The sequence below is a fragment of the Acipenser ruthenus genome, chromosome 42 (genome assembly GCF_902713425.1).
Source record: "Acipenser ruthenus chromosome 42, fAciRut3.2 maternal haplotype, whole genome shotgun sequence".
NCBI lineage: Eukaryota > Metazoa > Chordata > Actinopteri > Acipenseriformes > Acipenseridae > Acipenser > Acipenser ruthenus.
In genome coordinates, this window is record NC_081230.1 from 6,678,342 (window position 1) to 6,784,386 (window position 106,045).

Sequence of the window (106,045 nt, forward strand, 5' to 3'; positions counted from 1 at the left end):
TTCCAAAGAGCCAGTTAGAAATCTGTGTATGCAGGCTTTAGACCTCAGTGGAGTTGTAGTCATGGGACAATGTGATCATTAAAGCAGTGAGCTATACCTGATCACATTTCCTACATGTTGAGAGCCTTTGATTACGTTTCCATCATTGTGTGCACCCTTCCCCCCTCTGAAACCACAACCACCCCCTCTGTGACAATCATTGCAAAGGGATATGGGGACTTTTGTGTGTCATTTTGTTTTACTTAGATAAGGTCTTTGAATATGCTGCACACAGCCAAGCCTGGTTTCACTAATCTTAGCTTACCCTGTTATTAAGGAGCAACCCATCCCTAATATTTTATCATAACCCAATTCCCAACAATAAAGGAATGTCACTTACTAGACTATCGAACCATTTAATAAAATTATTTTTTGTAATTACATTTTTGTGTACTCGTTTTGCTGTAGACACAAATAATGCATTTTATATTTTAGGTCCACTAAATAAATAAATAAATAAATAAATAAATAAATAAAATAATCTAATTCAATTTAACGTTTGGTGAAATTATATTTTATATAGAATTAATGAAGCGATATATTTATTTGAACAGAATCATGGCTATTAAAATAAAAACAACTTTTATTTTGAAAAATTGTACGCAATAGGACCCAGGGGAATAATGCGAAAAATAAAAAACCGCAGCAAATGTTTCTCGTACTGTGTTGGCATGGACAAATGTATCTCCTGGGATGTCAAAGAACGAAAAGGAAGCTTCCCAAAGCAATTCTAGCGGATCAAGGAAGGGGTTTCCAGCCACAGAGACGTTTTATTGGCCCGGCACTGTAACAGGAACAAATTGAAAGAAGCTTTTGCCAAAGTTTGTCAGCTATATAAAGACGCGAGCGCTTCACGAGTTACTAATAATAGTTGTGTTGTAGCTGCAGCTTACCTGTGGAGCCACGATGAGTTCCCCCGTGGCTGTCTACCGTGACATTTATACCGAGGACCAGTTTAAGAAGATGTACGGCGCATCGGAGGAGACGAAAAGTTCTGAGAAGCTTCGGGAGAGGGTTTTAAAGAGCTGCGGGTGTAACAAAGATGCGTGCGTGAAAGCGTTGAAAGAAAGGATCCCCATTTTAAACTGGTTGCCGAGGTACAAACTGAAGAAATGGTTACTGGGAGATGCGGTCGCTGGTTTTACTGTGGGTATAGTTCATATCCCTCAGGGTGAGTGAAACCACAGTTCCAATACTTTTAATGACTTAAACGACAATGCTTCTGCTATCCAATTATACAGATAAAACCAAATGTTTTTTTTTTTAATTCTGTTTTTATCAAATTCTTTATAAGATAGTTTTTAGTTTAATGGTTTAGTTTAACTTGCCAAGATTCTGCGTGGTTTTGTAACAGTTATCAATTGTAAACAGTGTTGGAACTAAATGTCAATAAACATTTAAATAATATAAATTAATAGTAGGGCTATACAGTTCATTTTTAGTAAGGCATATTTAGATTTTTGGGTAAACAGTTGGTGGTAGTGACACATTTGTATTGTACAGTACAATATACAGTTTTTTAAATGATTATATATATATTTTTTTACTTGGCTTAATATTCTGCTTCAGTGAGTATTTAAGTTTTGTAGCTGGGGAAAATAAAAACAGGAATCAGCTGAGCTGAACGCTGTCATTTTAACCCTTTTCAAAGTCTACCAGGTTTGAAAGGACGCATAACTGCAGAGTACAAACACGAAAACAATGTCTTTTTTATTTTTTATTTTAAAACACACACAAAAAGTTTAAATCATTTCAAGCTGGACCGTGTTTTCTTTCTACACATGTCCAGAACGTCCTCAAATAAATATATATTTTATCATTTAAACCTTTGATGTACATCCAAACAAAAAGTAATTTTTTTCTATTATCTATCTATCTATCTATCTATCTATCTATCTATCTATCTATCTATCTATCTGTCTGTCTGTCTGTTACTGTAAATATATTCTGAAATGTTACAATATAAAAACCATAAAGTTTATTTTATACTTTTTTTTTAAAACTATTGTTTATTTGAAAAGTTTTTTTTTCGCAATCTTGCAAATACCACGGACAATCTTAGTGAAGTGAAAATAAAAAATAGTTTTCTTTACAAGTTACGTTAGAATGTATTCTTGGAATTGTATGGCAATGTGCTCCATCTATTGGTTATTGACGAGAAGTAACTATACATTTTCCGTACAATGCATTCACCAGGTATGGCGTTTGCCCTTCTGACGTCAGTGGCCCCAATCTACGGACTTTACACCTCCTTCTTCCCCGTGCTTCTTTACGTTCTGTTCGGCACTGGACGGCACGTCTCTACAGGTGAGGAAGAAAAAGTACCAACGAGAGGGGGCCACTGAGACCACCCGAACTCTCCCGAATTTAGGCTTCTTTAAAAAAGAATCAATTGGAATTTGTCTTAAAGGAATCTGAGTTAAATTTAATTACAGTACACACAAAACACCAAATACATGCCCAGCTGATTGGAGTGTACCACTGGGGTTGTCTGTTATTTATCAATACAAAGGGATTTGTTCATGTAAAAAGACGTTTCCGCACTGGCTGGTGTGAAGGTTGATGTCTTGGCAGTCCGTGTCTGACTGGCTCCGCTGTGTTTTGTGTCTCAGGTACCTTTGCTGTGGTGAGTCTGATGACCGGCTCAGTGGTTGAACGCATGATCCCCAGACCTGTGGATCTGAATTCAACAAGCCCAGAGGCTGCAGAGATAGAGGCACAGAAGATCGGCGTGGCGGCGGCTGTAGCGTTTCTCTCAGGGATTATTATGGTATGTGCTGATACGATATTCTGGGCTCCATAGTTATAGCTATAAACAAAGTTAGCCCTTCTGCTCCTGGTCTTTGTTCAAGCCCTGTTCTAAATGTTTTAATTGGCCCAATTAAACCATCCAGACCCTGCCGTTGATGAACTCATTTTACCTGCTAAATCTGATATTGGCATATCATTTCTAAATTCAGCATTATTGAGTTAGGAATGATAATTCTGGTAACATTTAAGAATTCTAAAAGTTCAACGTTTGGAGAACTCTAAACTGTTAACACCCCGAGTTCTATAGTTGGTCCTGATTTAAGCTGTTGGCCACTCTGTAGATGATTAAAGTGGAAGTTTTGGCTGAGGAGCGTGATTGAACAGTGATGTGATGTTTCTCATTGCCTCCTGCAGGTGTGCATGTTCGCTCTGCAGCTCGGATTCCTGTCCACCTACCTCTCTGAGCCCATCGTGAAGGCCTTCACCAGCGCCGCTGCCTTCCACGTCACCATCTCCCAGCTGCAGAACATGCTGGGACTGAGGCTGCCGAGGTACACCGGCCCCTTCACCATCTTCAAGGTGAGCGCTGGAGAGAACGATAATAACAAGGAGTAACATTCCACTTCCAAAACACATACGAGACCACGGAGGTTCAAATTCAACTCTTTGGGTGTTTGCTAATCCCTAACACTCGTTGTAAGTCCCATTGAAACCTATTAGCAGCGATTGCACTTAGAATTTCTCGCACTCAGGATGTCAATGACAAAGCATTCGAAATGTTTCAACCACAACAGATTATAAGTACATTAATATCAGCGCTCTTTGTATGACAGACCTGACACAGCAAAGAGAAATACACTTAAGTTACTTAAAGAAACTTAATAAGTAATGTTTCGACTAGAAGTCTTTCTCAAAGTTCAATGCTTTCTATTATTATTATTATTATTATTATTATTATTATTATTATTATTATTAGTTGTACTAAAGATTTCTAAGTTTCTTATTTCTGAAATATTAGGTTTTAGTCTCAGAAATTGATCTTTAGTTCCAGCTGCCTGCCACAGACTAAGGTAATCGAGTATAGAGCCAAAGTATCATTATAGAAGTAAGCGCTGTCTATTGGAATCAAGTTTATTTTTTGTATTGGCGACAAAACACAGCTGTATGTACGGTAGCCTGGGTTACACGTGTCTATGGCGGGCGACTGGACCTGCTTGTAACAGCACGCGACTCTGGGGTTTACCTGTCCCTGCGCTCTCCTCTCTCTGCCTGTGTTTAGACGCTGGCGTCCGTGTTTGAAGCTCTGCCCTTGACTAATATGGCAGAGCTGGTTATCTCGATGGCCTGTCTGTCTGTCCTGATTCCCGTGAAGGAGATCAACACTCGCTTCAGGCACAAGCTGAGGACGCCTATCCCTGTGGAAATACTGATGGTATGTGTCAGGGTTGGGGTCTGGTATAGGGAAGCAATGGTAAAGCATGAAGCCGGGTTATACAATGGGTATCCACTAGACCTAATGAATGGAAATAGAGGCGCAATACCATACCACTAGATCCTAGATCAAATTTCCATTCTTTATTATTTATCATTTAAAAATGGCCACATGGTCTTCATCACCATTTTTCTTATTTTCTCCCCAATTTAAAATGCCCAATTATTTTTATTTCAACCCGGCTCACCGCTGCCACCCCCGCGCTGACTCGGGAGGGACAAAGACGGACACACGCGTCCTTCGAAGCGTGTGCCGTCAGCCGTCCACTTCTTTTCACTCTGCAGGCCCACCATGCTGCCACCTCAGAGCTACAGCGTCAGAGGACCATGCAGCTCTGGGCAGCTTACAGACAAACCCGCAGGCGCCCGGCCAGTCTACAGGGGTCACTGGTGCGCAGTGAACCTGGTTTTAGCTAAATATCACAGCTATAGTTAACATTCTGTCTCTGATTCTGCAGGTTATCGTTGCAACAGGGATTGCCTATGCCTGCTCTTTGGATTCAGTTTATGAAATTCAGATTGTCGGACATATTCCTGCTGGGTAGGTCAAGTTCAAATTCAAATTTAATTTTCTTGCGGTGTGTTTTTTATCTTGTTCCCTATTTTGAAATTATTTTCAATGGTTCTTCTGGCACTTCTCCCATCCCATGTTGTGTGCTTAGATTTTTCAACGAGTCTGTGTTTCATTGGCTTTGTCTGTGAGTTCAGGAGCTTGGATGTATAGATAAAAACTTGAAAGGTCTCTGTGTTTGGTCTCTGACCTTGCTTCGCTCCTGTCTGCAGGTTCCCTAGCCCACGACTCCCTGCTCTGGAGACGCTGCCCAGTGTGGCTGGAGATACGCTGGCCATCACCTTTGTGGGCTATGCCGTGTCCGTGTCACTAGCCATGATCTACGCAGACAAACACGGCTACACCATCCACCCCAACCAGGTCAGTTAACACGCTCTCCATGACTAGGCACAAGGAAGCAGCAGCAACTATTCTTCAGTATTCAGCGGTATTCAGAGCCAGTGCGATGACCTCTTTTGTTTTCAGGAGCTGCTGGCTCACGGGATCTCGAACACAGTGTCCTCTCTGTTCAGCTGCTTCCCCAGCTCTGCCACCCTCGCCACCACCAACATCCTGGAGAGTGCAGGCGGTGCCACACAGGTACAGCCTAGAGACCTCAGAGCCTGACCGCTAATAATCAGCAGTAATGGCTAATTGGGGTTTGCAAAATAAAAGGGATGCCGATCAATAATCGATTGATCAGATTCCCTTATCTCTACCCTTACCCTTTATAAAAATGTATTGCAGGAAAACTTGCTGAAGCAAAGCATGGGGAAAGCATAGCAAAAGCAAAGGCGCCATGCAATTAATCTGTTATTCCCCGCACTCTGATTGGCTGAGCTAGAGGGTTACAATCCTTAGTAGGTACCCTTAAAATGTTACCTCATCAGATCAACAATTTTACTGTATTTGTAACAAAATCTAATTTAAAGTACATTCCAGCCTTTTTAATAACACAGAAAATAATACATCAGTCTGCCATTACTGGATCAGACCTGACAAAACTCAACTTCATCCCATTACCCAAACACTCCATAATGCCTGGCAATGCCCTCTGTGTTGGATCATTGCTTACATATATATGTGTCTGTGTGTGACACAGAAATCTGCCTTTAATAATTTGTTACCCACCAGTTTGCCGAGGCCATTAAAAGATAAGTGAGGCCCTCTTCAGCAGCTCTGTTACAGAATAACCCCGTTTTGTGCAGAATTGTGACAATTCCTTTCTCTCCCCAGCTGTCAGGACTGTTCACCAGCCTGGTGGTGCTGGTGGTGCTGCTGCTAGTTGGTCCGCTCTTTTACTTCTTACCAAAGGTGAGCACAAACCCACAACTGAGGGGAGGAATAAGAAAGAAGCGTGTTACTGTGGCTGCACGGATTTTGCTATTTTGCTTTTCTCAAAATGATCTCTTAAAGGGAAGGTCCATTCAAATTTTTGCCTCACAGTAATTCTTCCTCTCTGTTCCAGGCTGTGCTGGCTTGTATCAATGTGACCAGCCTGCGGCAGATGTTTCTGCAATTCCAGGACCTGCCAGAACTCTGGAGGATCAGCAAGATTGACTTTGTAAGGGTTTTTTTTTTCAGTACTGATTTATTCTAAGGGGTAACAGTGTGTTATAATCCCGTTTCCTACCTTCTCTGATCTTTTGGTGTATTTCAAAGACAACGCTGCCGTTGAAGTTGCTGCAGCTTCCCGGTCCCTTCATGGAGCATAGGCACCGGGATTCAGCAGTTTAAACAAAGCTTTTGAGATACTTCAGGGATGGAAATTAGACTCCCATTGCACAGCAGTTTGATCCGCTCCTGGTTTTGCTATGAGTTTAATAAGACACACCTGAGCTTGTTACCTGTACACTGGGGCTAATCAGGCTAAAACCTAGAATGGGGGAAACTGCTGTGCAATTTATTTCCATCCCTGTACTTGAAAAAAAAGAAAACTCTGGTATTCATGTTAACAAAACTGTTAATAAAATAGCGTATCAAACATAAGCATGTGTTTGCAACATTCTAACTAAAATATGCAAGTTTATAACTGAAATTAACTGAATAATGTAACGTTGAATGCATTCTGGGTATCGTAGTCCAACAGTATACAGTAAAAAAATAAACAGATTAGAATCAGACACACTTGGGAACTACAATTCCCAAGGAGCTGTTTGCTTCCAAGTACACAGCAGCTACTTTCAACAGTCTCGACATGCACTTTAGATCATATTTTATAAGGAGTGTCGGTACGCAAGTCTTTGGAATATAGAAGTGGCAGTGCCCAAGCACTGCCTGTAGTAAACCAGAGGGAACTGTGTGAGTGGAGTGGAGCTGGGTGCTATGTATCAGCTTGGAGTCACTGCAATGGTACTGAGCCCCGTGTGTGTTTCAGATGGTGTGGGTAGTGACCTGGCTGTCTGTGGTAATCCTGAATGTGGATCTGGGTCTGGCTGTTGGGGTCGTGTTCTCCATGATGACTGTAATCTGCCGAACCCAGAGGTAAGCTGACATCAGTATCTTTTTCATTGATTTAAAAATTCGCCAGCCAGGATCTGGAGTTGCAGTAACTTCCAAGAGTGTCCTGGATACATCAAACAAACAGTCGTCTGCAGTTAGGACCTCGCAGTTATCTCCAGAGATTAACAGAGTGCTGTTCTATTGTCTCAAATAATTGGTTGTTTAAGAACAGCACTTCACAGAAGCATTGTTTTATTGAAAGGTGAAAATAAAAATCGACAGCTTGGAACTGTTTTCAGATTACCCCAGGCTTTGCCTGCATGGATTCCTGGTTACTGGAATCATGGGAGACACAGCGATTGGAATGCAAATAAGCAATTGCTTAAAATGAATTTTTGGGGGGTCCACGAGTGGCTCACCTGGTAGAAGCGAGGCCACGTGGTGCGCAGGGTGAGTCATACAGCGTAGTTTCGCGTCCTGGCTGTGCGAAGTAGGCCAGTCTTCGCTAGGGACTCCGAAGGGAGCATCGCATTGGCTCAGGCGCTCCCGTGGGTTAGAGAGGTAAAAACTGTCTCTCCTCATCGCTCGGGGGGGGGGATTTATAATTGGACACACTAAATTAAAAAAATAAAATAAATAATGATTTTTATATTTGTACAATTGAGTACAGTAGTCTCTTAAATTCTTTTTCCAGGGCTGGCTGCTCTGTGCTGGGAAGAGCATCCAATACAGAAATCTACAGATCCATCAAAAAGAATAGCAAGGTGAGGTGATGAGGCGATATGGTGTTTTACTAATACAGCAGGGGAATGGCAATCAACCTGCCACAGTTATCATGCCACAGGTGTATGTCACAGTGTGTCAGGATCATGAGATCAATCAACTAGAGACACAGGGGTTATGAACTAGATTTATGTGCTTCATTTTTACCAGTGAGTTTCTGCATTCCAGTATTCCACATTCAAGTCCTTACTGGTGGGGAAAATTACTGTACCTGCAAGGAAATATATTTAGGGAGCCAACAAAGGGTCTTAGTGGGATAAAATAGGCAGTACATTTCTCTGTCGCTCCAGCATCATTTTAATTTCTTAGTTATATTCCCATTGCTCTTCTACTGAGTTTGCAACCATTCTGAGTGCTTCTGGGTTCTGTTGTTCCAATACTGAGTTATTATCATTTTTCTATAAAACCGCCTTTTAACTGGCTTTGAGCTTGTCTGGAGAATCCAAAATGCCAGGACTGAACAGCCTTCCAGCCTCATTCCTTTTAGAAAAAAAAAATTACAAACTCAATATTGGAGCAACAGTGTCCAGAACCACCCACAATGCTTGCAAACGGCAGTAAGGGAAGTTTAAAACAGAAATTAAAATCTAAAGCTACCGTACTAAGCTGACAGGGTCCTATTTTAATTATACAATCAATTAAATTGATAGGGATTGCTCATATATAGCATCCATCCCACTGACAGTGGTACCTTTCCAGCAATGGATCATGTGGTACATAACCTTTGCATTGCCATTGAAGAGCACTGGGTTGAAGATCTTTGACCCCGAATCCCACATTGCTGTTCACAGTGCTATGAAATCCCTGGTGTGAAGATCCTGGCCTACAACGGGCCCATTTACTATGGCAACCGCAGTTTCTTCCGGGAAGCGATGACCAATCTACTGGGGCTGACCCCAGAGAGAATACGAAGGAGAGAGAAGATCCTGAAGGCACTGGAGAAGAAGGAGAGCTTGAGCATCCCCACTGTGGTGAGAGTTGCAGGGCTAAGGGCTTGTAGTGCTGGTGTAAAGGGCAGTGTTGTGTGATGGATTCTGACCCTTGTAGCCACGGAGGCAGAGTAGCCCAGCTCTTTTGTATAGTGGTTCAGACGCTCACTTGCGGCATGCTTGATTTCCTAAATGTTAATAGCTTCAGATGAAGTGAAACTTCTCCTTTCAATGTAATTTTTTTTCCCCAGGAAAGCGGAGTTGCAAATGCTTCCTTTTCATCAGAAAATGAGCTCTTTAAATCAGGTAAACCCAACAACGAATGAAATAAAAACAAATTATATTATGCATGATATTGGTGGCTACTGATTTTATACCAGGCTGTACGTGCCTTTAGGATAACTCGTCCTGTGCAGTCCTGTTTCACCCCCACTGACCCCTGGTGCATGCTTCCCCCTCAGATATCGTGGACGGAGAGGTCCAGGCAGTACTAATTGATTGCAGCAGCGTCATCTTCATCGACGTTGCAGGAGCCAGACTCTTCATACAGGCAAGTGCATTCTCTGGATATTGTTCCTGATCACTCCCTTATAGAAAAGTGCACACTACCCTATGATCCCAGTGTAACACCCTGAAGAAACCCCAGCTAGCACAACCACTAGCAGACCAGCAGTGTGGAGTAGTGGTTAGGGCTCTGGACTCTTGACCGGAGGGTTGTGGGTTCAATCCCCAGTGGGGGACACTGCTGTTGTACCCTTGAGCAAGGTACTTTACCTAGATTGCTCCAGTAAAAACCCAACTGTATAAATGGGTAATTGTATGTAAAATAATGTGATATCTGTATAATGTGAAATAATGTATAAGGTGATATCTTGTAACAATTGTAAGTCGCCCTGGATAAGGGCGTCTGCTAAGAAATAAATAATAATAATAATAATAACCACAGCATGGCCAGCAATGGCAACGCTGACACTGTTCCAGACCCGAGACTGATCCACACTGCTTCTGATTTTGAATCAGCAGTAGATTGCCCATGTGTGTTGGATATTCCAATATGAAAACCACATTAGTACCATTCCATTCTACAAGTGGAGCCTATCATTGTACCCTTGGGCTACCACTGACTTCAATTGTGTCATTGTATTATCATTGCTATTTTTAGAAAGGTTAGGTAGGGTTTAGTCCAAACTCTATATTCAGTTCTGATTTCCTCTCCCAATTGGCGTACACACATTTGAAAGATGTTGTTTTATTTTTTTTAGATGTGCATTGAATGTCAGAAGGCTGGAGTCAGAATATACCTAGCCATGTGCAATGGTAAGTTTTTCTTTTTTAAATTGAAGGTATACTGCACTTTTAAGGAGTGGTTTGTGAAACCCCCAGACTGCTAAACAAAGCTGGGGTTTTAACAAGTTACTGGCACTTGGATTGCTTTATCTTTGAATGAGTCGCTCTGTTTAATTTTCCAATAGAGAGTGTTTTGAAGATCCTCACCAATAGCGGACTGATGGACCATATGAATCCTCAGCACCTCTTCGTCACAGTGCATGATGCTGTGGTCTACATCCAACAGCTCAAGGTGACCAATCTAACCAGTCTTACACACCATAATGAACGCTCTCCTAAATCCTTGTACTTCCTATGTTCCCAGTACAGCTGTGGCCAAAAGTTTTGCATCACCCTATAGAATTAACTCGTTTTGCTTTATAAAGTTGAGTGAAACCTGCTGAATAAATGTTAATTTAACATATTTAATTACACACCGCTTTGTAGTTTTCAATATTCTTAAAGAACTGACAAAATGTGACATTTCAAAAACTAACAGGAAATACTTTACTACTATTATGACTTCCGGTACACATTTGCAATATCATTTTGTAGTTGCTGTGATTACATGATATTAAAAAAAATATCTAAATTATGTTAATGTAGTGTTTTTTTTTAAATGTCTCAATCCTAAAATTCCAGGTAATGCAAAACTTTTGGCCACAGCTGTAGATCACAATTAAATTCTGTTCTTGTGCTCCTACTTTATGATGTTAACAATCCTCTGGAGCGATTGCTCAAACACGGTGCTCTTTCATTTTTCTACTAGTCTGTGCTGCTTATTAATAAGTTCAGGAGCTGGCCCCTAAATGAAACATCTGAGTTTGGTAACTTTATGGGTGCAGTGTTCACTTCTGAAAATCAATTGTGCTGATAAAGATCCAGAGTAATATACTTAGAGAGTCTAGCCCTCGTTGTTTAAACACTGCAGCTTCTCTAGTCCTGTCCAGTTCAGTATGACGTTTCTGCTACTGGCATTGATCTGAAGGCTTTACTGTGATCCACAGGAGAACTCGTCTGAGAAGACTGCTACGATTTGGGTGTGAGATCCTGAGCTGGGCCTGTTTTGCGGTTTGAAGTGCTGGAGCCACGACTCTAGGAAAGTGTAGATAGAGAAGTGTATTTATCTGTGAAGTACAGGAGAGAACACAACACAGCAGAGTCCTCCGCACCTGGGGCTAGCAGCCACACGGCCATCTAGCCCAACCAAATGACCTTTGGCAATGCAAAGGTTACGTACTAGGGGCAATGACATGATCCATTGCTGGAATGGTAGCACTGGCGGTGGGATGGATACTAGATCGATGCAGCGGTTTTGTTAACACTGTATTTTGAGTGGCACAAATAAGGTAATTATTTGACGTGCAGTTACACATTTATTGAACTGCAGTTCTATGTTAATACATAAGCATGCAATATGATGTTTGTGTCCATCCATCATTGCAAGTCATCATATTCTAGATGTGTGTTTAGAATGTTTATTAAGACTTAAAAAGGACGTTTTGGAATAATGTTATTTTGTCATTTACATGTCATGCCTGTAACTTCAATAACTGAAGTTGCTTTTCAGTTAATATTTATTTATGCCGCTCTATATAAAAGCATTACCTTTTTTTTTTTTTTTTTTTTTTTTTGAAATATAGCACACCCAGAAATCAAAGGGTTTTTGTGATCTCAATTCAAAAGCCTGCACAGTTGGTCAAAAAAAAAAAAACCCTGAATTTTAATTTGATTTATTATTTGCATTTAATGCGATGTTCAATATTCCTTTGTGTTGGTTTTTATATGCCCCCTTCATTATGTGAAGTGGAGCATTATTTTTCAGTACCTTAGTAATAAACATGCTTTTTAAAAATAGTTCTGTGTATTATGCAAGATAAATATTCATTTTCTTGGGCTCGTTTTGCAACACAATGCTTCTTGGTACCCGTTTCTGTGTAGCTCTGATTCACACCAATCTAAACTGCAATCTGTACATTCTAACCACTTTTTAACCCCTGAAGGTACACAAGGAATGGAACGGTTATTCAAAACGGGCTCTTCTTAAAATACATTTGAGAGCGACTCAAGTATCACAAGGAGGAAACTGACAATTTGGATGACCGTCAGGAAATTCTAAACCTTGTTTCGTGCCCCTCATTGCAAAAATAAGAAAGTGTGCATTATTTTTATTTTTTATTGTGAGACACACATGTTCCTTGTACCTTACAGGGTTACGGTGCTTTGACTAGGTGTTCAGGAGCTGCTTTTGAGTTCTAGTTGCCATAGACTAGACCAAGGCCAATGCCATAGAGTGATCTGCCACTTTGCAATCAAGTTTCCTTTACTTTTGCTGGCAATACCTTGCAGTGCACTAGATGGCGCCAACATCAAAAGACACTTTGATCTAGCCTACATTATATATGTCTGTGTCAGACAATTACAAACGTCTTAACTACCAAGAGATCACGAAGAGGTAAGGAAGCTACTTGCTTTTTAATATACTTCAAAATGAGACGCATTTAAAAAAAGAGAAAGAACTGGTACAAAAGAAAATCTTGTTTTATTTTCGATGAATGGCTTTTGTATAAACTGATAATCTACAGAGCAGGGTTTAGTTTGTCGGATTCTTACAGATGTACAGTACAATGATTATTTACACAGTGAAGCAAAATACACATGAAAATGTCCCTGGTCCATCACAATTCAATGCAAACATATTCAGAAACATACACGATACAGGACTGTGTGTCTTTCCACAACATCTGCATTCAATCCAGCCCATTCAAAAACTACTGCCCAAAACAAACTGTAGGTTTGTACCATCTTCCTCTGCAACAAAAAATAAAAATAAATAGCTCAATTATAAAGTATAGGGAACGCTAATCAAATAACCTTTTAACCTTAACATAAGCCTGGTTTTATTTATAAAACAAGGTTCGGTATTCATTCATATAACTTTCTCAATCTTCTACAGTTCTTTTGCAATTCTGCACGATTCGTTGAGAGATGGGCGAACCTGAGAATTAAATCTGGACTATGGCAGAGCTCCCTTCATAGCTGCTTTTAAAAAACTGACCCGATAACAGACACCGTGTGCAGTTATTCAATGTTAACATGCAATGCTCAAAACAATCTGTGATATTCAGCACAGTTGTTTGTTATTTGATACTTTTTAAAAGGATCGCGGAGCAATAATGAATCTGTATCCTAATTCTAGAATTAAATTCCGATAATCAAAAAGGAAGCCGTTTGCTTTTACAGCAAACCTATCTGAATAAGCAAAACAACCTCAGAAGAAGAATAACAGACTTCTAAGATTTAGCTCGATTTAGAAGCCTGCCTGGCAACACAAAACTATTTGTGCTTCAGTGCATCACACAGTTTGGTTGTCATGTTTGTTTTGACAAACTTCAGATAGTCTTCTATAATAATCAGACCAGAATTTTAGTCTCTCATGTTTTCAGTGCACTGCATACCTTATATTAATATCACAAGTCAGCATCTGCTAATCTTAACAGATACAGCTTGGATGTCTCTATACACATTATATACAGCATATGTTTTAAATAATGGCTGCAAATTCATAATGAATTCTGTCTGAATACCACTTGAATATCTTGTGCACTTCCTCGGAGTTCTGAAGCAATTCATTTTGAATTGAGCCCTGTTAATTCTGGTGGATTTAATTACCCGCATTCATTGCATGTTCCTTTGTAATGAATAATGTTGATCTCATGTAGAAGGCAGGCATGAATGAACACTTCTCACAATCCCCTGAGAGAAGTGTATGAATAAGTGAATAAACAGGAGAATTCATTTGGCACGGAGGGAAGGGAAAGGGGGAATCATAATTAACAGGGCTGAATTCTAAATGAATGACCTCAGAACTCTGGAAGTGTAGAAGATATTCAGGTGGTATTCAGACGGAATGCTTTATGAATTTGTGGCCGCTATTTTTAAGCGTTACCATTATATATATATATATATATATAACACACACACACACACTATTTTATATATTTTCAAAAGAAATACCTAGACAGTTTACCCCCAGGGCTTCCTCAGGAAAAAATAAAATAAAAACCAACAAAACATAAGTAATTAGTATTTACAAAAGAATACAAAAAAATATATATACAAAAAATAAAAGCATACTGTGGGACCCTTTCCCCAGCGAGCAGTAATTGTTCATGGAATTGCACGGTTATTTTAAGTCCAAAGAGCTTGTTTGATGTAATGAAAACACTACAGTAAAAAGCATGACAACAATACAAAATAAAATCCATCTCCATTCTTGGACTATAACATACAGTCTCACTCCCTTTGTGTGTTCTATGCAGGTTGCTTGCTATGCACTGTATACTCAGGTAACAGTATCCTGTATAGAACAAGTATTGGTTAATTCTTAAAAAATGTATTCAAATCCAATGAGAAAATGGCATTTCACTGTTCCAAACACATACAATACACTGCTCCTCACCTAAATAGCATGCAGACAGATATTTAATGCAAGTTACAGGTCTAGGAACCACATTTCTTACAAGCTGATCAAGGATACATAATCGAATACAAAGGTCAGTTTAAAAAACAAAGGTAAATACTTTCTACTTGCAGAGAAGATGTGCAGTTCAGCCCTATTACAGGGCAAGTCTAGCTGTCTAGTTAACTAGTAAAGGTAGATACTGTAGGTACTGATATCTGCATTATAGAAACACTTAAAATCCATGAGAGTCACATTAAAGTATTGAGTATCAAAAGCCATTAGCCATTCTGTAAAAATGGTATAAATTATTAGCTTCCTCCCTTTACTGGTAACGCTTGCTACTTCTACTTTTGAAACAACTCACAAAAACTGACACATTTTTGGATCAAAATGTAAACCGAGCTGGTGGCCCCAATGGAAAGCTAGAGAGACTGTGCATGTCTATTCAAGTTCAAACGATACGCAACCTTTTCATTCAGCCAGGTAAGAACGAACAGCAGATGAACCAAATAAATGTTCAGTTCAATGCAAAAACGATGCATTATCTGAATGCCATTGAAGTGCATGGCAAGTGTGCTAAAATTGGGACTATATTTATCCCACAGCGCCATCTTGTGGGAGTCATAACATATTGCACCACATAGAATTATTGCCACAACAAAAAGATTTTGGAGCTTTCTGACTAAATTACAATTCGACAAATGATCTCAAAGCTAAAAAGGCAACATGGTCAGGGATAAATCAAGTCCAAAGCTATACTGTAATACAGTAAAACCTGTTTATTGGGACGACTCAGTATTGTAAAATCTAATACCATACCTAAAAAAATAAAAACAGGTTGAAGTCATCTGAACACACTGAAAAACAGTATTACAGTACACGTGCTGTCCAGGTATAACCTGTAATTCAAGGGTTGGATTTTTCTATATTTTTACTTTCCCTTTAATGTAAATAAGGATTGAACTGCACCACACCTGCAGGACATGTGCGTATTTACACAACATAGTTACTTCTAAAGAAATTAAATGACTTAGGGCAGGACTGCACAGTCACATCTGCATTGGTTTTAGGCAGACAAGACTTACAAAAGCAGGATTCCTGAATAAACAGGTTCTGGATTGTAGAGAGGGTCGCACTATTAGTTTCACTAGAGACCCCAGAACGATGCGGAATTATACAGCATGCTGGTTTGGAGAGGAGCTGGATTAGACAGGTTTTACTGTATAGCAAATTGATGCAAAAGACAGAAAAGAAGTATATGTGAATGCTAAACAATATGCTTTAAAAATCTGACTTAACACAGTGTTTCTAACTTAAAAACCTCAAGTTATTTTGTTCATGCAAGAGCTATGAAACACAGAAAATACAAACCCATTTAAACAAACAGAAGCATTAACAATGGGCACACATTATAACCGATGGATATTATCATAATCACACAACAAACAGATTTCCACCCCACTTAATAGCACTTAAATAAAACACAGGATCAGAAAGTCGCTGTGCAGCATTGAAATGTTGTTACAATATAGCACACAGAATGTGTTGCACATGTACAGTGTGGCTGACTGTACTGACTGAAAATAAACAGAATCAATGTATGCTATTGTACTCAATGCAATACCTAGTGCCCTTTCTCGAGCTCCACAGCAAAACAGGCATGTATCAACACTGCTTCTGGGTTAGTGTCGAACCCTTGATCAAGTCAGCTCCGCTCATTGGTCACCACTTTATCCCAGTCCCGTTAAAGAGATATTGCCAGGGTTTCATTGTACAGTATCTAGGGGAGTGCTGATACTCATACTTGTCTTCCAGAAGTATTTAAAATCAGCAGATATTAAATATATCCTTTCTTAATGTGTTCCTTTCAAAATAAGAAAAAGCTGTCCTTCCCTCACCTTTACAACCAAGTACCACTCAATGGCAATTAACTTCCACACGGAGTGTTTTAAAAAGCCGATTCTCACCTGGGTGTTAACATGTTTACTGCCGTACCAAGGTGGAAACGTACAGAGTCATTGTGACTTTATGCAAACCCCTAACAGTAACACCAGGATTCTCCCTAAGCTCACTCCCCAGGTTTCGCATGGGTCTGACTGCTGGCACTGGTTTACTTGACCTGAACTGGGTCTCTCAGGAAACATGAAGTGGATTGCTAAGCCTCCATATAGTCTAGGCAGAACCCTGGCCATGTACACTGATTACACAAAAACATTTGGTAAAATCAATTCGAGCTTTACACTGATAAAGAAATGAGCGTAAACTGAAATATAGCTTTGGCACGGGTCCACTGCAAGAATCCATTAAATACTACAGCTTTGGCACGGGTCCACTGCAAGAATCCATTGCAAGGTTTCCATTGTGGTGGGTTTAGGTAACTATCCTGCCACTTCCAGTCTTCCTTCCTTCCACCTGATAAAGCTGCAATCGCTAGACGGCCAAAGCGGGTAGTCAAGCTTATTAAAACAGTTTGGCACTTAAGTACTTCTGGATTCACTACTTAAGGGTTTCAAACTGAGATCAGATGATTAACTACTAATACAACCCAAGCCAGTCCATGAATATGGCTAGTTTACACATTCCCATTTTTACTGCTATTACAGCAGTACCCGTACAAGCATTGGAGTGAAGCACACATTCAGGGCTGCATGCTATCATCCTTAGTAAAGCTACTACAGGTTAGTAGCTCATACAGCACATTACCCTTACTTTCTGGTAATGGTTTAATATGCTTTTTCGCTTGTATAAATTGATGAGTCATTTTACCCCTACAATTCTTATCCTGCAAGACTGGGTCCCAAAGCAGTCGGTCCCAAATGAAAATGCACTGAAGTTATTGAATTAAATAAACACTATACTGTATTGAATTCTCAACCTACCATACCAGTCAAGGAACATCTTGCCGTTCTGTTAGTAGACTTCCTCTTAGGTGGTTGAAAGTTTAATACACACCTGCAACACTTACTTTGACACTGAAAATCTGCGAGTGTCTGACAAACCAACCATCCTGTAATCATGTCATGATGGCACTGGATTGAAACAAAAAAAACCCACACTGTACAGGGTAGTCTGCCTCAAAATGATACTACATAACGCCGCTCTTTAGATTTCCAATTGTACTTTCCAGTAAAAAAAAAAAACTGTAAAACGCTTTTCTTTTTCTAAGCGTCCATGAAATGTGAAACCCTGGCTTCCACGTGCCTAGTCCATGGTCATGCATTTCAGGCGGTTCTTGAAGTAGAAGAAGGTGTGTTTGGCCTTCACGTCGTTGTCCGAGCTGCTGGGGTAGCGGAACTTGGTGTAGGTTTTCTCGCTCTCCGTCTTGGTCCAGGGCAGCTTGATCTTCGAGGCGTGGCCGACGATGACATCACTGCAGGAGCCCACGTGGAGCTTACCCAGGCCGTCCATGAAGAACTCTGGGGAGGAGAGAGTGAGAGAGAACATGTAAGCTGAATGCCTTCCCTCCATCACTCGAAATACATTATCATGTTAAGAAACTGAGAAACAGTTTAAGTGTCTAAGAAAATCTTTGGGTTCATATGGGCGAGACTGAAAGAGGGAGGGACAAGACCAGGCACAGTATTAACGATCGCTAAACAAAGCAGCAGAACAGATACCTAGATGTGCGGCCCTGGCCAGGCTGGGGTCGAAGCCCACCTGCTGCACCTTGTCAGTACGAGCCAAGAAGAAGTTGATGACCCCGTCAGTGATGACACAGTTTGGGAAGCCCTGGATGTCGTGGTGATAGCCCTTGCGGATGTGAATGCAGTCCCCCTCCTCACCCCCAGACTCCACGCTGATCTTCTGACGGAACGTAGCGGTGTAGCCGGTGACCTCCCGCACAGCGCCCCCTACCTGCGCACAGGGAAAGGAACACTCGATCATACAAAAACTTCACAACGCTCAATCAGAAGTCAGAGGTAAAAAGTATTGATGCATTGTGAGTCACTACTATGAGAAAATCGATGTAAAAATGTTAAATACTGAAGTAAAATAGGAAGATGACTATAACTATTCAACAAAGTCAATTTTTCCCCTCAGTGTTTCTGATAGTTACCCTGTTAGTTTAAAACAAAGAATCCAAAAGATATTCTATTTAGGAAAAAGTGAAGAAACTAAGAGAGACGGTGGTTAAGCCGTTGAGAGGCAAAAAGAAAACATTGTTGCATTAAATTTGTTGCATCTGGTGCTCAGAGAACACAAACCAAAGATACTGTTTGATGCCTTTAGTATGCCTTCTCTGGTGCTGCGCAGCCAAGCAATGTAAAAGTTTGACGCAAAACCAACCAAGCCAATTGACACAAATTTTGAACAGATGGTCTGCTTTGTTTACCCTGTGCATTAAGGGATATGATACACAGCATTTAAACGGAGGAGGTTATATTTATTGATGTTGGTCTTGGCTCGGGGCCCACTATTATATCGACATCACAAGATAAATTATCCCAGGAACCAGACAATTAAAATAAAATAATAATAATGTGTCCTCAATGAGCCACCGTACTTGACCAGGCAACAGATGAATAAAACTGTTGTGCAATACAAGACGCCAGCACAGCTTTCTGCAAAACCCAGTACCCAGTTGCTGCTGCATTTTGCAGAGATAAACAGTTGTTTCTTTTGCAAGTAATGCAATAATGCTCCCATTGTTTACACTGTGACTTCAATTCTAAATCCATCTGTCCTCTCAGAATGATCTCATGTTCTGAGTATCTGACCTCCTTTAAGAAGGAGGACAGAGGCTTGTATTATTAATTGAAGAGCTGGGTTTAAGTGGCATAACCCTCATTTGTTTTGTTAATTCAGCTTCATATGAAACACTCATATATTAGACCTATATTATATTATATTAGAACTTCATTACATTTTGGAGCAAAGCATTAAGCCTTTTAATAGAAACATCTTAGATACCACCTTTTAACTGTAACATCTATTAAATATGCATAAAATCTATCTACAAAAACATGTTGGTATCTGTTTCTCATGAACTGGTGATTTATTTATTTATTTCTTTGTAATATGCTTTATATATATATATAGTTTGATTCGTTGTGATCGTAGATTACATCCTTATCTAAATTGAACTTGCTGTGAATGTTGTATATGTTTTAATTTTATATTACACTTATGTATACTCCGAAATCAAGTTTTATTCTGAAAAAGAAGTGGAATTCATTTATCATTGTAAAAGCTGTGCAACATCCCACACAAATGTCAGTCAGAAATATTTCTTAAAACAGGACATAACCTATGCATTAGTACTCTTATTTTTTTAGGGGCAGCAGTGTGGAGTAGTGGTTAGGGATATGGACTCTTGACCGGAGGGTCGTGGGTTCAATCCCAGGTGGGGGACACTGCTGCTGTACCCTTGAGCAAGGTACTTTACCTAGATTGCTCCAGTAAAAAACCAACTGTATAAATGGGTAATTGTATGTAAAAATAAAGGTGTAAAAAAATAATGTAATCGTATGTAAAAATAATGTGATATCTTGTAACAATTGTAAGTTGCCCTGGATAAGGACGTCTGCTAAGAAATAAATAATAATAATAATAATAATAATAATAATAATTTCTCCACCACAGTTGTAGAAGTTTATAGACTGTGGAAACTTTGTATGTACATTCTTTAGCATACAGAGAAACCTGCCCATCTGTCCATGCTCACTCAGACTCAGAGTGAGGGAGTCACTGGGTTTGAATGAAGTAGCCTCTCAATTCACTCCCTGTGTTACAGGGAATAGAACCCCCTACCATCCTACCTCCATTGAACGTCCTTACTATGTATATGAAGGCAATAATGATGCAAAGATGCTTTCAGGCCATCCTTAATGCCTAACCCAGGTTTTTTCTGCTCAACACAAGTTAAACAGTTTTCTGGTGTTACGATAATGTTTTCTGTAAGGATTGAGGAATACAAAACCTATGTGCTCCCATGAACACAATATTTGGGTAGTGGTTAAAATGACGTCTAGGGCAGGTTGCAGGAAACAGACATGTTGTTTATTATGTCTGTACCCCTGTTGCATGCGATACTTAGAGACCTGGTTAAAGTTTCTGTGAGCTCACCAGGTCCAGGCTGGTCTTCTCCAGCACGTCCACCAGTTTCTCCACCTTGGTGTTGGCCGTGAAGATGAAGTCATCGTCCACCCACAGCACGTACTTGGTGGTGACCTGCGATATAGCCAGATTCCTCCCAGCAAACCAGCCCTGCCACACAGAGAGAGAGAGAGAAAGGGGAAAAAGCGTTTCACACAAGCAACGAGAAAACCAGGGAGGAGACAGGCTGCTGGGGGAAAGGCAGCAACACAGTAACACATCCCATTCCAGTGTACTACTAATGTAGTCACTGTTTATTGATCACAGAGATCGCCCAAATTTCTATTGTCAGATTTGCACATACTCTTTATTAATATACAGACGTGCTCAAATTTGTTGGTACCCCTCCACAAAAAATGAAGAATGCACAATTTTCTCTGAAATAACTTGAAACTGACAAAAGTAATTGGCATCCACCATTGTTTGTTCCATATTTAATAGAAATCAGACTTTGCTTTTGATTTTTTATTCAACATAATATTGTAAATAATAAAACAAATGAAAATGGCATGGACAAAAATGATGGGACCGCTAACCTAATATTTTGTTGCACAACCTTTAGAGGCAATCACTGCAATCAAACGTTTTCTGTAGCTCTCAATGAGACTTCTGCACCTGTTAACAGGTAGTTTGGCCCACTCTTCCTGAGCAAACTGCTCCAGCTGTCTCAGGTTTGATGGGTGCCTTCTCCAGACTGCAAGTTTCAGCTCTTTCCATAGATGTTCGATAGGATTCAGATCAGGACTCATAGAAGGCACTTCAGAATAGTCCAATGTTTTGTTCTTATCCATTCTTGGGTGCTTTTAGCTGTGTGTTTTGGGTCATTATCCTGTTGGAGGACCCATGACCTGCGACTGAGACAGAGCTTTCTGACACTGGGCAGTACGTTTCGCTCCAGAATGCCTTGATAGTCTTGAGATTTCATTGTGCCCTGCACCAGATTCAAGGCACCTTGTGCCAGGCACAGCAAAGCAGCCCCAAAACATAACCGAGCCTCCTCCATGTTTCACTGTAGGTATGGTTTTCTTTTCTTTGAAAGCTTCATTTTTTCGTCTGTGAACATAGAGCTGATGTGACTTGCCAAAAAGCTCCAGTTTTGACTCATCTGTCCAAAGGACATTCTCCCAGAAGGATTGTGGCTTGTCAATATGCATTTTAGCAAATTCCAGTCTGGCTTTTTTATGTTTTTCTGTCAAAAGTGGAGTCCACCTGGGTCTTCTTCCATGGAGCCCACTTTCGCTCAAAAAGCGACGGATGGTGCGATCAGAAACTGACGTACCTTCACCTTGGAGTTCAGCTTGTATCTCTTTGGCAGTTATCCTTGGTTCTATTTCTACCATTCGCACTATCCTTCTGTTCAACCTGGGGTCGATTTTCCTCTTGCGGCCGCGCCCAGGGAGGTTGGCTACAGTTCCATGGGCCTTAAACTTCTTAATAATATTTGCAACTGTTGTCACAGGAACATCAAGCTGCTTGGAGATGGTCTTGTAGCCTTTACCTTTACCATGCTTGTCTATTATTTTCTTTCTGATCTCCTCAGACAACTCTCTCCTTTGCTTTCTCTGGTCCATGTTCAGTGTGGTGCACACAATGATACCAAACAGCACAGTGACTACTTTTCTCCATTTAAATAGGCTGAATGACTGATTACAAGATTGGAGACATGTGTGATACTAATTAAAGAAACTAATTAGTTTGAAATATCACTATAATCCAATTATTTATTATCTTTTCTAAGGGGTACCAACAAATGTGTCCAGGCCATTTTAGAATATCTTTGTAGAATAAGCAATAATTAATCTCTTTTCACAGCTTCTTTGCTTTATTCTATGACATACCAAAGGCATGCAAGTATACATGATAAAATAGCTTTTAATTTCATCACTTTTCAGGAGGAATGAAGCATTATTTCAATGAGCTGTAAGGGTACCAACAAATTTGAGCACGTCTGTATAGCACTCTCTTAGACTAAAACATAAGTCATATACCTTATAGCAATGCATCAATGCAAGTGTAGAATATAATGCGAGGACAGAAACTGTCTTCAAAAGGCAAAGACTTCTAAATACGACACCAACAGCAATCAGCTCGATCAGAGATCTTCAGAGCATGGATCACATCAGCTTGTAGTTAGCAAGTTGAGTGATACTTGACTAAGATTTTACCTCTGTTTTTATAGTTTTTGCTTCGCTTTTTACATCAGAAGTCATAATTAAATCTTAAACATTAATATGCCTTGACAGCTCATGTCCTTCAAGTGAATAACAATTTCAAATACACCCAGTAACTCTTTCTAATGGGCCATCTTCCAATAATCCACCTCCCCCACATTTCCAGAATATGTGAGGTGAACTTTTGAACTGATGTTATTCTCTTTTGGTACCAGGGAGTTCCAATCCTAGGTTAAAAATATATTTACCTTTTAACATCAAAAGACATCCTCCTTAGTAGGTTGGCTTTATTACATGAATAGATGTGGTTTAACAATTAACTAAAACATACTGGATAGCGGCTGGTAGAAGGCTCATAACAAATTATATATCCAATTATTCTCATTTAAATCTAGTCTATCAAAAACAGTCAAAATATATAAGTCCCATTTTCGCTATTCAATGCTTTAAACTAAACTTGACCTCTGTTTTTTTTACAAAAATCCTGTTCAGGCAAGTTTCAGATCACCTGCTTTTCTGTCGAGGTCATCCATCATTAATAGAAGACTTTTCTGTAAGCATTCTTACTAAATCTAAATATGAAATATGTTCCTATGCTCCCTCTCACTTGTTTCACCAGGTCTTCATTAATTTCCATGATTTAATGAAGCCATAGACAGTGCACCATATACTCCCTTTCATGTACCAGAAGGTGTTTCTTAAAAAGATCAGCCATCATAGAAACCTTTGATGTAAAACTGCTAACCAGTAAGTCTAGCTTCAATTGCCAAGAGTTATTTTCTCCAGTTACCTACGCGCCTGGTACCGTTTCAAGCAAAGACAAGGTTAATAAATTACATTCTCTTTGGCAGATCCTACTATATGCCCGACACAGACTGGTACCATTATGCTTTGACTGAAGTTTTTACTTTAAGCTAATTTCTGCACTATATTCTCTTATTTCCAAACTTAACAGTTCTTCTGTTAAAATAAAAATAAACCATTTAGACTTATATTCTGTTTGAATTATTCTAGAATACCTGTGTTTAGCTTAAAGACTACTTTCAGATCAAGCTTACTTCTCTAAATAAGAAACTTTATGCTCTGCCTTTCTGATCAAGGTTATAAACCTTGGCACCAGTAGCTCAGACAAAGACAAGCTTAGCTCATTTCACAGGTGTTTTTTGGTCAGCGTGACCCCAACCTAGCTCCCTTTTTACTGACTTTCAAACAATATTTTTTACTGTTATAACACAACAGTTTCTGCTCTCAGCAAGTCTGTCAAAGCCACTACAGGTGTGTCTTTAAAAGCCTGATACCTGCTGTGACAGGGTGGCTTTGTGAATGACGTCAGACCAGAAAGGAATACACAGAGACAGACAGTACTGCGGTTGAAACTGAAAACGCAAATGGCAGCACTCAGTATTTTAATAAACAAATAAATAAAAAGGTTGAACAAAACAGAAAACAGGACACGGCACTTTACGCCAAAATAAATAGACAAACAAAACGGACTAACACTTAAACAAACGGTGGACGGACAGACAAACAAACAAACACGGTGAGTCAAAAAGTTATTATTATTATTCTTTGTTATATTTTATTTTACCTCCTTCTCCACACCCGTTCTCCACTCACCGAACACACAACCCCGAGTGAGTAAAACGTGCATCTATATATACTGTTGTGCCGGGATTCAATTACCAATTAATTATTCACTTGAATTCCAGCACGTGAATTAATTATGTGCAACCTCGTGCTCACATATTAAATACTTTAAATGCACGTGAAGTGATGTGCAATCCTGTGCCTAAATACAATTATACATTTTAAAATAACTCGTGCTGCACACACCCATTTATATCCCGTGCAGCCAACTACAATACACCAACATTAACACACAACATACAACACAGAAATGCACACAGGGGCGGGGCACACTGCCACACTGCAAAAACTTAAATCTTGTTAGCAGAGCTTCCATCTCTACATTCCAATTATCAGCAGGAAGACTTCAAATAAATTAAACTGTTTCTATCAAAGACACATCGATCTCTGCTGCATACACCTTTCACTCAAAAAAGGTGATTGCACCTCGTACAAGGGAAGATTCATTCGGGACACTATATAGACCCAAATCCATAGAAAACTATAAATACACTCAATGATGCCATTCAGAAATACAAAAAGAAACATGTCAGATTAATTGACGTTTGACTGAAAGAGAGAGTTTGTTCATTCATTCAACAATAAGCAACCTAGCTTTGTGAACCTTACAGCAAGTTACACATCAGATTATTTCAATTGTACTTCATTTAATCCCCCAGCTCAATACTATTTCCATATTATATTGAGATTCTCAGTGTTTTTGCAGCTGTGGAGGACTGACCTTTCCGAAGGGCATGATGTAATGCTCAATGAAGGGGCCCTGGATCTTCTCGGGCTTGTCGCTGTCATCTGCGATGATGATGCTGACAGTGGGGTAGAACTTGCGGATGCTCTCTATTAGATCCCGCAGCTTGTCGTAGCGCAGGAACGTTTTGGTGGCGATTGTCACCAAGGCACTGACGTTATACCCTGAAAGAGCAGTGAGGAAGAAGAGTCACTCTTCAGCTTTTAAAACGAAAGCAAGCAAGCGTATCACACATGTGCCCCCTCCCCCTCCTCCTCCGACCACGGCTACAAATACAAAACTAGAATCACCATCTTAAGAAAACACGTGTCTCCAGATTCTGAAGAATGTCCTTACCAAGTTTCATCACAAATGGTATTGCAGTTCTCCAGATGGGAGCATTCAGAACAGAAAATAGGAGGCGCTTTTTTAAAAAAAAAATTCTACACAGAGAATTGTGGGAGTCTGGAACCAACTCCCCAGTAATGTTGTTGAAGCTGACACCCTGGGATCCTTCAAGAAGCTGCTTGATGAGATTCTGGGATCAATAAGCTACTAACAACCAAACGAGCAAGATGGGCCGAATGGCCTCCCCTCATTTGTAAACTTTATTATATGTTGAATAATAATACCAGACACTATGTATAGTATAATGATTCCCATTGTATAGCAGTTTCACTCATTCCACATTTTAATACGATCTTGATTAGCCACAGTGTATATGTAACAAGCTCAGGTGTGTATTCTCAAACTCATAGTAAAACCAGGAATGGATCAAAACTGCTATGCAACGAGAACCTCATTTCCATGCTTGCACAAGTTCACACATTTGGATGCGTTGATCTCTCGATGGATATAAAAAGGATCTCAAGTGCTGATGGGTCCACAGTTGTCCTTCGTTCTTGCATTTACCTTCATTTTTAACAGGTCTCCTTTACTGCACTTTGCTATGCTTTTACCACAGCATGCTACAAGAAACTTCGTGTTCCTACCCCCACCAAATCACTTTCGGTTTCCTCAAGTATCTACCTTCTTCAGATCCAGAGTTGTAGAGCCTTGGAGTGACCCTGTAGCGCACCTTTATGGTGAAGGAAGCTTGGTGTCCGTCTGTATCGAGAAGCACTGAAAGAGACACAAGACTCACACTGGCACCTTGTTTTTAACCAGGAGACTGAGTTTGCAGGCTCTTTCCTTCCAATACAATCAAACGTTTCCCACCCTTTATACATTTCATCCCAAAACTAGAACTCAAATTATAAAAGGCAGCAATACTAAAAGAAACAAATTCAATTCTATGAATGATGTTTTGATTAAAAAAAAAACTCTCTCAATGTCTTCAACTATTTAATTTCACCCAATAAAGTTACAAATCTATGATACTGATGATGTTACAGCAGCTATACACCAGATCTGGGGTCAATTGTAATAATACATTACAATTATAATTACAGCAGCATTGTTTGATAAACAATTACAATTATATTTTGTATTATATTACTAATACATGCCAACAGTCCCTATATGGTTGGGACAGTCCCGATTTCCTAGCAAGTGTCCCGCGTCCCAATGCATAGGAAGAAAGTCCCGATATTTACACATAGAAAATAAACCATTTATTCTGCACAGCAGAGTTAGTGAAAACCACACCCTGTGCTCTTCGTGCGGCTGACACATCTGCTGATCACTAACCTACTGGTATACAAAGGGAAGGACGCTTGTGTCTGTTTAATGTCATGCTTGTTGTGTGCTGTGGAGTTGAGGGGCTACGTCTATTATAGGTGAAGTAGGGACTGCGGGTAAAAGGAGACGTTCCCAGATGTGTATGTAGCAATATGTAGTTAATGTGGAGAAATTAAATGTTGTCGTACAAAGGCACAATCAACTGTATGCAGCCAAGGAAACCGCAAGGCTGACTCGAGCACAGCGCCCTGCTGTTTGCCGTCTGTTATTTTGCGAGGGAGGAAAACCACAAAGCATAACATGACAAACTGTTGCTGGGGTGTCGCTTAATCTGATGATCAAGTGTGTACGTGTCTATATGTTGATTGGGCACTTGAAGGACTGGGGAAAGAGAAAATGTCCACATATATCCTGTTAGGCTTTGCGTCGGCAGAGAAGGAACCTGAACTGCCTTTGCTGGTGGGTGTCTATCTCTCCAGAGCTCTGTGTTAAACCTTTGATGCAAACAAATGGGGTCCCTAAAAGTGGCTGAAAATAGGAGGAAAATGATCAGTATAAAACCCAACATGGGGCTGTGAATGATTAAGCTAGGAAAGGTGTGTCCTTATATATAGCTCATAAATTAGCAGTTCCTATATATTTGGATTTCAAGTGTAATTAATTTTGGTAAGAGTACTTCTTTCATGAGCTCCAGACCCACCTGTATCTGCGGTGTTGGGGTGAAAGCGTGTGTTGGTGTAAACTATGAACTCCAGTTGCCGGTTCAGGTTTTCGAGTTGCGGGCTGGACAGGGAGAGGTGCATTTCACCTTCCCCTTGGACCTTTACCCCATGGACCTCAGCTGCCACATTAAATGTCCCCAGCGTTGCCGTCAAGTTGACCTGCAAGGCAAAGATTAAATAGGAGGGGCTTGGTTGGCAGGTGCTTCCATGCGAGCGCTTCAATTATTCCCAGTCGATTGATACAACCTCTGTACCTGTAGGTGCTGCAATTACAGTATTTGTTCTACCTAATCACCTGCTTTCTGGGCTTTAAAACTTAATTTACCATTTTTAAATCCATACTTTAAACAATAGAATCGTGCAACTTCGCTGTAACGGGTTAGCATATTGATTAAATCACACAACACATTGCAAAGCAATGGGCTTACCCTGTATTCATCCCTGGAGGAAGCTTGTAAACTTAACCCTGAAACACAATCGGAACCATATTATTATGGGTCAATACTAAACAATTTATAGCTGGCAACTATTACTACCAATATATTGTTAATCAATTAAACAGTTACACTGATACCATTTATTAGATTTGCCAATGAAAACAATAACACCAGTTTCTTGTAAAATGTCCCCTTACAAAGTTAATGCTATATCATAGTTAACCAAACTGGTGCCAATTGTAATGATTTGCTGAAATTACAATTATAGTTTGTTGAATTACAATTATAAAATTATGCTACAGAAATTACAATCATACAAAAAGGTAACACACATTAACAGGTTTACTCTATTCCAAATAACCAATCAATAATCATAGGTCAAATAGGGAAACATACTACATACAGCGAAATGGGGCAATAAAAAAGTGGCTGAAGAACAATGATCGCTCTGTGTAAAACACAACATGGAACTGTGAATGACTAAGCTTGGAAAGGTGTGTCATTATACAGAGGCTGTGGACCTTTGGTCTCTGATCAAGGTGTAGTCTTTTGTTTGCTTGTGTAAATGCAATTAGATTTGCTTAAGCTGCTTCTAATATCAAGCCAATGATGCTGCTGTAACTGGCATGCAGCTACATTGTCCTGATATGCAGTGGATCACATGTTTATAAAATTATGAAATTCTAAAAAAATAATTATTACAAATAAGTGTGTAATTGAACTGTAATTGATTCATTACACATAATTACAAAGGTGTACCAAGGTTCAACTGCAATTATAATTACATTGCAACTGCAATGAAAAAGTAATTACACAATTACATTGTAATTAAATATTAATTACACAATACAATTGTAATTGCAATGAAAAACAATTACATTGCGATTGACCCCAGGTCTACAGTTAATACATTGTGATCGTCACAAAAAATAACACTAATTGGGGTCCATCAGTAATATTAATAAAAGTCACCCCCCTATTATTTTAAGATAGTTTATTACATCAGGATGATGCTGCAGACTAAGTACTTGCATTTCATTGGACTGATCCTGAATAACTTCTATAAAACATTTTTAAAAAGATACAGGAAGACAGACAGCAGATCTGCAGGGAAGGAGCAGGCCCTTGTTTGGCAGGGATCTCCAGCAATGACTTCATGGCCATTCCAGAGAGCAGACTTGGCTGCAGGTCTCCCTGACGGTGTTACAGACTGATCTGGTTGTATCGCCGCGGTCCTGGCTGGGCAGTTCTGCTCCAGTGCCCTGCTGGTTTACCTGGTACGACGATGGATTGGAGAGGGCGCACCTCGACCCCCTGGGTGGGGTACTCCAGGGGGCTGTTTGCTTTGGCAACAACGAGCAGATCTGCAGAAGACTGCGTCCTAGGAAGCGAAACAAAGAAAGTCAATGATTAAAGATCATGCATTTGCGTTTTCCACATGTCCCCATAGAAAGACTAGAAGTTTTTTTTACCCATCCCCATATGAGGGGGGTGATGCATGAAAGGGTTAAGTAACTGTTCAATTGATCTACAAGTAACTAGTGCTTTTCTTGCTTATGTGTGGGAGATTTAAAGCAGAAGAGGGATCGAATCAACTATCATCACTAACTTACTATGGATAATTTGGGGCAAATTGAACATAACATAAAACACAAAGCTATGTTAAAAAAATGTAAGTGGTCTTAATACTGTAATCATAAATCGCACACATCCTAGAACAGATACAAGCAGAAAAATCTCACTGGGGCATCGATTCTATTCCTGATAATACGATAAGGCTCGGATGTATTTTTATTGCCTAAAACCATGGAAGTTAACTTTTGGTTATTCAAGGTAAATAAACAAACAAAAAAAAGTGTTGCCATTAGTTCTACCTTTCTATGAAGCTCCGATACTCCTGTGATCGTCTCCTCTTCACCCCCTCCAGCTCAGAGACGTTATAGACATTCTCAAAGCTGTGTGCCCACACATGTGGGAGGTACTTCTGAATGAAAGGCAGGTTGATTGGATTGTCTACATTTTGACACTGGCACGAATTACTTGTAAGCAGCCTGAAATAAAAGAAGATGAAATCCAACAGTGTTTACTCACTGGTGGATGCCAGAGATCCTTATTTATTACTTGCAAGCCACAACAGCTCCCACCAAATTTAAATGGGCTAAGCTAACTAGCGTGACTCTAGAAGTTAAACATCAAACTTTTTTCAATCACTCCCCACCAGTACTGTAAATGAAGACAGATCTTCATGAATCTCATACCTGTATAGATTGAGATGAATTAGGGAATGCAAGTTTAAATTCTGTATTAACAAGGCTGGGTTGGTGGATTAGGGTAGTTTAACAAGTAATAGCAAAGAGCAATGCTGATACTTGCTCGATTTAAATCACTGTAATTAGTCTGGCATTTTTACAGCACGCCCAAATAGCATACAGTATACCTATAAATTAAAAGGTATATTTAGATGCTAAAACTTAAGTCGCCCAAGTCAAGTTCAGAAACGTTTTGACAAGAAGTCTTACTCATATTAAACTGATGATAAGTAATCTGCAACTATTTATCCAAGGGGATGGAGCTGCAGAGAGAGAGATACAGATACAGTGTGGAAACTCCAGTGTTGCCAAGGTGTGCCAACAGTGCACACTTCAATGTTACTGTCAATCTAATCTCCAGACTATAAATCAGGAGATGCACTACAGTCACAATTCTCGCTTCCCTTGGGCACAGGAGATATTTTTGCCCATGCTTCAACACATTACAGATTTCAGTTGTGATACTTCCTTTTTGCAACTGCAGTCTTCAAGTCAAACCACAACATCTCGATAGGATTCAAGTCTGGGGATTGATGGTCAATCCATAACTGTAATCTTCCTTTGTAGACTCTGCAGAATGCTTAGGGTCATTATATTATTCTGCAGGAATACAAACTACCATCCAATAAGCCGCCTAGCACTGGGTAACAAATGCGTGCAAAATTTCTTGATATTTTGCAGCATTCATTGATCCTTCTACAATACAAAGGTCGCCCGTGCCTGAGGAAGAAAAACAAGCTCATCCCATCACACAACCTCCACCATGCTTAACACTGGGCATGATAAACTTTTCTTCAAATTCTCTTCCTCCAAACATGTTGTTGCTTTCTTTGGATTCGTCTGACCATAAAATTTGGTTGAAGAAATCAGGCTTCTTCAAGCATTCAATGGAAAAATCCAATCGCTTCCTTTTGTGTATTGTTTTTAACAAAGGTTTGCATCTTGGTTTTCATCCATGGACATTCCTCTTGTTAAGGTATCGTTGAATTGTTCGCTCGTGAATTTCTTGACCATCTTCTCCGAATTCTTGTCAAATCTTTTGCAATAATCCGTGGATTTAGCCGGTCTGCTCGAACGATTCTTCTTCAAGATTTTGTAGAAATCATTCTTGGTCTTCCACAGCTGGAGCTAGTTCGAGCAGTTCCTGTCAATAATAGCCCACACGGTGCTTTTTGGTAAACCGGGTCTTTCTGCTATTTTTCTGGTAATTTCTCCTTTTTCGTTTAGTTTTATCACTGCCATTTTGAGATAGTTTCTGCACTCTTTAGTTAACCATTTTTGTTGCTTTTTTGAAATCACAAATTTAATTTATTTTTCAGCACTATGTATTTATTTATTCTATAATTATCATCAGGTGTTGGTTTTCGATCATGATAATTGTCAATAATTAGCAAAATGGGCTTCACATGAAATTTGTCAAAATATGAAATTAGTTTTTGCATGTTATTTTTCATTTTACGCATGATATGTAATAATTTGTTTTTATTATAAAGCTGAATCTCTAATTTATACCTTTCAATAGAACAATTAGAAATTACAGAAATCGCTTTGTAAAATTACCCGACACTAATGTAAGTGTATACAGCATGGTGGCAGGGCAGAAGCCCTGCACATGACGAGGTTTTTTTCTTGTGTAAATGTATATTGTAAATACTGTCTATTTATTGTAATTAATTAAAGGACCCGACGCTCCTGGGAGAGGTGTGTTCCAGCGGGATGTCAGGTATACACAGGTTCTATTTATTCACCTCAGGGCTGCTGCAATACCAAAGACAACTGGGCTAAGAAGCTGAAATTCACTGACGCTTGAGAGAGAGAGAGAGAGAGAGAGAGAGAGAGAGAGAGAGAGAGAGAGAGAGAGAGAGAGAGAGAGAGAGAGAGAGAGAGAGAGAGAGAGAGAGAGAGAGAGAGAGAGAGAGAGAGAGAGAGAGAACCAGGGTTGGATGCCAAAGAGTGAGTAAGCAAGTTGAAACCAGCAACAGCTGGGCAAGTTGCCAGAGTTCCTTTATTATGGAACAGAAAAGATTAGTTCACAGATTGTAGATCCCACTAAAGTTTCCCTACACTGTGTTGTATGGACTCTGTGCGCTGCCATTGCTGATAGTGTCATGTGAGCTATTCAGTGTGTTGCTATGTAAATAAATGTTTATTCAGTTCAAAATCTAAGGTTATTAGTTCATGAAAACATGTCTACGGCCACTTTGTTTATTGCTAAGACATAACGATGGCAGGGATTATTAAACAAAATGCATTGACTGCTTTGTTTTTACCTGAAATACACACAAAAGATTGTTTTTTTCAACCGCAACTACTGTATTGCATCCTTTGTTTTGTAGCTTATTCACGAAGGTAAAGTAAGGCCTTTCTTACTTCTGGGATATTTTTCAACTTTAATACAGCGTTACACATAACGGCTTTGATAATGTTTTGAGAAGGAATGAATATCCGAACATGAAAATTCACAGCACTATGATTCATCAAATTCAGGTGGAGCAGCAGAGAATGCACAACGATTACAACAAGGTTTAAAAAGGTCAGCAATTGTTCTGAACCGCACAGCGTTTACCAAGCCATAGCATACACCAGTGTATGTCGTTTACATTTGCAGGCCTTGTAAAACGCTGTTGTTTGCAGATTATTATATAAATAATTAACTTTAATGTAAGGGGGTGGGGCATTGCTTTGTAAGCCAAGTTGTTAGGGTAAAAGTTACTTTATGGAGAAGTTATTTGCACAGGAACAAAGAGGGATGTCATTCTGTCTGCGTCAGAAAGGGAAAGAGATGGAAATGGTATTAATTTGAATTTCAAATGATGTATTTATATTTAAAACTTATGTAAACAGGTCAAGTGTACAGAACACCGATGAATGGAATACAGCGCTTCAACGTTGCAGTAATCATAAAACATTGGTTTATTTACTTCACGTTTCGTCTGCTCCTCACTGCATTGTCTCCCTACCTTTTTATTTTATCAGTCCAAAACCACATGTCTCTTGGGTTGATTTGTTGGGTTTAATTTTTGCGATGATCAGCGACGGTTGGAAAATGATAATTTTTTTGTTTTCTACTTTATCTCCAGCCTTTTGGCTGCATTTCTTCCTCTTTAATTAAATATTATTTTTAGCTGGCTTTTAGTTTTCTCTTTATGTGATCGTTGTTTGAGGATTATTACTTTTTAACCTCTTCAACTCCAGATGCAAAAAAGAACGTGCACTCCAGGTGACAGATTTTTAAATCATTTTAATTGGTATTTTTTACCCCTGAAATTGGTATTAAATAAAAATTATATTTGGGGGGGAAAAAATCAATACATTTATAACACCTTTATTAACCCTTTAGGCTCCTGTGTACTAGACAGACATATTCAATAAAGCAAAACACACAAGTTATCTTTTTTTACATTTTATTTTTGTATGAACAAAATAAAAACTGTGTACAGTTTTTACATTATATATAATCAAAATGTACACAATAACAAAAACTTCTGTAAAAGGTAAAACATATGTAATTTTTATGAACGAAACACACCTGAGTTACATAGTGAAATATTGTTCTATATTTTTTGTAGGGTTAGCGAAGCAGAACCTGGGATCGTTATCGTAAGCGCTGCACATGTTTCTGCTATCCTTTCAGATTTGTTTTTCATAGCAGACCCTGCACCTTTTCCTTGGTCTCCGCTTACCTTGTGTGGGACGGATTGTAACAAAGCAATGTACAGCACTACTAGGCACAGGCATTGCAAGTGATACATGGGTGCAAATTCAACTGATGGAGGACTGGCATCTGCATAAGGATCCGTAACAAACACCCAGTCCCCTACTGCTCTTGGTTCCACATCTTATTCATCATCATCACTAAATGATAACTCAGCATCACTGTTGCTGCTTTCGTAATCCTCCGAACGCGACTCAAACTCTTCACGATGTATGCTGTCATATTGTTTTGCAATCAATTACAGGTAAACATGCAAAACTGCACAACCAATAAAATGAAATACTAGTTCTATACTTTAGATCATTGACTGTTTGCTGCGGTATCTCCAACTCTTCTCAGTGTCTTCACAGATAGATAGGGATTTTTGCACGCAACGCAACTGGATAATAAAGTCACCTGGTGATTTCAATCTCTCCTTCCCCGACTTCAAAACACACCATCACATTACTAACACTGCCTAACGGCATGCATACAAAGACATGTGTTCATCCTGGAGCCAAAGTGGTTGAAGGATATTGTTCTTCAGATGTCATGTTCCCCAGGAATGGGAATTTATTTTAAAAAGGAATTGTAATTGAAAAACAGGAATTCACCCCAAAATGGCCCGTCGCATAGGCACCAGCAATCACTGTCACTTAATTGACCAAAAGAATTGAAGAAAAAACAGGTTGACGGCAGTTATCCTACTCACCTCACTACATCTTCTTTGATTGTGTAGGGCACGTGTGCGTATTTCTGTGAAAGAAAGCGCAGTCCGTTCTCCACCTGGCTTTCTGGCTTCCCCCTGGCTCGGTACCGGATGTCCACTGCATTATAAGGCTTCGGAGTCCAGGTTAGCAGAACCAGAAACACTACAGGGATAGTCACCACCAGCAGCAGGATACAGAGAGGCTTCCGATAGAGACGCATTCTAGTGACAAGAGAAGAGCAGCAATGAGGCAATCGGACAACTTTAAAACACTCCGTTACCTTTTTTATATCAGAGTTTAGCAAGACACACCCAAGCTTGTTCCCTATACACTGGAGCTAATCAAGCTTGCATTAAAACCTGGAATGGGTCAAACTACTGCCCTTTTATCTTCAGTAAAACAAAATATAGTCCATCAGGGTTTTACACAATAGGTCACCAATCTTACTTACAGGCAAGCATCCAAACCAAACTATACTGCACCCAACTTTTTTTTTTCTCAATATTTCTGTTAATATTTTAACAGAAATACCTTGCCCCTGCTTAAAAATGAACTGACTATGGGTACAAAGGATCACCACTACTTGCACTTTGTGTAGCTTTGTGCTCTAGTCACTACACCTTGTTTGGCAGGAGCTTCAACCTGTACTGAGCTCACCTTCTCCCCCCTGCCCTGCCCCCTGTGAGCGTTTACTGATGGGATTGGAAATGTGCAGGAGTCTTCAAAGTAACAGAGCAAGTTAAGAGCGCTGTGTTAGAATGAAATACCGTATCGACCGGGCTGCAAATACAATTCCTTCCGATGTCTGGCAATTATTTTCTAAAGTAAGACGGCGAGAAAGTAAAGAATGTTTGGGATACTCCGGTAACACAACTAATCAGCACGACTATTTCAAATTCAAATATAAGCCATGGAAAACACTCTGGTTACTATACTGCAATGGACAGTGAACTTTTTTTAAAAATTGTTTTTTTCCCCCTCTTGATTGGTTGTTACTCTGACTTGTAACAGATTTAAAATAAGTGGGGTTTTTTTTGGGGGGGGGGAGGATTTTGCTTGGACCCCCAACAGGTACAAACGAATAAAGTAAAAAAATATATATATATATTTGTAATTACTATATGCATAAACAGATGTAATCAATTTAAGTTTTTTAAGCATTTCTAGCAATGTTACACAGTAACCCACATGTATTACTCTGGGTTTTTTTTTTTGTTTTTTTTTGTTTTTTTTTTTTTTTTTTTACCCTTTCATAACATTGATAAATCGATGCTTTTTTGGAGAACGACATATCGATAGTGAAACATTAGGCATCGCCCCAGCCTTACTCCCAAGAGCTTCCACTCCCTTCCTGAACATCATACCAAGGTAAGAATCTCTCCATAAAAAGGCTCCTAGTTAGCCATCTGACTTCCCAAATATATAGACAGCCCCAAATTATGCAGCAGTGGAATACGCTTGGGGGGTAAGCTGCATCCTCAAGGAAATAAGATGCATCCTCGAGGAAATAAGACCTGCTGCACAACCAGCCATTGCTTTGGCCTGCCCCATCAGTTGTCATTGCCACTTGTGTTATTCTTTAGGAATATTCAACTTCTCAAAAGCACTGGCCCAAGTGTGCTTTTATATCCATAGCAGTACTTCTGTCATAAGTGGCAACAGGCACTGAAGCAAAAGTCACTTCCACTACTGGGCTGTCTGAACCGCAATGTATATTTGACCATTTTTCTTTGTGGTATTTGAATTAGGTCGCTCCCTCCCTTTCACTTCACGTATTTCATTGTGGCATCAAACACTGGTGTATCTATGAAAATACAAGACAGGCTCGTTCGCCTGGTTCATAAAGCAGGTAATCAAAATCTGTAAACCTACTGTCTGACACAAAGAAAATACTGCGATAAAAGAATACAATACGTGCCACTGTAAATCAGCCGTCGACGTTTTAGGCCCTAGTATCTGCATGTGTTTTTTTTTTTCCAATAAAATGAGCAGTTACCGAAACTTTATATATGTAGAAATGCTTAACTTTACCTTAAAAGCCAAATAAATAGTCTCTACTCGTTCTCGCCCGGTAAAGAATCCTATAGCAGCATCACACGCATTTTCAAAAGCACCTACCACGAGGATGTAAGAGTAACATTATCGTAGTATTATATTTTTGTTATATGTATGTATTATTTTCAGTAGGAATACACCACCAAAAATGTTTTCTAACTTAAACCACATTTTGGAACACGTTACAGTATAATAATAATAATAATAATAATAATAATAATAATAATAATAATAATACAATTAAAATCAAATTACATTATAGGGAAGTGTTCAAAAACGTTATCAGCCTTGGGTAAAACAGTATAGGGCATATATGAATTGAATGAATTGCCTCTAATTTTTAACTGAAAACGCATTTTAAAACATAAAAGTTTTTGCTCAAAGGAGCCAACTTCCCAACTTTAACGGATTTAGTACTTTCCATCAAGTACTAAATCCGTTAATACACTCAAATTTAAAAAATCTAAAAAAACGTAATAACACTGTCGTCATAACATTCTGAAACACGGTATAACTGAACAGAAAAATAACATTGTTCGTAAATGGCTTTCCTCCCATTATCGCACACTAATAACGAACAAATGAACATTAACGAAGTAAAAGCGAAAACATTTCAATAGATTTCTTAATTATTTACCTCATCATGAAACCCGAATGCTGTGTTCCACGAACAGGAAGAATGGAGTTTTGCAGCACGCGAAGGCTCGTTCGTAAATCACTCCTACAGACAAAATGAACTGCACTGCACTATTCTTAATGACTGATTATCATCCGCTCAAACACTAAACGCAGCTGGAGTAGGTTTGTCCAAAGTACTGAGCCGCTAATTGAAATAACGAATCATAACGCTCAGTTATTTTTTATTCGTCACCAATTTAAGCACTGTATATATATATATATATATATATATATATATATATATATATATATATATATATATATATATATATATATATATTATATATATATATATATATAATCTTAAAAGCAAGTCCGGTTTGGGGCTGGTTTTAAAAATACACAATGTGTCTACAAACACGGACACACATTCCGGCCCACCGGTAACTCATTCTCCCCAGCGAATCATAGCTTTACATACACATTTTTTCCCCTTGCAAATTTACAGTGTTACCAGTGCCAAGCCAGTTGCAACAAAGGCAGTTCCAATCTCCGCACTGATAATATACAAAGCAGCTTTAAACCCGTGTTTATAGACATAGTCTAGGATGCACTTAAACGGAGATGATGAGCGCCCTCTACCGTGATATTTGTACATTTATTTCTTTTTTGAAATGTTTTGAAATTTGACTGCGCATTTCTCTGTCTTCATTTGTTTTTCTCTCGGGTTACATGTGACACCAACAACATAGATCAGTGGCACTGTCGATAAAGGCAGTCGAAAAATGGCACGATGTGTTCACAGATACATCTCTCAATGGGGTGGGTTTATCCAGAACGCAAAGATTTGTGAGGTGAAATTAGAACGGAGAAAAAAGTGAGCATTTTGAATACTGCTAGGATTATATAGCTCTATAATTTAATTTAAGGATCCTTGTTTTTATTAAAATAAAGTGAAAACTAACAATTTAATTCTTCAATAAAATAAAAAAGTGTATTGTTAATGATCTGTGAAAACTATTTGAATGATAAACTGGAATTATTTACATATAATATACCTAATTTACTAAATATTTATTCTTTTATTTTTTTTAGATCATAATCAAAATTTTAGAAAGCCATGAAGGATTTTGCAGATTTTAGTCAGAAGTGGCATTAGCATCGGCAGGTCCGATTTGAAAGATCTTAAATATACTGCGATTGAAATAAAAACATTGCTAAACATTAGATTGATTTAATATCATTAGTTGGTGCAGTACCATCCTATCCCCTAGCCTGCAATTTCATGGGCCTTCTGCACGACTGAAGGTATGTGGTTAATACAGCAGCATGCATACTTGGCCTGGAGCAATGGAAAATGATATCACTGCATCATCCAAGACAGCAATATCAGTGCCATGCACAATTGATCTCAGACCATACTGCACTCCAAAGGTGGTGAAATGAGGCGGCTGAGCTACAAGGCTGAAGCGGCTTCACTGGTATGTGGTAAAACGATATATTGTTGTATTTCTGTATATAGTTGAGTTTTAGGGTTTATTGTATTTAATCTAATAAAATTGTGTTGAGGTGTGTTGTCTTTATTGGGAGGTGACGTGGATCTCAAAGTACATTATAAGTGACAATGCTACAATTAACATATGCGGTCACATACCTGAACAATGCATAAGAAAATTATAAAAGACAGAATAGTAAGCATTAAAGGAAACAGAATAAACTGCAGCCACAATACTGACCGTTCATTTGACATGTTCCAGTCATTCTTAGCATGCGTGTGTTTTTTTTTAAATCACATATTTTATGTAAGTGTGAGAGGTTTGTACATCGATTTAAACACAAGTGATATAGAATACCCCAGGCTTGATCTGTTTCAATTTACGAACCATTCAATAATAGACTTGTGTGTCTGTGGTTAAAATATTATTATTATTATTATTATTATTATTATTATTATTATTATTATTATTATTACTATTATTATTATGTATATAAGGCTATCATAATACATATATGATAAACCCATTAAAGCCAATCGTTCACGCCTATATTAAACATTATTATTTTAGCTTTCATGATGGAACTACAACCCTTTTGTAACCAGCAAGTTAGGTTTTAAAAAAAGGTCATATTCACCCAATGGAAAAAAGAACATTTCTGCCAGTAGCCTACGACTGAAAAATCAGCTCCATACACACTATTAAATAGCCCCAAGCGGGGACCGCTGCGCAGCACACAGACAATGAATGGCAGCTGCTACAGTGGTCCCAAGCCCATTATTATATAATATAAACACTTGCATTAATTATATCACTGTAGATTAAGTAGAAGACAATGAAACAAGCATTAGCCATAAAGAAAATGCATATACAACCGTGAAATCAGAATATAACAGCGGCAGCGAGTGGTCCAGATCACTGTGACGTCACAGCGCTGAGTGGTCCGGACCACAGGCCACAGAATGCTACACCACCTTCACCACAGGTGTGGCATTGTGGGCACCTTCTGAAGTTCATTCATCACAGAGGTTTATAGAACACATCTGGTCTGCAATTCACATGTTATGACTGGAGATCAGCGGGTTCCTGTCATTAGTAATACCCGGCATAAGTTACCTTTTGAAACTCTTGTGTCCACGTAGTTCATGATGATATTTGACCGGTTTTTGTCTGCTTTTCCCTGGGAGGCACATCATTTGCCTGTTACTCCCTTTCAATTATAAATTTTCTTTTCACTGATGGAATGCTAAATTGATGGTTGTACCGACGGATTTAAGGATGAATGTGGGCTCACCGAATTTCATTATTTTAGGGGACTTTGTTTGTGTATCGACTTCGAATTTCCGACAAAGTGCTAAAAATATGTGTTCGGAAAAATGTTTATCACAACACTGAAATACCGACATGTTTTAGTAGACCACTATTTCACAAGGACAGTTTTTCATGACGCCGTTCTGGCGCGTTCCGGCTCCACTACATCAGTGTTTGTTTGTGGATTGGAGAAGATGGGTTGTGTTTGTTCCTCAATGGGCAACAGCAAACTTATCAAGCAGTGTGGCTGTTATTATGTCGTGAGGTTAAGTTACCCAGTCCCGGGCTGGAAGTGTTCAGTTGAGGGAAGTGTCTGTGAGAGGACGGAAGTAATCTTTTTTATTTTTATTTTTTTGGCAGGAAGCCTGCGGTGTTGTTTTTACTCTTTTTGCTTGATCTAATCTAAAACAAAACGTCCTTCAGAGCAATACAACTACTTTGTACTTTTCACCAGCCTTGATGTTATCATTCAAAACACAGACAGCACAGGGAGGGAACCCCCATTCTGCAATAAAATCTTTGGCTCCTACCTGTGCGGTTTGGGTAGATCACCGGTCTTCATTGTCTGTGCCTCGATGAGTATTGTTTTCTAGGCTTTCGTGGTTCTACAGTGACGATGTCCACATGTCTTGGATTTGTATATAGGCGAGTGCATGGGAGATGGCGTGTCCTCAGATGTCATTTGAGTACCTAAATAAATAACTACAACAACAGAACACTTTTGAAAACGTCTTCATTTTACTGTTTCCAAAACAATAAAATAAACAAATGATATGCTGTGCCCTTTTATAGCAATGAAAATAATTAATAATACTACAGTAGTCTGTTACCAATCTGTAATAGGAATTGAATGAATTCTTAATAGAACTGGATATTGCCTCATAACCCACACAGTTTAAGACAACTAAAAAGATTAGCCTGTGTTTTGCTATTTGTATAGATAGTGTCAGATCTCAAGCGCTAAATGCGATCCCTGCTAAACGGCTTACAGCAAAGCTGTAAGCAATTTTATTAATAGACAGGCAACGAAAGCAATGCATATATATGGTTACGAAAGAAGCGTCTCTAGCCTGCCATGTTGACAATTTGCTTTTCAATAGCAAAAGACGGCGATGACAGAATACAACAGTACGATGCCATGCACCATCGCCTATGTCATTATATATTCAAACCATGCAAGAGGCTAAAAATGCCTCGACAGCTTTCTTTACCCTTTCGGCGGCTGGCCTTTTTCAGTCGCAGTCTTGTGAAATTGTCTGTCGTCCACATTTACAAAAGCGCAGTTTGCATGCGAAAGGACCGCTACGCGTTTCAGAAATCCTGCCACATACCTTTTTTGTGTCATCAGATACACGGGTTTCGTTTCCCCCACTTTAAATCAGCTATCGCGTTTATTTTTAATGAGACAGCCTGCCTGCGCCACACGCTCTGCATTCCGGGCACAGATTCTTGTGGGGAGTGTTCCTTGCTGGTCCAGACGAGGGGAGTGATGTAGCGTTGGATACGCTGTATGGACATAACGGAAGGACCTCTCTCCCTTACTGCATGCTCTGTCTCATGGGAAGCCTGGCAGAAAGGATCCGATCAAATCACGATGCACGATCCGATGGGATTTAACGTTTAATATGCACCGTTCACACACCCTCCCTGGTCATGTTTTTTTTTCCTCAAGTAAGAGTCCCCGGCTTTGTTTCTGCTTTCAGTGGATGTATCGGGTCCAGTCTCAAACGAACTGCTCACCGCAAATGCTCACGCCCACCACCACACAGTTGGAACAAAGGATCTCATTTTTCAAAGCGATACATTATGATCGAAACCATTTTGGTGTTTTGCTAGAATCCTTGCCTTTTTTCTGTTTTGTTTTTTTGTTTTTTTAATCCTCATACCTGCTAAACAACAGAAGGGTACTATAGGGTGGGTTCAATCAAATGAAATATGCTATGCTATGCTGTGCTGTTCACTACAGAGGACTGACTCAACCTGAAATGCCTTTTAAACCAAAGGGTTTAAATACTCCTGTCTTGTTAGCACGAGTGTTATGACATCACAGAACGCAGCGAAAGTGTGTAATTCGTGCAGAACTGGTAGTTTGATACCCTACCATAATTTTATTTTCTTTCTTTAAAAAAAAATCAGGTATAGCTAAATATATAAACTGAGAATGCGAGTCTATATTCACGGAAGCCGGCTTGTAAAATATAAAACGCATTTAAATTGTACACAGCCATCATTTAAACATACGACAACAGCCTAATAAAAATGAACCAGGTTTCAAATTGTTCTGCTATGGGGAAGAGTATCCACTCCTAAACTGGCCTGTGCCACTGTACTACTAAACACGAGTGGCAATCGAGAAAGCGCCACACAATCACAAGATAAGCAGAAGACGTTTACATTTAAAATAAAACATTGTAAACAAATTGAGCATGTATAATGAAATTACTGAATTAATAATAATAATAATAATAATAATAATAATAATAATAATAATTGTGATAGTTAATAACTGCCCAGCAATATACTGTAATACGTTTATTGTATTTTGTAATATTATTTATTATAAAGTATCATAGGCATATAGGTAATACTGGTCGTTTCTATGTTTCTTTGAGGTGAGAACAGCAGTGAATTCAGATCATTTTGTGTGATAGGGGAGTGGCCGCCGGTTTAATAGAGAATATATTATATTGACCAAATAGCTAAACGATACACTTCACTCTCTTAAGCACATTTTTTAGTTTCACCTTGCTAACACAATGGAAACATATACCGGAGAAGTCAAGATTGGAAATAACTGTTTGAAAACGAGTCGGTGGTGTCGTGCTATCTTCATGACTGCGAAATTTTCACACTGTTAAATTTTCTACAGTCATCTTCGTCTCAATCATTAGCACTGATTTACTAGTAATAGGGCAGCATCACTGACTCCCTGTTGCCTGATAACGGCTTTGTGACAAAACGATTGGCTTTCGTCGTGCTGACTCGGGCCAATCAAAACCCAGCAAGAAGCCCTCGACAAAAAAAAGGAGAACGGAGTTAGCGTTATTATGAGGGTGAGTTGTGCCAATCAAAGCGCAGGACGTGCCGAAGAGCTCGTCATTCTACCAATCACATGCGAAGAGGGGGTGTTTTTTAGACCAATCCGCTCGACCCCTGTCAAGCCCGAGCCTGAAGTGAAGATTAAAAACAGGAACTGGGAAGATGCGAGAGGGCTAAGATGGCGGCTTCCAATGGGAGGTGGGCGAGAGTGGTGTATACAGTATTCGGGTTTAGTTTTCTGTCGGTGACAGCGTTTCTGAATTTGGAGGAACTGAACGAGATGAAATATGGCATCGAGATTCTGTCCGACCCGGTGATTAAAGGACAGGTGCGGCTTCCTTTGTTTTTTTTATTTGTGTGGTGTTGTGGACGCATAACTACCTAAGAGAACAAATAGTTGCTTTATCAGTCTGCCATAGCGCACATTTATATTTTAATAAGGAGGCTGTTGTGTGTTTCAAGATAAAATGAAATGGTGTTGAAGTGAAGTGACATTTATCTTACATCGTTTTGTACGCACGCAAACTATTGTACTGAAGTCGGTCGAAGTGGTTATTAAGATTTCCACTAGCTAAATTGTATCTATATACAACAAAAATACACTTGTACAACAGGTATTCTACCGTTTCTGACTTGATATATTGTCATATTGTCAGTCGCTGTACCCAGCCCAGTCCGTGTTATTGTTAACGGAGATACCGTTACTGTTGATGGCCAATCAACTTAGTAGTTTTTTTTTTGTTTTGTTTTTACAGAGCATTAAAATAGCAATTATATTTATTTGAAAATGGGGTAGATTTTAGTAAATCGTTTTTAATAACTTTCATAAATAAGAAATCGTACGTAATTCAGAGATAGACATAAGATTCCTGTTGCACAGCAGTTTCACCCCTTCCAGGTTTTACTACGATCTTGATTACCCACAGTGTGTCGGTAACAAGCTTTGGTTTGTCTTTAAGCTCTTAGTAAAACCAGGAGTGGCTCAAACTGCTATGCTATGGAAGTTTGATTTCCATCCCTGTAATTGCTTTGTACAAGCCAGAAATTATGTAAGTATTCTACTTTAAAATATAGTACATCTGTCTCTAATATACTGGAATATTCTTTCACCATTTAAAAATCATATTTGGGCATCCAATATACAAATAGTTATAATTCATAAATGACCTTTTAAAAAATGTGCAGCATGACACTTTTTTTTCTAGATTATCAGAGTTTGTAAATTTGAACATTCAAGTACTGCATTATGTGTGTGGTTTTTTAATGTATTTTTTTTAACTCTGCCCCAAGCAGCAGATGTAAAGTAGAAAGGTCTGTAATTTGCATGCCATTGTGGATCAGATATAGGTCATGCAAATAACAATGTTCCAATTGCTAACAAAGAAAACATGCAGTGGCTACAGTTCTGGCTGGAACATTGTGTAGCATTGTACAATTGACAGTTATAAAACTGCGCAAAATGTCTGTACATTCTCCTTTTAGAACATTAATTTCAGTCTTAATTAACATCTCGGGACCTAATAGACTTGATTTAGACATACATGTTTTATACAGTATATAGGAGATTATTTGTTAAATGACTGGATTCCCATGGATTTTGCTTGACCATCTCCAATATCTGGGAGAAAAAAAAAACATTCAATCTTTCTGTCACTCTGTACTTTGTCTGAACTGTACTTTGCCCTTTTGGCGGTCATCCTGCCCTCAGTAAATGACATGATGATGTTTGTTTTGTTTACTTGATGTGGATAGTTCATGTGATGTTGAAATTGCATTGTAATTGGGAGTGGTGTTCTACGCACAGGTTGACATCTGTGCACAGGGTAAGATGTACTGGAATTTTGGCAAATACTTTGCTGTGATTGTTTGATTTCTGATATGTGATTTTATAATGTGTGCTGTACACCTATGCTGTAAGATAATAGGTGACTTATTGTACAGCACTCTACCATTCTTAATAAATATAGTACATGTAAGGTCTTATTACAGAAATGATAGGGGATCCCTTTTTTTTCCCTGTATAGGATTAACGGAACACCTCAGCAACGACCCCAAAGCTGATTTATATAGCTATGATAATGGCCTGCTCTGTCCTTTCTATTGCAGACGCTCTCTGAAGATGTGATGATCGTTTCCTCAAAGTACAAGCAAGTGTACGAGTGCAAGCTGCCAGCCCAGGCGATGAGGTTTCACCACCCTGACTCTGCTGAAGACTCGCAGGGCTACACGGGACTCGGGATCCCAGAACTGTTAAAGCCCATGGAAGGTGCACCTTGTCTCATAAAGGTAATACAAAGCCTTTTACTTAGTGCTGCCTCACTCGATTTATTCCATTATCTGTATTGAGCTGCCCACAGAAATCAGGTGCTGACAATAAGGGTCAGTGGTGTTGATTGGGCTAACTTTACCATTGTGATTGCTGCTTTTCTTAAGCTGGAGATGCACAAACCATTTTTAATTGACAATTGAAGTTGCTAAATGTGCCACACCCAGCTGCTATAGTAATAGGAACTTGTGTGGACAGAGTCACTATACTGATGTCTGTTCATCAAATGTTCTTCAGGATTCCTTTTACCTCTGCTGGTGATTTCCAAAAAATATCTACTAGTTACTTTTTTTTATATTCATTTTTTTATTACAGGCTTTGTATTCTGCACATCTAACATCCCATAAACATTAAGATGAGAAAAATCAATCGGTTTGCATCTCCCACTTGTCTGTAGTCATACTTCCTATTTAGCAAAATTGAAAGTGAAATTGGGTGATTGGAAACACTCTCATTGGCTGAACGTGCATGGCACATAGAACAATTGTCAACCGAATTGCTGAAAATAGAGCAGTGGCCTATTCGAGCAACTTGATTGCTAAGCGTAAATCTGTTGACAACTCGAGTTGACTGGGGAACAGCAATCCACACACAGTTTCAGTAAAGAAGTCTTTCATTTTGCCACCTGATTTCTATTTGTTCCACTATTTCTGTGACCTCATTTACCATATTTTATTTGTGTTTTCAGACCAAAGATTGGTGGACGTACGAGTTCTGCTACGGACAGCACATCAGACAGTACCACATGGAAGGTAACAACTTGAAGAGGATTTTAACTTCGACATTTAATTTGTCTTGCCAATGTTCTTGATCCCTCACTTTTTTTCTTCTTTTGATAGATTCTGAAATTAAGGGAGAAATCTTGTTTCTTGGTTTTTACAGTTCGGAATTTGACTGGAACAATGAAACTGCAAAGGTAACAGATTAACATCTGATTTCTCACCGCAGGAAAACTAAGTCTGTTGTCGTACTGTAACATGGAAGCAGCAATGCTAATTTAGATCACTAGGTGGCAGTATAGCACCTAAAGGAGTACAGTCATAAGCGCACAGGTTTATCTACACCTAATTATCTTGGGTCAAGTAATCAAACCCAGGAATGGAAATAAGATGCCCATTGCATAGCAGTTTGAGCCATTCCTGGTTTAACTGTGTTTTAATAAGACACACCTGCACTTGTTACCTATACACTAATGAAGCTTGTAGTAAAACCTGGAATGGCTGATACTGCTATGCAATAGGAGACTTATTCCCATCCTGGGAATCCAGATGTTTTTTCTCATACTTGGCTGTATTCTTTTATTGTGCCTGGTGTCTCCAATAAAAATACATTCTGTAATATGTTGAAATAAGTGATATCCTGCTATTGGCTGCTACAATATGAACCAGGTCCTCAAATGACCATATTATTGCATTAATGGGTTGTCCACTCCTTAACAAGCATTGTCCCGTAAACAGGAATCCTGTATATGCCTTTAAGTGTCAGAATTGTTTCACAGACATTTCAATTCTTTGCTGCAGGCCTCAAAACAACACAGGCTAAAAAGATACCACAGTCAGACCTACGTCAATGGCTCCACGTGTGATCTCAGCAGGGCTCCGCGAGAGACGGAAGTGAGGGTAAGACAGCTGCTCTGATACCCACCGGTGCCCGTCTGAGCAAGAGCATTTTTAAAGCTGAACTAAGCGCCCAAAGGTTTGGATATAGGCGACGAAGAGAAGTCATACTCCCAGACTTGCCAAGCTGTTTGCACCGCTTTCTATCGAGATCAGGGGTGGCAAGTTGGCCCTTCCCCTCCTGCTCTTTGTTACAGCCCTGTTCTAAATTGTTTAAATGAACTCATTAAATACAATTTTGCAAGGAATAAAATAAACCTGTAACATTGTATTCTGTGTGTAGATATGCCTTTGGAAGTCCAGTGTTAGGCTGGTATTGGGGTGTATGAGACTTTCCTATTAAATGTGCTTGAAGGAATTGAATGCTGAGTGGGTGAAAATGGTCTGCTATTATATAGGTTAATTCTATGTGGAGAGTGCTGTAACAGCTAATGCAAAACAGATGTAAACCAAAACCAGATGTTTTAGACTGGAATTCTATAGGATTAAGACTGAGCATATTCAGAGCCAAATGAGATGCAGAACTACGTAAGCTTAGGGGAGACTATAATTGGGTGAATTTCTCGGGTTGAAACAGACCTCCGGACCTGTTCTGTTCCCAGTTGAAGGTAATGGCTAATTACTATTTTGGCTACAAGTTAGGTGACTTACCATTATTCAACTAGAGGAATGGGTTGCAATAATTGTGATGTTTCTGTATCTTCAATAACCAGTGAATGTAAACAAATCCTGTATGGACTATCATCTTTTAAGAATCTTTATTAATCAGTAAACCGTGTAATTTGAATACTTATACAAGTAGAATTCATTATAATAAAGTTACCACACCCTAAACATTTGTTCTGTCTTCCAGTTTATGTGTGAGGAGGGCTCCAGTGATTACATTACTCGTGTGGACGAGCCTCAGTCCTGCAGCTACGTCCTGACCGTCCACACCCCGCGGACCTGTCAGCACCCCTTTCTGCGCCCCGCCTCCACTAACAAGCCCTACCCCATCAAGTGCCAGCCCGCCCTCAGTCCCGAGCAGTATGTGGAGTACGTGAAAGCACAAGTGTGTAAGTACTGCAGTCACCTGAGCAACTGATCTATACACTTCAACCCGAACTGCCACTGGAGACCCAAATAGACATCAGGATGACATCAACAGCTGTGGCCAAAAGTTTTGCATCACTCTATAGAATTAACTCCTTTTGCTTCATAGTCGAATGAAATCTGCTGAGTAGTGTTATGTTAACATATTTAATTACATATGGGCTTTGTAGCTTTCCATATGCTTAACGAAAAACTGACAAATGTGACATTTCTAAATCTAACATGAAATTCTGTACTGCTATTGTGGCTTCCGGTAGACTCGTGATATAATTTTGTAGTTTCTTTGATTACATAAGTAATATATAAATTTGGCATGGCTAGCGGCTGCTATGGAGTCGTTGCTCTGAAGATGATGATAATATGCTGATGTATTTTTTTTCATGCATATTAACAAGGGGTGGAAAGATGCACTAATGTCACGATACGATACATATCGCGATATACATGTCGTCCCATGGCATATCCCGATACGTGTGATCGTCCTGATTGGCTACTTTAGTATGAATCAGAAAAACAAATGGTCATTTTAGTGATAAACCTGTGATTGACGCCTTTTTTATGTCGGACCGGAAAGGAAAAATTTTAGTGTCGGACCTGGTCCGCAAAGGGTTAAACACACTTATTCTTCATTCAAGAACCGTTTGGGGAACTATAATGAGCTAAGCTGGGCTTTTGGTCTTGAGTCACGATAGAAACGATGCAATATTACAATATGATACATCATGTAAAGAAAGGACCAAGATTCATCAATACACAATGAATCGTAACACCCCTACTATTAACCGCGTTAAATACATTTTTATACAGCCTTAGGTAGATAGCATTAAATCAGTGAAACATCTGCTGTTTTTGTTTTTGTATTTGTGTGTCGCAGCGGATACCAAACGCAGAGTGGAGCAGATTTCTGAGGAGCTGAAGAGCCTGGATGAGATCCTGTCGAGGGACGACGAGGCGGCCAGCAAGCCTGAAAACCTGCTTGTGGTCGAGAGCGTTCAGATCATTGAGGAAGATGAAGCCGACCATGAAGGTAAAGGATTGGGGAGGGGCAACCTCCTTGTGTTCTTCATGGCTTGTTCTGCCGGTATTAAAGTTCAGCTTGTGGCTAAGCCTTTTATGCCAGCCCTGTATGTGGTCCTGACGTGCCTCCATTGGTTTTAGGGGATTCAGCTCAGATCGAGGACGCCTCCAATGAAGATGCCGATTTCTGGGATGGAGTTATGAAACCAGACGGCGGTGAATCTGGGGAGAGAAATGAGCAGGTAGTTTTGAATTTCCCTTTGTACATCTAGTGTTTTGAATTTAGTCTGGAGTGTGATCCAACATAAGAATTGACAGATACTGGTAGACTTTGAAAGTTTTGGTTTCTTTTTAAAGTATTGAAAGTTCTGTGCTTTCTCCAGATGGAGGCTGATGGTGATGGAGAATTTGGAGAACAAGGTAAGACTTGGGCGATTTTTGGTTTTTCTTTCATTCAAAGCACTTCTAATGAGGCAAGAAGACAAACCTTTCAGCCAGTGGCTTCATCGGTGTAAAGGCACAAGCCAAAATCGTTTGAATCTTGATTTAATTGATTTGATCAAATCAAAAGTAACCTCAAAGTTTTTATTATAGCATTTTGAAGCTGAATGAATGAATTCCATTCAAGTTAGTCTTTAGGTCAAAAAAGGCTTCAGCTACAAAGCATCAAGATCATATTGGTGAAAATCCGTGAGGTCTTTGTAATGAAGAGCACCATATAATTGTTTGTTGTATTGTCTCACCGCAGATATAGAGGATACAAAGTTGGATTTCAAAACCATAAGAAACCCTTCCGATCTGGTGAAACTCGCCAACCTATTGAAAGAGGCGCCTGAAAAGGTAAGTGGTTTCAGAAGGGAAATTAAGAGGAGTTGATTTAATCAGCCGAACCCCCACTAGGATTAGCTCCAGTTGCATTTCTTTAGAGAATTTTACAGCCCTGTAAATCGCAGTGGAATGCATAGATTACATAACCGTGGTTATCCTGAGAAATACCTCGCAGGAAAACAAAATCTTCGGCACTATATCTTCGGGAACTGCCTTCCCAAATTTGGCGTACTTTTTCACTGATCTGAAGACTGACGACTGTCTTGGGAAACAAGCGATGATGAACACTATGCTTAGACATTTGTTAGGAGTCCTTGTCAATGCGAGTCGTCATTCAAGGCGCACTCGTACTCCGTTTTATTTTAGCTTGGCGGGGAGATGATTCTTACTGACTTACCTTGCTTTGTTTCTTGTCAGCCAAAAGCTGCAGGTGATGAACAGGAGGACAGCAAAGATGTGTCTCCTGCCAAGACTGGAGAGAACACTGCATCTGTGGAAAGACAAGAGCGAGGAGAGGACCATGAAGATGATGACCTCATGGAAGAATTTGAGAAAGAGATGAAGGACATCTCTGTGCCATCGTCCAAGATAGGGGAAATCAGAGAGACCATGGAGCAGGAGTTTGATAATATTATAGATGAGGTAAATCTCACATTTCCACACTTTTTTTTTTTTTTTTTTTTTTTTTTTTTAATGCATTATCATTTGGAGATTTTGACTCTGTTCTCCAATCAGAACTAGAAAAATAAAAATATACAATATTGACACCTTATAATTTAAATAAGCAACTTTTAGAGTCATAATTGGAATATCAGTTAGGAATATGGCGCATGCACAGTACACTTCTGTAAAATATTTATTTACAGTTATGAAAAACATTTATAATATGATCTGGGTTTAACATTTTCACACAATGAATTTTCAACATTATCCTTATTTAAATTAATCGGGCAGCCGTCTCCAATTCTAGAGCTGGCAAAAATGCACCAGGTCTGAATTCCTTTTTTAATTTTTTTTTTTTTATTACATTGTATGCCATGGCCTTTCCCACTAGTGGAAAAAATATGTTGTAACATTAACCTCTCTGTCAAATACAAACTTCATTCCCCTTCAAAAGTCATGGCCACAGAACTTTGAGAGACTTAACAACCTGGGTGGTATTGAGAGCCATCGTTTCAATAGATCTCTAATCTCCGATGTCGCGTTTGTTGCAGGGGCTCTTTTCAAGCTGCTGTTGATTTTGTTGCAGGCACAGCAGGAGCTGGACGGTGAGGGTCTGAAGGGGGAGTTTGATCGCAATCAGGCAGCCAAGACACTGGAGACCACCCTGAACCAAATGATGGACAAGCTGGAGGGCAAAGTGGTTGAGGACCAGCAAGGGGAGCAGACCGACAGAGCCAGGGGCAGCCCCAGCCTGGCTCCCAGACAACCAGGTGAGGAATATAGTGGAGACGCCCCTGTGCTTCCGTTTTTAAACCAACCACTCCCAAAATGGGATGAAACCTTGAACAATCAGTTGTAAACTTTTTGTGTCTCTTGCAAAGATTTGGCATGTATAAAAGCAGCAATCATCACAAATCCAAGCAGCTGTCTGTTCGCTAGTTTTGAATGGTGATTTCGCCCAGTCCACAACAAAGACCCTGTCTTGATTTTCAGTGGAGAGTTAAATCAGAATAATCGGTTTGTGCAGCACTAGTTGGATGGAACCACAGCTACATTGTTCCCCAAATAGGTTATTTTATGTAATGGGTATAGCCTGGTTGTAGATATCAGTGTTCAGAATTAGAATCCCTGGTGATGAGGACAGTCCTGTCATCGCCAGGGCTATCCCAGCTCTGATTATGAGGATCCCCTACAGCGAGCCTAATGGAATAACCTGGAGTGTTCCTGAGATAATGAAGTAAGCATGGCTAAGCCAGTCCGCTGGAGCTGGCACAGCGGGAAGCAGGATTACCTCCTGCACACTGGCTGTGCTGCATAGGGTTTGTTCCATACTGTTATTTTACAGGGTGTCTTTTATAAGTCGGACATCCTAGGTATAAGTGTTAATATTGGTTGTTCCTCGATTTCTTTTCAGGTGTGGAATCTTTTTAATCTGGGTAACTTTTTGGCTTTGGGTCCTATTGATTAAGGAACTTACCCAACAAATAATTTGTTACAATTAACTTGCTGCTTTTTATTTTATTGCAACAGGTAATTTTTCTTCATTCATGTGCAGTTTTGTCCATGCTGTCATTTCAAAGACCTTCATTGAATGCTATTAAATGTTTAGAGTTTCGTTCTTGCAGCTGCACAGCAGATTCAAGTAACCGATTTGTGTGCTGTAACATTGCTGCTTTGTTTGTTTGAACTAGACGAACCTACAGCTGATGATGATGATGTTAAAGTCAGAATTACGAAGTACAAGTCAGACGGCAGCCCCCAGAACAAGATGCAGGTGCAGGAAATGAGTGCTGAAGACCCGCAAGTACAGTACATCAAAGACGTGGTGAAGGAGCAGCTTGAAAAAGCAGGACTGAAAGCAGAAGGTAGTATGCAAGTTCAGGGCCAGGAATCGCAGTTTATGGACCATATTCACCAAGCTTAGTTAAAAACCATTATCAAAAACATGTGAAATATAAATATTGGCCTGTAGTGCTTTTACAGTGCTAAGTGTACGAGCAGAAAGCTAAATCTGTTGGTGTACAATATTTATTTTTGTCTTTGCCATGTATACATAAATGTTACAGCACTTTATACAAAAACACTGATGGCTTTTCTGAGTTGGTTCAAACGGGGCTTAATTGGTAAGCAGAAAGGTACCGGATCTTATAATTAAAGAAGAGGGACAGCATTTTTGTTTCTAGACCTAGTTTACTGCCCTTGATTTATAGAAGCATCCATATATATATATATATATATATATATATATATATATATATATATATATATATATATATATATAAATATAAATATGCTCCTAAGTTCTCATCTGCTTGTGGGTTTCGTGCATTAGTGTTCATGTCGGTAGCTGCATGCCCACCTTTGCCTCGTCTTGTTTTAACATAATCTTCAGGTTTTGAATAATGCCAGTGGCAGGCTGACTAATCTGAACAGGAGCAGCTAGCGCTAGTTTTTTTTTTTTTTTTTGGTGTTGCACTGTTTTTGCGTTGTGAACAAAAACTAGTAATTCTTACTTGTAGACGTTGCATCCTAAACTGTCGTTACAGAACACTGCATTTGAGTCACGGAACAGGAAAGAGTTTTTATATTGTACATGTTATGTATACAGAGGTGTGTGTCTTTAATACCGAACATTAGACAGAATTCACTTCCAAAAAAATAAAACATGTAAGCACAGAAAGACATATATACTTTTAAAGTTGAACATTTTCATTTAGTTTCATTGGTGTAGTTAATGTGACTTTTCAAAGTCAGAAACATTTCATATGAAGACAAGACAAAGAAAAGCCTTGCATCTATAATTCTGATTCCATGACATTGTGCTGGAACCAAAACTCCTTGGCATTTGAGGGTCATTTCACAGAACCACCAGTAGATGTCGCACAGAGTCATTTTTGAAACCCCTTCAAAAGCAGGTCTTGTTTTCCTAATTTCAGGCAAAATCGAGGTGAAGATCATGACCCGAGGGCAGCCGGATGATGACGACGTGGGATGGCTGTCGCGGGAAGATACCAAGTCCTTCAGGGAAATCCTCATTACCCTGCTGGTAGGAAATCAGATTTTCAAGATATCCTAAGCAGAGGAATGCTGCAGTAAGGTTGTTTTCAGTTGCATAGAAACAATCCTTTACAGACCAGGAAACTCCATCGTGATCGTTAACCTCAAGCAAAAGTGTCATTTATTTATTTGTATTGATTGATTGATTGATACATTGCAGTTTTATCCTTTTTGGCAGCACAAAATAAGACAACATGAAACTGATCACAAATGCGAAGGACGAAACTGAAATTTAAAACAACAGAAAAGGTGGTAAAGTCTGGAGATTGTAAAGACTCTTCTTTCTTGCATTGCATCGCAATGCCCTGTAAAATATGTACAAATTAAATTGCTTTTTTTTTGTATAAGATTTTCAGTTTTCTGAAGTAGCATTTCAGCAGGTAAGGGATGAATTGTAATTGAGACTCCTCATTATGAAACTCCATATAAACACGTACAGCCTGCTCTTGTGATTCTTTTTAACCCTGTTTTTATTATGTCCCTCTATACCGAGTATGTTCTTGCATGTTTGGGGGAAGACAGCCTTGATTTTATAGAGTAGCTGTCAAACACAACCTCTGCAGCACAGCTTCCAATCAAATTGCCACAGTTCAGTCGATTAGCTGAAATATTTTAATTGCTAGAATATTTAAAATAACATCCAAATTGCCATTAACTTCGTTTCTATTTGAAATGTGGCAGACAACACCTTGGAGTAAGCCGTGTGTTCACAGATAGATGTGTTTTAACAGGTTTGTTAATCCATAGTAAACGGCACACAAAGACTCAAGCTGAAAATAGACATCTGTTTGGATCAGGAAAGCGCTGTGGGGGGAGGGAATTGAAAAGCAACCCCTTTTGATTGTTGCCTGGCAACAAAACCTAAGAAGGTATTGAGTTACATTTCAGGGCTGTATCTTAAATTGCTGCTGATTTTCATGGTTTGGAGTAAAAGTAGTTTTGTACTGGCAATAGTACAGTAATAATTCATTTGATCTTGGGTTCTGGTGTAATCAACTTGGCATTACTTATAAGTTCATAAAATTGTGACCTGATGTTTCTTAGGAAAATGCATATGCACTCTTAAGTTGTCCATAGTAAAGAATTGTGAGCTCTGAAAGCCATTATAAAAAAAATAAAGCTATAGTAAATGCATAGCAGAACTGTGTGGAAAAACATGGTAAAACTGCAGTAATACTATTTTTAAATTCTGGGGTTTAAAATCCGGTTTAACCTTGATCTGGAAATCTCTCGCTGAGTTCAGTTCAGGTACCCTGAAAGAGAAGCTCAAATTCCATACAGTGTTGCAGTCCAGTGATGGAATACACATTCCTGATGGGATTAAATGGCTGTGGAAAGAATGCATTCACTGAAATCAAGCAGTGGCATCCAGTGTAGCCTGGAGCTAGTGAAGTTATATAAAGTACATTTTTATACTTTTTCCAAAATATGTAACCCAGATTGTGGAGGTTTAGCAGTTTTAAGTGGCAGTTTGTGAGTGGTTCAATAGATGTCTAATGTGCTTTAGTACTTGTATAAAATAGTATTCAGTTTCTTTAATTTAGGGGTCCAGTAACTGATTGGTTGACTTACAGGGTTAAGGTTGCACACCATCCATATTTCTCCCCACTGACATTATTTATGATCTGTTGAGACATTTAGGAAGTGTTACTAGGCTTCTTTTTTTTCTATACATCTCAAGATTGATTGGTTGTTTTATAGCTGTGGATGAGTGATATTACTCCGCCACATGCAGTTAATCCACACAATGGGAGAACTGTTTGATGAACCTGCTGTATATCCCATCCGGAACAAACACAATTGGAGTGCTAAAAAATAAGGGTTTATTGCAATCCAGGGGATTAAAGTGCTTTAAAATCCAACCGTGGTTTATCAGCACATTGATCAAATTAACACCAGTGTTTTACCTTGCACTGTGTGCAAAAATGCATTCACACAGTGTAGTTGCTACAGACTTCAGTGCTTCACTGATGTTGTCTGACAAATACAAGTACAATCTGCTGATCCATTAGATGATGTAATTTTGTGGCTTTTGGGCAGCTAATTGCAGATCAGGGCATAATCAGCCTGCCGTTGATGGATGCAGTGCACCAGCGGTAGTTAATTTTTAAGTGAAGTCTAAAGCAATTAGCTGAGTTTTGGGCTTTGGCAAAACCGATTTTGTGTGTGCTATACCGTGACGCTGGGGAAGGAGACTTGAACCCCATCCAGCTCGGGTCTTTACTGCAAACATGTGATCGGAGGGTGCCAACAGCCCTCAGTTGGGGAAGTGCTGTAGTGATTGGGGGGGGAAAAATAACTACTGTGTGTGTTTTGTTCCATTAGACCGGTGGCACAGAGGAGGCTTACAAGGAGCAGCAAAGACAGGAAGAGCTGGAAACGAACTACAGGTTTGTGTGGGGACAAAAACAAGAAGATACTCCGCCTGCAAGCAACACAGACAACTCTGACGAGATGGACTTCTGAATGGATCTTTGAGAAAGCAGCAGGTTCTGTAGTTCATTTAATAAAATCACACCAGAGTGGTGGTTCAGCTGAGATCCCAATCTGGGCCTGAGCTTGCCACCACGAGTGCGGGTCGACTCCACAAGGAAAGATTCTTAAGTCTTGGTTCAGACGGGTGGATAGGGCAGGGCTGCTGGCACGTCAGTGCTGCTACATCAAACTGACGCACATTATTATTTTGATTTGTTAAACGAGAAAGTGGGAGCTTTCCCTTTTATACAAATAAATAATTGCACAAAGCTTATTGCGATTTTTTTTTTTATTTTTTTTTTTTTTATGAAAACAAAAAAATACAAAACTGGATGTAGACTTCGCAGTGACTAGGCTTCTCTGTGTTGCTATACTGACCTTGAATTGTTTGGACACAAAATTAGAAACGCCAGCCATAACGCTGTCAACGGGGAGTGCAACCAGCAACAGCAGCCAGGAAATTTGACCTTGGACTTTTGTTCCTCCATGAAGCAATTTGATATGCCTGCTATAAACCAATGTGAAACAGGGAGCTGCAGATTTTGCATATTACAAATCGAATGTGCTACATTGCAGTGTTTTTTTTTTTTTCAAATGCATTTGCTATTTCGATAGGTTCTTAACTTCATAGATTAAGCTGGGCTGTGTGAATTGGCTATTTCCAGCTAATTAGCATTGTGTAAGTTATCTATCATATTTTGATTTAAGCAGGAGAAATAAAGTACTACAATTTAAGATGTAGACCTGTTTAATAACAGTACAGACATTAAATCATCTGAATTAATACAAGTTAGAGATTTCATTCTAATGAATGTGCACCATTTCCAACCCGTGTGTTTGGGGTTCTACTGTAATAAAAAAAAAAGTATATTTTGTTACAGTTCAGTCTTGTCATACAGTTCATGCAAACTATCATTCTCATCTGTCGGACCAAAAGGTACCAGATCCGGGATCCGGTGCGATCCGGCATAAATTAACCCCTGATAATAAGGTTTAGCAAACTCGTGCTGGAATTTGGTCCGTTTTAATTCAATACCTGAATGTCACTAAGCTTTCTTCTTTCCACTAATATATATAAATATAAATATAAATTATTGATAGCTCACTTGCTTTATAATAGAATTCTGATACATTTTAAAATTCCATTTTGGAATTGCCTTGCAATTACACTGCCAGTGTCTGAGCACATTTTTAATGTGGTGTGTGTAATGCTATTGACTTATTTTCTTAACTTCATTCTTGCTTGAAATGGTTATACAGTTCTTTTGTCTCCTTTAATGCCCAAAGACATCAAGTTTGTTTAAAGTTTCAACATCCGTTTAACTGTAAGGTCCCTTTTATCTTCTCTCTGTATGTTAACATATGCTGTCAGAAATCACGTAGGAACCTCACGGGACTCCTAGGTTCCAGTCTGAGGTCGTGTAGAAATATCTGTCCTCTTCTCATCCATACTCAATAAAGGGGTTTATTCTTCAGCGTGATGACAAATAATTCAGGAGTGAAGGGGTTGAATAAGTGGTTTCAATATCTGTTTGCCAAGTGTGAGTGAAACACTGGAGAATTCAAATCTGGTCGCTAGTTTACCAGAACCTTTATCCTCGATACTTAAAGATTGCATTTCTTCCAAATGCACAGTCCTGGCTTGTGAGTCTAGCAGTCCCTGTTCTGTCTTTACTGATTTTCAGTTTGTAGAACTTTGTTCAGAGCAGATTTCGCAGGAGCCTGCATGTTCAAATTCTCGGTACCTCTAACTGGTCATTCGGTGGTAAACTGACAGACGGGTCTATTCAGACTCTCAAATGTACAACTTAAAATGAAACATATCATCAGTTATCTTAACTGCACTGCTTGTTTTTTACTGGCCTCACAAGGGATCTCAAACATCAAAGTACAGCTGGTACACCAGAGTGTAACCATTAACCTGTCCCCCTGCAACACTTTAATGGATGTAAGAAATAACACTCAGAACAATAATGTTGCAGGTTAATGGTTACAAACTGGTGTAGCAGCTCAGAGACCAGACATGCTTGAGAACACGGAAGCTTTTAAACGTGTTTGTCCAAACCAGAAGAATACAGTAGATGGTATAGAAATGATCACAGTTTAAGTTGCTTTTTTTAAATTGCTTTTAAAGCATTCATGATCCTGAAAATGGTTTGATTCACTGTATTCGGTATATATTTTGTTTTGGTTTATTATTTTGAAAAGCACTTTGTTTCCTATTCATATTAAAACAAAGGATGTTGGAGTCTTTAAATAATTTTGATTTTGTCTTGCTTATCCCTGTAAAATATGTGAATAATTTTAGAAGATGGTTGGTGTTAATTGCTGTGTATCTTTTTGTGATGGGGGCAAAGTTTAGTTACCCCACAACTGTGTAATGGGGGGTTAGGGAAATTAATTATTAAAGCTGATACAACACAAAATAATGCTTAGGTTCCTTTTTTTCAGTCTTAATTTCCTCATTGGGAATTGGGCAGAAATCAAACTTATATTGTAACAGAGTTGCAGTGAATCTTGGTACAGGTAGTGCTTGGTCCGCGATGATATTTACCTATTCAACCTATAGCCTTCAGCCCATTCATCAAGAAGATTACTTCACAGGTACCTCTGTTGTGCATACTGATTCCGTTATATGTTTGTAAAGGACTTTGTGTGGATTTAATAATATATTCATAATATATTGAGATGCACAAAAGAATCACGGTAACTTTAATAACAACCTTTATTTATAGAGCGCCTTACATACACAATGGTTCAAAGCACTTTTACAAACAGTTAAACAGCAGTATATTTTAAAAATATAATAAAAAATTAGAATAAAATACAAGTAAGCTTAAACAGTGGCAATTAAAAGGCTAAGTTGCAAAGATTTGTTTTGAGCCTGGACTTAAATTTTCAGGTTGGGAGCACTTTTAACTCGGGCAGGGAGTTCCAGAGTCGAGGGGCTTAACACAAAAGCCCGCACCCCCCCCCCTTTCCAGTCTTTAGCCTCACCCTTGGAACACAGAGAAGGGTACAACTAGCAGCCCTCAATACCCTTTGAGGCTCATAGGGAGTCAAACATCTCTGTCAAAGAATCTGGAGCCATCCCATTCAGAGCTTTATATGTTAAAGGGTACACAATTAAATACAAGGCCAATTCCAAACGATTTAGATTCCAAATGCATTCATTCGAAGATTGTTTTGTAATGAAAATGAATGGAGAAATGATTTACTTAATCCTGATCATTTATAATGTCAAGTTTCCAAAATGCTTGAGTTAAGCTTGAATGTATAATGAATGCATTTGTAATTCAAAGGGAAGTGTCCAAACTGAAGAGGGTGCTACTAATTCATCTGCATTATAATCAAAACATATTTTAATAATCCTGCAATGACAAAAGAATCATAAAGACTGCAAAATGTAGGCTTTGAATATTCGAATCAAGCAGTGGCGTTTTCAGCACGATTTTATCAAAAAACGGTGAGACATTTAAAAATGTCGACACACTACAAACAACTCGAGGGGAACACATGCGTCTACAATGATTTAGGAACGTTTGACTGAACTAGGTCAGATAAAGATCGTGCACCGTATTTGCCGAAAACGAGATTGATTCAGTTAGTTTAATGGATACTAACATTGCCTTTGGTAGTGTGTGTGTGCACTCATTTGCAGACCTCACATCTATTTGTTTCCTTACAATGTGCACTTGTAAAGTTTTTGTGTTGCACAAAATAACTACACTACATGTACAAAAAAAAAACCCAAAACAACAGGGACAACATATTCAGAAAACAACATATCCCTTAATGATAAGCTCCGGTACCTTTCTGTTTACAAATGAACCCCTGGATATAAATATACATTGCATTTACATATGCGCATCTACACAGGCATGTATGTCCGACTGATGAGTTTGGCCACCTGTGACGTTCACTTTAGGATTCTAAAAGTAAACCGAAATGGTTTGGGGGGAGGGGCACTTTTAGCACATAAAAATGAAAACATTGTCTTTTTTTTCTTTGCTAACTCGTAAATTGAGGTCCGAAAACGCGCGTCAAGTGTTAAAAATATATTCTAAAACTAAAATAGAGGAACAAACGCAATTTACTTCTGTGCCCTCTGCCGCCCCCACCTCCCACCTCAATACTGCGGTTACATTTTTCGCTATCTTGGCGTGACGAATGTTTAAAAGCAGCGACGAGCCAACCGTCAACCAGAATTCATCAGGAGGCGGGATTTAATTTGTGATTGATTCGGAAACTCGCGTATCCGAAACCAAAGAGAGGCATTTCGGAACTGTTGTGTTCAAAGACTGGTGTGGTTCAAACATGCAAGTAAATGCTTCTGGATAGCATGCAACGAGTCAGAAAAAGGAAGGAAATGGAGACGAGCTGACTGTGCTAACGCAAAAAAAAAAAAAAAAAAAAACTGTAAATAGCATATTTCATCCTGAACGCGACGTTTTTAGCCCACATAACGGCAGTTTTCAAATGTAAATACACTAATTTGTAGCGGAGCTGGTGTTTGTGGCCAATGGCGCGGTCTGTTTTGCATAATGAAATACTCGATGGCGGTAGACCTGTAGTTTCGACAGTGAAAAGCAGCCGCACAGGTGAGCATGATATAGAATCAGCAGGTGATACGTGACGGTCTGCATGTAACATATAAGTTCAACCCGGCGGTGCGTGCTTTGCTATGGTGGTCTGTTAATTAATTGTTTTTGTAATTCATAATATAAATAAAAGGAAATGCATCCTGCTTTTGGTGGTGTACTGACGCCATTGGTATTTATAAATATAACGGAGCTTTTCTTTTTAAAAGTAGCGGTTGTTGGGAGTTATAAGTCGAACATGCCACGGTATGTATGGTTGTTGGTTTTTTTTTAATTAAATGTTTATGATGCCAGTAGCAAGAAATAGCAGAACATTTGAAAATTGATTGTATGTCTATCTCCGTTAAACCGTTAAGTGACGGGGCGCGCCACCCACCGGTTTCGTATTTCTGTAAAATTACGCTTCTTTGTTTTAATAATATTGACCAATACTAATAATAATCGCATTCACACAATAAGTGAGAATTTTATTAATTGAAAATCAATAAAAGTATATTATATTAAACTAATTTATTCAGAATTTCCAAATAAATATGTTTAGATGTATTCTTTATGAATAATTTACATGTTAAACCAGATGACCAGTCACTGTTAAATTTCACATTCACACAATAAGTGAGAATTTTATTAATTGAAAATCAATAAAAGTATATTATATTAAACTAATTTATTCAGAATTTCCAAATAAATATGTTTAGATGTATTCTTTATGAATAATTTACATGTTAAACCAGATGACCAGTCACTGTTAAATTTCACATTCACACAATAAGTGAGAATTTTATTAATTGAAAATCAATAAAAGTATATTATATTAAACTAATTTATTCAGTATTTCCAAATAAATATGTTTAGATGTATTCTTTATGAATAATTTACATGTTAAACCAGATGACCAGTCACTGTTAAATTTCCTTTTTTTTTTACTGTGTGGTGCACCCATACTCACCAATACATGTTGTATTTATTTGATTTAGTCTCCACAAAATGAGACAGTGTTTACTTTTCATGAAGTTGTCGTCTTTTTTTTTTATGTACTCGTGGTGTGTGTATAGCCCTGAACTGAACGCTGACCTTACAGCGTGTGTTGGTGCGCCACTTGTGGAAGGAATGTACCTACTTAGCACACGCAGCAACCCCGCATTTCAGGTTCACACGAAAACAAGGTGCAGAATTTATTAATACAGTTTGTATTTAACCTGTACCGATCTAGTTTTAAATGCAGACCCTATCTCACTGTTCAAAAAAGAAAGTGAAACGCAGTTTATAACTAGCAATTTAGAGTGAAACTCGCATCCCAGTTGCTCAGTGCAGGGTCACATGCTTACACAAAGCGGTCTGGTTTATAGTGCCGGCTGACGCAGTCTGATAACTGGTGGTACATATATCACAAGACAAAGTATGATTGCACTGTTTTGTTTTTCATGGAAACTGAGAGTTATTATCTCATGGCTAGTTAATGATTTACATGGTTATCGGTTCTGATTCAAATGTCACCAGCTTGTGTTTGTTTTGTTTCTGGTAATTGCCCTTTAGCTTACAAAAAAGGACAGTCTTTTTTACCCTCCAAGAAATATGTCAATGTGTAAATACCTGGCGATGTTGTGTGATATTGCCGCTACAGACTCTGTCCTGCCGGTGAGGTTGATAGCTCTCTATCCATGAATGCAAATGAGCCCAGCTCTTTTGCATAGTGGTTAAGATGCTTGCTTGCTGTGTGAGCCAGTTTTTTCATGTCAGTAATACACTGTAATCTTCAAATGGGCCATTGGGCTGTGTTTGAAGAACACAAGAAAAGTTTGGGAATGACAAGAGGCCATTTGGCCCATCGAGGCCCGTCCCTTTAGTTGCACAGAATCGAATCGTTTTTTGAAACTCAATTCGAATAGAATAACACTAGAACATTAATTGCAGGGTGGAGTGATTGTTCATTTAATTCCACCGCGCTGTCCTACGATTTAATGACTTACTAGTTTTTAGAGTATGTATTCCAGTCTCTGAAATTACCTGAATAGGTGTTTTGCCGCCAACGCGTTTCTTGTGATTTGCTTTTCTTTATTTATTTGTCCCTTACCAAGCACAACCCAGACGATTGTTGCTGTTGTTTTCTGTGTCCGCTGGTTTTTGAAATGCTCGAGCCAGCTCTGCATGTGACCGCCTGCTTCTGCGCTCAGGGGAGGTGTTCAGCCGCAGGTCTTTCATGTTTTATTCCTACAGTCTGCGCTGTAATCCTTGAGGGTTTGTTTGTGGGGCATGATATTTGTATAGCTGCTGACACGGAACACCTATTAAAATGGATCATCGTCATTCAGAGAATCACAGTCCACAGCTGCACAGAGTGTGCCTCCAAAATAAACAAGCCTGATCATGTCAGACTGCAGTCATTAGCAGCTCTCTGATCGTTTTGTTGGGATAAGTCACTGCCTTGAATGTTGTTAAATTCCAATAAGAAACCGCTAGAGGTGGAATCAGCAACTAATCTCCCAACCGAATATCAGACGGCTGATTGTCGACAATAACAGAAGCATTAAGAACACTTTATTAAAAGGCAAGAAGCAAAAAATGGCCAAAGTTGTGCATCACCTAGACTTTTAAGACTGAGACAAAAAATAAATTAAATCAAGTGAATAGAGCTGCAATGGTGTCCTGCAGAACGTAGAATATAACCGTGCAGAATTCCTCTGGGATTCTCATTTTACACAACGTGTACATTGCTGTGTGGAGTGTGAATCTTAACGCTGTACTGTTAACCCAATTAGCTTGCATTATACCCTGTTTAATAACGCAGGAGCTGCCTGGAGATTTGCTGTAGCAGCCCGTGGTGTACTGACCCAAGTTCTTTTTATAATGACCTGCAACACACGGCTCTCGTTACTGCACTACATTTGATCTTGCTTGCTGGCATGCATTTGCATTTGCTTGTAAAAGAGTCCAGGCATCCAGTGATATCCTGGGTAAAGGAATGAAAATCATTTGGACATCTTGGACAAAAGTAATTGCTGGGACAGTCCTGCGCGCAGGGTCACCTCCTGAGACGTTATCCGAATCAGCCCAGCAATCCATATTTCTATACACAGGAGGCTGTGTGGTCCAGTGGTTAAAGATAAGGGCTTGTAACCAGGAGGTCCCCGGTTCAAATCCCACCTCAGCCACTGACTCATTGTGTGACCCTGAGCAAGTCACTTCACCTCCTTGTGCTCCGTCTTTCGGGTGAGACGTAGTTGTAAGTGACTCTGCAGCCGATGCATAGTTCACACACCCTAGTCTCTGTAAGTCGCCTTGGATAAAGGCGTCTGCTAAATAAACAAATAATAATAATACACTGAATTTCTTGATTCTAAAGCAGTGCATAGTAAGGTTAACAAATGTGTTGAATTGTGTAGAATCGTACTTGCAGTTTGTTCAGCTGTATTTTTGATGTCAAACCAGAAAATGCAAAAAGTGATGCATGCAATATTTACTACCATGTCGGAGCAAGTCCCTCTTGGTTTTTTTTTTTTAATCTGCAGTAATTCATTCAGTGTTTCAGGCTGCGATTTCTAATAGTGGTCTGCATGTTCTTGTATCATAAATAATATAAGCAATGCTAGGAATAACTTGGGTTTTTCATGAATATTAAATGTAAACAAATATTCTTTAATTTTTGGATTGGCTGGAATTCGTATCATTTAACTCTCCAGATTAAAAAAGAAAAAAAAATGTACCTCATCAAATTACCCATTAAATAAAGTAAACACTCTGCTGAATTTCTGTTTTGGTTTCCTTACATAGTGCCTTTTTGAGACAGTCATTTATAAAGAATACTGCTGATTTGCAGTTTTGATCTGTGTTGCAATTGATTACAAGGGAATGGGAATTGAAATTGGAAATGGGAAATGATTTTTTAAAAAAAACAAAGGGAATTGGAATTGAAAAACAGGATTTGACCCAGACCCTGGTTATTCAGTGCCCTGTTGGTGAGATTAAATGAGGTTAAAAGGGCTAAAACCAGGAATGCAACTGAGTCTCTTTTGCATTGTGGTTAAGACGCTCGGCTGTGGTTCACACCCAGCCTCCGCCCTGTCATACCTGCCCTGTGTTTCCCATGCAGTCTCACGTTTCCTCTTCTTTCCTGCAGCAATGCTAGGTTAGCGTGGACAGAGTGATCGAGAGAGAGAGAGAGCGAATCACCAGGGCAGCATGGCAGCTTTGAGCTCCCGCTGCTGCTTCTCCCTGGGCTTCCTGGTGGGTACCTGCACCCTCTACTTCTTCATGACTCAGGTGTGGTTCGAGAGGAAATTCAGCCTGCAGCTCGACAGCCAGGTCCTCTCCACAGCAGGACAGTGGGGAGGAGAGAACCAGAGCTGGAGAGTGGATGGATCAGCGCTCATCAGTCTCCGGCACCCACACCTCCAAGGCAAGCCCGTCTCTCCCACTCTTGTCCGGTCCATTTCGTGTGCAGTTTTGTTCTGTATGCTTCTTGTTTTAAGAAGAGCTTCTTGGTCACCTGTTGAGCTGTTTGTAGCTGAGAGTGTAGGAAACCCAGCGGGTGAATGCAAACCAATGCTTCGCTTCGAGATGGTGCCACCCCACAGGGACTATCTTGGTATTTTCAGTAAAATAAATACAATTTTAAAAATTGCCCTGCTTTCTTACTATTCCAGCAAAAAGGGGACACATTGAGGATGAAATACTACCCTCCGTAACTTCACAATGCTCCATCAGACCTCTGAACAACAGCTATTAGAAATGTCACGTAGACAGACGTTTAGGGTTGGGATTTCTTTCAGCCAAAACATTTGCCAACCAGACTTAGTTTTACCACAAAATACAGCTGTGGCCAAAAGTGTTGCAGCACTCTATAGAATTAACACATTTTGCTTCATAAAGTCGAATGAAACCTGCTGAATGTTACATTAACATATTGAATTACACACTGCTTTGTAGTTAATGGGAAAACTGACAAATTGAAAAATGTGACATTTCGAAATCTAACATGAAATACTGTACTGCTATTATGGCTTCCAGTAGACTTTTGTGAAATCATTTTTAATTTATTTTGATTACATGATGTTAAATAAAAGGTGCAAATTCTGTTCATAGTTTTTTTTTTTTCTTTTGTAATTCTGTCTCTATCTTAAATTCTAGGTGATGCAAAACTTTTGGCCATAGCTGTAGAACCTGATTCTATACACCTTCCTACCCTTCTGTGTCTGTACAGAAATAAAACCAGAATAAACTAAAAAAAAAAAATCAGAACCACCCCCCCCCCCCCCCCCACCATGTGAAGCACATTGATGCCATTAATCTTATTTCGGATGCAACGTGTGTGCTCCTGTCTCTGTAGGGGAGGACAGCCGTGTGGCGGACCAGCTCTACAAGAAGGTCCGCATTCTCTGCTGGGTCATGACCGGCCCAGACAACTTGGAGACCAAAGCCCGCCACGTGAAGGCCACGTGGAGCCGGCACTGCAACATGGTGATCTTCATGAGCTCCCGCGAGGACCCAGACTTCCCTACAGTGGGGCTGGGCACCAAGGAGGGGCGTGATCAGCTGTACTGGAAAACCATCCGAGCCTTCCAGTACGTGGAGCAGCACCACTCCCACCAGGCCGACTGGTTCCTCAAGGCGGACGACGACACCTTCGTGGTGATCGATAACCTCCGCTGGATCCTCTCCAACTACACCGCCGACGAGCCCATCTACTTCGGCAAGCGCTTCAAGCCCTACACCAAGCAGGGCTACATGAGCGGCGGGGCGGGCTACGTGCTGAGCAGGGAGGCGCTGCGTCGCTTTGTGGAGGGCTTCCGCACCAAGGCGTGCACACACACCACCTCGGTGGAGGACCTGGCCCTGGGGCAGTGCCTGGAGAAGATGGGCGTGCTGGCCGGAGACTCGCGGGACTCCATACACCGGGAGACCTTCCACCCCTTCGTCCCCGAACACCACCTCACCATGAAATTCGCCAAGAGCTTCTGGTACTGGAACTACTGCTACTACCCCATCGTGGAGGTGAGTCCTGACTGAGGTGGGAGAGATTGCTGTATCCCTTTCCGGTCCCGAATTATTTTTGTTGAGCTGAAGAATGCGGAATTAAGTTATATAATTAAAAAAGGAACTCCTTTATTGAGTATGCGTGGGAACTCTAAACTGCACTAAGGTGGGACTGAATGGGGTTAAACTGGCTTTTAATGGTCTTTATCCTAGTACATTTTATTAAGTGTACCTGATGGTTCTAAGTGGTTAATGTAAAAACAATTAACAACTGAGGTAAGACATCAGTAACAGGGATGGGAATAAGACTCCCATTGCATAGTAATTTTATCCATTCCTGGTTTAACTGTGAGTTTAATAAGACACACCTGAGCTTGTTATTTATAGATTGTGGCTAATCAAGCTCATAGTAAAACCTAGAGTCTTATTTCCATGACTACTAAGGAACAGTACTGCTAAGTTGTCTATATTTACTCATTGAAAAACCATTGTGTTTTCTGTTTGTGTGTGGTTTTTTTTTTTTTTTTTTTTTTTTTTTTTCGTTGCTGTGGTGAGCTGAGAATTCAAATCTTGGCAATTTGAAATATGAAAAACAATCTTTGGAAGATAGACACGCACACATTGTATAAAGTAAAATAAATTGGTTTAGGGATTATGTTTAAAAGGCTTATTTGACTTGGCCCGCATCCATCTGGCACGAGACTCTGTTGGTTTACTGTTTGCGTACCTGGAGGGAATCTTTTAACACACTAGCATACTCAATGTGTGAAGCACCTTCACTGTACTTCAGTAGTGCGTTCGCACACTGCAGAAAGCACTAGCCCCAAATGTTTGTCTACTCGGATTCTTGAAGTTTTACCATAGAATTCTGATTCAGGGTTGCGAAGTTATGGATAATATGACAAGTATAAATACAAAATGCAAAACATTTTTTAGATCAGCTGCATCCGTTGAAAACCACTCCTCCAACTGTGATGTAACTCTGTGCAGACGTTCTTTAGCACAAAAGCCTGACGAATCTAGCTGACTTACTTGTATATTGAAATACAGCCATCGCAGCCAGAAATGATAAATAATACATCTTGAGATCTGTTCGCCAGAACACTTTGCACTGTTTGTGACAAATCAGTTATTGAACTACCAATGCAAGCCACACAGCGGAATAAAGGTATTTAGTATGTTGCTTTCAGAGGGTAAGTTTCTTGTTTAGAAAGCAATCCTTTTGCTTCACACACTTTACCAGGTGCTGGTTATAGAGCTGCATAAACGGGTTATTTGATCATTTGGATCCAGCTGTGCGCTCGTGAGGGTCATTGATGCTGAGTGGGCTTTTACCATTTCAATGAAAAACAGCTGCTTGGACTTGTGTGGGCTGCTGTTCTCCACAGTAAGAAAAGTCAGCCTCACTGCATGCAGCTGTACCCCACGTGCTCAGTATTGTCCCCCTTGTGCTCCAACAGGGTCCTCAGTGCTGCTCAGACCTGGCTGTCTCCTTCCACTATGTAGATGCTGAGCTGATGTACATGCTGGAGTATTACACCTACCACCTGCGAGCGTATGGCTACCAGTACCGCTACCAGCCCAGCCTGCCTGAGGGAGTGGAGCCAGACTCCGCCAGGACAGAGCACTCCCCGCTGGGCGCAGAGAGGGACGCCCCGGGGAACGGCACCTCCAAACTGTGAACACGCTGCACACTCTACAGCTGCAGAGATGCTGTACCGGACCTGTCCCATGAGAAGCACTGATGAAGATGAAGAGTGAAGACCGTGAAGCTGCACTACCAGGGTTACGCTGCAGGGGCAGTATTACTAAACCAAGTAGCTCTACCCTATTGAGTGTCTGTTCACACGTGTTTGTTTTTCCAAATAAACCCAGACTTAAACTGTGAAAAAAAAAAAAATAACGCTTCACTTGGAAACTAACTAGCTTTGCTAGTTGACGTCCATATTTTTCTGAACTCATGTTGCTTACAATACGTTTCAAACCCAGCTGCCTAAGCGAAGCCTCCTCTTTCAATCAAAACTGAAAGGGAGTGTGTTTAGAAGCATTGGTTTACAATACGCTTTCATGAAGAGAAACATTTCAAAATCAAGTGGCCCAAACCACCCAAGTTTAAATGGACAAATGCAAGCAGATCATTCTCATGAAAATGGTTATTATTATTTTTTTATTTTTTAGTGGTGCAAATCAAAACGTTCTGAAGAATGTGATTGTTAATTAGTTTACAAAGTGTATTGTACAGTAATCTCATCCTTGCAGTATTAGTCTCCTACAGCCAGACTGTGCCTATATTCACACTGTAAACCCAGCTGCCTCATTGCCTTGTTGGGTGTTTATGGTGAAATGTATTGCAATGAAGGGCAATTAAGGGGCTTCTAATTTGAACACAAGAGAGTGAGACTTTAATTCACTTATTCTAGCTTGAAATTGAACTGAATGCTTCAAGGTACTTTGGGCATCTCTCTGTTACTGTTTGATGGTTGATTAAAGATGTGTCAAGTTTCTGATTTCCTGCTCTTGTTGCTTTTGAGGAAGAAAACCATGTAGTTTTTATACCAAAATCTTACCATTTTTTTATTTAAAAAAAAAAACTTAATACGTTATCTTAAAGATAACAAAAATTGAAAATTAAGTTCTTAAAAAAATAAACCAAACAACTTAATGTGCAATATCAATGCTAAAGATGGTCTCCGCATTGCATTTTACAGTTTGTTCACTCTATAGTATTTAAGTGTATATTGAATATGATCTAAGCATTGCTCCACGGAGCACCTCCTGGTTGAAGACTCAGATATAAAGTGCAATAATGATTATACTTACACAGAAATAACACGTTAGTAATGTATTCTGTGATGGAGAATGTCTTTTAAAGAACTATTCGATAATTATTCAAAGTATGACGCCTTTAAAAGGCAAGTCACTTTTAAAATAATGATGCTGTTTTCTTTTTAAATCACAAGCATTTATTTCAAGTTAAACATTTCGCTAAAGTGTACCAACACAGTATATATCAAGGCCAGTTTTAAAGTGGGTTGGTTTGCTGCAGGCCAACACAAGTTTTTGAAGTGCGGTAGGTACAGTACTAAAGGCATGAAGCCATTCGGTCCTCTGTATGTATTGAACATTGTACTGTGAGTAACTGACTGAACGCAAGGTTTCTACTTGAGATTAAAATGACCCATCTGGTGGGTTCCAGCAAACGAACCAATCATGGCTCTGTGTTTTTGTGTGTGTTTGTGTCGCGGGTTCAAAACCAAAACAGACCGCTACTAAGCAAGGCGTGAAGCGTTACCAGTAACAGTTGATCGCCAAAGAAATAGTGTTACGTTGAATTATAATGTGTGTGACCACCCAGGCACGAAATGTGTTTTTATTCAGCACTTGTGGTTTGTTTTCCAGAGCTTTCTTCAGTCCCCAGTCCAAGTGCATCGCCGGTCCCTGCAGTGCTTTTGAAAGATCGGGTGAAGCGAAGCAGCAGCTGTCTTAATTAGCTTTGCCTTGTAGATCCGGGCTTCGGATATCTTGGTGGGTTCACAAAGAAGGCTTATTTAAAAGTGGTTTAGAATAAATACACAGGCATATTTAGTAACACACACCCCTGTGTCGTCAATGAAGTAGATCACCAACACCTACACGTATGTAAAAACAAGAAAGTGTGAAATACTGCGACACACGCCCCTTCATCTGTCCCTATGTTCTAACCAAGTTCTCAGACAATTGGATTGTAAATGTGACATGCATACATACATCTGTAAAGGCAGACGGCCAGACGCAACCACTTGAGCGAATTCATGGCCTCTTCAAGTTTTATCAGGATGCGGTCAGCGGTTCTCTATGTATCTAGGTACAGAGTGGTGTAGTTGAGAGACTGCTGTTGATTTCTTTACCAGACTGGGTTAAAGCTTTATAATAGGGGTCTCTTTAATGGATTCATATCCCATCAGTACAGCTGGGTGCAGAATTGCCAGTTGGCTTTGTGCTTTTTTGTAATTTGAGCAGGGAGCTCAATGAAGGGTCGTGACCGCACAGTAAACCTTAATCCCGTGTAAGTGGATAAGCAGATTTGCTGTTAATCACACCATGGGCCGCCCTGTTTCAAACAGTAATGTGATTAACTAACTTCGGCACAGGCTGTAGTCTCCAAGAGCTGACCACACCTGAACCGAGCTGAACCGGATCACACCTGAACGCCCTGGTGCTCCGCAACTCGCCGTTATCCCTGAAAATGGAACGGGGACCAGAATCCTTAGAACTGGACAGGTGAACCCAATCTGTCTGTCCCACAACACAAGGGTTTCTGGTTTCGCCCTAAATGGTCTTATCTGTTGTTGCCCTCCGCTGTTTAATTTTGTTCGCCTGTACTGTAGAGCCTCTGAGCTACAACAACGTGGTAACATATGCAAGCCTTTTTTCTTGCAGTGTATTTAAATGTTTAAAGAAAAAAAAAGAAATGCAGTACTCACTTTTATTTATAAAACATGTGTTGTTATTATTATTATTATTGATTTTTTTTTTTTTTTAAATCAAAAATGATGTTTTACACCATTAAATAAAACAGCCAACGCAAAGCCGGGTATCTATGTACTGAAATAATCTGTACTGCCCAGATAATTTTTACAATAGCTTTTCAATGGAACAGAATGTGTGTGTGTATTTCACTTTTCCTTTACAACAAACATGGGCTCTCCTGTATACAAAATAATAATTGTTCATATTTGAAAACATGATGCGCTTTGGCTGATGAGATCGGGACTTCGGCACTACACGAAGCGACGAAACCTGAAAAAGACAAAACGAATGTTAACTCATTAGCCTGTGAACCGTCCATTTCATATCTCTGCAGCGTGGGCTGCTGTGTCGGCAGGAACAGTCTAACACTTTGAGGTACAAGAGACGCGTGTATCCCACAGATAAAACGATGCTAACTTTCATATCTTTTGCAATGCACAAAACAGGGTTTAAAATGTACTGACGGGTTGGATCTTGGCATCGTCAGTTTCCTCCTCGTGATGCTTGTGTCGCTCACAGATGTGTTTTAAGAAGAAACCGTTTGAACAACCGCTCAATTTCCTGTGTACCGCAAGGGGTTAAACTACCTCTTTATTTACAAACAAGACTTCAAGGAATTACATTTTAGCGTGAAACCCAAACATCATGATGAGCCTTGGAAGTTATCATTAATGAATTGTATTATAAAATTAATTTTATTGTGAGAAGAATAATGTCATATTCAGAAATACTAATCGAAATGTAATACATTTAATGCAAGGGTGAAAATAAGACTCCCATTGCATTGCAGTTTGATCTGCGTTTGGTTTTACTATGTGTTTTAATAAGAGCTTGTTACAGTACCCATAACACTGTGGTTAATCTAGCTTGTATTAAAACCTGGAATGGGTGAAACTGATCTTGTTTCCTTCGCTGCAATGACAAACGTTTTCACTTTCAGACGTTGAAAAATACTTTTTAGTCTAAACGTTGTCGTTGAATTTAGTAGATTTATTTGAATATTTCTAAATGTTGTTATTACTGTCAGCAATTCTGCGAGAAGAAATACTAAACGAAATTCACAAAATAATAATAATAATAATAATAATAATAATAGACAAGCCTGTTAAAAGTATTTTTCAACAACAATGAAACGCTCGTAAGAAAGAAAAGCCAGGGAATACGCTGCCCTCTGGTGGCCAAATAATATATAGCAAAATACAATCAATTGGGACGCCTTCCCTAGCCACTAAACCCAAGAGAAAGGAGCCACACATATGCTGTCTGTACTGTATTGAATCCTCCGCATTATTCCAGCACACACTTACCTCATTTTACACTTATTAGGAAAGATGGTTCCTCTTGATTCTGGGAAAGTTTCCTTTTTTAAAGGGACTGGATTGCCTGATATTAAACAATAAAGACAAGAGTGATCCTTCAGTCTGCTGTAATACTAGAGGGCACACTTTTACAATTTGCTTTTAAGGTATTGTTGCCAAGGTTTGCGATTTCCTCTTATTATTCAGTTTCTGTTTCTAATAATTAGACTGTCCAGTAAAGAAAGCTTAGGGGACGGGGGACTGTACTATGTGCAGACCAACTGCACCTTCTGATAATAAACATGCTTATAAAATCTAACCCCCTTTTACGTAACTGTCAGCTCTCTCCAGCAGTTCAAAACGCACAGAAAATAAAAAAATCTCAACACAAAACTCACCGTTCTCTGTGTTTCTCCTTCCCATAAGTCCAACAAAGAAATCATGCATATCTCCTGTATAAGACAAAGAGGTTTCATTACTGCGTGTATTTTTTCTATAAATTAAGCACAAGACGAAGCCAGCGTGTACCAAAAGCAAGTATCTGAAAACGCAAAAACGTGTTTGAAGCTCTTGTATTCTGTGACTGGAAGAGGAAAGATCAGATTCTAGGCAACATAAACTCTTCCAATCTTTGAGGCTTACTTACAAAGCAACACGCACTTGCACAGGTGGCATTGAACACCCTGTAGAGCTGCTTGCATTAAAGACAATGGTTACCTTGTCAGGAGTTGCCAATAAAACACTACCAGTATTAAAAAAAAACATGTTTATTTTAACACCTGTTTTGCATTTTGAGCTAGAATGGAGCTTGATTGTTATAACCTCCTGCTGCTGAATCATGCCTAATTGGCAATTGAGGTACAGAGATGGAAATAGAAATCACATTGCACAGCGGTTTGAGCTTTTCCAGGTTTGATTATGGGCTTGACTAGGTGCAGCTTATAGGTAACAAACTCAAGTGAGTCTTATTGCAATTGCGCTGCAGGAATAAGACTATGTTAACAGCATGAAACTAGCAAGGAGACACTCACACTGCAAACGTGTGTGTTCCTAGCTGTACCGAAGTTGATTCTTAATAGTTATATACAATCAAAATGGTTTTATTCCTTTTCTTTGCCCTTGTGCTTATAGAGCCCCTGGTATCACACTTTGGATCAACAGAATAGAGTTAACAAAGCAATACAGCAGGCAATATGTTCTCAGCGTGGTTCCACACAATTCTCAGCAGTGAGACAAAGTGATTGCATGCAGCACTCTGGTTAGGAGCCACTTACTTTTCTGAGGTGGCAGTTCGTTTGACCCTGAAACAACAAAACAAATTGCTGTTAATTTCTGATCTGCTCGGCACCCGGTTATCTTAAAAATAAAAACCTGCAGGACAATAATGAATCAGAAGTAAGCCATATGAAAAATGTTTGTGAATACAAGAATTATGCACTTGTGTGATTAATTGTGATTGACAAAAAGAAAATCAATTCATGATGCAGCATGCAATATCTATACAAGTTCAACTAGATTGTATGTAATTTGTTTTTCTTTTAGCTTTGATTAAATGCTGTCTAAAGCTATAGCTAGGGGGTATGAAATCAAACCACTGAAAACGGTCAAAATAGGTAAATTAGTGATTGCCGAATTTAATTGATGTCTTTAATAGACCACACGTGCAATCCAATTAAAATAGGAAGAGAAAAGGATCACGCAGCCACACATGGTAAAATGCAGGAGACTTTTTAGAAGTTGATTAAGATGCTTAATTAAAGCAGAAAGCGATCTAACATTTTCACACACGAGTGCCTACTGTTTCTATATAACTGCTTACTGACTGAAAATTGCAGGTAGGTATATAAAGGCTATAAATGACCAATCTTGAGGTGTTCTAAGTAATTTGCACACTACTATATTGATATAGATATAGATTTAGATATAAATATAGATAGATCCCTGCTTTCTAACCTTGCACAGTACTAGGTAGACTTGCACAATGTTGGCAGGCTGCATAGCAACAGATGGATTGTCAAAATGGCTCATCCTGACAAGTGTATATATATCCACTGCTGGATGAAGGCCTCCCTGAGATTCTTCCACTCAAGCCTGCCTGCTGCATCTCTCATCCACGTTGCTCCAGCGTGTTTCCTAATTTCATCTTGCCATCTTCCTGGAGGTCTTCTTCTTGGTCTCTTTATATCTCTTGGGATCCAGTCTAGTATCTCCTTGGTCCAACGATGGTCTGTTCTTCTTGCTACATGTCCGGCCCACACTGCCATTTCGTTCTTATAATAACATTGCATACTTTTGTTTGCGCTCTTATCCTTTTCCTGTCTCTTCTTGTTATTCCCAGCATGTATCTTTCCATACTCCGTTGAGTCGTTTGTAATTTGAGTAATTTTTGCATTGAGGGTCCAGGTCTCATATCCGTAAGTTAGCACTGGCAGCACGCATTGACTTTCCTCTTGAGGCATAAGGGTAGTTTCCCTTTCAGAACCATGCTTAATCTTCCAAAGTCTCTCCAGCCCATTTTTTGCTCTTCTGTTGATTTCGCACATTTGGTTCTCCGTTGCCAAAACTAACTGTCCTAAGTATACGTAGTTATTGACTTCTTCAAGGTTGATCCCACTGACTTCAATTGCCTGTGGAGTGGTATATTTATTGAACATGACTTGAGTCTTCTTCAGGTTCATTTTCAAACCCGCTTTGATGCTAGCCCCTCTCTCTCTCTCTCTCTCTCTCTCTCTCTCTCTCTCTCTCTCTCTCTCTCTCTCTCTCTCTCTCTCTCTCTCTCTCCATATATGAAAATAGAGCTGCATCTCTTTTGCTAACAATTAAATAATATGATATAATAATCTGTATGAGAGCTATTACTGTTCCAAAGGAATTAGCTATGTGGATTGCTTTCAATATGAATATTTTCTTTAATACTTTAATAGCTGAACCCCCCAGCTCCAATGTAATAACAGCTGTCTGGAATGATCTATAAAGATGTATACCAGGAGAAGATTTAATTGGATCTGGAAACGTATCTATCCACACGGAGAGACAAAACTTCCAATTAGGGAGAAATCATAAAGTGTCCGATCTTGTTACAGCACACGTTTACTTACAGGAGATAATCCGCGTCCCAGTGTCAGAATGCCTATGTGTTTGGAAAGATTAACGTACAAAACCCTCAGGCGAGCAGGTATTAAAGGTGTATAAACGATGTCTCATTGTGTTAGGAAGATATACGTGCATGGATATCCTATTAGTATAACAAGAAACATTGAAAACAACTTCAACATGTTGTCGTTCAATAGAGTTTCTTTTATTTCTAAGATGATATCATGTTATGTTTTCTTTAGTCGCATTTATAAATCATGTAAGGGTTCTTGTTCTCGTTCTCCAAGCACACAAGCTTACATTTGACTTTCACAGCTCCTTCACACTATCCCTTACAACGACACTGCACAAGCACTTAATATGTCTGGTATTGACTCCGGGGTATTGTGTGAGTGATGCTGCAGAAAAATCTATCAAGTTTAATGACACCCCCTTAATAACTGAATGGCTTAAACCGCCAGCAAACACTGCTGGCTTCCTCTCACGCACAGCTCCCTGGACTGTGCAACCAAATTTACACTGACGCCCAAGGGACCCCACAAAACGAAAAAGCAACATTTTCTGCAAATCAGAAATGTGTCGAATGGCTCCAAATGACCCATTACCCTTTATAGGATTTTTTTCTTTTCTTTTTTTGGAAAGCAATCAAATACAGATAGCGTCAAAATGTTATCATTTTGATGGCGTTTCATAAATGTTTAAGACAAAAACTTTCACATCGCTCAATAGTACAATAATGTTTATTATTATTATTATTAATAATAATAATAATAATAATAATAATAATAATAATAATAATAATACCCCCCCCCCATAACAGAGCTGGACTGTGTCATCTATATAACCCCCAGCTGCTACATTTGCAGCAGTTTGAGCTTGTGTCCCTACTGCCCTCCGCTAATATAAACAGACTGGACTGTCAACAAGGCTGAGGAAGAAGGTAGTTGACAGACATGACTTAATTGCATTATAGTGTATAGGGCACAGCAGATACGTATCCACAGCCATGGTTATTAAGACAATGCAATTCTTACGAAGGTTTTCGTAAGAAAGGTGCTTCATACTTGTATTAAGTGATGGGCACTGTGATTCTAACTTCTAGTTCAGCATTGTGTACTATCTAGAATGAGATTACAGGAAGAAATATGATAGGGGCCGTGACGTATGAAATGACAAACCTACAGGTTCATTTCGGGTTACATCATGCCTTCCTAAATACATTTCTTTTAACACAGAACTATGAGGCAAATTTCTGAGATCAGAATACATCCCAGGTGGAAAATCAGAAGAGAGACATATGTGGTAAGTGTGTTTAGGTTTTTAACTCGGCAACACTGAAAAGCTGTAAGGCTGAAGAGGAATGTTTTTGATCATCTCTTTTTCTAACTGAAAGTCCTGATTCCTGCCTTAAATATATAATCAATGCAGTCGATTCAGATAGGGAGGAGGGGCTACACATTGTATGGAAGAATAAAAAAAAAATATTGCATAACATTGGTATCTGTACAAATTTGGAATGTATGGTTCCAATCCTTTCGAGATGTTTACATACCTTTGTGAAGGGAAAGTGTGTTTGAAAACAAACAGTGGAGGTACCTATAGGCGTTTGATGACGTGGAAACTACACGCACTTATTTCTAATTAAATTAAATATAATGTATACATCAGAGCAACTTTTGAAAGTAGAGTTCTTGGGTTAATTTACTGGGCTGTTGATATGAGTGGGAGTTCTCTTTCTTAGGTATGTACTGTAGGTGTTGAAAGGGTTAAGGTTTTGATGACGTCACTCCATCTCGTTCTTTACATAATTTATTCTGAGCTCACGTTTTAATAATGGACGAGTCGCCAGCGGGCTAGCTGTGAGTAATGTTCCACATAAATTCATCATGAATCTCGTTGCGTATTTTATCTTCATAGAAAAGTCATGAAATTCATTCGCTGCTGTGCCTTCGAATGATTCTTACACGGCCACGGGGAAGAAAAGTTCATAACAAAACATAGCTCTAAAGTAATAACTAAGAGACCAATAAAATATAACAATTACTAATGATATTACCCGTGAAGGGCTCCGTGTAATTGCATACAGAGAGGGGCTGTGTGTACAGCTCAATACGCCCTGAGCACTAACAATACGAGGCTGATTTGTCTCCTTAGCTCATCACATCCGTTTACATTACCGGAGGACATACTTGAGAGAATAGATTTGCGTTATCAGGACCTCGGAATAGGTTTAAACAGAACAGAGATGAAAAGCAATGTCCCATTCGCAACATCTTTCTTTTTTAGGAGCGAATAGGAAATTCAAGTAGAACTATTTCAGGACAATAAAGGGATAGATGTAAATGAGTCCCGTCTCTGGAAAAAGAAAGAACACAATTTACTGAACAGCAGTACGTGTGTATCACTGAGCTTTTAACATCGCCCAGTTCAGCCCCAGTGCATCGTGAGCCCCTGTCCGTGGTGCTGAAAACTTGGCGGAGCGCTGCGAACACACCGTTGGAATTAGCTTTTGCTAGTGTGTTCATACTTATCTGTTGAAACGCGTATTGTAAATTGATCACATTGGAATGCACGTTAATGGTTATTTAATTTATATAAAACAAACACACACATAAATATTGTCAAATTCACCAGCTGGGAGTAGGCAGGAGAGACTAGTGTAGCTCAGAAGTTATGTCGCTGGTTTGGAACTGTTGGAATTGAAATCGTTCTTTTAAAATGCTACTTCTGAAACGGGAATGGGCGCGGGTTGGTCTGTGTAACCAAAGACATGCAGCTTACCGGCGGTTCTTTTGCCCATGAGTCCGACAAAGCCGTCATAATTCATCCCGTCATAGAACCGCTTCAAGAAGGAGCGGGGTAGTGTGTTTACGCTCGAACTATCCTGCTGGGGCAAATTGAAAACACATAATGGTCTATGTTGTTCTAGACATTATAGAACTAAAAAAAAAAACGTATCTACTGTATCACACTACTCGAATGTGTACAAACCGAGAAAGGACTGTGTTTGCTAACGACCAAAATGAGCAGATGCCGTAGTTCACACGCTCTAACATTAAAGCGTAACATTAAACACGCAACGCTGTTTTTGTACAATTAAGCATTTTAATAAAAATTATATTGCTTTGTGACGTTGTAGTCTTTAACAATATAATTCTATTAGATCCAGGTAGAATTCTGACATTTTATAGACCACATGATACGGATTGTTTTAATTTTACAAAAAAACAAAACACAAACGTTTATAAAACTAAAATTATTTTTGCACAAACTTTAAACGTTAACTTATCATGAAAAAATAAACCTATTAAAACACCATATAACACATACTATTCAATTAAAATTAAAGCAACCCAATGATTTTTTTTTTAAAAGAAGAATATTGCCCATCAGAGTAATATTGTTTTTGTTTTACGCATGTTTTAGCACTGAGTGTAGCTGTGGAAGATTGCATCGCGTTTTACCTTTATTTGTAAATCGCTGCCACTTGGTTCCTGTATCTCCTCGCAACTTGAGTGGCACGATCTCACCATCATTAGAAACGACAGTATTGCCAACACGAAGAAACTTTTCATCTTGTCTGTGCCAACCTGTCAAGGAGAAAGAGCGGAAGATCTAGTGCAGATGCTATACCAGTCGGATTATTACTAAAGCAGACGATTGTATAACTACACTAATATATAACGGATTATAAGTCTCTCTCTTTAGCCCTCTTTTGGTGGCTCTTTACCGGCAGTAGAGTTTGTAAGAAGAACATTCATAACGGCTGGCGTGGGTAGATTTTCTCCTGTTACTGCGTTTAAGGGATTTGCAAACCAAAACCTTACCGGCTTTCTTAAAAGATCCGTTTGTTGACTTTAAAAAACGCGTTGTAATCAAAACAGTAACTGCTATTAAACAATTCACGGACAATCTCAGTGTAATCCCATTGGAGCGTGTGCTCTAAGACCTGTTTCCTAGTTAACAGTACAGAACAAGCACAGAGGCATTAATGGAAACAGTGTTTCTCTTTCTTGTACCGCTGGCAATATAATTCACTGACACTCAAAACACAGGAAGAGTCATTGTTAAAACTTAGTATTCTTTAAAAAAAATAAATATCTACAAATGATGCTATAAAATACTTTATAGTAGCTTACTCTATTGAAAAAGACTACACAATACACATCTAGAACATACATTATTCACCGATCCGTGCTATTTATAAGTATTTACAAACGTCTATTTAAGACTGCTTACCTTTTTAAAAAGACGCGTTTGGATGTCTTTCTCGGTTGATGCTGGTGCGTTTGGGGAGATTAGGGTTCCTTTTTGTGTGTGGCAAAGTCTAAAACTCCGGTCCTCTCTTCTTTGCGCCTTTTTTGGTTCCCCGGCTATCTCGTTGTGGATCTCGGTTTGAAATCTTGCATACGGTCTGCACAGGGCATGTTTACCGGGCTGCTTAATGAGGGCAGTGTTGTGGCGGGGGTCCAGGATTATCCAATCAGAAGAAGCTCGGTGGGTGTGGCTTGCAGATAATGGAATGAGCTAGATAGTGGTCATTTGGGCTGATTGGGGTTTTTTTCTATCCAATTGAAGTCTTGATTTACTCAACGCTGTGCCGACTGTTCTCAATTGCATCAATGGTACACAATTCTGACGCACGACCGGGAATGGAATCCATTCTTATTAGTTATATGACTTTGATGTGTTGTATGGATCCCAAAAAGGTTAGGTCAGAGTCAGATTGGCTTTGCTCAGGGTAGCGTGGGCCGCGTATTTTGCTCATGATTTGAGCACAATTGAAAGAACTCATGTAATTAGTTTTCTTTGTTTATTTAAACAAATACCTTTTGACTTTTTGACAAGACGTGTGTCCATTGAGTCTATTGAAGGAACTTATATCCTGCATTGTGAATGCCGATGTCCTTGCTCTCCTCAATATGTTTATTTGCACAAAGGGTCAGTTGAAAATAAAGCAGTTGCTTTATAAACTGTATTACTAAAACCTCCTTTAATGAGAGTCTATTCGGATTTGACACCATTCCCTTACTGAACTCTCGGGACCCTATTGTATTAGATCGCATTACAGCCAGAAAGAGGGAATCTCTATAATAAACGTCATCCTGTTTTGCTTGATTATACTGGGGCTTGGTGCTGGATAGGCACCACTGAAAACTTAGCAGCCACATTACTGCGAGCCACATTACCAGGCAAACTAACAGTAAATATATACCATTGAGATATCAGTCTACAGTAATTATACTACAGTCCCGGTGTATTACCATGAATAGCCCGCGCTCTCCATGCCTCTCTCCGTGGTGCTGGAATAATCTTGGCAGAGCGCTGCGATACAAGACTGGCATTCGTTTGTTAGTGAGCCCGTGCATATGGCGGGAAAGGCGTACTGCACATTCAACACATTGGATTGAACGTTAATAATAAATGTATTTATTCATAAGCAAAACAAACAAGGGGTGAGGACCCGCTACTTATCGAGGGAAAGCCGGTCAGACACATTCATCAAATTTAAATAAAATCAATTGATACATAAGTAAAACGAAGATACGAACATAATCCAGAAAGAGGTTAGTCTCCGTGCTCATCCAACCACGTCATACAGAGCTGACTGTGGGGAAGCATATTAGTGTTGCACCGTGCACTGAACCCCACACTGTGCCTGTGCAACACAGATTAACTTCCTGTGCGATTTCTGTGGATAACAGCTGCAGATTGGGAGTGTGGGAGAAGTCTATGCAGCATTCAGTCTTAATAAGCCTCAATTAAACTTGAAGTTGAAAACGGATAGTGCCAATTAGGGCTGTCAGAATCCACATAGGAATTTGCCAGATAGCCAATTAAAGTCTCCAGCTCAACATGAAACATGGAAGCACTGCTTTTATCATCAGGTTACTCCGGACCACATGTCCGTGCTAAATGTTAAGCTCTTAACCATGGATATTGAATACGTTAAACTACAATACTGTATTTGAATCTGTATTTATGTAACTAGATTCCGTTTCCTGTACATATAATGGACTGCATATGAACGATTTCGGAGCAGCAGTGTGGAGTAGTGGTTAGGGCTCTGGACTCTTGACCGGAGGGTCGTGGGTTCAATCCCAGGTGGGGGACACTGCTGCTGTACCCTTGAGCAAGGTACTTTACCTAGATTGCTCCAGTAAAAACCCAACTGTATAAATGGGTAATTGTATGTAAAAATAATGTGGTAACTTGTAACAATTGTAAGTCACCCTGGATAAGGGCGTCTGCTAAGAAATAAATAATAATAATAATTTTGGCTTGTGAGGCTGGATTCTAAAAAATTATAATCATATGGAGGGGTGACTAAGCACGTGCTACCGAAATGGGCTTACAGGGTTACAACTGTTAACATTAAATTATTATATTGTGTTTTTTTTTAACAGTACAGATCATATTGTTAATTTTTTTTTAAATTCTCAAATCTATTTACTCCAAATCTGAAAGCAAAACCACGTACTATTCCAATAAATAAATAAATAAATAAATAACTACTTCAGAGCCAATATTAAATTACTCTTTTTTTCCTCGTTTGACAGCTTAATTGGTGGCGTTTTGCCTTTTCTGAAAGAAGCGCGCAAATGACCATTTGGAGTAAATGGTTTGACTATCTCGCCGATTGCATTGTGTCACTTTAGAAGTTGGCTCTTGGGGAGAGTTAAGTGGAAGCAACACAAATGTGAAAGCTATCATTACATACATAGGAAGCAATACTATAGAGGTTAGGAAAACAATCAGAAATTGCAACACCCCAAAGGAACAGCCGGATTTGTTTGCTTAAAGCTTGTTTTGTGAATTATTCGGTGCCGGGAAACTGAAAACATGACTGGCAGGAATATTTATGCATTTTGTAAAAGAAAGAGAATTGCTTCCCAGCTCTTAAACGATCTCTAAATAGAGGTGACATCAGTTGAACTGGCGACCTACTTCTGAATCTAAAAACCTCAATATCTTGGAGAAATGTATTAGAGTCTTAGATCTGAACAGTATAGTGGCAGATCTTAATACCAGCAGCCTGTCACTCTGCATTAATCCTGCCAGAGTTGCCCCCCCCCCCATAGCAGACAAAATACAGTGGACCTCTTTATTCATATTAAACACTGTGGTTTAAATAACTAAAATACACCCTGTGGTGTCTGATCATGAATCTCTCGCACTTTACCTTGGTCTGGAAAGTCTCCATTTGTTCAAGACACCAAGGGCAGCCATCAGATATAGGTTCGCCATAATACAGGTAATGGCCATTATAGAAACATTATGGTCAGTGCTACACAGCAGCACCCGAACATTCGATTCCATTCATTTTCCAAAACTTCAGGATTAAATAATTAGAATGTTGTTGCATTTTTTTATGGTGTACTGCAACATTACTGTGCATGAGATTGCATGGGTACACCATGTATGCGCACTTGGAAAAGACTTGGAATGAGTAATGAATACATTACATTGAAAACACCCTCACCCTACAAACCCAACCGATGACATCTACATCTGACAAGCATGTCTTTGACAATCATTTGATTAATGCAAAAGTAGGTTTGGTTTTAGTTTTGTAACATTGACAGCTTTATTTCTTTTATAGTGCAAAAGGTTACTGGTTTTGTAGTGTATATGTTTCACAATAAAAGGGGCAGATTGTCTACAGCAAGCTTCTATGATAATGTTAATCTGATTGCACTGCATGTCTGTATGCCAAAGCAGGATGTATTTGTACATCTCTACAGTCTTGCATTATGTAACAAACTCAATTAATAAACTTAGAAATGTGGTCCAGCATTTTGCACAGATTCAATACTGAAGTGGCCAGCACAATGGGATTATGTCTGGTATGCTGGCTAGGTCACAGAGCACAGCATGTCAAGATGTCTGAGTTTGTAGTCAAGGGTAACAGAGTCAGCATCAAGAGGGGATCCTTTTTGGGATGCAGATAGTAATGGCTTATTCTAATAAAGCTGTGAGGATGTCTACAGCGGCTGGATGTTTCTATTACCCTGGCAGTGGATCAGCGAAGTGGCAGGCATTATTACATGGCTTTAAAAAGCATGATATTCAGTGACAGGGAGAGGGCATCCTGTGTCATTCTCCAGCTCGGTACAAATGCAATCACAAAAACTTTTATTTTTTGTGCTTCTGTATAATGCTCCGGAAATTGTTTTCAAAAAGTAATGTTTAACATTATAAGGAAACTAATTTGATGTGTGCAAATGTTTCCATTTATTGATTCCTATATTCTAAAGTTACACACATAGAACACATAGAACTTATCGCTAGACACAACAATGTGGCACCTAGTTAAACAGAAATCAGATAGTGATCAATTACCTAATGTTCTGAGAGAAAGCTCAGGTGCGGAGATGGTCTGAGTAAGGGGCAAGAGGTGAAAAGGGCCGCTGAGGTAAGAAGGAGAACAACAGACTGTACGTTGCAGTGAAACTACATACAGCAAAAAGAAAATAAAATTACAAACACAAACAGGATATGAGTAATATTCTACTGACTAATGGTACAATAGCTTCATGCCCCCTCTTTAACCTCAGAGCTACTAAGAGTCTCTCTCTCTCAAATGAACTCCCAGGAGAGGTTTATAGGCTCCTCCCCCCTGGAACATTCTATAATAATGAAGTTTTAATTTTACTTCTGAAGGCCCTTTAATAACTTGGGACTCCCGACCGCGCCCTGCAGCGTAAAGGAATATTCGCTAAAAAGTGTCCCGAGGGCATCAGATGATTCAAGGGCATTTGCCATTTACTCGCACCTTTCACTTCCAGAGCTGGGCAACTCTACGAAATCAAGCCACCCTGTCCCTAACCCAACCCCAACCCTAACCTTAAACAACCCCTGCCCTAAAACCTAACCCTAACCCAATACCTAACCCTAAACCTAACCCTTAATAATCCTCTGATGCCCTCAGGACACTTTCTAGGGGACATTCCTGTGTGCTGTGCAGCCCTATGAAAACCCTCAAAGACTTTGTAAAGACTGTTTGTTTTAAACAGAAAACTGGACTCATTTTGTCCTGTGTAAATGTTTGTTTACATATCTATAAGACTACATACTTTCTGACAAAGATGCTTAACTGAATAATGAAAATATAAAAGAAAAGTGAAAATAACTCACTGTACTTACCCGAGTGTGGAAGCATAGCTGTGGGAGCCGGAGAGACATCCTGGTGTAGAGCTGAACAATACAAATAAACCAAAACAAAAGTTATTATTTTGGTATTTTAAAAAAATGTATTATTGTTTTACTTTCAAATATCAAGATGGCAGCCCAAATGCACAAAACTCTCTTACAACTTTACCAGTAAATACATATGTACTTTTAGCTTTACCTCAGAAAACATAACGTTTTTAAACAATAGGCCTTTTTATTTGAAAGTAAAACAATAATACATTTTTTTAAAATACCAAAATAATAACTTTTGTTTTGGTTTATTTGTATTGTTCAGCTCTACACCAGGATGTCTCTCCGGCTCCCACAGCTATGCTTCCACACTCGGGTAAGTACAGTGAGTTATTTTCACTTTTCTTTTATATTTTCATTATTCAGTTAAGCATCTTTGTCAGAAAGTATGTAGTCTTATAGATATGTAAACAAACATTTACACAGGACAAAATGAGTCCAGTTTTCTGTTTAAAACAAACAGTCTTTACAAAGTCTTTGAGGGTTTTCATAGGGGTGTGTTATGGGTGATGAGCTCCTTCATCACATTCTGTCAGGAGAGGATTCAGGTAGTTTGTCTTGCTCGCACTAATGAGTGCCTGTCTTATATATCTTGCCTAACTGTGTGTGTGTGAAGCTGAGCTTTGTGAACTCTGCTGACACTCTGTTTTCCTAACAGTATCTAAACACTGTGAGTTTCATGGCGTGAGTCACAATGTTTTTCCAGACACAGAGCATACACTTGTTCTTCACAGGGTAATTTGTACCCCACTTGATCAATTCCTTGTTCCTCTGTGTCCTGAGTTGGAAAACATCCTCCTACCTTGCAGCTGAGCTTGGGCACAGTGTTCTCAAGTGTGCTCCCAATGTGGGTTTAAACCCCCCTATCATGGCACTACAGTGGCAATGCAAAGGTTTTGTACCAAGAGGGAACGATGGCACCAGCGCAACTGAAAAGATATGATGGTACTACGGGCTCAGGACATATTAAGGGTATTGATTATTGATCACCATGTTTTTATTTTGTACATGCCTCAATGAAACATTTATTGATTGATTCATTGCCCTGGTGCTCTATTCAGAACCTCACGGAGCTAGCTACCCAGTTTCATTTAAAGGCTTCTGTTAAGAATCAACTCTTTTTTTATTTTTTTTTATTTTGGCTTTTTATAGTGTTCTCAATGAATCATTATAACCTGTCAGGTATAACTGTGATATATTATTCTATAATAGGATCCTTATTTATCAAACTTTTCATTTACAGAAATATGCTGATGCGTTTGACTTTTCACAGCTACTGCGTGCGGTATTTGTTATATTCATAATGAACACACTCATTGAAATTGCGATTCATGACTGTATGCAATTGAAAAAAATAGGAGCCAGTGTTAAAGCTCCAAAGTGTCAATCACAAATATAAAAGCTTATTACAATAGCTTCCATTAACAATTAGGAGGGAGCAAATTAAGAAATGGAGTAGTTGGCATTAAAAAAAATAATGAATGACATTATAGTCTTCCCCCTGTGCAACCTCTACTAGGATAATAAAACTCATCTCGGCCATCAGACTCCTGATTAAGGATTTTTTTCTTTACATTTTGACCACTTTTTTAAACTTTTAAATTTCATTCTATGCCTCAAGATGGCTTCACATGTACCCGCATGGACCTCTCAGAACTACATTTCCCTTCATCCTCCTGCTCACTGGCAAATCCATCTGTTACATATGTGAGCAGGAGGATGATGGGAAATGTAGGTCCTTATGTACTCTTTAAACCTCATGTAAGGGGACCGAACAATTCAAATATCTTCAGTGTGATAAAAAAAAAAAAAACCTGCTAGTTCCTTTTCGCAGACAGAAAGAGGTTTTAAGAAGTTGTAAATCTAATTTCAAAACCGGGACAGCACAGAGGTGTATTGCTGCGCGGCAGATGCAATTACGTTCACAGAGTTTCTAATTGCAAGAGATTTGGATTAATGGTTTGAGAGAGACTGTAGGAACGCCACAGTGCAGCAGGTAAGGGAAACCAAAAGCAATTGGAAATCCATCACGCTTATCATAGTAATCATTATAATTACTAAAGCTATTTTGCTATTCTTTCATCTATTAATGACTTCACTTGAACAGATCATCATGACGTGTTTAATAGAACCCCGACTGATTATAATGCAGCTCATGTCTGGCTCCTGTGATGATAAACGATACCACACTGGCAGGTGTAAAGAGATCAAGGGAACTAACTACTAGGATGGACAATGGACTTTCACCTTCTGAGTTGCCGACTGGTCTGCTGTGTTTGACAATGTATTAACTTGTCAGGATGAGCCATTTTGACAATCCATCCGTTGCTATGCAGCCTGCCAACATTGTGCAAGTCTACTTTGTAGTGCATTGTGAAATAGTGCTAGTAGTGACTTTTAGAAGGGATGCACAGTGACCTAACATTTTGGTCCACAGTACACATAAACAAATCATAGACGCCACAAAGGACAATCAAACCTATAAAAGCACATGCAAAGTATGCAAATCTATTTGTAAAGAAAATGAAATTGCAGATAGAGAAAATAAATATTCAAGTCTTAAGAAACCCGTCATGCAAAACTAGCAACCTTGTTTATGGTATTTGCCAAAAATGTAACAAAATAAAATATGTAGGAGAGACAGGTACAGCATTATATAAAAGAATACAGAATCACCTCTCAAACATGAGAAAAAAAGTAAATGAACCAATAGTTTAACGCTTGAACATATCATTTGTAGTTTTAGAAGAAACTAAATTAGATAACGTACAATATAGAAGAATAAAGGAAAATAAATGGATAAATAGACTCAATACCACGATGCCTGAAGGTTTAAATAGAAAGGAATAGTAGATTATTACATCATTAACTATGTAGTAAATGACATCACAAACATTGATAGATTTAAATAGAAATAAGTGAGTGCAGTTACCATGGCATCAAAAGTAGCTCTACTGTTTTCAAACATGCTTTCCCTTGACAAAGTATATATATATATATATGACAAGGGTCTATATCATTGTATTTTGGCTAAGTGACATCCACGGACAAGTTCATTTCTGCAAATAAACCTTTAGGTCATTCTATTAAAGATGAAACAGCTTCCTTTGTAGACATGTCACTTATGTCCGTATGCAAAATTCCCATCATATAGCCCCATGTCCTTCACAAGAAACAGCGTCAGGCAAACAGCAGGTATCGTTTCCATTGACAAGCTCTTTATGTACATTAGTTAATAAAGAGGAACAGTGTCAATATTGCCCTTCCCAGTATTCACAGTAGAACATATAATACAATTCCTCCAGTTGGGTCAATATTACTGTTGCATGGTGTCAACATGCACAATAACTAGGACACTACTATATGTGTATGTTTCCCAGTAGGGAGATTGGTGTAGATATATCACAAACATTTTAAATGAACTGCAATTCCATGCGCCAGATTAGACGGACTACATTTGAAAGACTGAAACAAGGGTGACCCTATGGTGACCCACTTCATTTTGTTTGCAGTTTGGTATATCTTTCTTCTCTAATATAAATAACACAATGTTGTACTGGAGAGTTTCTGAGAAGAATGACCTAGTGGTTAGCCCTGGTCTTCACACAGAAGGATGCGTACAGTGTTATTTATTTACTCCATGTTAATTCCAGGTCTGTTCCATGTTCACATCAATGCTGTACACATGCAGTCCGCATGTGTGGCGAAGTACATCATAAAAACAGTGCTCTAATGTCACATTGGCATTTCTGATTGGCTCCAAAGAGGTTCAATCTTAAAGTCTAAACGTTAAACAGAATCTAGAATCCCTCATACCTGCAGATACGAACCGCAATCTTAAAGGAAGCTTTTTAAACTCCTTACACTTTACTTCCTACCATCCCCTGCTTCAATGTGCTGAAGATCTTTCAGTTCTTTGCTTGGTTTGAAGAGTAACAGAGCACTTGTTATGATGGGATTTTTGTTTTTCTTCAAAATCGCTCTTCCTGCAGTGATTTAGAGGACAGATCTCAAACCCACTAGAGCGGCTATTTTGAAAAGAGCTTTGAAACTTTATAAGTGTAAAAAGATGTCAGGATGTTAACAATGAAAATAAAAATGACAGGTACGTTATTTAAACAGTGGTAGCACCACGTGTAATGCTATATTTTACTCTTTAAGAGGTAAGATAATGGCTTTGAAAGCAGTCCTTTTAAGTCCTGAGCCCATATGGTATAAATACTGGGCGACACAGACAGAGAAGCCTCTAATACCTCCAGGATCATCGTGGACCATTGATGAATCAGTCTGAGGGCTCTCTCCAGGGATTCAGGTAATCCGATCAATTACCTTTCTCTCTTAATACTAGTGGCACGTATTGTATCTAAACAATCATTTAGAATATAATGTGGGTATTTGAAACTAATGAATGGTAACGTTGTTAAAATGTGAAACATGGTCTGGCCTCGTCCTTATAGGGTAACAAAGTAGTGGATTCCATGTTTACCCTTCGCCCGTAAACCTTACAATTCTGGCTTGGTGACTTTGCTGCAGTAAAGATAGTCACTGAGTAGCAGGCACACCCATCCCTTACAGCCCCACTGCCACCCTGGCTGCACATTTGACAATGTCGTTGTGGCTTCCCTAGATGTCAGAGTGACAGATGTACTGTAAAAAAAAAGGGTAACCAGAATAAAGTTGTTTGCTTTGACCCCAGCTGGCAACGCTGCTCCCGTCTGACAGCCCTTTCTCCTAATGATTCTAATCCGCCTCTAGGGGTCCCCGCTCAGCAGGGGCTGCAGCAGAGGGGTCCCAGCAGGGACGGGGAGGGGGAGGCAAATTAGCATCACCATTATACATTCACTTTCTTTTATCAAAAGGCTGATCCCTGTTTAGTGTCATTGAAGGCTCCAGGAGGCAGTGTTTAAGAAGATGCTCCCAAGTAGAGAGTCCCCTCCGATGGGGAGATCAGTCCTGTGACAGTGCTTGAAGCTGCTGAGTCCCACAAGCTTGTGTAAGGAATATTATAGGCTGTTCGATACACACTGCCTGGCTACATCAGGACCTGGACCTTGATGAGACTTGGCACAGACACCGCATGGTGTTGGAAGGTCTCGAGGGATTTATTCAGGGATTCGTATTTCACACAGTGCGGAGAAGTCATTCAAGTTCATCCCAGGCTCAACTGGATTTTGGACAATCATTTTTATTTAATTTATTTTTTAACTTTAGAATTTCCCAGGATGCCATCTACAGTATACACTAGATAAGACATACAGCAATCTAGAAACATCTTTAACAGTGATAGATTGATCTCTCCTACTGTGCGTGATTTATAATGCGTTTTACAAGAGTTCAGGTTCCATTTATTACTTCCGTTAATTCCATTAATTTATTACTGCAATCTGAACATTTTGCAGAACACTAGAAGTTGAGTTAACACATTTAAAACAGCCTCAGGAGAGAGTTTCTAATAAACGCATGATGTATCTATCCACAGCATGTAACCAATCATCAACACAAAGCCTTAGAAAACTCTTGATTTATTTTACAAAGGGGACATCATCATTTTTCATTACTCAGTATGGCGAGACTTCACGTTGACGTGGCAGATGATCCAACGTCATTGTTGTGCAAGCTGGGTTAAGGACAAGCGTGCTGTAATTGTAAAACAGCTGAAAGACATCAGTCTTAGACTTGACAAGCTGTTTCTCGGAGAGAGAGAGAGAGAAGGATGATACATTATCAGCTGTCAGGCAAGACCTTGGTTCCTTTTTATACTTAAAATCCTTTAACTGTACCTGAAAAGTAAGGGAATTAAATGATTTGCAGCAGAACACAATAAAAAAATAGTTTTATGAGTAAAAACTGTTCATTGGAAACAGTGGTATCATTTTTTTTGATTTTGACAGACCTATCACAATGATATGAACAGACAATACACATTTGGCATATTGCACGTTTTGCATCACCCTATAGAATGAACTCATTTTGCTTCTTAAAATCCTAATGAAACCTGCTGCATAATGTTATGTTAACCTATTGAATTGCAGACCGCTTTGTGGTTTTCCAACTGACAAAAATGGAAAAATGTGACATTTCAAAATCTAACATCATTTTGTAGCTTCTTACATGATAAATAAAATATCTAAATTATGTTCATATAGTTTTTTTTATGTCTCAATTCATATTCATTCATATTACAGAATCTATAACAAGATACCATGCATAAATGACGTCTATAATAAATGACACACTGTACTGCACAGAAGAGTCATGGATCTCTTTATTAGATTATTTGATGGGGTACCGGGTATTTCAGAGAGTAACGGTATTAGGCAACAAATTATACTTTTGTTTCCCTGCTAATTCGGAATTAAAGAATATTCAAATATTCGTTTACATGAAACATAAAATATGTTTGCCCCGGTACTAATTACAGGTATAAAATAAAATAACATTGTAATGCTCTTTTTGACTGATATAGGAACTCACTTTGTCATGCAATCTAAAAGTGGCCAGGGGATTCGAGCTAGCAGTTGCCCACTGGCTTTCAGCCACACCACATGGTGCTGGACCCCTCTCCGCCAGACACCCCAATAGCGACATGGGGGCAGGGACCCTGCAGCTGCTCCTGAGCGGGATAGATGTGGATGTGTGGTTCCCTTGTGACGGCCCACCTGTGACAATTTAAACTTGACCATTCAGCTTATACAGCAAACCTTCTTCAATCATCCACTGTGGATTGCATTGTGAGGCATCCAGAAATCTATGCCTGTGTAGACTGCAGCTCTTTATCTCTGTATTAACAGTATAGTATCCAAGCTCACATAGATATTCAAACCCACTGCATCAGGTAGTAGGGAGGGTGTTTAGTTCAGTGGCTTGCACAATGAGTGAGGAAGCTTGTGTACCTGCAGCTGCAACGACAATGTACACAAACTGGTAAGCCAACCAAGCCTGCTTTCTGATGAATGGAAGAATGTACAAAACCCAGCAGTTTTATTATAAAACTGAACATGATTGTGGGACGAGCTATACCAGATTCTGCTGCTTGATTATTCCATACATAATCCATAAAGCCGAATATGATCTAATGGTATGAAAAGGGTGTTACATTTTCTTTCTCTAAATTTCCTTATGAAATCCGCAGAACTGGCTTGTTTCATAATCTCTAGCCTGATCGCAGGTGCGAAAGCAAGAGCCAAGAGCTATTGAGTCCCACGTCTGCATTAGCAGTCCTTGCAGACTTACAGTATCTCGATAATAACGTGGTGGGTTTGCAACTTGCTTGAGCTGCAGTGAAAGAGCACCCAGACCTTAGTAGAACAAACAGGCTCCTTTTTTCTTTCTTTTCTTTTCATTGCTTCCCATGAAAAGCTACAAAACCAGGGCAACCAATGTTCCTGCTATAAAGAACTAGGTCAGAGATGTCCAATGCTTGGGATGGCAAGCCAGCAGTATCTTGGTCCGTCATTTGGAGATGGTAATGAGGGAGGAATGGCGATTTGATGCAGAATGTGTGACTGGTTTGGTCACAGGTGGAATCTTTTTTTTTAACACTAATCAATCAGCTAGGGTTTATCTTGACACAAACATATTTCAGTGTTTTTTTTAAAAATATTTTAAGGCTTTTTCTGATGCTCAAAAATCAGTGATTACCTTTTATTTTTATTTATAATGTCCAACAAGTAATGACTGGTTCTTTCCAGTATTGCTAGGGTTACAGATGTCCCAGCCTCAATTTTGTGTCCTGGTTGGAAACAGTAAGATTGTTAAATCGTCCTGGTTTTGCTATTGTATTCACACTCCCTTTCAATCCCCTGGTTGTTGCAGCTGCGTCTTCTCAGCCATCATACTTTAGCTATCAGTACATGCCTGTGGGACGCATAGCTCAGTTGGGAGGCCCAATGTTTGTATGTCATACTGGACTAAAACACCTGCATGCAAACTTACAGATTACACTTAGAATGCAACCAGCTTATAAACTTCTTGTCAGAAGCTGCACCCCGAGATGGAACCATTTCATTTGAACAGTGAATAGAATATAACCTTGATGTAGGAAAATGACAAGCAGAAAAGAATGCACCCTAACCGAACAATGCGACCAATCAAAATAAAACATAAAACGTAAATCCTTCATCCTTGTAACCCGACAAGCGTCAGTAGCTATGAAAAAACAAACAAAAAAAAAAAAAACACAAAGCTGATTGTGGAATCCCTTTTAAAGTTTATACAAGGTCAAATCAGGAGCCAGAGCATGCCTTCACAACACAGCAATTAGAAGCTAGAAACTAATATTGTTGTAGCCAGGAACTAGCAATAAACAAAAAGCCTTTTTCTTGACTTCTGAATCTCTCTCTGCACAGGGTATTAGTAATCAAATGTTGTATAATAATACAGTACCTGGATCATGTTTCATATTTAAAACAAGTGACACCCTTTGATCTTTTAATTGGTTCATTCTGCTAATTATCAAACTGAAAGGGGCTGTGTGGCTTTGAAGAGGAGGGGAGGCAGGGGCAGGTGGGCTGCTGATTTAACGAATTCACAGGAAACTGTTGATTCATCAGCGAAACCTTTTTATTACACAGCAATCATTTCAAGAGTTAGTTCATTATAATGTTACTCATTTCAAATGCAACCCTTACAAAACGATGTGAGTGTACAATGTAAACAAAAAGTAATCCAATTATACATTAAAGTGTAAAAAAATAAGTTTCCCATAGTTACAAATTCACTTCCACATAAACAGTCCCCACCTTTTTAATTTTTATTTAGCAACATCAGGATTTAATCCTGCACTTAACCCAATCTGTAGCATTTTGTATTTCACTTGCACTTGTATCTAACCCTGATGTAACTATCAACACTGTTATCTGCTCTTGAACTGCCCCGATATCAAATCATACTGTGTTTTGTATTTGCTGTTATTAGGGCTGAAGTCATTGTATTTTGTATCTTGCTCTTAATTGTACTTTAATTCTTGATATGTATTTAAGTCACCCTGGGTAACGGGATCTGCTAAGAAATAAATATTATTATTATTATTATTATTATTATTATTATTATTATTATTATTATTATTATTATTAATAATAATAATAATAATAATAATAATAATAATAATAATAATAAACAAATCTCATTACTGAACTAGCATCAATTAGGAAGAAATGCATTGCACACTCAAAGTGTTAAATTGGTAACAAACTAATCCACAGTTAATAAACCCATGGATTATTTTGACGGATTCCACACCTAGCGCTGTTTATCCCTTATATAACTACAGGAAATGAACACACTGATGTTTCTCTTTGCTATGCTTTGCAATCGGTAGCACAACATTGGGCTATGTAGATCTTTCTTGTGTATGAAAATTGATATGGCAAATGATTTCGATGCAATGTCATATTGGGGATTTTCAGTGTAATTTGTGTAAAAACAGGCAGCAACAATCCTTAAGAAATCAGACAGTGATTATTTACCTGGAGCTCTCTACTGCTCGGATCCATGGAGCCCGGGAGAGGACAGTGCAGGCTTGGTGGGATGCTGCTATCCTTGTTATATCTTTGTTAGACTCGGTCTGAATTAGCTCCCTGAATTCACCCTAGCTGAGATCTGAGACAGGGGAAGTATAGCCACTTGTGGGGTCATTTAGTATGGGGAGCACCTGATGTGTTGATACTGAGACTCAAGAGGATTTTAAAAGGTCCTGTTTCAAATCCCAGCTGGCTGTGGGTCGATGCAATCAGAGCTGGTCCTTTGAATCAAAGGGAATTTGTTCTACAATCTTAGACCACGTCTTTTAACAGTGCACTTCAGCAAAGAGCTCCTGTGCTGTACTATCACCCTGCAACACAGTCTCTGTAATCACTTTCAATCTGTGTCAACCCAGATTACCAGGCTTGGTCGTGTTCAGAGTGAAAACAATGTCAAGAAAGTGACAACTGATTAGGAAAGGCAGAGGCTTGCTTTAATTGCATCAGCTGTGGTTTATCGTATAACCAGTCAAACTGTTAGACCATGAAACCTATCTTTATAAGGAGAACGACAGACGTTTTGTTGTAATCTTAGCCCTTGTGTAATTTGGTTGTGTACAGCAGGGTTGTTGTGGGGTTTTTTTAGGTTTATTATTGGTTTATTAGTTAGGGAGGGGGTGGGGTTGTGGGGGTGATCAAGGATCAAGAGAAATACACTTGGTGACCTCTGAGTTCTCTAACCTTATAACCCTCAATTATCCTTTCTAGAGACCCAGCATACATTGTTTTCCTTTGAGCACTAATAACAGTTTATCAACTGAGCATTTCCAGCATTGATTCCTTATTGCCATGGATTTTGCTTTGCAAACCTCAATTAGCTGTTAACATGTACAGCTGACCCTGTCTCTAATATGTCTTTTTGTGAGCACTAGTAAGAACCATTTGTCATTTTATAGCCTTTATATACCGACCTGCATGAAAACCTGAGAATTTCAATTTCCGGTCAGTAATCTGCGATATAAAAACAATAGGCACTCATGTGTGAAAATGTTAGAACACTTTTAATTAGGCATCTTAAACAACTTCTAAAAAGTCTGGTTCATTTTACAATTTGTGGTTGTATGTTCCTTTTCTCTTACTATTTTTAATCCATTGCATGTGTGGCCTTTTAAAGTCATCAATTAAATTAGACCATCACTAATTTACCTATATTGACAATTCCCCCAGATTTTCAATTACAGTGGTTTAATTTCATATGCACACTGCTGTATGACAAGCTTTTAAACAATATGCTTTAAAATAAGAAAGTTAACTAGTATTGTTACATATCCTGTGGTTTTATCGTTATGGATAAACACTGAACATAGGAATTTGGCATATCAAATTAGCAGTTAAAATAGTTAAAAATAAACACAGGGGACTTTAATTAGCAGTCGTGCGACAGAGAGCCCCTTTCCCGCAACAGTGTGTGCTACATATGGCAGGAGTTTACAGTCCGCAATGCATGTACATGTCCAATTTACTAAGTATCTAATTAGCTTATTTGTAAGGCTCCCTGTCAAACCCGATTTAACATTGCACATTGTTAATGCCGCATAGCCTTGGGTCAACTACCCAATGACAATAAGATTGCATTGACGATGAAAAAAAAAAAAATTATTAATATTATCATGGCAGAGTTTTCTGAAAGCATTGTCGCTTGTTCACTTGTCAAGGCTAGTTGAAGAACTATTAAATGGGGTACTGTATTAGGTGGAGATTTCCATGAAATAATTGCCTTCCAAACAATTAAGAGCTTGTGAAAAGGTGCCAGACTGCCTGTCCTGCAATGACACCCGAGCAGGAAGACCACAGGCAAACGCAGCGTGAGTTTCGAGACGCACGCTATATCATTCACCTCACCGACCAGCGCGTCTCAAAGCAGCACTAGAGGGACCGTTCTATAAGAGGACTGAGAGCAGAGTTATGTGACCGATAGATACTGCCTGCGTCCACTGCGTCAGCCAGAAACATCACCACCTAGTTGAGGTTCATCACTAGCTGTGTTACCGGCCCACTGGTGTGAGTCTTGTCTTGTGGATTAATCCAGATCGCTCAATACAATCATGTTACTTAATCCTCAGCTAATGTATGATTGCACCACTCTGTCATTGTAGATATAACTTGCTGTAATCCTAACTTGCTGCATCCTAGTTCATATTGTATTCTAGTAGTATTATTGCACTTACTGTAAAGTACACTGTATTTAAATAGCAATTTTGCATTGTAACCGTGTACTGCCCTGTAATACCTGTAAGTCGCCTTGGATAAAGGCATCTGCCAAATAAATAATTAAATAAATACATACAAATGAGTCAGTTGAATACTAATCTTTTATTCAACTTCAAAATCAGTTCCTAAAGTTTCAATTCCTCCTAAATCTAAATGGTTGCTGTCAGTTTTATAACATGTTTCACAGTCACTTAGTTATAAAAGCTGAACGTGCTAGAAATTCAGTCTTTTAAAAGGAGTCCTCATGAAAAAAGGTGTCTTACAAGGTCAACATCAGCAGTTCCAAACATATTGAACCACTATAAAGACACTTTTTTTGTTGTCTGTATAATTTATATATTTTATTTAACATCATACAATCAAAGAAACTACAAAAGGATATTGCAAAAGTCGACCGGAAGCCATAATAGTAGTACAGTATTTCATGGTAGATTTCGAAATGTCACATTGTTGTCCGTGTTTTGTTAGGTATATGGAAAACTACAAAGACAGTATGTAATTCAATATGTAACATCATTCAGCAGGTTCCATTAGACTTTATTAATTCTGTCGGGTGATAGAAAACATTTTAGAAAGAAATTTTAGGATATAACTAGGGGAGAAAAACTGCAGGTCCAACCAGCATGAAAAGGATTAAAACCACATTATATGAAATAACTGTGTAATTAACTACAACAAAGTACAGAATGTGATGCGATATGTGTGCAGACATATAAAAGCCCTACATTATTTGACCTAAAAAAAAAGTAAGATCAATATAAAATGTTGCTTTATTTTCCAATGAAATCCATGCAAGTGCAAACCATGAAAAGATGAACTGGTTTATGATGGTTTTGCTGCCTGTATCCAATGAGATGCGCTTGCATGCCCTCAGACAATGCGCTTAACAGCGTATAAAGAGAGCCAGAGAACTCATGACGATGGTTGGAATATTTCAATTAAATTCAAGGACAGGAGTGTGCTGCTTGCCTATTCTAGAAGGAGCAAGCAATCAAGGTTGTTCGCTTATGTATTCATTGCGCTCATGTTCTTTTCAGTCTCCTAAACTCCACGCTGACCTTCAAATGAGACTAAAGCCGCAGCAGGTATTTGGATATATATTCAATTTAAAGAAGAAAAAAAAAAGTTTAAGAAAAAAATATAATACGTGTTTGTTCTTCAAGTTTACATTTCAGATTTTAATTCTGTATCTATCTATACACTCTGTATATATCCACAGATCTCCTGTTCTGCGTCCCGGCTGCACACATTTGGGACAAAATGCTAAAAAAAACTACTTGTCCTTCTTAAAAATCTACTTGAAATCCTTCTTTACAATCTGGTGATTGCATTTTTTTCCCCTGCACTACTCTCACTGAAAAACAAATACTTAAATTAATGAATACATCAACACATTGCCATGAGATTTACAGTCTGTACTTTATTTTAAAATAATAGTAAAATATTGTACAGAATCTTATATCTAAGCATTTCATTTCTATCATTATAAACATATTTGTCAATCTTCATGTTTTAATAGTTTCACAAATCGATGGATTGTGCTTGTCCAATAAATAACTAATGTCGCTTCTGTTCAAATCTAGTAAAAAAAAAAAAGTTTTTAATATAGCGTTTAAAATCTAAGGGAGGGCTTAGGTCGGCCAGGGTGTCCTGTAAGCTGCCCAGAGCTGCGTGGTCCTCCGACGCTGTAGCTCTGGGCTGGCTGCATGGTGGGCCTGCAGAGTGAAAAGAAGTGGTCGGCTGACGGCACATGCTTCGGAGGACAGCGTGTGTTTGTCTTCGCCGCTCCCGAGTCAGAGCAGGGGTGGTAGCGGTGGGCTGAGCCTAAATACAACTGGGCTTTTCAAATTGGGAGAAAAACGGGGCAAATCTTGTTGTCCCTGTGCAGGAGCCAGCGACCGGGCTCTCCTTGTCAAAGGGTGCCTCAGAATATCACTTCCAGCTCCTCACTGAAGCAGATTATTTCTTAGCACAGATTGATTAGTCTAATTCACTTTCTCCGACCCCCTCCAAAGTGACACTGAACAACTAACCAATGAGCAAGAGTGAACAACGAACACACTCCCGATCGAATTGGTTTACTTCTCAAGTACTCCCACTGTTTCAATTGATTGGGGGAGGCTAGCCGTGCGACACAAGCAGTGAATTAGCAAGCGCAGGAGATTGGACCCTGCAGTTCCAAAACCCTCACTGTGCACTTGAATCAAACAAAAGAGTTAAACAAAAAAGCCAAACTAAAGAAATAACACACCATCCCAAACTGGCAATCAATTTACCAGGAGTGTTCACAGTGCCTAACCCAAGTGGTCTGCCTTGTTTCTCTCTTTCAAATGTAGTCCTTCTAATAAGTCGTGTGGGATTGTAGTTTTTAATTTCTAGAAAATAGGCATATAGAAGGGGTTCTTTTGTCCTCCAAGCTCATGCCACCAAGCTCTCTAGACCTTCTCAAGTGCAGTAATGTCTTTTCCATAGCAAGACAACCACAACTGCACGTTCCAGATGAGCACTAGAGCATTCTATAGACTTCCCTGCCCTTGTATTTCACACTTTAAGCAATGTACCCAAACAATGCTATTTGCCTTCTTGGTTGAAATGTTTGTGTGATTTTATTATCCAGTTTTTTTTATTTTTTATTACGCCTGTCTATGATGGAGTGCTCCTTAATTATCCATGATTACCCTTAAGAACTCGTGCCAAGTTTCATCAAGATACAAATGGCTGCGTGACATTCCTATAGAAGACATTCCTTCCACATCTGTCACCACAATGACAGCTACTTTCTTTCTTAACAGATGTTGCAGCTGCAGGTGGCGAGGGATGCATTCCTATTGTTGTTGCCCACGGTTACAACAAAGCTGCTACATCAGCCAGTCCCTGGTGGGATTTCCGAGTGACGTCCCCCACAGTGGTCAGCAAGGGATCTGGAATAGCCAGGCGTTCTGCTGCAGTGAGGGGCTATCATCTCTCTGCTCTAACCTCTCAAGGACAGTCAGGACCACAGGCTGAAGGCACTTCCAAGCCAGGATTAGCACAGCTTCCCTCCTCCATCACATCATCTGAAGTCCAAATGCTACTCAGTTACAGTAGCTTACAGGCACATTTTGTGTTATTATCATTATTATTTGGCAGACACCTTTACCCAAGGCTACTTACAGGTGTTACGGAGCAGTAAACGGTTACAATGCAAGCTTAATATTTAAATACAGTGTAGTTTACAGTAAGTGAAGATAATATACTACTAAAATACAATATGAACTAGGATGCAACAAGTTATATCTACAATGATATAGTAGTGTAATTGTGCAGAGATATATTGTCACAACCTGTTCTGTTTTTTATTCATCGTAAAATAGGATTACTGTAGGTTGACTGTGTTAGAAGAGAAGTACAAACCTATTGAAAATCCACCTTCTAGACTTTAATATGGTATTTTATCAATTTTACTAAATATCCCTCATATAAAGTTTGCCTTGTTAAAAGCATTGCAAAGTGTAATAAAGCTCAGTGGAAGCACGGCAGGCATGGAAATAAGACTCCCATTGCATAGCAGTTTGATCCAATCCTGGTTTTACTATGAGTTTAAAACACACCTGAGTCTGTTGCTTATACACTGTGGCTAATCAAAATCGTAGTAAAAGCTGGAATAGAGTTTTTATTTCCATTCCTGCATAAATGGGTAAGCATTGCAAAGCCCGGAGAAGTACAGTAAAGTATATTAAGAAACATGGCAAACCATGGAAAAGTGTGGTAGACGAATAGCATAGTTATGGGACAGTGCAAAAATATGGTGCAAATTAATCCTGGTGCATTTTTATAAGGGAACTTATCATGCTTCTGTATAGCAATGTACGTTTATAAACATCGCAACCCCCATGGCTGGCATTTGGTCTCATCTTCAACCATAGGGGCTCATATACTCAGACACAAGTGCATGTGTTATATATGAAACTGAAGAAGCAAGTGCATTTTCATAGTAAACTGTACAGCTATGGCCAAAAGTTTTGCATCACCCTACAGAACTGACTAATTTTGCTTCATAAAGTCGAATGAATCCTGCCGGATAATGTTACGTTAACATATTGAATTGCATACCGCTTTGTAGTTTTCCAAAAATTGAAAAATGTGACAGTTTGAAATCGAACATGAAATACTGTACTACTGTACTATCATGGCTTCCGGTAGACTTTTGCGATATCCTTTTGTAGTTTCTTTAATAACATGATGTTAAATAAAAGATCTAAATTATGTTCATATATTTTCTTTTTTTTCTCCCAATTTGGAATAGCCAATTATTTTTAGGACAGGGGTCGCCGGTGTGCAGTGAGCCGAGAACACCCCGTCTGACCTAATGTGTGAATTAAGCAGTCGTATAGTTACACAGACAACACATGATACAAACAAAGGTGAAGTAATGTGTTTCTAACCACTGCAGGGGGATGTATAACTCTTTAATCCCCTGTGTAGTGAGACTCTGCTATATACTGTACAGAGGTTGAGCTTGATAGTAAATCACAGCTATGTACATTGAAATTCTACTTTCTGAACTGAGCCACACTAAAAATACAAGCAATTTAGTATTGGTGATAGATTAATAACACGTCAACAAAAGGGACTAGTCTACTAATAACTTAAAAATGGAACGGGAAAAAAGAAATATGTAGGCAATTTAAAATGCGTTCTACAGTTACATGATTTTAGCTTGAGGGTCCTTATTATCAAAGCACTAAAGCTGATGCGCTCAGTCCACGCATGTTAGACGGAGAGACAAAAGCAGTATGCATTTCATCCTGTCTCTAATGAGTTATCTCAGTTTAGTAAACAAGTCGGAAAACTACAGGAATAGAAATAACTATTTTAGCCTTCGGTAGTCACGATCTGCGTTGAAGCTGAAATACCTTTTTTTTTTTACCTCTTATGTAAAGAGGCGATGATTGTTTTGGGGATCTAAGGACGCCCCTGACCTTTCGTTCTCCTGAGCTGCTGTGGGGATCACTGTGGTGAGGGAACATAATTGAACTAAATTGGTGAGAAAAACTAAAACAATTAGCAAGTAAGAAAATAAGAAAACGAGAGGAGGCCCTTTAACTCTTGTTCAGAGTTTGTCAAGTCGGGTCTTAATGGATCCCAGTAATTCAGCATCCACATCATGGCTGGGTAGCCCATTCTATACCCTCGTCCAATCTCTATGGAACTGAGAACTAGATTTCTCTAGTGAAAGCTTATGCAGTTGAAATGGATTCGTGAGTTCTGTACAGAGATGACACGGTCATGACCCACACACTGGAGTGTCAAGACTGTATTGCTCAGGGATGCACTACGGCTGTTTGATTAGATTCTGATCTTCTCCCACACAATGTGTGTCAGTCTGCTGCTACAGCAAACTGTAAATCACGTCAAGGGCAATTTCAATTTATTTGCAAAGCGGCATCTGTGAAGAGCCTGCCAAGCTCACTCCAGCTGATCTGTGAGAGCAATTAGCCTTACTTAAAAGGAAACAAGGCAAATTAAAAAGAGATGGCATATTATATTTAAATTACATGACCTTTTTTTTACATCACAATTACTGCTTTCAGTAAAATAAATGATGAATAATAATTTGGCTAATGGAAATGTCAAAAGCTATTTGCTTAATTTTTTTTATATAAAGACAGTCGGTGTTTACCAACCATAACAAAAGCCTGAATAAATGTTAGTATTTATCTGGCACAAGCTGCTATTGTGAAAGTCACGTGACGTGTGATCCTCCTCATCGGCAACGACTGAACAAAGGTTTACTACAAAAACATACATATCAAGCTTATTCACAAATTGCTTTATTGATTTTAAATATTATTATGCTATTACAAAAGATTGTCCTCTTTTTTCTCTGTTCTACGTTAAATGTGACATTATAAAACATTTTTTATTTATCTTACACAACATTAGAACATAAGAAAGGTTTATTGGTGATTACTGTGCAGTCTTACCACCTCATGACTTGCTGATGAAGCTGATAAGAATATAACCCTCTTCTTTGCTTTAAATTCATTCAAAAAGCTATGCAATTTCCAAATAAGTATGTGTGGATGACCCAGGAAGCTTGCATCTCAATATGTGTTTGTTGTTGTGAATGTGTTGGCTTATTATAAAAATAAATACCAATCTGACATGTGAAATTCTGAAGTAGACGGTTCTTGAAGTTGCCACCTGCCTATTCTCAAGTCATTTCATCTCAAGTACTTGAAGATATGATGCACCAGCACTTAGCATTCAGCACACTTCATAATCTCTCATTTACTGCCGTGCTTCAGTAGAAAATCCAATCTCTTTGCCAACAAACTTCAGTTAAATGTAGTTTGAGAAATCTGAACTTGCAGCTTGATGATAAAACTTCATTACAAACTACTTATAGAAATGTGGTATTATAGATTTGAGATGGCAGAATTGGGGACAATAATAAAAAAAAACATATATATATATATACAGTATATCTATATCTGCTATATATACCTCCTATCTATCTATGAGAGAGACATTATTTATCTATCATTAATTCATTTAATAACTATTAGAAATGTATCGCACTAGAGATCACGCCTATACTTAACTATATACCCCTATATACTTAACGAAAAACTGACAAAAATTGAAGCATTTCGAAACCTGACATGAAATACTGTACTACCGTTATGGCTTCCGGTAAACTCTTGCAATATCATTTTGTACTTTAATTGATTTACATGATAAATAAAATATCTAAATTATGTTCATATCCCCTGGTGTGAGGCGTGTTCTCCTGGTATACCCTGGTGTGGGGCATGTTCTCCTGGTATACCCTGGTGTGGGGCTTGTTCTCCTGGTATACCCTGGTGTGGGGCGTTTTCTCCTGGTATACACTGGCTCTTGTACTAGCCTACAGATGCCTTGACCAGACTGCACCCAGCTACCTCCAGACCCTCATCTCTCCCTACACCCCCACTCGACCTCTCCGCTCCGCCTGCACTAAAAGACTAGCTCTACCTCCGCTACGCTCCCCTGCCTCCAGAGCCCGCTCCTTCTCCACCCTTGCTCCGCAGTGGTGGAATGACCTTCCTACAGATGTCAGGACTGCCCAGTCCCTGACCACATTCCGGCGCCTCCTTAAGACTCTCCTCTTCAAACAGCACCTGTAGAACTCCTCTGTTTGTATCCTGGGACACTATCACCCTTCATGTAAATGTGCTTTATTTTGCTCTTATCTGCCCCCTATTTTACTGCATTTAATCCTGTACTTCAGAATACTGTAATCTGCCAAGTGTTTAACCTGTAGTACTTTGTATTTAATCATATCCTGATGTAACTATCACTATTTAATCATATCCTGATGTCACTATCACTATTATCTGCTGTATTATTGAATTGTGGTTTGTCATACTTGTACTTTGCTTGTACAAAAGTTATTGTATTTCTTGCTCTTATTGTATTACTTGTATTGTAACACTTGAAATGTATTTGCTTACGATTGTAAGTCGCCCTGGATAAGGGCGTCTGCTAAGAAATAAATAATAATAATAATATACCCTGGTGTGGGGCAGGTGCTCCTGGTATACCCTGGGTCTCTTGATTACTCGAATGAAGTCATTGTTGTGGATCAAGTCCACCCAGCAATGCAGCTCCTGAACCCTCATGACGATGAATATTTAAAAGGACAATGATGCAACCCTCCACTGTGCCAGAATTGAATCGTTTAATTGTGAGGTTTGCGAATTAAGATAAACATGGAATTAACTACTTTGTTAAGCGATAAGGATGAGACCAGACCATGTTTCAAATTAACAATGTTTACCATTTATATGTTTTAAATGCCCACATTTCATTCAACATTGAAAGTTATTGTTTAGATAGAATACGTGCCACTAGTATTACAAGAGATAAATGATCGGATGGCCTGAATCCCTGGATTGTTTACTATATTTCATTCCATACATGTTTGCACATGCTTTATCTCTCCTACTCTACATATGCCAAAAGTCACCTCCATTAAACTGGTTTAACACTATCTATACATTTTACTCTGATATTTCCAATACATTTCATCCTGCGTGAGAAGCACGATACAGAGTTATGACATTCCCATAAAATACGGTATCTCTGTAATGTAAATTTTTATAGGGTATTTAAAAAAATGTGATGGATAATTTTACATTAGTCTCTTGAACCAGCACGACACCACCTGAAAACCAGCAAACTACCAGCTTTGACCAGGACAGACCACTGCTGCCCATTGCTGAAGAAAACAGTGAAGAGTGGAGCCTTCTGTTGCTGTTCTTCAGTGTTCAGTAAATTCACTGTGTGGCAGAGAGATAGAGGGAGGGAGGGACTGATTGAACCGCCAGGATTAATGAGATAACCAGAATCAAGTCAAACACATTGTGACAGGGAGATCGGTGCGGGAGAAATGAATGCCATGCAATGTGTTGGTCTGCAAATAACCTCTGCAAATGGGAGTGCATGCTCTGGAAAGAGACACCAGCTGGTGGTTGTCCAATCAGACGAGAGATTAGGAGGCTGGGCTGCAATCAAGCTGGGGTGGGGATCAGGATGAGAGCTGCCGGCGACGCGTAGGGTCACTACCTCCAGTAGAAGCCCATGTGAAGGTGTTCAGCAAAGCCAAGCGACTGATGGATTTCATTAAACTGCCGGAGCTGCTCAGAGACGATGACACCTGTCATGTCAATCACTCTTCAGATTCCCAGACACATGATGGAGCTGTGATCGTTGTCAAACTTATAGTTGCTAATGACTAGCGGGTGCAGAATGCCTCCCAGTCCTCTGTCACAGACACATCGGGGGCTGACAAAGAGAAGACGACAGCTTTTTGTTTCTTAGTTTGTAACCATAGCTGTGTAGTTCTTGTATGAATGTTTCTGTTGCTAAAATACCTGTTGAAGTAATTTCCTAATGTGTATGTGTAACCAGGCTCGTCTGCATTCGTGGTTTTAGAGCTTTTAACTTCATCTCATCTGACCGCCGGGAGGACAGAATCCGTGAATCACACAACACTGCCTGTTACACACTTGCCTTCGTGATGATGCACTCAGGGCTGAGAAAAGGGCTT

General features: G+C 39.2%; 5 protein-coding genes across 10 annotated transcripts; 3 read left to right on the forward strand and 2 right to left on the reverse strand.

The window, feature by feature from the left end:
• Positions 1–742: 742 nt before the first annotated feature.
• On the forward strand, positions 743–12,564 carry LOC117967049 (solute carrier family 26 member 10-like). The gene is made up of 18 exons (XM_059011436.1): positions 743–1,210; positions 2,236–2,346; positions 2,652–2,809; positions 3,205–3,369; positions 4,070–4,222; positions 4,740–4,822; positions 5,065–5,212; positions 5,318–5,431; positions 6,068–6,145; positions 6,300–6,395; positions 7,209–7,315; positions 7,968–8,037; positions 8,848–9,027; positions 9,237–9,291; positions 9,447–9,535; positions 10,248–10,302; positions 10,458–10,564; positions 11,319–12,564. Exons 1-18 carry the CDS (start codon positions 946–948, stop codon positions 11,355–11,357), a joined length of 2,073 nt encoding a protein of 690 aa, XP_058867419.1. The 5' UTR covers positions 743–945; the 3' UTR covers positions 11,358–12,564.
• A 270-nt stretch (positions 12,565–12,834) lies between these two features.
• Positions 12,835–42,422, reverse strand: LOC117401004 (beta-1,4 N-acetylgalactosaminyltransferase 1-like). 4 transcript variants are annotated; one of them, XM_059011438.1, is made up of 12 exons: positions 41,778–42,422; positions 40,977–41,148; positions 34,969–35,187; positions 30,128–30,304; positions 29,528–29,634; positions 28,245–28,282; positions 27,795–27,975; positions 26,444–26,536; positions 25,412–25,599; positions 20,843–20,983; positions 18,434–18,631; positions 12,835–18,192 (listed from the first exon to the last, which is right to left on the reverse strand). In XM_059011438.1, the coding sequence occupies exons 2-12, from the start codon at positions 41,006–41,008 to the stop codon at positions 18,037–18,039; spliced, it is 1,530 nt and encodes a 509-aa protein (XP_058867421.1). In that variant the 5' UTR covers positions 41,009–41,148; positions 41,778–42,422; the 3' UTR covers positions 12,835–18,036. The 4 variants fall into 4 exon arrangements, with proteins under 4 accessions (XP_058867421.1, XP_033857278.3, XP_034769787.2 ...); XM_034001387.3 differs by having other exon boundaries at positions 18,394–18,631; positions 41,778–42,419; XM_034913896.2 differs by having other exon boundaries at positions 18,394–18,631; positions 41,658–42,419.
• Positions 42,423–43,631: 1,209 nt separating this feature from the next.
• LOC117401061 (protein OS-9) lies at positions 43,632–58,850 on the forward strand. The gene is made up of 15 exons (XM_059011457.1): positions 43,632–43,813; positions 45,592–45,771; positions 46,500–46,563; positions 46,651–46,727; positions 47,332–47,430; positions 48,281–48,482; positions 49,394–49,546; positions 49,678–49,778; positions 49,920–49,956; positions 50,285–50,376; positions 50,782–51,006; positions 51,614–51,797; positions 52,719–52,892; positions 53,964–54,073; positions 56,410–58,850. Exons 1-15 carry the CDS (start codon positions 43,664–43,666, stop codon positions 56,548–56,550), a joined length of 1,989 nt encoding a protein of 662 aa, XP_058867440.1. The 5' UTR covers positions 43,632–43,663; the 3' UTR covers positions 56,551–58,850.
• Positions 58,851–60,771: 1,921 nt separating this feature from the next.
• On the forward strand, positions 60,772–69,640 carry LOC117962369 (glycoprotein-N-acetylgalactosamine 3-beta-galactosyltransferase 1-A-like). Of its 3 annotated transcripts, none has more exons than XM_059011448.1 (4): positions 60,772–61,160; positions 65,278–65,556; positions 66,487–67,151; positions 68,594–69,640. In XM_059011448.1, the coding sequence occupies exons 2-4, from the start codon at positions 65,340–65,342 to the stop codon at positions 68,813–68,815; spliced, it is 1,104 nt and encodes a 367-aa protein (XP_058867431.1). In that variant the 5' UTR covers positions 60,772–61,160; positions 65,278–65,339; the 3' UTR covers positions 68,816–69,640. The 3 variants fall into 3 exon arrangements, with proteins under 3 accessions (XP_058867431.1, XP_058867432.1, XP_058867433.1); XM_059011449.1 differs by lacking the exon at positions 60,772–61,160 and adding an exon at positions 61,232–61,406; XM_059011450.1 differs by lacking the exon at positions 60,772–61,160 and adding an exon at positions 63,250–63,353.
• Positions 69,641–69,674: 34 nt separating this feature from the next.
• On the reverse strand, positions 69,675–80,550 carry LOC117966928 (tachykinin-3-like). Its single transcript, XM_034913847.2, has 7 exons — positions 80,273–80,550; positions 79,498–79,623; positions 78,815–78,917; positions 74,215–74,241; positions 73,339–73,392; positions 72,950–73,025; positions 69,675–71,912 (listed from the first exon to the last, which is right to left on the reverse strand). Exons 2-7 carry the CDS (start codon positions 79,606–79,608, stop codon positions 71,894–71,896), a joined length of 390 nt encoding a protein of 129 aa, XP_034769738.2. The 5' UTR covers positions 79,609–79,623; positions 80,273–80,550; the 3' UTR covers positions 69,675–71,893.
• Positions 80,551–106,045: the final 25,495 nt, after the last annotated feature.

Coding starts and splice junctions, on each gene's coding strand:
- LOC117967049 (XM_059011436.1), top strand. CDS start 946: ATGAGTTCCCCCGTGGCTGTCTACCGTGACATTTATACCGAGGACCAG. Junction 3,370..4,069: donor GCCCCTTCACCATCTTCAAG/GTGAGCGCTGGA, acceptor GCCTGTGTTTAG/ACGCTGGCGTCCGTGTTTGA. Junction 4,823..5,064: donor GTCGGACATATTCCTGCTGG/GTAGGTCAAGTT, acceptor TCCTGTCTGCAG/GTTCCCTAGCCCACGACTCC.
- LOC117401004 (XM_034001387.3), bottom strand. CDS start 41,008: ATGAAGACCGGTGATCTACCCAAACCGCACAG. Junction 28,283..29,527: donor CCAATCCATCGTCGTACCAG/GTAAACCAGCAG, acceptor ATTGTGTTTCAG/GGTTAAGTTTACAAGCTTCC. Junction 18,632..20,842: donor AGAAGACCAGCCTGGACCTG/GTGAGCTCACAG, acceptor CCCTGTGCGCAG/GTAGGGGGCGCTGTGCGGGA.
- LOC117401061 (XM_059011457.1), top strand. CDS start 43,664: ATGGCGGCTTCCAATGGGAGGTGGGCGAGAGTGGTGTATACAGTATTC. Junction 46,728..47,331: donor GGAACAATGAAACTGCAAAG/GTAACAGATTAA, acceptor TCTTTGCTGCAG/GCCTCAAAACAACACAGGCT. Junction 51,007..51,613: donor TTGATAATATTATAGATGAG/GTAAATCTCACA, acceptor ATTTTGTTGCAG/GCACAGCAGGAGCTGGACGG.
- LOC117962369 (XM_059011448.1), top strand. CDS start 65,340: ATGGCAGCTTTGAGCTCCCGCTGCTGCTTCTCCCTGGGCTTCCTGGTG. Junction 65,557..66,486: donor CCGGCACCCACACCTCCAAG/GCAAGCCCGTCT, acceptor CTGTCTCTGTAG/GGGAGGACAGCCGTGTGGCG. Junction 67,152..68,593: donor GCTACTACCCCATCGTGGAG/GTGAGTCCTGAC, acceptor GTGCTCCAACAG/GGTCCTCAGTGCTGCTCAGA.
- LOC117966928 (XM_034913847.2), bottom strand. CDS start 79,608: ATGAAAAGTTTCTTCGTGTTGGCAATACTGTCGTTTCTAATGATGGTG. Junction 73,393..74,214: donor CGAACTGCCACCTCAGAAAA/GTAAGTGGCTCC, acceptor TGTCTTATACAG/GAGATATGCATGATTTCTTT. Junction 73,026..73,338: donor AAGGAGAAACACAGAGAACG/GTGAGTTTTGTG, acceptor GTTTAATATCAG/GCAATCCAGTCCCTTTAAAA.